Source organism: Miscanthus floridulus, chromosome 2 (genome assembly GCF_019320115.1).
Source record: "Miscanthus floridulus cultivar M001 chromosome 2, ASM1932011v1, whole genome shotgun sequence".
Classification (NCBI taxonomy): Eukaryota; Viridiplantae; Streptophyta; class Magnoliopsida; order Poales; family Poaceae; genus Miscanthus; species Miscanthus floridulus.
The window spans coordinates 131,958,108-132,101,892 of NC_089581.1; the positions used below are offsets into that span (position 1 = coordinate 131,958,108).

Sequence of the window (143,785 nt, forward strand, 5' to 3'; positions counted from 1 at the left end):
CCCGAGCCCCGCGGGTGGGATCACTCGCGTGTCCTATGGCAGAGCCGGGAGGACCCTGAGGCGGAGCCTCTGTTTGCCCTCAAGGACACGGCCGAGGGCGGGCGCTGGGACATGTTCGAGCAGTACCGCTAGCTAGCGGAGCGGTCACTACGGACGGTGCTGTCCGTGGTGGCCGACGATCTGCCTGGAGTCGCCCAGGTTCGTACTTTCTTTTCTCACGCGGTGGTCTTTTTCTGAGTTTTCTTTGTAGTGATTGACCCCTGTTCTGTTTCCCTCAGGAGCTCAAGACCCGGTCCCTTGGGAAGTCGGTCTTTCTCCGACGGGAGAGGGACGTCTAGGACCAGCTTCAGCGGTAGAAGGGCCTTCTTGCCGGCGCCAACGAGCTCCTATCAGCACGGAGCATAGAGGTGGAGGACCTCTGCCTTCGTTGTGCCAATGTGAAGGTCGAGGCAGCCATGGCCTAGGAGCATGTCGCCCCTCTGGCGGCGCGGGTCAAGGAGTTGGAGGAGGAGCTCACCCACGTGGCCGGTGATCAGGATGCCTTTAGGTCTCGAGCCGAAGAAGCCACGGCCTCGGGCAAGGTTCTTGCTGGGAAGCTAGGAGCAGAGCAGAGTGCGCACCAGCTGACGAAAGGCGCTTTGGATGAGGCCCTTATGGTGGTTGAGGCCTCCCGGACCAAGGCTATGGTCTAGAGGGGAAAGGCTGAGGGTGAGTCCTATTCCCCTCGTTTTATTTGCTTTTCTTGTATTCGCCCCTCATTCTCTGGTGTGATGCAAAGCTGGGGAGAGAGGCTTCTAGGGTGGCCGAGGCCACTCGGGTCGAGGCCCAGCGCCTGAGGGAGAAAGCCGAGGCTTCTTGGGCCGAGGCCCTACGCTGGAAGGAGAAAGCCGAGGCCTCTCGGGTTGAGGCCCGACGCTGGGAGCAGAAGGCCAAGGGTGAGTTCCATAGGCTTCTGTCCCTATTTGGCTTATTTTCCTTTGCGCTCAACCCCATTCCATTTCCCGTGGCGCAGAGTCAGAGGCGGAGGTTACCCGAGCAGCCAAGGCTTCCGTCGCGGTGCAGGCGGTGCTCAAGACCGAGATCGGGGAGCATGAGGTGCTGAAGAGTGCCGCCCGTACCGCCTGCAAGGCCTTGGAGGTCGAGGGGGTTCAATCAGGTAGCTCCCTTGGGAGCCATCTGATTGCATTGAGCGGTCAAGTGCGCGAGCGGCTCCGAGGAGCGCTGCATACGGGCGTCAAGCGCGCGCTGGCCGTCATCGCCTCGCACTACATAGGCGTTGACCTCCAAACCATCAGCGATGACTACGTCCTACTCGATGATGACGAGGAGGCCAACGAGGCAGTTGCGAAGCTGATGGAGGCGGCGGAGGGCCTTGGTACGGCGTTGGCCAAGCTATTCGAAGAGGAGGTGGTCGCTCCTCCGCCGTCTGCCGATGCTGGAGGCCCTGAGCCATGACCTAGGCCTAAGAGGCCATGTAAATAGAATAGGAATTAACTTTGTATCGTAACGCTTGTAGCCGTCGAGGCCTTCTTTTAAAGTACTCGTGTTTCTTAATCGTTTGTCTTGTATTTCCGAGCCTCTGCCCTCTTGTTGTTTCTGATCAGATTTCTTCGCAAAAAACTTCCTTGGAGCCTAAGCCATCCCCTGGGCGAAAGGTGGTGAGGGAGCGCCGTAGCCCAGAGGCTTAGGCCATCTCGCGACTCTACCGGCCTTCTGGCCCTAAGACGGGCTTTCAATCCTTGGGTTTTTCGCAACCGATTCGTCAGAGCGTGCTAGAGGGTTTGGCGTAGGAATTTTTTTTCGAAAAACGACTAAAAAATGGTGCGTGGGACTTAGGGGGGAATCCCCCATCTAGCCCCCGAGGGAGGCTCGGTTCTACAGAGACCCACGATGGGCTTGGACTATGGGCTCGGGGGGTTTCTCGAAAAATTAGAACAACTAAAGAACGCTTCTCAATTGTATTCCGAGAAACAATATATACAATGCTTGGAAATTTAAGGGTAAAAGCAATGTAGCTGTTCTATGTTCCAAGCGTTGGTGAAGATTTCGCCCTTCTCGTTGGCTAGCTTGTAGGTCCCAGGCTTCAGCGCTTGGGCGACGATGTATGGCCCTTCCCATGGTGGGGTCAGCTTGTGGCAGCCCTTGTTGGTCTGTGTCAGCCTCAACACCAGGTCGCCTACCTTCAAGTCTCGGCTTCGAATGCGCCGGGCTTGAAAGCGCCATAGGGCTTGCTGGTATTTGGCCGAGTGCAGCAGCGCGACGTCTCGGGCTTCCTCCAGTTGGTTGAGGGTGTCCTCACGGGTGGTGCAGTTGCTTTGCTCGCTGTAGGCCTGTAGCCTTAGGGAACCATATTCCAAGTCAGTGGGGAGGATGGCCTTGGCTCCATACACCAGGAAGAAAGGCGTGAACCCCGTGGCTCGGCTTAGAGTGTTCCTCAGGCTCCAGATGACCGATGGGAGTTCGGCGAGCCATTTCTTGCCAAACTTCTTCAACCGGTTGTAAATTCTTGGCTTGAGGCCTTGTAGGATCATGCCGTTGGCACATTCTACTTGGCCGTTGGTCCTTAGGTGTCCTATGGCCAACCAGGCCACACGGATGTGGTGGTCGTCGCAGAATGTCAAGAATTTTTTGCCGGTGAACTGTGTCCCGTTGTCGGTGATGATGGTGTTAGGGACCCCGAACCTGTGGATAATGTCAGTGAAGAACAGCACTGCTTGCTCGGATTTGATTCGATTGATCGGACGAGCCTCGATCCATTTGGAGAACTTATCAATTGCTACTAGTAGATGGGTCTAGCCCCCGGGGGCCTTTTGCAGAGGCCCGACCATGTCGAGGCCCCATACAGCAAACGGCCATGTAATGGGAATGGTTTGGAGGGCCTAGGCCAGGAGATGTGTCTGCCGCGCATAGTACTAGCATCCCTCGCAGGAGCGTACTAACTTGGTGGCGTTGGCAACTGCCGTCGGCCAGTAGAACCCTTGGCGGAAGGCATTTCCGATGAGCGTCCGAGGCGCCGCATGGTGCCGAGCCCCGTGGTGGTTTTGGCCGGTGGGCCCTCTTCTGCTGCCGAGGCGTAATCAATGGAAGGCTTGTGGAGGTCCCTGGCAAAGACGTTTGGGGAGACCGGAGCCTGTGCCGAGGCCATCTTTGCCAGTTCGTCCGCGGCCTTGTTGTATTTCTGCGCGAGGTGGTTGAGCTCGAGACCGTCGAACTTGTTTTCCAGGCGACGTACCAACTTGCAGTACGCCTCCATTTTGGGGTCGAGGCAGTTTGACTCCTTCATGACTGGATCGATGACGAGCTGCGAGTCGCCCCGGATGTCGAGACGCCGTACTCCAAGTTCGATGGCGATCTGCAAGCCATTGACGAGGGCCTCATACTCGGCTGCGTTGTTGGAGGCAGTGAAATGGAGCTGAACCATGTAGTGCATGTGTACTCTGAGGGGCGAGATGAAGAGCAGACCCGCGCCTGCCCCAGTCTTCATCAGGGACCCATCGAAGTACATGGTCTAGCACTCCGTCTGAATTTGAGCTGGTGGTAGCTGGGTGTCGGTCCACTCTGCTACAAAATCGGCCAAGACCTGAGACTTTATTGCTTTCTGAGGCACAAAGGTCAGGGCTTCCCCCATGAGCTCAACAGCCCACTTGGCTATCCTACCTGAAGCCTCCTGGTTATAGATTATCTCTCCCAAGGGAAAAGATGACACCACGGTCACTTGGTGAGACTCGAAGTAGTGACGCAACTTGTGTCAGGACAAGACTACGGCGTAGATCAACTTCTAGATGTGGGGGCATCGTGTTTTGGTCTCGGAGAGCACTTCGCTGATGAAGTAGATAGGTCATTGGATGGGTAGGGCATGCCCCTCTTCCTGCCTCTCTACTACTATGGCAGCGCTGACCACTTGGGTCGTTGCGGTGACATAGGGTAAGAGGGCCTCATCCCTGGCCGGTGGTACTAGGACGGGAGGATTGGTGAGCAGTGCTTTGAGCTTAGCGAGGGCTTCTTCGGCCTCGGGGGTCCAAGAAAAGCGTTCAGATTTTCTCAAGAGGCGATACCGAGGCAAGCCTTTTTCGCCGAGGCGCGAGATGAAGCGGCTCAGGGCCGCAAGGCATCCCATGACCTTCTGCACTCCCTTGAGGTCTCAGACTGGTCCCATGCTGGTCACGGCCGAGACCTTCTCCGGGTTGGCCTCGATGTCGCGTTTTGAGACTATGAATCCCAAGAGCATGCCTCGGGGGACTCCGAACACACACTTCTTGGGATTGAGCTTGATGCCCTTCCCTCTAAGGCATTTGAAGGCTATCTTTAGGTCGTTGATGAGATCCTCAGCCTTTCTGGACTTGACCACGATGTCGTCCACATAGGCCTCGACTGTTCGCCCAATGTGGTCGCCAAAGATCTAGGTCATGCACCGCTGGTACGTGGCCCCTATGTTTCTGAGGCCGAAAGGCATAGTCACATAGCAGTACATGCCAAATGGGGTGATGAAAGAAGTCGCGAGCTGGTCAAACTCTTTCATCTTGATTTGATGGTAGCCAGAATACGCATCAAGGAAAGATGGGGTCTTGCACCCCGTAGTGGAGTCAACGATCTGATTGATTCGAGGTATTGGGAAGGGGACTTTTGGATAGGCTTTATTCAAACTGGTGTAGTCTACACACATCCTCCATTTCCCATTTTTCTTCTTGACTAACATGGGGCTAGCCAACCACTCTGGGTGGGACACTTTCTTGATGAACCCGGCCGCCAAGAGTTTTTGCACCTCCTCGCCGATGGCCCTATGCTTTTCCTCGTCGAATCAGCGTAGGCATTGCTTCACCGGTCTGGAGCTGGCCCGGATGTCCAAGATGTGCTCGGCAACCTCCCTCGGTATGCCCGGCATGTCCGAGGGACTCCATGCGAACATGTCGGCATTCGCACGGAGGAAGTCGATGAGCACGGCCTCCTATTTGATGTCGAGGGTGGCGCTGATCCTCAGCGCCCCGTCGTCGGGGCAGGCGGGGTCAACCGGGACGAGCTTGATGGCCTCCACGGGCTTGAATGTCCCCGCACGACGCTTGGAGTTAGGTGCCTCGCCACTGAGTCGGTCGAGGTTGGCGATGAGGGTCTCGGCCTCCATGAGAGCCTCGGCGTACTCGATGCACTTGATGTCGCATTCGTATGCATGTTCGTACGTGGACTCAATCGTGATGACGCCGTTGGGACCTGGCATCTTGAGCTTGAGGTAGGTGTAGTTGGGGACTGCCATGAACTTGGCGTAGCACGGCCGCCTCAGGATGGCATGGTAGGTTCCCCTGAATCTAACCACCTCGAAGGTAAGGACCTCCTTGCGGTAGTTGGAGGGGGTGCCGAAGCAAACGGGAAGGTCGATGTGTCCAAGGGGTCGCGTGCATTTCCCTGGCATGATGCCGTGGAAAGGTGCGGTGTCGCCCCGGAGCCTCGACCGGTCGATCTCTAGGAGCTCTAGGGTGCTGGCGTAGAGGATGTTGAGGCTGTTGCCTCTGTCCATCAACACCTTGGTGAGCCGAGTGTTGCCCACAATTGGGTCGATGACGAGTGGGTACTGCCCGAGATTCGGGACATGGTTGGGGTGGTCCTCTCGATCAGAGGTGACCGCATCTCGAGACCAGTCGAGGTATCGGGGAGTGGCCACCTTGACCGAGAAGACCTCTCGGCATTCCCTCTTTTGCTGGAACACCATAAGGCACACCGAGGGTCCGCCAAAGATCATGAAGGCGTTGTGCACCTCGGGGAACCTGTCGTCCTTGTCATCGTCCTTGTCATCGCCTTTCTGCTAGGTGTCATCGTCGGGGAGCCTGAGCCTAGCGTAGTAACACCGCAGCATGGAGCAATCCTCGAGGGCGTGCTTTACCAGGCCCTGGTGGTAAGGGCAGGGTTTCTTAAGCATGTCGTCGAAGGGCCTAGGGCCCCTGGGGCCTCGGGGATTCCTACGTTCTGCGGCCGCGACCAGATCGGCCTTGAGGACGGCCTGCTTCCCCTGGTGACCCTTTTTCTTTCTTTTGGGGAGGTGGGGAACCAAGGCCTCGGGGGCCTCGTCCCTCCGCTTCCCCTTGGTGTCATTCTTGGGGAAGATGGCCCCAACAGCCTCTTCGCTCGAGGCAAAGTTGGTGGTGATGTCGAGGAGCGCGGCAGCTGAGCACGGCACGTTCCGGCCTAACTCTCGGACCAAGTCTCGGCAGGTGGTGCCGAAGAGGAAAGCCTAGATGATTTCTGAGTCGCCGACGCTGGGCAACTCGATGCACTGTTTAGAGAAGCGCTGGATGAAGTCTCGGAGAGACTCATCCGGTTTCTGGCGACAGCTCTTAAGGTCCTAGGAGTTTCTAGGGCGCACGTATGTGCCTTGGAAATTCCTGACGAAGATCCTAACCAAGTCACGCCAGTCGTGGATCTGTGAGGGAAGAAGGTGCTCGAGCCAGGCTCGCGCCGAGTCTGACAAGAGCAAGGGGAGGTTGCAGATGATGAGCAGGTCATCGTCCGTGCCACCTAGCTGACAAGCCAGACGGTAATCAGCAAGCCAGAGTTTGGGATTGGTCTCACCGCTATACTTCGTGAGGTTGGCTGGTTGTCGAAACCGGGCCAGGAAATGAGCAGCGCGGATGGCTCTGCTGAAGACCCAAGGACCAGGCGGTTTAGGAGAAGGACTGTGATCGTCCTCACTGTCATAATGGCCACCTTGGCGTGGATGGTAGCCCTGGGTGGGCCCCTCATTGTCGTGGCGTCATCGCCTGCTGACCACCTCATGGTCTCCCTGCACCTCGCGTTGGTTACCGAGGCGGTCGAGCCACAAGGGGACCCCATGGGCTATTGGCGCCCGAGCGGGCTCGGGACGAACCGAGGCCTCCTTATCCTACCGATGCGATGTCGAGGGGAGGTCCGAGGCGGCTCTACGCCGCCGAGAGGCAGAACTCTCGGCCTGCTGCACCACGGTGGTCTCGAGGAGATCTCGGAGCTCACCGTGAACCCGTCGCCCTTCCATGGTAGAGGGCTCGGGCATCGCGCGCACTAGCATCGCTGTAGCCGCGACATTCTGGCTAGCGTGATTGAAGATTGGGGGACGATCGTCCCCTTTATCGTCGTTGATGCGGTGGTGCACATCGCAGGCCTGTCGCCGGGCTCCTCCTCCATCACCGTGGCCCTGCTGCTCCTGCTCGAGAGTGTTTCGGAGCTGTTGTAGAAGGAGTCGATCTTGCTTGACCTTGGCCTAAAGCTCACGGAGCTGCTCCAGGTCTGGGCATTGAAGTTGTCTGAGGGTAAGGTTCTCGTTCCGTGCTGTCGATGGGACAATGCGTGAGGGCGTGGCATCGCCCGTTCCCTGATGAAGCGGAGTACGGTTGCCTACCCCCTCGTCCTCATCGCCTATGCTTGGCATCCCAAGTCCGACGTGGAAGCACTGACGAGTGGGATCGTAAGTACCTTCATCGTCAGAGTCGAAGTAGCCAAAGCAATAGTCACTCGCGGCTAGGAAATGGCACATGGCTTTAGGGTCGCGAAGCCTGGAGAAATCTGCTCCGGCCCACGCCTCATCCTCCTCTGAGGAGTCGGTGTGGGAGTGAGTCGAAGTCGCGGTACCGAAGTCGAGGGCAAAGCGTTGGTGGTGTCCTAAGGGCTCCGCGTGAATGGAAGCATAGGCATAAGCATAGGAGGCGGCGACATTTCTCAACCCAAAGGGGTACGGAGATGGTGCCATTGCCGGATTCCGCTTTGCCAGAGCTGGCTCCTCGGGAGGTGACGGAGAAGAGCCCAGTGATGGGGCGTTGCCGCACGCCATCGGCATCTCTCCCATGTCTAGGCTTAGGCCAGATAGGTCCCCAACTAGGGACCTTGTGCCAACAGCTAGGCACTGGATACCGACGGAGCGCGACGTGTCGTCCTGTGTTCGCGTGGAGTCAGCGTGGCTCCACTCACGTCATGCCTGGCAAGCGCAATGAGAGCGGCTGCCCGGGCGCCGCCTGCGCCTAGGCTGTGGGTGCATGACGTTGTCGTCGGTAGGTGGGGCTCGGGGTGGGAAGAGTACCATGTCGTACTCGTGCCCTAGAGACATGAACTCTAGGCTCCCAAACCAGACCACCATGCCAAGACGTAGTGGTCGTACAGGGTCAGCCATCCGGAACTTGTTGGGATGACAAAGCTGACACACAGAGGCCCCTACCTAGCATGCCAACTATCGGTGTTTCGGACCGGGGGTCCTCAATCAACTAGTAAATTTATACTGCGTGTTCCCAATCCCAGATGGTGATGCAAAGAGACACAAGGCTTATACTGGTTCAGGCAATAGGTGCCCTACGTCCAGTCTAAGAGATCGATCTTGTATTCCTTGCACCAAAGTGCTTGTAGTAGGGGGTTACAAGCTGGTGAGAGAGGGAGCTAGTCCCAAGTCTCGGCACAGAGCGGTGCAGGCTACTTGAGACGTTGCTCTCAGGCAGCGGGGGAGTGTGCGTGTTACAAAGTGTTGCTTGTGTGCGCGTCAGTTCCTCCTCTAGAAATGGCCCAGGTCCTTTCCTTTTATAGTTGAAGGGGGACAAGGGTAGTATGTGTGCTAACTACACGGTGTTGTGCGAACGGAGGCGACGTGTCCGAGCCCTGTAGCCTGTTCCTGTGGTGGCGTGGCCGTTGGAGTAGTTCGTCCTTGAGGTACTAGGGCGACGCGCTGGTCACCTCTGATCCTGTGCGTCGTGGGAGCTCCAGGGCTACCTCGAAGCGGGCGTGGCAGTCGGCGTGTGGGTCACTATAGGTTGACTACACACGAAGCTGAGGCTCGGTTGGTGCCTAGGCCGAACCATCGTGGGGGGTCTCGGCAGACGTGAATCTTGAGATAGCTGAGGCCCTAACATAGAGTGCCGAGGCTCGGAGGGAGCGGTTGATCTTGTATGCTGATTCTGAGGCGATGATGACCCGGACTAGACTTCCCATGCCGCGTTATCTTCGGGGCGGGGGTTATGGGGCATAGTGTAGTGCAGGCGCTGATCGTGGGCATAGTGCCAGAACACAGTGGTCGGTAATCCCCGCCACACCTTGTCCTAGCCGGTATGGCATTGATGCGACTCCTTGTCCTGTTGGCCACTCCATGGTGTCAAGCCATCGTCCGGCTGAGATTGCGGGAGTGGTTGATGCATTAATGGGACGTGACGCGCTGTTGGGAAGACTGGTCAAGGCGGGAGCGATAGGTTATTGCCAAGCCAGCCTCGAGCGATACGAAGAATCACTGTCTCGTTCAAGGCTGTACGCACGGGGCCTCGAGCGAGACGGAGATTGGGCTCCTTGTTGAGGCCTCGCGCGAGAGGCCTCATGCGAGGTAGAGATTCGTCAGGGCATCGAGACCTCCCGTGCGAGGCCTAAGGCGAGGTGGAGGCCGGTGGGCTCGGACGGGGCCGGTGGTTAACCCACGGCTTACCTTCTGGCTATGTTGTTGATGGGGTTTAAGTGACTCTTTTGGTGTATGCTCAGGGTACCCCGTTTTATGGTACCCGACACTACTCATCGTGGTCGCTGTCTAGGTTGGAGATGTCAACATCGTCACTATCTACATCATTGTCATCATCATCAGCTAGTGCCTCAGGTTCTTTGGGATCCTTGTCCTCATCTAGATCCATCTCTGTGGCTCCAGGCGGAACATAAGGGTGGAGCTGGTTATTCAGCTAATGAACCTCTTCATGTAGGTTGTCGTTGTACTCTTCTGCATTGGCCAGCTGCTGCTCCAGCTCAACCTGTCGAGCTCTTAGAACATCTTCTGTGGACCAGGCTTCATTCCTCTAGTGGAGCACATGGATCAACATGCGCTCAGCGTTCCTGTTGGCGGTGGTCAGACGCTTGACCTGCTCTCTCAGTGCACGCACATCTCCCTCATAGGCTCCAGTCCTCTAGGTCACCTGATCCCTTTGACGAGTCAACTGAGCCATCTCTGCACTGAGCCTCTCAATCTCGGCGTCGTGATCCCTCTGAAGCTGACGTCGGTCATCTCGGGCATGACCAAGAGCACCAGACACACGTCTCAGGCTACCTTCTACTCCATTGAAAGCCTTCATCACTGCGAACATGGCGCTCATGGTAGGGTTATCACTGTTCTGTCCTTCTGCTGCACCAATCTCAAGAGATCTTCCTCTTGCTTGCTGCCATGAGTTAGTGGAGGGGATGCCCCTCAGAAAGACTCCAACTAAAGCGGTTGCCAACTCCTGAGGAAAACGGTCCATGATATCCCTCAGTATCCCAAAGGCTGCCATGTTAGCTGCTTCTTTAGCGGTCCTACCAGTTGACTCATAACACCAACCAGTCCACTCAAAACCATCACCTCGGGGATAAACAATGGCCTCCACAGTAACCAAGAGACCTTCTCCCAACTGCTCATTTGTCCAGAAGTAGCGGGGCTTCATTCCATCAGGATAGCCTACATAGCTGAGCACTCTCCACAAGAGTGTAGGCATCCCAAACTTTCCAAGAAATGTGTGGCGCTGATGGGTACGTGGGGCAAGCTGATGGCGGGGAGCTCTACCTCCAGTGGACTTGCGAGCGGTCTGCTTTGTGCGTGCCATCTGTAGCAAATTTGTTTTACTACTCATGTGAGAACAAGGTTAAGTTGTCATTTTTATCAAAATGAGATAATCAACTTATAAGGGGAGGAACAATGCCATGAATGATATGTAACAACATGATGCATGCACATTCCGTATGTTCTCACAAACTTAGGAAAATAACAATTGCTAGCGGCATAGACGGTGGCATACAATGGTCTCTAATAAACGTAGCTAATACATACTACACGACAACGCTGTTATGTACCTACAAAAGATCCACTTCAGCCCAAACCCTGACAGTATGAAAAATATGCACGAAAGCAGTAAAGTGATCTACTCGTTCTACACGCATCCCCAGATACGCATACCACGGTAGCAACTACCCGAACCATCATCCTATCGACGGCATCGTCACCACAGGACAGAATTCCCCACACATTGGATACCTTCATACAAACACGCGTATGGCATGTAAACAATCTGGCATCATATAAGCACTTCCCTAGATCGGCAGTGTATCCGATCATGCTCTCACAACTCTCACTTACCGAGGCGTAGAGGCAATGGATCCATACATTACCACTCAAGTGAATGGCACTCATACAATAGCACACCGTATGAGCAACGAAATAGAAATATGATGCAAAGACCCCCAAGTCAGTACTTAAATAAGCCACCTAGAGTCCTTAACTGGGCATAAAGGATATGACCACTGGCACACTCTTAAGTTTTTTTTAATTAGAGGTTGAAACACCTATATACTATAGTTTGCAATTAGTTTTGTAACACAAAACCCTTTTGTTTTAAATACACTCATGAACAGTAACCTGCTAAACCTTGCTCTGATACCAACTGTAACAGAACTGACCAATTATACGAGATTAAGTAAGGAAATCTTCCGCCGAAGCAGATAATTTAGCAAACTTAAGCCTGTATAACCCGGTAGTCCGTGAAACCACGAAGGATTTCAAACCAATCGACATATAAACCAAGATCGTACAAGTTTAGCAAGTACCGTCACATGTTACATAAAGTTCGCAATAACAGTAGGATACATCAGAGTTTAGAATACAAAGTTATTACAAACCAGGTTCAATCTGAAATAGCGGAAGCAAATAGTTTTCAAGTCACACACACACTTTTAGTTCCAATATAGTGCCAGTAGGTAGTCATTTCCAACAAAAGCATCAGAGGAGAGATACGGAGTAACCATTGCCCTTGGTCCTAGTTGTCACCCATCGCCAGGTACAGGCAGTTAATGCAATAGCCATAGTACATTTGACCATCTGCAACAACAATGGGAACAACGCCCTGAGTACGAGAAGGTACTCAGCTAGACTTACCCGTCTTAAACCAAAATAAAGCGACACCAAGGATTATGCAAGGCTTTCTTTAGTGGGCTAGCTGACTTGTTTGCGAAAAGCATAAGCTATCATGAAGAAACTATTTTAAGTACTTTGCACCATCTTTATTATGACCTATCCAGCTAGGTAAGCACCTATACTATAGCAATCACTTGATTAATCAATAACATCTAATTACCAATTTAGATTTAGCATATCCCATACCATCTAGATAACCATTATTGTTCCATAATAATTACTACGATGCCATAGCTCGAGTCAAGTGCTCACTATCCAGGAGCGATTACGATTCGAATCGATTCCTAACCAACTGGTGATTTATTCCTCACACAAACCATGCTTCCCCCGTCAGGGTCGCTTAGATCACCAATGACACTTTCCAAGTAGCCATGGGATAACAGCCAGGACCGCACTACCCAGGGACCGCCCGACTGCCAGGACGCACCTTGGGCTCACTCTTCACGTCCTCGTCATACCCCCTTCAGCACCAGTCTGCCAATCCGGGTTTATCCCGGCTCGAATAGTGTCACTAGCTTCACGATCGAAAGGTACTTTATTTGGCCAGCTAAATGTGAGGCATGCGTTCAACATGACAAGAGGGACGAGCAATGATCGGTCCTTAATCGACACAGACAAAAACTAACAGCACCCCAGAACCCTGTCTGGTTGCCTCCAACTTTTTCCGTCCGGTCTCCAATTATCCATCACACATGGTTAATTCCAGGATATCATTCTTTTCATAGCTAAATTCTTCCAATAACCACTTATAATGTAGGTGATCAGATTATCATCGATCGCTACCGGTCTAAGCAAGGCCGATCCTAACCTAACAGGGTAACAAGGTAGTAAGGTAGGCAAGGATAGTAATAAATGCATCAACGGTTTCAATCAACTCCTACCACTTAATGCAATAATATATAAACTCATATATATAGAAAGAATTGCTTTTATAAAGTAGGAGACTTAGAATGCTCCGGGGCTTGCCTCATTCGAACGAACTAGGTTGATGATCCATGCACTCGGGCAAGTCCTCTCCCGGCTCCTCTTCCTCTGGCACCTCCTGTGCCTGGACTTCTTGTGGATCTATCCCGGTCTGCTCTTCCTGAATTACTGGTAGCAACTCCTCATGTGATCCTATATGATGCAGATGTATGAGTGCTAATGCATAGGTGCATCGAAGAGATGACATGCAATGATCATGATACATGAAATGTAGGTGAACATGTTTAACTTTATTGGGCATAGTAGAAGTAAAGCCCTTCTACAAGGTAGCCAACATCATCCAAGAACATGTACTACTATACTACTACTACAACCACGATACTATCATGCCAAGCCACCACAGCAATCTAAGATGCCTCAAAGATACACCAAAGCAAACATTATTAACTAATCATGCATTAAAGAAGATTTGTTTATTTCATTTTAAACTAGGGCTACAACAGCAACATATATTTCTAGTGCTCATAAAAATCTGAGAAAATTACAGTAGCATAGTACTACTCTAAGTAGGCTACCATAAAATTTTCATTGCATTTAGATAAGTATAACAGCCTACACAAAAATGACAAGCTATGGTGGATAATTAAGCATGAAAATACTTTGTACTACAAAAAGTGCCAAACAACAGATTTGGTATTTTTCCCATGATCTTCATAGCATATAATCACTGTACAAAAAGTTTCACCTACATGTATTATTCATATTTTTAGCCCTAGCAATTTTACAAGAAATCAGCAATTAATACACATAATCTACCTAGCCATATTTTTCCACATAACATGCATGACATATATTTTTCACAGAAAGTACATCTCAAGAATAGATCAACCAAATTGGAATCATAATTTTCTGATCCATATAGGATTTACTAAACATTTCACAAGATATCAGCAATATCAATAATTAAATAAAATTCTACATTAAAGTATCTCAAAAATGACATGCAATATTTTTATCATGTAGATCTGGTGACAAGGAACACAACAAATTTTGTTTCATCAATTTTGGAGCAATATAACTCGAGATATACATTTTACAAGCTTTTTAAATCAATTTTTGAAATCATTTTCTTTAAAACTGATCTACTAGGTGCACCCGGTGCGGTTCACCCAGAGGTGCTGCCAGGCGGGACCCGTGGTCAAGTCGGGCCCACGTGTCAGCCAGAGCCGAGCAGGGGTCGTCGTTGACCGGCCGGCTTTCGCCGCCGGTGAGCTCGCTGGCGGTGAGGTCACCACCAGCGACTTCCCGCAACGAGGCGGACCCAATGCGCCAAGAATGGGCACTGGAGGAGCTCAGAAGGGAGCTCGCCGGCGCGCATGGCGACATGGCGACGCGGCATGCCTGCGTGCGGGCACTTCTCGGCCACAGCAAGGCACGGGGAGAAGCGCACGAGGTTCGCAAAGGCAAGGCGGTGCTAACGCGCGCAAAAACGGAAGGAGAAAGGGAGCGAGAAGGGGAGGTCCACGGAGCCGTGCTGCTCCGGTGAGAACAGCCGTGCTCCGACGAGCAATAGCGGCCAGCTCGAGTCTTACCACGTCGAAAGGAGACGAGCACAAGCTACGCGAGGCCGGGGCGAAGGTGTGGCGAAGACGTAGCGAGCTCCGGTGGTCTGGTGTGGCCAGGACGGCTACTCCGGTGAGGTAGCGCGGCGGTGGTGGAGGCAAGCGCTTGCTCTGCTGCTGGCGCGTGAGAGGAAACGGGGAGAATGCGCGAGAAAGGAGAGGGAGGCTCGGACAGCGGTCTTGAAGGCGGGGCGGGCCGGTCGGAACGGCGCAGGCCGATGGTGCCGCGCAGCGTGCGCGCTCTGGCACGGTCGGGCGTCAGCGCGGCGAACGGGTGAGGCACGGCGGAGACAGGCCGGGCGAGGTGCGGGGCAGGCCGGCTTCGCGAACTGGGCCGAAAGCGAGGCGCGAGGCCCACTAAGGTGAAATGAGATTTTTTTCAATTTATTTTCAATTCCTTTTTCATTCAATGCAAATTTTGAGCAATTTCAAAGCAATTTCAAACTTTGGCCCAAAAATAAAAGTTGCTCAAACATTTATTCTCTACAACTTTGCTTTTATGACCAAAGTCAAATTCCAAATAGATTTTGAATTACAAAATTAAAATCAATATTAATTCAAAACCCTCATTTTGAAGAATTGTTTTTAAAAGCAAAATTTGACCAAAAATTAAATATAAACTTTGCTCCAAATTGTATCCTAAATATTTATAAGCTATCTTAGTGATCAACCCAAGAAATCATATCACCCAACATGAGCATGGCATTTCAAATAGTTTAAGCATGACGAATTTCAATTTAATTTTAGCACCACATGAAATGACACTTCCTTTCTTTAGAATGGAATGCATAGATGCTGCTTATGCATAATGAAATGATGATTATGCTCATGAGATGGAATGTTAATGCATGCTTAACACCGAATTGTTATAATCACTATGGGTGATATGAGTTTCCTTCTGGACCGTAGTGGTTGTCGTGAGCTCCCGTAAGGATCCGTACCCGAGGACAAATGACGGCTCCCACAACACTGTAAGGCAAAAGTTAGCACCTACAACATTGTTCGGGCTCTGACGTGCCTAGAAGGTCGCAAAGCGCCATTCTGTCATGTCCTGACGGTACTTCCCTACAGGCGTGCAGGGTACGGTACTCGGTATTGCGGTTGACTTGAGTGCCCTGCCTTATCTGCGCGCGTTGTTATGAAGGAGTCGTGCGCAGACGTTGGGCGAGGCAGAGCCTGCCCTCGGACGTCGGGTGAGGCGGAGCCGGACCTCAGACATCGAGCGAGGCGGAGCCAGCCCTCGGGAGTTAGCCTGAGGCAGAGCCAACCCTCGGGGGTTGGGCGAGGTGGAGCCGGTCCTCGGACGTCAGGCGAGACGGAGCCGTCCCTTGGACGTCGGGCGAGGCAGAGCCAATCCTCGGGGGTCGAACGAGACGGAGCCCGGTAAGCGGGGTAGTCGCGTTCTTGACCGCACGGATAAATCAATGTTGAGGATCATTGTCTCCTCTTTGGGTACCCTAGTATTGATCCCCGATAAAAATACACTCTGATTTATTTACCATTAAAATCAAAGTTTTATGATCAGTACCATCATAGATACATCAAATCCGTTGATGTTCCCGTTGGAGACTTTTGTTTTTGTTGTCTTATACCTATATCTCAAAATATAAAATCTACCTTCAAGACGTTCAAGCCTAGAACAAAGTAGAACACGAGACAAAAAAATAAATAAATCGTCCGCAAGCCCAAACCACCGTTTAAACAAAACCGACCACGAGAAGAAAAAAAGAAAAAACTAGCCAAAGACCACCAGCCTAAACAAGACCGAGCATGAGAAAAAAAAAAGAGAAAAAAAGCTGACCACGTCAAAGAAAAATAAAACGAGAAAAGGTTGTACCTGGAACCCATCTTCCGTGCGGACGCGGTGATCCTCGGACGGCTGTGGGGGTCGGGTACCTGGTACTAACTAGCACAGTGTGTGTGTGTATATATATATATGCGCGCGCGCCCGCACCACACATGACCACTGTGACTCGCCTTCTTTGTGAGCTGGCCGGGGCCGTCGATCTCAAGAGGGGTGGTTCTGGCCGGGCACATCAACAAGCTCACGAACTACGAATCATTAGATCATGATCGCCTTTCGACTTGCGCGTACTTCACCATTTGCAAATGTAAGTATTTTGATGATTTGGAGAGGATGTGTGAGTGTGACATAAGAGACCATCCATGATTTCAGATGGAAGGAAAAAAACAACACCTAGCTTCTAGGTTAGTCTTTCTATTGGATGGAAGTTTTCTTGTCTTTATGTTTAGTTAAAGGGCAAGGACGATTCCTACTTTTTGTTTGGTCAGAGCCTCGGGCATTTTATTGATCACATTGTGAGTGCTGGCACATACGGTTTTTCATGGTGTGTGATTCTCTCTTGTGTAGCAATATGGCTCCACCTCTTCACAATTTAGTACTCCCTCTATTCTAAATTGTATATTATCTTGATTTTTTAAGCACATAATTTAGTGTTGAGTGTGTCTTCTTTTTTCTGAGGGGAGGCAGTGGTATGGTTTGGTGGCATGTTATTATTGTGCATGCCATGTTAATGTCTCAATCTAACCGCCAGGTTTAGTTTTTGTTATTTTTGCTTGTTAGCTCTTAATTGTTTTTGTTGCTGCTGTTCTTTTTAATATAATCGGCAAATTTTCCCGCCTGATTAATTTCACTTGTCCCTGTACACTCAAATAGGTCTAAAAATAAAATCGTTCCTCGTGTCCAACTAAAATAAAAAAGGCTTAAAAAATAGGATCGTCATCCAATGAACCGGACACCAGATTCCTGTCGATGGATCAAGCATAGGTGCACCTCTGTTCATTTTAGCTTTTGCAGCGCTACCAAAATATAACCACCTCCTCTGTGACTATATGTTGGTCGTAAAAGAAGTTGCTTTACCAGTGGCGTTTTAGGTGGTGTTTAGTTTAGGGGTGTCATGTCAGGGTGTCACATAGGACTGTTTGGATAGTAATAATAAAATAAATTACTGAAGTCCTCGGTGCTCCACGAGACGAATTTATTAAGCCTAATTAATCCGCCATCAGCACATGTTTATTGTAGCTAATTAAGCTTAGAATTCGTCCCGCAAATTAGTCGCAATCTATGTAATTAGTTATTTTTTTAGTCTATATTTAATACTCTATGCATATGTCAAACATCCCATGACATAAGGACTAAACTTTAGGGAGGAATCTTAATTTAGCGCGTGTTTAGTTGGTGGAAGTTTGGAATTTGGGTTACTGTAGCACTTTCATTTTTATTTAGCAATTAGTGTTCAATCATGGACTAATTAGGCTCAAAACGTTCGTCTCGTAATTTCCAACCAAACTGTGCAATTAGGTTTTTTTGTCTACATTTAATGCTCTATACAGTATCGCAAGATTCGATGTGATAAATATTGTAGCACTTAGTTTGGTTGGGAACTAAACACAGGCTTAGGTCCTAGAGAGAAAGAAAGTGTGGAGCCTGGCAGCGGGGCAGCCTTGGACTTCGAATTCGACGAGTCGAGGTAGGTATCAATAGCAGCGTCGGCTCCACTCCAAAGTCCAAACATGGTGCTTAGGTCCTAGAGAGAAAGAAAGTGTGGAGCCTGGCAGCGGGGCAGCCTTGGACTTCGAATTCGACGAGTCGAGGTAGGTATCAATAGCAGCGTCGGCTCCACTCCAAAGTCCAAACATGGTGCTAGTGCTCCGTATTGACCAGGGGGCACTGACAAGGGTTTTTTTTTCACGGAGTTCCAAGCAGGGAGGAGGAGAGGGAGAGGGAGGAGGGAGAGGGAGAGGGGAATCCATCGCGAATTTCAATGCAGCCAGGGTGACTGGTGAGGGACGGCGATCCTCTTGGCCGCTGGGTACCCGACACCCGGCTTGGGGGAATCAAAAGCCGCATTTTGTTTTCTGCTCCTTGTTATCACTGCCTGCCTCCCCGACCCGACCCGACCCCGCCGAGGTTGGCTCTGCGCCCGCAGCCCTCCTCCACAACGGTAACCGCCGGCAAACCGCGCCACCGACCGCCGCCAAGCTTTGCTCAGCCTCCGTGCGGACCGTGCCATCGTCGACCGCGCCGGCTGGCCATGAATGCATTAGCAAAGTGTGCATGGGTTCCTAAAACACTCTAACACTCCTCTCACATCGCATGATGTCCCTAAATCGGAAAAAAAAATCACATGATGTCCCTACGTTGTTGCAACTGTACGTATATATATTTATTTTCCTATGGACACGGATCATATTCACATACGGTTACTACCTCCACATGTTTGCCCCAAAAAAAAGTTTTTCACCTTTTGGTATGGCAAGATCAGCTTGCAACAAGATTGATCTGATAACCTTGCTTCTGAAGTTAAAGTACCTTGGATGGCATCATAAAAAAGAATAAAGTACATTTTTCAATCATCAAGTTTGACATCGGTTTGATTTCCAACTCTAAACTATAAAACCAGTAGTTGTCGAAACTAGATAAATTTAGTCCTCTAGCAGGTTTTAAACATTGTTTCTATTTTTCTAAATCTAAAAATAACAAAAGATATGGTTTTGATCTCTACAAAACAGAATAATTAATTTATTCAAAATTAAAAATGAAATCAGTTCTAGCTTTCTTCTAAAAATGTTTTATATTTGTTGGTGCTCTATTTAGAGTTATTTGGATCATATTTGTTTTTGGATAAATAATGAGCACGGCCACAAGCAATAAATCAATATGAAAAAATAAACCAGTTTCAAATAACTATATGTACTCGTAGATCATAAACAAGTACTAGATAACATCTTTGAGAAAAAAAATGACACTAATTTTATATTAGAAAACAGAAAACTACCTATGAAATCGGCCAAATGACCAAATTTGTCTTGTTAACAGTTGGAGGGTGTCTGCTACCCAATCTCGTTGTCCATGTTTAAATATTAGACTGACTTACAACTTGAATGTTGGAAAATGTACTTTACTCTAAAAAATCAAAACTTAATACTAAACTTTGTATAAAACAAAGGGTTCATATAAATGTACTATAATTTGGCGACCATTTTGTTTGGACGGAGAGTAACGTGGCAAAACCGCTCGAAATAACACCTTCGGAGGCGCTCGTCTTCCACCAGACACAAAAGCACCCTGAAAGCAAGCTACATCGGACAGATTCCGTCGAGCACACCCTAAGGGAGAACTCGAATAATCCACGTTTTTCCTCCATGATCCAACAATGAGAACAAGTTTACAATACTTAGTCCATTTCATACCACAAGAGTTCTTATAAATATATTATTACAATACTAAGTTCAGAGTGCGGAATTTAAATAGCGGAATTACAAAAAATATCTAACGGTAGAATACAAGGATCCGTCTGTGCCCACCAGAAGAATCATCCACACAACAGCTACTCTTCAAGCTGCACCTGCAACAGGGGTGAATAAACCCTGAGTACACAATGTACTCGCAAGACTTATCCGACAAGGGAGAATAATTTCCCGACTCCAAAGGATATAATAAGCTTTATGGTTTGCTGGGTTTTCTTTTTGCAAAAAGCAATACTAGTAGTGAATCCTTATGTATGTTTCTTATTAGCAGTCATGATTAGTTCATTATCTAACCATTCTAGGTAAGCACATGTTCTACTTTCAAGCAAGAGTTGAGCAAACAGATCCATTTCACCATCTTTCATCTTCCAGTTCTTACTATAGTGCTAGATCGTAAACAAGTCATACCGGATTACCCGGCGATTCGTGAATCAATGTGCCCAGCTAGGTACCCCGAAACACACGCCCCGCTTTTACCCCAAGCACAAGCAGGACCAACCCACCACTCTCCTGTCGAGGGATCCAGGTCCCCGTCTAAACTTGTACTCCAAGCCCCCACACCGGAGTCCTAGACTCAGTGTGGTGCTTAGACCTCCACCATCCCCGCCTCCAATCAGTCGGTCCGAAAAGAACCGAAACCCACGACAAGAGAGCAACGAGCCTTTCCTGCTCCCATAAATAAGTATGTGCTCAGGATAATAAGTCTGTGACTTGACTAGAACCCAATGCAATGGCCGGTTCTTAACTGACACGGACAGGGAAAACAGTGTAACCAAGCTATGCCCCGTTGGCCGCAGGACACAACCTCTTACACCCACCAATACCCATACCATATCCCTGCCCGGTCTCCATTTCCTTTCATAATTTTATCATGAGAGTGATAGTAATAATCACCTATTATGAGTAATGGCATGTTACTCACGCTACCGATAGCCTAAGCATAGCAGCTACTCGACCTATGCTAGTAGGACTTATAGGTAGGTTATCTATGCATATAGTTTCCATAAAATGCATATAACGTAAATACACATAACATATATATATCCAGTGATTATTCAAAATAAGGGTTATGCACCGGGGCTTGCCATGGGTAGGCGGGTGGTTAGCTATGTCAGTCGTCGGTGGCTCCGAGGCTTCCTCCTGTACAAAGACCTCCTCCTCATACTCCTCAATCACCTCCTCGTATTCCAGCTCTCCAGCGGTCACGAACTTCACCAACGCGTTCTCTACATGCATGCAATGATGATGCAACACTTAGCATTTTAGTAACAGCAGCTCTTAAAATAACAATACATCTACCAAGCTACTAAGCTAACTCTAATGACTAAGATGTTAAGCTACCCATCCTTTCCACTAAATAGGTATGAAACATTCAAGTATTATCTTAGCAACCAAAAATGCATTTCTTACTTTATTTACGATTTCATATATACTAAAACAAGGAGTACTTAGCTATCCTATTTATCAACCTATTCTAAGGCTAAAAAATTACAGTGAGCACATAATAATACAATGAACCCACTGTAAAAAATTCATGGACAAAACTATTACCCATTTGCCACAAAAATTCCTATAAATATTAACCTAAATAATACTAAACACTCGCAATTGATTTAATAGGCCCCAGTATCAACTTAGACATGCATAAACTAACTATGCCATCAGATAGACAACATTTTTAGGAACTAAACAAATTTATTTCACAATTTTTGGACATCTATGTGAATTGATATTAATTTTCAAAGTTCAGCTCAGAAATTAAAATATAAAGCTATTTCAAATTCCTTAAGAAAAGGAAAAATGAATTCCACTCCACAGCCCACCACCGCGCGGCCCACGCGGACATGGCCTACCATGAGACGGCCCATGACCGGGCGATTCGCGCGCGCTGCCAACTTCGCAAAAACGCCCTCGCGCTAAGACCGAATCAACCCGTTGTCCACATGAAATATCAAGATGGCGACTAGAGGGGGGTGAATAGTCTTTTCTAAAACTTAATCGCGTCGGCTAACCGATACAAATGCGGAATTAAAACTATCGGTCTAGCCAAGACTATACCCCACTATATATGTTCACTAGCACCTTGCAAAGATAACAATTATGCAACAAAAGGTGCCGGGCTAGTTAGAGCTCTCCTAAACAATTCTAAGAGCAAGGTTACACAAACCTATGCCACTAGTATTTTAAGCAACAAGAAAGCTCCTACACATGCTAGTAAGCAAAAGCACAAAGCTAACGATGCTCACTAGCAATGCTCAATAACAAGGCAACCAATGCCTAATTAGAGAGCGCAAATACTTAGCTACACAAACTAAGCAATGTGACTAACAAGGTTACTAAAACCAAATTAGCCACGCAAGGGAGCTACTTCTATGCTACACAAGCAAGAAGGTAATTAGCAAGCTACACAAGCTATCTAATTACAAGAGCAACTACACAAGCTTAATATATATAAAAGTAATTGCAAGCTTGTGTAATGGGGATGCAAACCAACGGGAAGAACAAGGTTGACACGATGATTTTTCTCCCGAGGTTCACGTGTTTGCCAACATGCTAGTCCCCGTTGTGTCGACCGCTCACTTGGTGGTTCGGCGGCTAATTAGCATCACCCGCTAAGCCCGCACGTCGGGCGCCGCAAGAACCTACCCCTTGAGTGAGGGTAGCTCAATGACACGCTTTACTAAAGTTGCTCTTCGTGACTCCTACGGGGCGAGCACAAGTGCCCCTCACAAGCACTTCTCCGGAGCGCCGCACAAGCTTCTTGCGCGCTTCGACGGAGACCACCACCAAGCCGTCTAGGAGGTGGCAACCTCCAAGAGTAACAAGCACCACCGGCTTGCAACTCGATCACCTAGTGCCACTCGATGCAACCTCACGATGCAATCGCACTAGAATCGCTCACTCACACAATCGAATGATCACTATCAAGTATGTGTGTGATGAAGGGCTCCCAAGCACTCACAAGCATGGACACTAAGTCCCTTGAGGTGCTCAGCACCAGCCATGGCTGAAGGCCACTTCTATTTATAGCCCCAATGGCTAAACTAGCCGTTACTCCTTCATTGGGCAACGGTCGGGCCGACCAGACGCTCCGGTCGTGTTGACCGGACGCTGGACCTCAGCGTCCGGTCGCCCGCAGACAGCCACGTGTCCCGATTCCAATGGTCACTTGACCTGACCGGACGCTCCAGCTTCAACTGACCGGACGCTGGACCCTCAGTGTCCGGTCATTTCTAGTAAGCTCCCGAGCATGATCGGACGCGTCCGGTCGAACGCGATCGGACGCAGCCAGCGTCCGGTCACACTCCAGCTACTGCGTCATCGTACGTCAGCCTGACCGAACGCAGCCAGCCAGCGTCCGGTGCTTTCAGACCCAGCGTCCGGTCAGTTGACCGACGCCAGCATCTTTGCGACCAACTCATTTTCACTTCTAACTTCTTCACCCTTGCTCCAATGTGCTAACCACAAGAATTTGCATCCGGCGCAATAGAAAATAGACATTTCATTTTCCCGAAAGCGCCGAATCCCGCCGAGCTTGCAAACACCATCTCACCCTTGCAAACACCACCTCCTTTGTAAATGTGCCAACACCACCAAGTGTACACCATCATGTGTATGTGTGTTAGCATTTTCACAATCATTTCCCAAAGGATGTTAGCCACTCAACTTGCCACGCCACTCGATCCTAGCGACAATGCAAAGTTAGATCACTCGAGTGGTACTAGATGACCGATATGCAAACAAGTTTGCCCCTCTTGATAGTACGGCCATCTATCCTAAACCTGGTCATAAACTTCTCTACACACCTATGACCGGTGAAATGAAATGCCCTAGGTTATACCTTTGCCTTGCGCATTCCATTCTATCTCCTCCAATGTCTATGCAACACATGCACCAACACAATCAACAATGATATGATCCACTTCATATCATCACGTGATCATATTGGTTCATCGATATTGACTTTACTTGCTCTTCACCGTTGCCATCGTCCATCGGCGCCAAGTCTTGCTCAAGCTTCACCGCCACGTGGTCCATCACTCCAAAGCCTTCGACTTGCCCTTCACGCTTGCAACTGGTCCATCAAGCCAAGTCTTGTCTTGATCTTCTCCACCTTGATCACATGACTCAATGTCATGTCTCATGTGCATTTAAGCTCCTTCATCATCACATGTGTGAGCTTTGCAACATCTCCAAGCCATTTTCACCTTTATGGCATATGTTGCTCACACACATGTATCTGTGGACTAATCACCTGTGTATCTCACATAAACACAATTAGTCCACCTAGGTTGTCACTCAATTACCAAAACCAAACAAGGACCTTTCACCACAGCACTATTTCTTGAGAGAGAAACTATGCGGATAGGACCCTGCAATCTATCGCCTTTACCACGGCCAGGCCCCTAGCCACCCCTACGTGTGCCAGCGTGGCAGACGTGGCACTGGATGGCCACGCCGGCCAACCAGGACCCGCCCCAGCCCAGATAGCGGGCCGATCTACACCTACATCCCTAGTGCCTACACTAGCCAAAGCTATGGTAGTGGCAGAGTTAGCGGGAGTGATGGCCATGGTGAGCGGTCGCGTGCGACGGTGGCACGACCATACTGGCCACCCTAGACCACCGCGCAGCTACTGGCTATCATGAGAGCATCACTAGCTTACCCCCGTCACGGCTACGGTGATGGTTCGGTCAGAGATACCCCGAGCAGGGCTGGCCATGTGCGGCCGGGGGGAGGCGGCAGTGCTCTGCGATGGCCCAGCCACGTTAGGAGCACCGACGAGGCGGTAGAGGTGCAAGTGAGGCACTCATGGTGCAGTGGAGGTGGAGGCCAAGCTCGTGGCACAGTTGGCTGGGCATGGGATGGTGCAGTGAGTGGTTGCCCTTGGGCACAGCCGAACCCAGCCTTAATGGCACAACGGAGGGAAAACTCCAAATTGGAGCACGTCGTGACGCAATTCAAGGTGGGGTAGGGACAGCTGGCACACGGACACCAAGGCAGAGACACGAGCACACGAGATTTAAGGCAAGCTCCCACATCTAGCTCACCAGGGTTACGACGTGACTGCGGTGGGAAGCAGGGGAGGGCACATCGGTGGAAATAGCGACGAGCAGTGATGTGGCTAGCGCTCTTTGGTGGGACACGGGCGTCGCAACTGGGGTACACACGCCAGGCGCAAGCGACGAGCATAAGCGGCCATGGCTGGCTTTGGCTCGCGTGTCGCAGCACCATTAATGGTGGACTGACGGCGCCACAAGGTGGCATCCCACGTGCGCGGTAGCAAGGCAGCAATGACGCGGTGCAGGAGCACATGGCGGTGCAGTGGCAGTGAGGCACGGTGTAGTGAGCAGGCGTGCAGCGCGGTGATGGGACGATGACGGCAGCGTCACAGTGCGGCGGGCAGCCAGGCATAGGGGGCGGGGCCGGGCAGCTCGCATTGACGGCTAGCTAGTGCACTCGAGCAGGCAACTTGTGGCAGCAGTGGCTGGCCACGTGCACGCGTGCACGCACCGATGCCGTAACGTTGGGGCAGCAGGCCTGGTGACCGTGCATAGACTAGGAAGTCAGCAGAGAACGCGCTGTGCATGGTTTTTAAAGCGTTCGAAACCTCTAACCAGTTGCTCCAATCCTCAAACCCACTTCGCGACACCTTAGGTTGTACATTAGGCTACTAAAACAAGCCATAATACTTCACTATTCCTTAACCCAATCTCTCGTGATAAATTGCTAAATATAGCAGTGTCTAACAGTCGGCAAACTTAAAAATTTCTAAGTGTTTGAGCTGAAATTGACTTCCATTTGCGATTTCTAAGCTAGTGGAAATACTATCTAGTAATATCATTTTTTGACCGTAAGTATTTCATTATCATCTACAAAGTTTGTACTTCAAACTTTATTTAGGTATTACATACATATTTCATAGCATTTTTACTTAACTAGGTAGCGTGCCCGTGCGTTGCTATGGGATAACTAACAATTTATACAAAAAACACATGGATCACACAATAAGATAACAATACTGTAAAAATTAAATACCAATGTTAAAGTGACATTTAGTACAAAAAGTAAAGTTTATGAATTTAACATAGTCACAGAGTGCGCGGCATTGCAGGCTCACAAACTCTACTTTATAGACCTTTCCGTGATGCGGCTAAGATAATGTTTTATATTGGCAGGAAGAAATCTCCGATATCTATTTCTTTCATTGTAATACATTTATCTGAACAATGTTTGAGGTGAGGGCATGGTTATAGTTTTTAGTAGCTTTGCGATATTGTCCAAAGCTATGAGATGATTGATGTCTTGCAATGATCCTTCCAAAGATTGAGTCAAATCCAATCTAGAGCCTCGGAACCCTGCATCTTTTCCTGAACGGGCTTCACTTCGGATGCACCGGTAGCAATATCAACAATCTCCAATCGATAGACCAAGTCATATGGATCCCCATACAATGGCTCAGACATGTAGATTTTGTTCTCCTTGTACTTGGATACACTTATTCCACTGAAGCTTTCATTGAAATGTTTAGACACGAACAGTGTCTGATCACCGATGTCCCTCACCTTGGACCACTCCAGCGTACGGTCGTGGATGTTGCACTTGTAGATCACGTTGCTGTAGGTGAAGCTCTGTGTCTCGTGGAACGTGCTCACCATGGCACCCACAATATGCAGCTCACCGTTTGATTCTAGGTAGCTGCGATGGTAGAGCCCCATAGGTGGCGACAATGATGGCAGCAGCGTCACGGTTGGAGTAGCGCCGACGGCGTTGCTATTGTAGACGAAGATTTCTCCAGTGCAGTCAATCACCAAGAACTTGTCTTGGCAGTGGACGATGGACCCCACAGAGAACTCTAGTTTGGTGTCAAGCAACGTCCAGGTGTTGTCGACTCCAACTCGGTAGAATGCGACCTCCGTGGAGCACCCAAGCATGGCCATGGCCACGCACTCGTGGCCGGCGGCGTCAAGAGACGCCGAGAGCATGATCTCATAGAAGAACACGTCCCCCATGTCTTCTAGCTTGATGGCTCTGTCTACAACATCCGCGTCCCCGTAGCCATTGGTAGGATGGAGGACCCACCAGCCGTGGACCTTAGACATGTGTTCCGATGAGGACGCCGCTGTGACGTGTTCGCCTACTGGTGGGAGCTCAACATGTGGGGCATGGGCACCGGCGAATGAATTCAGCAGCGTCACGGATGCCGCCTCGTCCATGAGCGCCACCCACCCACACAAGGAGCCGCACGCCACCTTGCCGCACACGTCAGGCAGCGTCTTGGACAAGACCTTCTCTGAAACGCAGTAGAAGCCGACGCGGACCGAGTCGAGGTCAAACGGGAGCAGCAGGAGCGGCCCAAAGGTCACAAACGGGATGGCGGCGCACCATAGGGAGCAAGTGGATCGGAATGACACCGCGTCGTGGCCTGACGTGAGACGCTGCCTGATAGACTCGAGGAGATCCTCTGGCAGGCCGGACCTCCAGTTAGGGAGAGATAGGGACCTTCTCTTGGGATTGGGAGGCTGAGCCATGGAAGACAGATGACATCAACTATGGTTCATGTAAGAAATGGTGTCTGGTGTCTACTGTCGCGATGGACCATGGATTGGGGAATAGGGATATGGAGAAAGGATTCAAAATGAATAGACCCAAGGGCAATTTCAGCAAGAAATAGCTAGCGAGGGCGATGGAACACGTGAGCGTGAAACCAAATGAAAGGAGGAAAAAGTTGTCCCTTCTTGCAAATGCAAAGAGGAGAAGTAATTAAATGTAGGCAGATTTGGTAAGGTTCTCAGAAATGTAAAGAGGTTTCTTTTGTCTTAATTCTCTTTCCTTTTGCTCGTTGCCATGTATGCTGGTGCATGCAAACATGCAATGTGTATATGGATAGCACAATAATTTTTTACTTCATATTTTTCCATGATTCCTTTATCACATGGCAGGCAATATTCAATCAAGCAGCATGCGGGAGATGTTGTGGGATCGTAGGCGTGGGCAGACGGACGAACCAAAGTAAATGTCATACAAAAAAATGTCCACACTTTGTTCTTTTTAGTTGTAAGAGATAAAAATTGGTTTTTAACCGTAAGTGATATAACATGACTATTGAATTAACTTTGGTTTCGCATTCGAGTTGATCGTTTCGAGTTACAGAAATTGATCTACACACTTTATTACATGCATTAACACATAAATATGATGCACATGATATGTTTTAGTAAATAATTTATAGTGTAACACTGAGGGTCACTGGTAGAGAATAGAGCTTTACTCCCGGTGGGGAACCCCCTCTAGTCCCGGTTCCCCACCCAGGAGCAAGCATCCGGGACTAAAGGGGGTCCTTTAGTCCCGGGTTAGGAACCAGGACTAAAGGGGGACCTTTAGTCCCGGTGGGTAACACCAACCGGGACTAAAGGTGCCTCCTGACATGCCACGATGGTCGGCACCCTTTAGTCCCGGTTGGTAATACGAACCGGGACTAAAGGTTTTTTTTCTTTTTTCTTTTCTTTTCATTTTTTTGTTTTCTTTTCAAAATAGGTTTTCGAAGTCGTATTGTACGCTGCTAATTATACATTTATACGCGCGTATAGTATGTTTCGGTTCTAGCACAATGAACGTATTAAATCACACAATTCAAGCATAGAAATATATATATATATGTATATATATATATATATGCATGCATGCATCATATATATATTTACATGCATGCATGCATATGTGTATTTTACATTATATTATTTCATGTGCATATATTACAAAAGATTGCATTACAGTTGTTGTGATATAACAAGTTTCCTCTCATCCTCTAGCTTGGCTTCCATGGCAGTGTTGGGTTGAAGTAGAACTCGCCCTTGGAATCGATGACCTGCTCATTAAAAAATCCGGCTATATACTCTTGAATTGCTTTGATTTGGTCTTGCCGTATGACCTTTTCCTCCAACCATCGAGCCTACAGGTTTGAATTAAAGGAAAATAAATTAATATATGTACATACATATATATATATAAAGACATAGTAACACAATCAATAATAATAATTAAATGAATATATAGTGTATTTTTAACGTACTTTGAGTCTCTCTGTAGGAGTTCTTTGGGAGACCACCTTGATAAACTTGCAAACATAGTAACCACAGTAGTTGTTCCCCTGTTCCTGCCTCAGACACCACTTTATGAGAAAAAGATTTGTCATCCAATCTGGTGATCCAGTGAAAGTTATATGTTTAATTAATAAAGATGATGCGATTTAGGGGACTTACTTTCAAAGGGATTACATTCAGTGGCGCTTTGCATTTTCCCATGTGTTGCTTCTCAATAAAGGTTTTCCAAACACTGCCCAATAAAAAATTTGCCACATCATCAGATATAGTTAATCATCATGTTTGTGTGTATATATAGTTGCTAGAGATACCGAAATTACCTCTGGATAATATCTATCATATCTTGGTAGTCTTGTTGTGGTTTTCTCATCGAGTCATAGATTATCAAGTGACTTTTCACCAGATCGATGTCCATCAATATCCAGTGATTGCTGCATGTGTTTATAGGATATAACGCATAACACTCATTAATTAACTAGAATCAACATATGAGCCATTAAGGATGATCGACATTATTAACACTCACTTGAAGTTGTAGGGAAAGAGTATATCCTTCTTGTGGCATTGGTTCACTAAGAAGTTCATGAGGTTACTCTCTGACTCAGACTTCCAATTAGTCTTTGGAGTAACTGGGTCTTTGAATACTATATGGGGATCAACAAAACTAATTTCATTGCAGCCTTCCTTTCTGAGCTCTGTCATTGTAAATCTACATATATATAGTACTTGTTAGGATAATTTATATGCATATACACACATATGATGAGTTTAATAATAGATCAAAAGAATTATTACTTACAGGCAATAGCAGCTAATGATAACTTTGTCCAAAGAGGTCAGGTGGCATAGTTGATGAAATTCTGCAAAGTCAACATACATAACATCATCACCACGGAACCAATGTTCGTCTCTAATTCTGACACCAACACAGAAGTCTCCACCGGTAGACGCCTGCATGTACCACTTGTTTAGAAGGTACATTTGCGTCCCCAGATCAGATAAGGCTTGAGGGTTGTAGACTCTGGCCTAGTACAAATTTTTTCTTCCAAATATCAACCTCCACCGCACTCTCAATGTTTCCATCACCAAACATCTGGTAAAGGTCGAGACCAGTCTCATCAATAAATTCACCAAGGTGATCCAAATCGACATCCGAAGGTATGTTTGCCTGATGCATTAATTCTAAATTCAAACCATATTCATTACCAACAACTAGCGGGGGGACTGATTGGTGCGATTGTTGTCCGAGTTGTGCAACTCCTTTCCCTACCCGCTTCTTTTTCTGTGCCGCCTCAATTGACTTGGTGAGAGTGCGGTCATAGTACTTGGCTTCTTGGTAGGGGGGGCAGGGGAGGCGTTGGAGACCTCCTTGGAGGTGGTGGCAGCGGCGTTGGAGACCTCCTTGGAGGTGGTGGCTGTGGCGTTGGAGACCTCCTTGGAGATGGTGTGGATGCAGCCTCACCTTCCAACACATTGTCATCGTACAGAGCACTATGATGATCTGGCGATTGAACAATTGGATTTAGGTTGGGGGAGGATCTGCTACAAAAAAAGGAATGACATATTATTATGAGCAGATTGTTAATTATTTAAGCCAATATAAATTAATGATGTAGTGTTTTCATCCGCACCTATGGTGAGGTAGTTCAGGAGGAGGTGGAGGCGACATTCTGGGAATGATGATGTAGCGCTTGCGCCATAGAATGAATGTCTTCTCTGCTTCTCCGAGAGTCTTCTCACCATCACCTCTAGGAATGTCAAGAGGCAAATCACTAAAACCTTTTTCAGCTTTATCTACTGAGATGGTAGCATATCCTTCTTGGATTATTTCCCATGAATCCTTGGTGTCTTGGTTCAGTCGATAGGATTAACAAGACCGATAGCCACCTTGATTGTGGAATTCCCCTTTGGAATGTGTAGCTCACACGATGTACAAGGTTCAGTGACGTCATCCACAGGGAAGCACAGTCCTATGTCCCCTTGATTTGGGATCTCTGTGGAAGCGTAGCTGCTTTTCAACTGAATAGATTGGTTAATGTTGATTCCTGGCTCTGATGTCTGCTTGCTTGCACTCACTGCTATTTGCACTTGCCTTCTGATTTCCTCCTGCATTCTCGCTTCAAGGTTTTTTTCCCGCTCATATGCTTCACGCACCGCTTCCTCCAACCTCTAGAGCCGCTGTGCCTCTTCTTCCTTCTTTCTCTGATGGGCTTCTGTAGGAAGGTCTATCTTGAGGGAATCCATGCTCCCACGAGACACTTCCTTTGCCTCTAGTTCGGCCACCGTGTTCAATAGTCCCGATGGCGTATGTCAGTTCATCCTTCTCTCTGTTGGGCCTAAACACACCACTAGCAGTAGCTCTCTGAGCATAAAACAATCTTTCTGCTGCTTCTTGCAGTCTTGCACCATAAACGCACTTCCCTGTCTCCTGGTCCAGTGTTCCCCCATGAGCGAAAAACCAATTCTTTGCACGCTCTCCCCACTTGAGTGATTCTGGTGTGATACCCTTGGCAAGAAGGTCTGCTTCCATTTTGTTCCACTTCTTAATGGCAGTCAGGTAGCCACCTGATCCCAAGTTATGGTGGTATGTCTTCTGTTGGGCATTACGTTGGTTCTTTATCACCCGACTCACACCCTCTTTCGACGTCTTGTACTGTACAAACTCATCCCAATAGGGCCTCTGCTTTGAGACCGGGCCTGGGACAGTAAAATCTGGTGCTATGTTCTTCTTGACATACGTCGTGTATAGGTGTTTCTTCCAAGTCTGAAACTGGGTGGCCATCTTCTTCATTACCCAATCCCTAACTCGCTCCTTCAATTCATCACCATCTATTATATCATCATAACCATCTGTTTGGAGCATGAAATGTTCTAAGACATCATTCCAAATTAATGTCTTGTCATGATCGGAGACAAAACTGATATGAGGAGCATTGGTCTTCTTCTTCCATTCACAGGTACTGATCGGGAGCTGGTCCCATACAAGGTAACCATAGTGGTGCACGAATTTCGTTTTATTTGGCCCCCCCGGTTCGCCTGTATCCATATTGAACTCTGAGATGATGAAGCGGCCCTCCAATGGCTTTTTGGGACCTCAAACATTTTTACTCTTCGTTGTAGTTGTTGATGTCGATCCAGAGGGCTACAAAACATAAACATTATTTTTAATGTCATGAGCACACATAAGACATATGATAATATATATAGCTAATAATAAAAAATATATACTTGGCCAATATGTTGTTGCTCATTTTGTTCAAGAGCTAAGTACTGACTCCCGTTATCTGCATCCTCTTGCACGTTATTTTTAGCACCATCATCGCCGACAACTTGAGTGCCAGTGTTAGATCAAATTCATCATCAACTCCTCCTCATCCATGTTTCTCAGGTCGGCCATCTAGCTTCAAAAAACAAAACCAATATATAGTACGTCAAATCTTTGCTTACATGCGTAAAATCTACGAACAATATGCATTATTAAATCTTGCCCCTTGGTCACGGACGCAATTCGCCACACTAGGGCGAACTGCGTCGGTACTAGGGTGAATTAGGGCTATACATAAACGGTCGAGGGCGAATTGCGTCGGTGACTAGGGCGAACCACGTCGGTGACATCAACAACGCGGTTCACCCTAGTCACCGACGCAATTCGCCCTGGTGTGATTGTTTAGCGTTAACGATAACGATAATACGAATATTGATTGACTAGGCCACGAGAGAGGGCGGTGTGACAAGAGTGGCAGTGCTCCACTCCACCGTATATATGTTTGTACACATGGTTGAACAAGGGCAGCGGTGCTCCGCCGTATACATAGAAACGCATGGGCGAACGAGGGCGGTGGTGCTCCACGACGTATATATACATGCATATGAATACAAATGATGTATATATACGTGTCGGCGCGGTGGCCGGTGTGCTGACGATGACGACGTGAGGCGGGCCGGCGTGCTAACGACGACGACGTGAGGTGGGCCGGGGCGGTGTCGGTGCGTGATGTTGTGATCCTATGTACCATGTGAACCATGTAGTCATTCATCATATATCTTAAACTAAACATAGTCACTTTATTAACTACAATATATCTTATGCCGACACATAATATGAATGTTGATCGACTAGGCCACGAGAGAGGGTGGTGTGACGAGAGTGGCAGTGCTCCACTCCACCGTATATATGTTTGTACACATGGGTGAACGAGGGCGGCGGTGCTCCGCCGTATACATAGAAACGCATAGGCGAACGAGGGCGACGGTGCTCTGTGACGTATATATACATGCATATGAATACAAATGATGTATATATACATGTCGGCACGGTGGCCGGTGTGCTGACGATGACGACGTGAGGCGGGCCGGTGTGCTGACGACGACGAGACTCTCTTGTGCATCCTCTCCACACGTGTTGCGTGCTCGCCGATGACACTCTTGTGCATCCTCTCTATGGCTATGGCAAGATGGAGTTCTGCTTGCTCCTCGAACCCCCGTACCCTGTCCAGGGCAGGGTCTGCGATAGTTGTGGTGAGCCCACGCTCGGTCCACGATGGCCGAGCCTTAGAGCTCCGTCGAAAGGCATCGCGAGATTTGCCAGTGACTTCTAGAGACAACAATTAAGGGCCGCCGGAGTAGGTTTGGGCGTACAGGTACCGTACGGCCACTTGGACGGCAAGGCTGTTGACTTGCACGTGGCGTGCTTCAAGGAAATGATTCACATGCCGTAGCTTCGAGAGGCCACCTACCGTTACCAGGATGTGGGTGACGGCTCCCAGGCGAGCGACCCTTATATCTATGGCATGGTTGAGTACATGCTCCCTAGCTACCAACAGAAGGCTTGAACCTTGAAAGGCTTTAAAGGTACGGTAAGATTGCTCTCGTCATTGCTAGCGTTGTCTTCTCACTGGTTTTTGGAACCCAGCCAGTGGCCATGACAGCCGCGCGCCATTGCCACGAAAGCCGAGAGACGAACTCACCTCGGGCGGGTGTGGTGGAGGGCCACGGGCGCGCGCGGTGGAGGGCTGCATGAGGTCGTCGGTGGTGGAGGGCCGCACGAGGCGAGGCGCGGGCTCCGGTGTCACGGAAGACGAATCGGCAGCGACGCGAGGAAGAAGAGAGAAAGGGCGGCAGTGTTCGATGAGGAAGAAGAGGAGGGGGTCGATCTGCGCCAGGCACAGGCAGTTATATACCAGGGAGATTAACTCTCAGTGCTAGCCACCAGCCGGGAGTAAAGGTCCTTTACTCCCGGTACGTGTTACCAACCGGGAGTAAAGGTATACCTTTACTCCCGGTTGGTAACACGCACCGAGAGTAAAGGGTTTTTTTGGTGGGCCACGAAACTACAGCCCACCTTTACTCCCGGGTGGGCTTCCCACCCGGGAGTAAAGGTGGCCTGCAATTTCGTTTCCCGCCTGTTTTGAGCAAATTTTTTAATAGAAATATGGATTTTCGTGTTAAATACGTAGTAAATTAAATAAAAGGCATAAAATTATTTTGTTAAAAATATGGATTTTCTTTTTCTTTATTGCACATAGGAAAATGTATAACCTAACTTTTTTTATTTTTTGTTATAATTATAAAACATAATGTAACTAATATTTATTATTTCGTTAATGCAAAAATGTAGTGTTTAATTAAAATTATTAAAACTATTGGTTTTGGACAGGAAATTTGTTTTCACATCATTTTAACATTAATATTTTAATTTTTCATCACTCAATATCCTAATTTAACTTTTCGAGAGAGAAATCCCACCAAATCAAACATTGATTTAATTTGAAACACGACATAATAAACATCTGAATTCACAATTATTACATAATATCTCAAACACACACTACATTAAATCACTATATCATCAAGTGGGCACAGCAGTGAACTTCTTCTTTATGTATGTCCCTTGGTTATGATCGCGTCATAACCATGGAGTGTCCTCATCATTTACCAAGATGCTAGGGTCTTTGTTCACTTTGAAGGGCGGAATTCAGTCATACTTTTCATAATCTTCTGACATGTCTGACTTGTCCTCAATTCCCACAATGACTCTTTTCCCTGAAAGAACTATGTGGTGCTTTGGCTCTTTGGTTGAGTCATTATCGTTTTTCCCTCTTTTTGGTTTGGTAGACATATCATTGACATAGAACACCTGATTCACATCCTTGGTAAGGATGAATGGTTCGTCTTTGTACCCAATATTACTAAGGTCTACTGTTGTCATTCCATACTCGTTGTCTACTGTTACCCCGCCTCTGGTCACCTTGACCCATTGGCACTTGAACAATGGGATCTTCAAAGTAGGTGCATATTCTAGTTCCCATATTTCATCTATGCGGCCATAATATGTCTGCTTATTCCCATTTGGGTCTGTGGCATCTATGCGGACACCACTATTTTGGTTGGTACTCCTTTTATCTTGGGCTACTGTGTAGAATATGTTCCCATTTATCTCGTACCCTTTGTATGTTACGATATGCCATGATGGTTGCATAGCCAATAAATACAGTTGCTCATGGATGCTCTCATCACCTTGACATTTTTTTCGCAACCAACCGCCGAAAGTTTCCATGTGCTTACGCGTAATCCAAGCTTCAGTCTTCCCTGGAAACTCGGATCGTAAGAGATCCTTGTGTGTTTCAATATACAGATCTACCAAAGAGGAGTTCTGTAGAACTGTGTAGTGTGCTTTATTAAAATAATCATCCTCCATACCAATATATGTTTTCCTCCCTAGTGTCCCCTTTCCGCTTAGTCTCCCCTCATGTCTCGATTCAGGAACACCAATCGAGTCAAGGTTGGGAATAAAGTCAACACAGAACTTAATGACCTCTTCTGTTCCATAGCCCTTGGCGATGCTTTCTTCTGGGTGAGCACGGTTGTGAACATATTTCTTCAGGACTCCCATGAATCTCTCTAAGGGGAACATGTTGTGTAGGAACACAGGACCGAGAATGAAAATCTCATTAACTAGGTGAACTAGGAGGTGTGTCATGATATCAAAGAAGGAAGGAGGGAACACCAACTCAAAGCTAACGAGATATTGAACCACATCATTCTGTAGTTTAGCTAGATCAGTTGGATCAATTGCCTTCTGAGAAATTGCATTGAGGAATGCACATAGCTTCACGATGGCTAGACGTACATTTGGAGGTAGAATTCCTCTTAATGCAACTGGAAGTAATTGCGTCATGAGAATGTGACAGTCATGGGACTTTAAGTTATAGAATTTCTTCTCTGGCACATTTATAATACCCTTTATATTCGAGGAGAATCCAAATGGTACCTTGATGTTGTTTAAGCATTCAAACATGATTTCCTTCTCCTCTTTGCTTAGAGTGTAGCTGGCAGGACGTAAGTAATGGCATCCATCATCTGTCTTCTCTGGATGTAGGTTGTCTCTTTCTCTCAAACAACGCAGGTCATGTCGTGCTTCAAATGTGTCCTTAGGCTTTCCATACACACCCATGAAGCCTAGCAGGTTCACACAAAGATTCTTCGTCAGGTGCATCATGTCGATCGAGCTGCGGACCTCTAGGACTTGCCAATAGGGTAGGTCCCAAAATATGGACTTCTTCTTCCACATGGGTGCGTGACCGTTAGCGTCGTTCGGAACAGGTTGGCTGCCATGTCCTTTTCCAAAGATGACTTTCACATCATTGACCATATCGAGTACATCCTCACCGGTTCTGTTGCGAGGCTTGGTCAGGTGGTTTGCCTTCCCTTTAAAATGCTTGCCTTTCTTTCTTATGGGGTGATTTGCAGAAAGAAATCGACGATGGCCAAGGTACACGACCTTTCGATATTTTTTCAAGAATACACCTCTAATATCACCGAAGCAGTGTGTGTATGCATTATATCCCTTGTTTGACTATCCTGAAAGATTACTTAGAGCAGGCCAATCATTGATTGTTACGAACAACAATGCTCGCAGATCAAAGTGTTCCTGTTTGTACTCATCCCACACACGTACACCTTCTTTATTCCACAAAATGAGAAGTTCGTCAATAAGTGGTCTCAGGTACACATCGATGTCATTGCCAGGTTGCTTTGGGCCTTGGATGAGCACAGACATCATAATGAACTTTCGCTTCATGCATAACCAAGGAGGAAGGTTGTAGATACTTAGAGTAACAGGCCAAGTGCTATGACTACTGTTCTGCTCTCCAAAAGGATTGATACCATCTATACTTAAAGCAAACCTTAAGTTTCTTGCATCATTTGCAAACTCCGGGAATTCTCTGTCGATTACTCTCCACTGGGACCCATCAGCAGGGTGTCTCAACATATTGTCTACCTTACGGTCTTCTTTGTGCCATCGCAACAATTTTGCATGTTCTTTGTTTCTGAACAGACGTTTCAAGCGTGGTATTATAGGAGCATACCACATAACCTTGGCAGGGATTTTCTTCTGCGGACGTTCGCCCTCAACATCACCAGGGTCATCCCGCCTAATCTTATACCGCGATGCATGGCATACCGGGCATGCATCCAATTTCTCGTACTCTTTTTCACGGTACAGGATGCAGTCATTAGGACATGCATGTATCTTCTTGATTTCTAGCCCCATAGGACAGACAACTTGTTTTGCTTCATAGGTAGTGGCGGGCAATTCATTGTCCTTCGGATGCATCTTCTTTTGGATTTTTAGTAACTCTCCAAATCCCTTGTCAGATACACCATTCTTTGCCTTCTATTGCAGCAATTCTAGTGTGGTTCCCAACTTTTTCTGCCCTGCATCACAAGTTGGGTACAACAATTTGTTGTGATCTTCTAGCATCCGCTCGAACTTGATCTTCTCCTTTTCACTTTCACATTCTCTTTGTGCATCACGAATGACCTGACAAAGATCATCAGCAGGCTCATCTTCTGTGGCTACCTCTTCTTCAGCTTCTCCCATTGCAGTATCATTGAAGCACGCACCATCGGGAATAATATCATTGTCGTCCCATTGTTCTTCTTCACCTTCTTCCATTACAACGCCGGTTTCTCCATGCTTCGTCCAACAAATATAGTTTGGCATGAAACCCGACTTGAACAAGTGTGAATGAAGAGTCCTTGAGCAAGGATATTCCACCGTATTCTTACATATGGCACATGGGCAGCACATGAAACCGTCGCGTTTGTTTGCCTCGGCCGCACGTAACAAAGAATGCACGCCGCCAATGAACTCTTGGGAGCGGCGATCAGCATTGTACATCCAATGCCAACTCATCTGCATTACATGACATAAATACCATATTAAAACCTAGATCATAATTAATTATTTATACAACATGTGTGCCACCACAAAAGGTACAAATTTATGAAAGCATCGCTATAATGTAGACAATCCCAACTACCACTAAAAGAACTAAAGCTAAAATACATTTCAGGAGCATAAGGATTTCATGACCAATCTCAACTAAAACAGACAGATCCCCCGATTGTGCAACATATTTGGGCTTCTTCGGCTGGATCACTGCCTCATTAGCCGCCGTATCTGCCTATTGTGCAAGATATTTTTGCACGAGTTCAACATACTCTTTCTCCCAGTAGAAGCCTGAACATCATCCACTGCCATCCCACTGAAATTAAAACAAAAAAATTAGAACTTTAATCACAACCATCATGAAAATAGGTATAAACTAACTATAATCATTAAATACGATAAAATAACTCACATTGCGATCCGGACACTTGTAGAAGATACGATCCTTATTGGGACCCTCCTTCTTCACTCGGTACTCCATCATAATCTTTGTCTCATCACGACACTTGCCGCATGGAATGAGAGGGAGGCCCGGCCTAAGTCGCTTTGGAAACCCATGAGAGGCCGAGGACCCAGAAGCAGTTGCCATCTACTCTCTATACTCATTTTTTAATACACTATAAATTTCTCATTTTATAAACAAATAAAATTAAGAAACTATAAAATTATCTATATCTCTAAACAATGATATTTTTAATGGTCATTGTGTTCTCGTCTTTTACTGCGGCAGGTAAGTAATTCATATGATATTTCCGCAAATTAACAGAAGAATGGGAGTGTACACACATAACAATCGATTATCGTTTATATTTATATATATACTATGTTTGGGTACGGTGATTGACAGACTACTACGACGATATCGGGACGTGTGAATAAATAACCATCAGTACTAGTTGACCTTGCTTACGTGATCATCTCGGCGAGCATTTCTCCACCGGACGGCACCGTACTTGGCCACGGAAGAGCTCCGATTCTATGAGGAAGGGAACACGGTCTTCCACGACCGTTGCCGCTCTCCCTCGTAGAATCAAAGCTCCTCCTTGACGTCCGTTACCGCTCGGTAGAGAACATGTTCGCCGAAATGAACACGGTCCGCTAGTTCAACTAGCTACTTTAACCTTCCTTCATGTAAATATGCAAGCTTGAAGTGATTTTGAGCTCAAATTGCTTACAAATGAAAAAACCCACAATAAAGAAACATATATATATATAGTGAACAAAATGGGATAAGACAATGATGAAACATGAGAGTATAAAGTTGGTAACCTTTAGAACCAAAGAATCGACGGAGGAATCGAAGAAATCGATGGAGGAATCGAAGAATGGATGGAGAAAGAGCAAGAACACTGCTTAAATTTGAACTTAAGCTCTCGGGCGGGCTCGGGGAGGAAGAAGACGGCCAGCAGGATTTATAGCTCAAAAACATGTTTTAATAAATAACCATCCGTACTAGTTGACCTTGCTTACGTGATCATCTCGGCGAGCATTTCTCCACCGGACGGCACCGTACTTGGTCAAGAAAGAGCTCCGATTCTACGAGGAAGGGAACATGGTCTTCCACGACCATTGCCGCTCTCCCTCGTAGAATCAAAGCTCCTCCTTGATGTCCTTTACCGCTCGGCAGAGAACATGCTCGCCGAGCTGAACACGGTCCGTAAGTTCAACTAGTACGGATTTTCTATAATTTTCTAACTATTTTCTAAGTTTTTCATTTCATAAAAAGTTAAAATAAAATGTTTAGTCGTGGAGTCCATAGAAATGACCATATTTTGACCTAGCAACGCATTGTCAATTGTCATTGCGTTGCATTGCACCCTGGACCGGACTCCGGACAATAAAATACTATGGTTGATTGATGCCGTTCTTTGTCGTACAGTCGCACGGCGACGGTCGATGGACCCATTCAACCACCAAATCTGTCAGGCCCGGCTGTTCAAGCGTATCGTCAAAAAAGAACGGATTTGCTTTCTATTGCATAGCCTTGCATTGCATCTGTCATACCAGTCGGAGGCACTAGTCCCTATACTCATTTTTAATACACTATAAATTTCTCATTTTATAAACAAATAAAATTAAAAAACTCTAAAATTCTCTATATCTCTAAACAATGAAGTGTGCTATGCATGCTACAAATGAACGGTGAATACTAGTTTTTAATAGCTACTTTAACCTTCCTTCATGTAAATATGCAAGCTTGAAGTGATTTTAAGCTCAAATTGCTTACAAATGAAAAAAACCATAATAAAGAACCATATATATATATATATATATAGTGAACAAAATGAGATAAGACAATGGTGAAAAATGAGAGTATGAGATTGGTAACCTTTAGAACTGAAGAATCGACAGAGGAATCGAAGAAATCGACGGAGGAATCGAAGAATGGATGGAGGAACAATGGAGGAAGGAAGAACACTAGTGCAGTGAGCTTCAAAATGTGCTGAGCTCGAGCTCGGGGAGGAAGAAGGAGACGGCCGATATATAAAGGGGGGACCTTTAGTCCCGGTTGGTGGCTCCAACCGGGACTAAAGGTCCCTCCCAACGGCTCCTGCGGTGGCAGAGACCTTTAGTCTCGGTTGGAGCCACCAACCGGGAGTAAAAGTCTACCTTTAGTCCCGGTTGGTGGTTCCAACCGGGACTAAAGGTCCCTGCCATCTCTGTCTGGCGCAGTAGCCGTTGGGAGGGACCTTTAGTCCTGGTTGGAGCCACCAACCGGGACTAAAGGTATCTCTAGTCCCGGGCGCAAAAAATGCCGGGACTAGAGCCCATTTTGGCCGAGGATCAAAGGTTTGTTCTCTACTAGTGGGTGTTACAAGTAATTTCATAATCATGATTAGGGAATGCCCAGAAAAGTGGAATACATATATAGAAACAATGCAATAATTGTTATTTTGATATGGTGTAGTGAATATATAAGAAACCTTGACAATGGTCACGTACGCAAAAATAATGTTGTTGTAATGGAGTACTCCTTCTATCTCTTTTTAAGTGTCGGTACGGTATTTGTGTTGGTCAAACTTTCTAAAGTTTGACTAGGTTTGTAAAAAATATTAGCAATATCTATATCTCATATAAGTTTATCTTGAAAATAGATTCAACGGTCTATCTAAGTTTATCTCATATATGTATCATAAAATTAATATTTTTTGTATATATTTCATCAAAGTTGAGTATATTTGATTTTTCGAGAAGCGAGAACGACGATTAAAAAAGGGTGGAGGGAGTAGATCCTTGCAAAATCTTATACTATGAAATTTTAAGAGTTCAATGTACCAGCAGCCCTCGAACTTATAAGGGTGTGCCATATAGGTTCACGAACTCGAAAAATGCACTTTTGGGTTCTTAAATTTGTCAAGTGGTGCACTGCAGGTCCATATAATACACGTAGACATTTCTAGCTAACATGGCAAGACATCATGGCATATGTTTTTATATTTAACCCCTCTAATTCTCTCTTCTTCTCACGTCTTAGCCCATGACCAGCACGGCGTGCGGTTCAAAGACGTCCCGCAGGCCTAGTGAAGACACCGGGCGCTGCTGTAGCGTGTAAGCGAAGCTTAGCCTCAACAAGTTCTTTGACTTGACTGTGGACGAGTTCACCGACATATACACCGGCACCTTGCTCGAAGCCGACGACCAGCAGGACGTCGCCGGTAGCCTCGCCAGTGGCAGCACGTCTAGGTCCAACAAGCAGCCGCCTGTCCCGCCAGGGGTGTGCTCTCCGCATGTGTGAATGAGTCATTCAAAGACACGTTCGAATACACCATCAACCAGGTGTTAATCGTAGACCAGTGTGGCAAGGCTCCGAACTACCCTGGCTACATTGCTAGGCAGGAGTCATGCAGATTCGCACGCGTGCATCCATGCATCAAGCACTGCGCTGTATGCGTTGTTCTTCGTGATTGTGCATGCACTTGCACTGCCGGTGGTGAAGATCGACGACAAGTACCAGGGCAAGTGGGCAACTAGGCTGACAAGGCCGCGCTAATGATGGAGCACTCTCTGCTCGAGTGCTCCTGCTCCTGGACAGTGCGTGCAGCTGGCACAGCATGGCCTGATCGATGGAGGCATGGAGCCCAGCAGGTTCGTGTTGTCTGACACTGTCCTTGCAGACACCATGGCGAGCGGCAGCACCGGAGGCGTCCACACCATAGAGGCACTAGATCGCTAAGACGACGAAAGTCGTGGCCATGCCGAGCGTATAGGTGAAGCGTCACTCGACGACTAGCACCTGCACAACCAACGAGTGCGCGTGCGGCCACGAGGCCAGCGTCGGCACATAGGACGCCGTCGAGCGTGGTTAGCGCCTTCTCGCTCGTGTCCCAGTCAGCTTCGGCGAGGACCTCCAAGAGGACTGGCATCGCGCGCGGAACTCAGCTCCGCGAATGTTGACAAGCATGTCGCACATGCCCAAGGTCCTAAGATGTGTGTCCATCGACTGATGACGTGAGCTCGCCAAGCATGACAGCGCGCTTTCCTACCGCTGGAAGCTCGCCGTGGGACTGGGACATGACCGAGAGATGCAAGCCGGGTGGGCCGCGGACAGCCCGTACCACGCTGTGCTGGCTGCCAATATTTTTTGTGGGTTGTGCGTTGACGAGGTCGCCCTGATGATGGAGCAGGGGGTGTTTGGGCAGCCGGTGTCCGTCCGCATCAATGCCGGCAGCAGCGCCGTCCAGGGTTCAAGGGCCTGCGGGATGTCTCTGAACCACGCCGTGTTGATCATGGGCTACGATGTGAGAAGAGAGAATTAGATGGGTTAAATGTAAAAACGTATGCCACGCTGTCATGCCACGTCAGCCAGAAGTGTCTACGTGTATTATATGAATCTGTGGTGCAACACTTGATAAATTTAGGGACCTAAAAGTATATTTTCCGAGTTCGTGGACTTAAGTGACACATTCTTATAAGTTCGAGGGCCGCTGATACATTTAACTCAAATTTTAATTTTAAAAACAGTGTATCGTTACCTTAGTAGTCTTCAAATGGTCAGCAATAACCAAATCTACTATGAACTTATTAACTTTTTTCCAAACGAACAATGTACTCTCTTTTCCAGAAGGCTTGGGGTTTAATTAAATGTAAGTTGGTACGAAAATTTGAGCGAAGCGGAAACACATCGGCGTCTGAGTGGGCCCAGTTCAAACGGTCAAAGGCCGATCCGGCCGGGACCCACGACCAAACACCCGATCCGCCACTGCCACTGCCCTTCCGCATCCGAACACCACTGCCCTCTGCTGTGCTCCGACGTCGCCGGCGACCCCGCAATGGTCGACGTCGACCGCCGGCCGTCGCTCACGCACGGCCTCCCGCGGCCGCCTTCCCATGCCGCCGGCCTGCGCCGCCTCTCCACCCGCGCCTCGGCACCCAGCACCCCGCGCACCCCGGCGCCTCCGTCTCCCTCCACCGCCTCCGCGGGCCCCGCGCCCTCCCCATCCGCGCTTCTCGCCCACCTCGCCGCGGCGGGGGTGACCGTCCTCCCGGGCCTCTCCGCCACCGAGCTCGCCGTCGCGGAGGCCGCGCTCGGCGGCGTCCAGCTCCCGCCCGACCTCCGCGACCTCCTTGCGCTGGGCCTGCCGTCGGGGGACGGCTTCCCGGACTACCGCTCCCCCGCGGGGCTGCGCCTCCTCCGCTTCGCCGCGCAGGAGGTCCCCGCGGCGGTCGTCGCCGCGACGCTGCCCCTCGCCCCGGGCCGGCCGCGATCCGGGCGAGGCGCGCCGCCGCCCCCGCCCCTAGTCCCGCTGTGCGGCCGGCATTACGTGCCGGCGACGCCCTGCCTCGTGGGCAACCCGGTGTTCCACGTGTCCGACTCCGGCGTGGCGTTCGCGGGCGCCAACGTGGCCGACTTCCTCCTCCACGCCTTCGCCGCCGAGCCGCCCCCCGGCGCGCCGCTCAGGCGCCAGCTCTCCGCCCCGGTCCCGCCGCCGTCGGCCGCCGCGCCGCCGTCCACGGCGCGCCGGAGCCTGGACTCCGTCACCGGCAGGGCCCCGCGCTGGATCGAGTTCTGGACCGACGCCGCCGCGGCCGGGGACCGGTTCTTGGAGGTCCCCACGGGCTACAGCGCCACGAGCGCCGCCGTGTCCGGCGCGGCGGCGCCGGAGTGGCTGCGGTCCAGCCTTGAGGAGGCGGCCTCCATGCTGAGGCGCGGCGGGTGGAGCGTCCGCGAGGTGGAGGAGATGATGAGGGGAGAGGGTCCCAGCGGCGTCGGCGAGGTCAATGTGGTGGCGTTGGCATTGACGGTCGACCGGTGCTGCGGCGACCTGAAGAGGGGAGGGTGGGGCGCGGAGGAGGTGGTGGAGATGATGGGGGCGCTGCTGGGGCCGAGGAAGCCGCGGCGGGCGGCGCCAGCGCTGCCGCCGGACGTGGCCGCACGGGTGGGGCGGCTCGCCGAGGCCGTGTCGCGGGCTGTCGGGTCCCATGCCAAAGCGAAACCTCCGAGGCCATCTTGAAAATCGGGGAAAGAAGGGTGAAAAAAAAAATATCTGTTTCCAAACTTTTTAGTCTAGGACTAGGAAAAAAAATCTCTGTTTTCCCTGTATCTGAGTACGTGCGTGTGCGTGTACTTGTACGTGAACTAGTCGTGTACAAGCAGCACGTGCCTTGTATGGTCTTGGTAGATCTGTCATGTACATGTTAGAATGGATGAATAAATATAAGGAATTTGGCAAGCTGAAACATTGCCATTGCGCATGGTCAGATCGCAAAAAGGTACTCACTCCATCTTAAAAAAAAAATGCAATTCTCGTTTTTCGAGAAATTAAACAGTTTAAAGTTTGATTAATTTTTTATAAAAAATATTAATATTTATAATATAAAATAAGTATCATTAGATTAGTTACAGAATATATTTTTACAATAAATTTATTTAGAGACATATATACTAATACTATTTTCTATATACTTGGTTAAACTTGTGCCAGTTTGACCGACGCGGATCTCATAATTGCATTCTTTACTACACGGAGGGAGTAACTTACGTTAATCAAGGCTCAACGAAAAATTCTTGTAAGCAGATTTACATATGCAAACCCGGATTATCAGCTTGGGGTCAGTTGGTCACTGTGGTTAAAATACAAGATTTGCCTCTATCCAGATGCAATTTTGGTTTTGGAATGTGTCAAGTTTATAGAAAAATATCATTAATATTTATGAATCTAAATAAATTGTTATGAAAATATATTTTATAATTACCCTTAATTTAATAATATTTATTCAATATTATAATACTAGTTTTTTTTCAAAAAAAATAAATTTAAAATTGGTTGACTTCTTGAAAAACAAGAATGATATCCTCTCTAGGATGAAGGGAGTATTTACTATCATACTTTTTCCTTGAGAAATAACACTAGTAAAAAAAATTTGGGCTAGGGGGGTAGACACCCTGAGCTATTTTAGCTTAAGGTAGAGGACTTCTCATCCGGCCCAAGAAAACTTTCGAACCCCATATCCTGCCCGCACACAAGGGGCCTGTTACCCAGTAAGAGGGATAGTCCATTTTATCTGTGCTTTGGGAACGCGGGATAGGCGAGGGGGGTGTTTCCACATCGTCGACCAAAAGTTCGCCTGACCAAGAATTCGAACTCTGATAACGAGAGACGCCACCTGGAGACTTGATCAACTGGTCGCTAGTATCATGGTACTGGAGGCTTTGTAAATCACTGAGGGCGACTGACATTGCGTTCCTGCTTCGTCTGCTCCGAGTCTCGGCCCAGCAACTCAACAAGCATCCAAATGCTTCCTAGTACTCTTTATCCATTGAGGGCCCATTTGAAAGCTTCGTAGGAATCGGTTCTATTTCATATGAAAATCATAGTACAAAATAGATAAAAATTCACGCCTTCCAAGTTTAAAACAATACAGCTGAGCTAATTCGTTTCTGGACTGATAAGCCCAGCTAGTGCTGATTTGACCGTTGGTTAAGCCCTAACTGGAATATACCAGCATCGTCGAAATAGGCCGCGTTTAGATCCAAAATTTTTTGGGTTTTGACTACTGTAGCACTTTCGTTTGTATTTGACAATTAGTGTCTAATTATGGACTAATTAGGTTTAAAAGTTTCGTCTCGCGATTTCTCACCCAACTGTGCAATTAGTTTTTTTCGTCTACATTTAGTACTCCATGCATATGCCGCAAGATTCGATGTGATAGGTATTGCGCAAAATTTTTTGGAAACTAAACAGAACCCATACCCACAAGACAAGAGGAGGCCTTTGAGCGAAGCTCAAGCATCGGACGGCACGCTGGGCGGGAGAAGTCGCTTCCATCCGGGTTTCAGACTCCCAGTCAGCTACAGCGTTTTCAGCCAGGCGATCTCCCGAGTCCCGACAGGCACAACACTGAACTTTGCAACAGAGATGCCCAGTTCCCAAGCGACTGCCACACCCGGACGGCAACGCCGTGCACCCCAACAGTTCCAATGTACCTGGCCAATGCAAAGCTGAACCAAGCATGCATGCATCTGCTGCCACAGTCCCACCTGCTGCGATCTTCCCAGCCGGCAGCGTACATGGGCTGCCGCGACGTAGCAAAACTGGAGTAGTACGACCAATGGGGGCACCCTCGACCATTCGGTTGTCGTAGTCTTCACCTGGACAAACACATGTATATACTGTATTACACATGGCTGTCCTGCTATCTCGTAATGTGGGGGCAGGTATATCTATCTCCACGAAAAGCCCAACCAGAATGAAGAACGACCATTGGTGAACTTAGCAACTAGCACGGCATTCATGGTTTCGGAGCAACGTATGGCATGTATAATATATATCCAGCAATGGTGAACCAGCGGTTGCTACATTATATTATTATACCTTAATGCGGCCACAAGGAGCTGCTCTGCTTCCATGTGCCCTTACCATACCACGTTGTCACCCAACAGGAGAGGCGCCTGCGTTCAGCCTTGTGAAGTTGCCATCCTTGTGCTGCAGCAAAGGTTCCTTCAGAAAACTGTCACACCAACAGGCGGCGGATAAGGCGGCGTGTGGAACCTGCAGGGAAAAGTTCACCACATGGCATTAGGAGGGTATCCGAGACCACGAGGTGATCGTCACCCAAGGGTCTACTGTTGAAAAATACAATACAAGCTACAAACATCTAACATGGTTCTGATATATCACAATTCCAACACTCATGGCTAAGATCCATAAAAGATGAAAGTGGCAGCTAGCTCAAGCAGCAGTGCCCCATACTGTCATCAGTACCTCAGTGCTACCCAGAAAGAAGCACCTCCATTTGGGTTTGTCTTCTGCCACCGCTAGAGCTCTCTATACCAGGTCACATTACCAACTGTGCATAATAAGGCAGCAAGGTGGGCCCCAGCAACAGTTCACTATTTGGATGTCCTGCAATAATTCATAGGAGTTTATGGCATTAATGCAAAAGCCAGAAGGTACTTTATTTAGTAAATGATTCCTCAACCATTCCATGTTGGACATGTGGCCTTGCATGTGGCAAACCTTCACCCAGTGATACCTCATCCAAGTTTGACAGCTCCATTTACTCCATTTATTTCCCTCTTTTGCAACGGGTGTGATTGGACATGTACAGACGTACAGTACTACACAATCAGACTGTTCGCTGGTTGGTTTCAGTCAGGGCTTATCAGCCATGGTACAGTGTTTTTCTCTCACAACAAACCAGCACCAGCCGGGCTTATCAGCCCAGAAACCAACCAGCGAACAGGCTGAATTTGGTTGGAGAGAACTGGGTGGTCATGCAAAAGGAAAAGGTTTTTCTGTCTGGTGTATTGTAGATTGAGAGGAAGGGCGGGCCTGGTGCAAGCGGTAGAGTCTTACCGCCTGTGGGTCCCGGGTTCGAGTCACGGTCTCCTCGCATTGCACAGGCGAGGATAAGGCTTGCCACTGACACCCTTCCCCGCACAGAGCGGGAGCTCTCTGCACTAAGTACGCCCTTTTTTATGTATTGTAGATTGAGAGCGTCATTATTTTGTCCATTATCAGTCTGGAGCAAAATAATGAGACAGTGACAGTTTGTAAACATGAAACTGTAAAGAAAGAACAGATTTAAGCGCGAAGCTCACAGACTTCAGAGACAATTTGTTTCTTTCCAGAACAGCGACCAGATTTACCAAAGTGTGTTTTCAAGTCTTTTGTCTCTCTTTTTCTAGAGTAGCGGTCTTCCAATTTTGGCAAGTAAATCTCATGATTAAGTTTGTTAAGGTCTGCAGAAACTGTATAAGATACTTTACCAGAAATGTACCGTATGCAGAAGTACATATCGAATTTTACAGATGTTAGATGCTTCTATCCTCTAAAATCACCCAGGATGTTGTATTAAAATATGGGGATATTTGGATTCAAGCCACTGCAATTTTCACGTTTTGGAAATTTGCCATTACAATTCGGCTAATTGGAGAATTGCCATTATAATTGTTGAGGTTGCTGATAATTGCCATTATGAACGTATCCAGCTCTCTTGGACCCACCTACAGGTGTTGTATGCCTGTTGTATTTCCGTATGGACCGAATTGCCCCTGTGGACAAAAGGATAAGGCATCCTGGCCTTACGATCGATTCAGCCCCAAACACTAACCCTAGCAGCTCGATCCATTTCTCGGCGGCGTCTGCTCTCCAGACCGACGCAGGCGGCCGGCCACAGCTCTCCAGGCTGGCGCGGGCGCAGGTACGCGGGCGCAGGCGGGTGGGCGCAGGCAGGCTGTCGCGGCTCTCCAGGCTTGGCGCGGGCGGTGACCGGAGCTCGGGCGCAGGCAGACGGGCGCAGGAGGCGGGCGCAGGCTGTCGTGGCTCTCCAGGCCTGGCGCTGGCGGTGACCGGAGCTGTGGTGGGCATGGTGATGTAGTGACCCCGATGGCTGGGTCACCTGTGCTGCCACTTTCCTCCACTGGAGAGATGGAGGACGGCGACAACAGGTATATTTTGGCCCTGCAGCCTCGTATACATGCATTTGTGCTGGATTTTACTTGATCTGCCTCGATTTGTGCTAGGGATGAGTTGTTTTCGCTAGTGGTAAAGGTCGAAGGCTTCTGGTCAGCAGATTCTCAGGGTAGAAAAGCTTACAGAAAGGGCCGTGTGATTAAGCACATGGTTGAGTTTGGGTCATTAACATTAGACTCGTTGATGAACATTGTTTCCATTGAACTGGAATCTGCTCCTAACCAATCAACCACAATTTCTTTCTTTGACAAAAGGCGGAACGAGGATGTCAACTTAATTGATGAAATTCAAATGATTGACTTGTATAAGGAGGAAATGACTTGCCAGGTAGTAGTAAGGGTGTTTGAGTCGGCATCAGTAGGAGATGATGTTGATTTAGAGGTTGGTGATGTCGATGATGTTGAATTAGAGGCTGACCATCCAGTGGGAGATGATGTAGAGGCTGAAAGAGAGCCTGATATGTTTGATAACGAGGAGTATGTGGGAATTGACGATGAGAACATCTATATTCCAGTGCCACCTAGCAATGCACAACCAAATGATAATGTAGCCCCTGCTGATCATATTATTGATGGTGTTGCTTCAAGGTTGCATGATAATATTTGTGCAGATCAAACTGTCCTACTACTAAGTTGAGAGTAGGCAAAATGGCATCCCAGGGATGGTGTGCAGATAGGTTAGGCGATTAGTTGAAAAAAACCCAAAGAAAGGACCAACAGAAACAATGTGAGGGTTTATTTGTGCTTATTCATTCCATTTTATGTTTTTTTCAATTTGTGTAACTAAAATGCTGTATGTACTATTACTAGGCAAACACAAGGAGATGATGGTGCAGGGACATCCCAAGCTAGACCATCTCAGGGAACCAAGAGGAAGAAGAAGACTCCTAAGAAGAAGAAGACTCCGCTAAAGAAAAAGCAGAAGAAAGAAGCGGCTGCTCCACCTAAGCAAGTTGTTAGAAGCCTAAAGGACTTCATGACTGATGGGCTGTGAAATGAGAGCTGAAAACTCATTTTCTTTTGAACTCTCTGATTATGGCATGTGAATTGCGAGCTGAAGACTCTTTTGAACTCTCTAGTTATGGCCAGTGAAATGCGAGCTAAAAACTCTCTTTTGAACTCTGTATGGTGAAATCAGAGCTGAAAACTTGTACCCATTTGAACTCTATTGTATGGGTGTTTATTGTGAGCTACAGACTCACTCATGTATGATCTGTCATGTGAGCTACAAACTCATTTATAATCAAATTGTGTATGTGTTCATTTGACCTCATGTATGATCTGTCATTTGAACTTTTTCTGTATGTTGTATGTGTTTGTGTGCTGTCCAAATTTTGTGCAATTATTGTCCAAATGAATGCTGCTGAAATGATGTTAAAATTTTCAATTTTGAATACTCATAAATGTGAGGCTACACAAATCATCTGTCTCACAAGACAAAATATCAAAGCCTCTGGTCACCAGCCTGCATGCGCCACCACCGTCAGCTGGCCTCCGCACTGCATGCGCGAGCGCACCTGGCCTCCGCACTGCATGCGCGAGCTGTGACAGCTGCGTCCGCGCAGCCGCATGTGCCGCTGCACCCGCCGTACCCGCATGCGTCAGCTGCAGCCGCCGCAGACGCCTCAGCAGCGCCCGCCACCGCCGCGGCCGCCTCAGCATCGCCCGCCACCGCCGCGCCACCTGTGCCCGCCACTGCCGCGCCACTTGCGCCCGCCGCGCATGGCTCCGCACGAGCGGCAGCATGCACCCGCGCCGGTCTGCAAAGCCACCGCCGTCGCCGAGACCTGTACGCCGCCGGTCCGTATGCAAAGCCACGGCCGCATTTGGCTGAAACGCTGAATCAAGCAGATAGGAATCGGGCCTTATCCTTTTGTCCACAGGGGCAATTCGGTCCATACGGAAATACAACAGGCATACAACACCTGTAGGTGGGTCCAAGAGAGCTGGATACGTTCATAATGGCAATTATCAGCAACCTCAACAATTATAATGGCAATTCTCCAATTAGCCGAATTGTAATGGCAAATTTCCAAAACGTGAAAATTGTAGTGGCTTGAATCCAAATATCCCTAAAATATGACAAAGTGCCAAAAGAACAAGGCAGGCAGCAGGGCAAAAACTGCATACTAGCATCAGACTATACAAAAACTACTCATTTTCTCAGGTTCAACACCAGAAGACCCAAGATAAAAAAAAGGCCTAACTCTGTTAAGAAAAACTGCAACACATTTTCAATCGAAGTTATTCACTACCAGATCAAGGATATATGGCAGCTGTATTGCAAGACAAAGCATTAAACCATTCTATCTTTTGGCATCAGCAAAATACTTCAGTTCAGTCCTAAACCTCATCAACACATCAAGTCACATTTGATGACCAGGCAAACTCAGGGAGAGAAAATGTTGTACGAGGGAAAATAATATATTATGTGTAACTGTTACCAAAAGTCTCCACAAGAGCAGTGCCCATCTTTAAAGTGGTGGAACCGGTTTGCATCCCGGACAATGATCTCTCTTTCAGTTATTTTTGATATATATTTGGTAGCATTGTGACAATCCCCACAGACCCGCAAATTCTTGTATATATGGATCGGCGTTCTTGGAGGAGTATTTATAATGCCAAAGGAAATAGCTAATCTCTCACTATGATTATTCAAGATCTGTTCCTTTTCATCATCCTCTACGTCCTGTAAGACAAAACTGTAGTCAGGAACATAGCCTGCACTTTTCATCTTGGCCAAAAGGTCCTGTAGCGCTCTCTGGATTTCTTCATGCTGAGGGTGGGGTTCTGTCCGTGTGCCACTGTAAAATACACTCACTGACCCTTTCACCTCCGTTGAACTCCATCCAGGGGTCTTCTGCAAATTCTGGCGCCGGACCAAAGACCTAACAGCATCAACTCCATCCCATTTCCCAATCTTTGCATACATATTCGACATCAGAACATAATATCCAACATTCTTGGGATCAAGTTCAAATAGGTTTTGTGAGGCCACTTTACCCATTTCAACATTCCCATGAATCCTACAGGCGCCAAGCAGTGAGCCCCAAACAGCAGAGTCAGGCTTAATTGGCATGCCTTGTATGAACTCAAAAGCTTTGTCCAACTGACCAGCTCTTCCAAGCATATCTACCATGCATGCATAGTGCTTTGCAATGGGCACAATACCATAAACAGTTTGCATCGAATCGAAGAAACTCCGACCTTGATCAACTAAGCCAGCATGGCTACAGGCAGCCAATAATGAAACAAACGTGACATTATCAGGCTTAATTCCTTCTTGTTGCATTTGTGAGAAGAGATTGAGTGCCTTTGCACCATGCCCATGAACCCCAAGACCAGCTATGATGGCATTCCAAGGACCTGTGCTCCTTCTAGGCATATGCTCAAACAGAAGCATTGCTTCTACTAGCTTCCCACATTTAGCATACAAGTCTATCAGACAAGTACTGACATACACATCAAGATTTAATCCAGTCTTAATCGACAGCGCATGCATTCTCATTCCCTGCTGCAATGCACCAAGGTTCGAGTATGCGGGCAAAACGCTGACAAACGTCCCTTGAATCGGCTTCAGAACCTCATGATTCTGCATATCATTATATATCCTGATTGCCTCATTAGAAAGTCCATTCTGCATATACCCTGTAATCAATGTGTTCCAAGACACAACATCTCGATCAGGCAAGTTATCAAATACCATCTGGGCAGCATCAATCTTTGACAGCTTAGCATACATATCAACCATCGCATTTCCGGCAATGATGTCACCCACATCCCAGCCCCGTCTCCTTACATAGCAATGCACCGACTTTGCACCGCGTTCATCTCCACACTGAGCAACGGCAGATGCCAAGCTAACGAGTGTTAGCACATCAGGAGAAACCCCACTTTCCATCATACCATGGAACAGCTCGACCGCAGCAGCAACCTTCCCACCTTGCTCATATGCTGAAATGATCGAATTCCACGTGACCAGATCCCGTAATGCCATTCCACCAAACACCCAACGAGCCTCCGCTAGCATCCCTAGCTTCCCGTACACATCAATCAAGGCATTGCACACAAATAGCTCGCCAGAGAGCCCGTGCTTCACCGCATACACGTGCATGACCAGAGCAAGCGCTCGATCCCCGAGCAGGGCGCACATTGGCAGGAGGCTCGAGAGCGTCACGGCGTCCCCTGCGACCCCCTCGCCGACCATCCTCCCGAACAGCGCAATCGCGTCCGCGGCCCGGGCGTTGCGGCACAGCCCAGACAGCATTGCGTTCCACGCGGGCACGTCCCGATCGGGCATTTCGTCGAACACCCTGTACGCCTCCGCGACGCGGCCGAAACGCAGGTAGGCGTGGACGAGGGAGCCCGAGGCGAAGACGTTGGGGTGGAGGAGCCCCAGCCGGAGCGCGCAGGCGTGGAGCTGCGCGGCAGAGGCCGGACCGGGGGCGGCACGGACGAGCGGCGGGAAGGTGAAGGAGTCGGGGCGGAGCGGGTGCGCGCCTGCGAGGAGGCGGCGGAGGAGCGGGAGCGCGAGGCGCGGGAGGGCCGCGCGGGAGAAGGCGGCGATGAGGGAGTTGGCGAGGAGGAGAGGGGGGACCTGGAGGTGCGGATCGAGGTGGCGGAGGTGGCCTGAGGCGACGAGGACGGCGTGAGCGCCGCGCGGGAGTGCGGACGGTGGCATCGGTGGGCGCGGGAGCGCAAAATTTGATTTGGGTTTTGGTAGTCTTTTTGCTCAGCCGCTGGAAATATCGCTTACAGTCAGTGATTTCCAACTGCAAATTTACAATGATGGTGACTCTACCCTCTAAACACTGTCACCCTCATCTGCACTGTCCATGACTAGCCTCGGCCGATCCTCGCTCAAGGAGCATGTGGCGTCCTGTGAACTAGTTAATCCGACTTGTTCTTATGCAACCTAGATAAGACATCTTAAGGCTCACACAACTACTCACATGCATATGTATATTATCCATCACAATTTCATCTACACATCTCCACTATCCAGCATACTCAATACAACTCGGGGGTATAGCTTAAAACACACCAGAAATACTAGAGAGCGCGCCAAAAATGCAAATCCTCAAGGACAATTGACAACCAGAAACCTTCATCTCATGCATTGTGTGACAACCAATCGCCAGATGGTCAGACGAAGGCTGCCGTGCAAATTACATGGCTTGAGGTCCTACTACATAACCATCACCTGCAAAATGCAGACAATAAATTGTGTTCCAGTTACGAATCCAATTGCTCATCTAGTCCGGTAAGAACGATAAAATGACCTATTCTGAGAGAGAGAGTTTATGGCCAATATGAATCGCTGTTTAAATATTGATTGATAGAAGGGAGAAAAAAAAAAGAGGGGAGGTAAATCAGTCGCCTACCTTGCATCCTTTCCCATCCAGCCTTTTCCATGTGATGTCATCATCAGAATTCAGGTCCATGGCATGCAGATGAAGCTCGTTGAGGGACGGAAGGTGAAGAAGCCCCTCCGGGAGCTTCTTGAGGTTCGGAAACGAACAAGCGTCAGGCATGAGAGCCTTGGCATTGCCTCACCCTCCATTCTCCACTCCTCAATATACAAAAAAGAAAGGTCCAACTCTTGCAGCCGAGGGAACCCTTGGGCAGAACAGAACATGGTGTGGCCTTGATACCCTGATAACATGAGCACCACTAGGCAAGGAAGCTTCTCCAAGATCGGCATCGGGTCTTGTTCAATGGCGTCGCATATTAAACTGATGAGCTGTCGTAGGCCTTGTGGCAAAACCTGGCTCTCAGGCAACTTGTCGAGCGACCTGAACTTGTAAAGGAAAACGTCAACCAAAAGGCATGTTGGCCAGTATATGGATCATCTCTGCGGGCATAGGATCCACTTCCAAGGAAAGACTACTTAATTGGGTCATAAAAAAGGCGGCGTCGAAAAAGCCCCTTGCTGTGGTACTGTAGCCGTTGTAGAGACAGACATCGAACGGCTCATCTGTTGGACTATAGCCACATGCAAAAACAGACACCAGAGTCAGCCCTACTGTGCTATCTAGTCACTGTTACAGCAGTGCAGCTGTACAAGGACTAGATTGAGTAGAGTTGTATATATAGTTTGCCACTGCAACTTAACAAAGAGAGTTCAGATTTGTCATCTCCTATACCGAGCTCCGGCCAACGCTGGTGCTTGTACTGTGTGTATGCTCGGTTCTCGCTCTCTTCTTCTACCACTGACCATAGTGTGTGGTCGGACATCGTCTGTCGTGCTCCACCGTGGTCGGCAAGACTGGTGAGTGGTTGACTCACCTGAGCCCGTGATCTAGTGGGCTAACAAGTGGTATCAGAGCCGTACAAGCGCCGTCGCCGGACTAACCGCTGGCGATGACGAACGGTTCAGAAATGGGCAACAACAGTGGCACTATTGTGGCTGCCCAACCACGACAGGACGTCGTTGTTCGCACGGTGCGGGGGGTCAGCTGCACCAGTTGGCCGACGCTGACTCGCACCAACTATGGAGAGTGGTCGGTGACCATAAAGTTCAAGCTCAGAGCCCGACGGCTCTGGAATGCTGTTGACAAAGGCACCAAAAATGAGGAAGATAACATGTCAGCGTTGGAGGCTATCATCACTGCTGTACCGACGGAGTACAGGGAGCCATTGGGGGCGAAGAGCTCTGCTAAGGAGGTGTGGAGAGCTCTGCTAAGGAGGTGTGGGAGGCTATTGCGGCGATGCGCGTCAGTTCCGACCGCGCAAAGAAAGCGACGGCCTAGCTTCTGAAGTAGGAGTACGTCAACCTCAAGTTTAAGGATGGTGAAACGGTGGGGGATTTCTCCCTCCGCTTGCAGACGCTCATCAGCAAGCTGAAGAGCCACGGCGTCACCATCGACAAAGAGGAGACGGTCTCCAAGTACCTCCACTCTGTGCCAGCAAAGTATATTCAGATCGCTCTCTTCATAGAGATGATACTAGACTTGTCCACCCTCACTATCGAAGATGTGACAGGCTGTCTACGGGCGGTGGACAAGCGTCTGGAGCAGGCGATAGCAACGAATGACAGCAGTAAACTACTGCTGACAGAGGAGGAGTGGGCTGCTCAGAGGAACTCTGGGGTAGCCTCCTCTAGCCACGGTGGCAATGGCAAGCGCCGCGGCAAGGCTTCTTCGGAGAAGAAGAAGCAGGTCGACCCCAACGTCTGCCAGCGCTGCGGGAAGACGAACCATTGGGCACAAGAGTGCCTAAATCGCAAGCAGAGAAGAAGCCTGAGGCTCATTTGGCGCAAGCTGATGATGATGATGAGGCCACTATCTTGATGGCGACGTTCTGTGCACTGCACAACGTCGAGGCCGAGGAGAAGGAAGAGGTGACGACGGTGGAAGGACCTGAGAAGGCCCTGAAGGCTGTCAACCTCGACGAACCACGCGCCTAAGTCCACCTCGGATGTGTGGGCGTCGATCAGGAGCAGCGGTGGTATCTGGACTCTGGTGCTAGCAACCACATGACGGGCTCCAAAGCAGCCTTCTCCGAGCTCGACGACGATGTTACCGGTACGGTGAAGTTTGGTGACGGCTTAAGGGTGGCAATCCAAGGGCACGACACCATCATCTTCAGGTGCCAGAACGGGAAGCACCGCGCACTAACGGATGTATATTACATCACGCGGCTGCGTTCAAGCATCATCAGCATTGGTCAGCTGGATGAGCACGGTAGCAAAGTGCTGATCAAGGACGGAGTCCTTAGGATTAGGGACCAGGAGCAGCGCCTTCTCGCCAAGGTGAAGAGGTCCCTAAATCGGTTGTACCTACTTGACCTGAAGGTAGAGCAGCCAGTGTGCCTAGCGGCAAGGCACACCGAGGAACCGTGGTTGTGGCATACCCGGTTCAGACATCTCAGCTTCGACGCGCTTGGTTGGCTAGAGTAGATGGTCTGAGGGCTACCCCACATTAAGCATGGAGGTGAGCTGTGTGACAACTGCCTGGCCGGGAAGCAGAGGAGGCTACCGTTCCCAAAGGTGGCCAAGTATCGCACAAAAGATGCTCTCCAGCTCATCCACGACGACCTCTACGAGCCAATCACGCCAGCCACAAATGGTGGTCGGTGATACTTCCTCCTGCTCATGGATCATTGCAGTCGCTACATGTGGCTACAACTCCTAACGAGCAAGAATAAAGCGACGGCGGTGATCAAGAAGTTCAAGATGCACGTGGAGGCCGAGAGCGGCAAGAAGCTCCACGTGCTGAGGACTGATCACGGCGGCGAATTCACTTCGGTGGAGTTCGCTGCGTACTGCGTGGATCAGGGTGTGGTGCGACACCACACCGTGCCGTACTTGCCACAACAGAATGGCGTGGTGGAGAGGCAGAACCAAATGGTGGTCGGCATGGCTCGATCAATGATGAAGGCCAAAGGCATGCCGACAAGGTTCTGGGGTGAGGCGATGATCACGGCGATGTTCATCCTCAACTGCACTTCGACCAAGGCCCTAATAGGCAAGACACCGTTCAAAACTTGGTATGGGCGCAAGCCGAGCATGTCCTTCCTCTGAACATTTGGCTGCATTGGCCACGTCCGGAAGACAAAGCCGATCCTCACCAAGCTAGAGGACAGGAGCACACCGATGGTGTTCCTAGGCTACGCGAAGGGTACCAAGGCGTACCGGCTCTACGACCCACGTGGAGACAAGGTTCTTGTCTCGCGCGATGTTGTGTTTGACGAGAAGATGACTTTGGACTAGAACAGTCTAAGCACAGGGGAAGCTAGCGGCTTCACTAGCACCTTCATCGTCGAGCACTTAGTCATCTATGGTGGTGGAGACGCTGGGGAAGAGGTGCTGAGCACTCTAGGAGGGGTGCCGAGCACTCCAGCAACAGAGCCAAGCACTCCTGAGGCAGTGCCAAGCACTTTGGGAGGGATGCCGAGCACTCAGGGAGGAGTGCCGAGCACTCCTGGAGGGATGCCGAGCACGCAAGGAGTGGTGCTGGGAGGTTCTGCAGTGGTGGCAACCACTTTAGGACGGGTGTCGAGCACTCCCATAGTGGAGCCGAGGGGTCTTGCAGTGGTGCCGACCACTGCAAGACATGTGCCGAGCACTCCCGGAGGGGTGCAGAACACTCTAGGAGTGGTGACGAGCTATCCAGGAGTAGTGCCAAGCACTGCAACCGGGATGCTAAGCACTCTAGGTGCTGTGCCGAGCACTCCAGTGGAACAGGGAACTCCATCGATGCCGATCGAGTTCACCTCACCTCCAAGTGACATCACCGGGTTCGTGGATGCCTTCCACAAAGGTGAGGAGGTGTGGTTCCGCAGGCTGGATGACATCATCGATGGCACAGGGCCCTTGGGCCTGGCTTGTCGGCTGCTCAATGACCAAGAGCTGTTGCTCATCAGTGCAAAGGAACCACCCACATTCGCGCTGGCGGAGCACGATGGAAACTGGCGACGAGCGATGCTGGAGGAGATGAAGGCGATCAAGGAAAATGAGACATGGCAGCTCATCAATCCACCTCTAGGATGTCGTCCGATCAGTCTGAAGTGGGTGTACAAGGTCAAGCGGGACGAGCTCGATGCCATTATCAAGCACAAGGCATGCCTCGTTGCCCGAGGCTTTATTCAGCGCGAGGGCATCGACTTCTAGGAAGTCTTTGCATCTGTCGGTGCAGAAAGTGACCAACATATAAATATTTGTAGTTTTGTTGTACGTTGTGATTGGATGTGGCTTAGCACTCAATGACACAGGGTTTATACTAGTTCAAGCAACGTGCCCTATGTCCAGTTTGAGTTGGTCGGTGACTTTATTCCTGAGCCTAGGTGCTTGAAGTTTGTTGTGGGGTTACAAACGGAAGGAAGAAAGATTAGGGGTACAAGAGGTCTGGTCAGACTCTGGTATGAAGGGCTGAGAGTGACGGAAGCTCCGCTATGTGCTCAGTGTTCGAACGTTTATTGTTCGTTCGGATCCTTGGTCGTTCGGATCGTGTGTATTGTTTCGAGTTGTTGTGGACTGAGAGATCTCCTTATTGGGAGAGAGCGCATCCCCTTTTATAGATGAAGGAGATGGCCTTACAAGCGAGAGAGAGAGTACTAATGCTACCAAGTCTTGTTGCTCATGCCGTCGGGTACAAGATGATGGTAGGCGCCCATAACACTGTTGTTGTGAGACGCATGTGGGAGGTTTTACCGTCATTTACCATGTATGGTAAATGACATTGCCCACAACATTGTTGATGCCCAAAAGCATGTGGGGGGAACCTTACCATGTTTGTATGGTATGGGAGTTGATGGCGCCCACAACACTATAGGGCAAATGTCGACGCCCACAACACTGTTTGGGTTCTGGCATGCCTAGAAGGTTGCAGGACACCCTTCTTACATGTCCTATCAGTTACTGCCCTATAGGTGTGCAGGGTATAGTCCTCGGTATTGCGGTTGACTTGAGTGCCCTGCCTTACTTGCTCCATCTATTTCCTGGTCCTTACCAAGCAGGCGTCCCTAGTCGGTTGGTCTCAGTCGGCTCCGACTACGCCAGTCGGAGAAGAGCTAGAAGCAGAGGTTCAATGCATCCTCGGTCGGAGTCGCGGGTCAGAGTCAGAAGCGGTGTTTGGCTAGGTCTTCCGGTTAGAGAGACGGGCCGGAGTTGGAAGCGAGCGTTGTTTCCCCTTGGCCAGGCCTTTCGGTCGAAGAGGTGGGCTAGAGTCGGAAGTGAGCGTTGTTCCTTCTTAGCGAGGCCTTCCGGTCAGAGATTTGGATCACACTTCTGGCCTATCGTTTAGGTATTTGGGCCGGCCTAGGAGTTGTGCATCATTCGTAACATCATCTGCTAGGCCGAGCCTTTGCTAGGAAGCCGGTCCATGAGGGGCCTCGGGTTTATGAACCCGATAGGAGCCCCCGAGCCCCCGGGTGATTCGGGTAGAATCGTATGGGGATTTTTGTCTTGATAGTGGGTGCACGTGAGCGCACCCGTGGGTGTGGCCCTCGAGCCCCCAAGCGATTCGGGTAGAATCATCTAGGGGGGTTTCGTGTTGCCCATAGGGGAAGTTTTGTTTCATCAGCGGGTGCGTGAGAGCGCACCCATGGGTGTAGCCCCTGAGCCCCCGAGTGATTTGGGTAGAATTGCCTAGGGGTTTTTGTCAGCGGGCATGTTTTAGGGACCGGGCGAGACTCAGTCATGGATCCTGGCGTTCGGTGTAGCCGAGGCAGTTTTTAGGGATCGGGCGAGATGGAGTTCGTGGATCCTAGCATCGGGCGCAGCCGAGGCAGTTTAGGGATCGGGCGAGACGGAGTCGTGAATCCTGGCGTCGGGTGCAGCCGAAGCAGTTTTAGGGATCGGGCGAGACGGTGTTCGCAAATCCTAGCATCGGGCGCAGCCAAGGCAGTTTAGGGATTGGGCGAGACAGAGTCACGGATCCTGGCGTTGGGTGTAGCCGAGGCAGTTTTTAGGGATCGGGCGAGATGGAGTTCGCGGATCCTAGCGTCGGGCGCAGCCGAGGCAGTTTAGGGATCGGGCGAGACGGAGTCGTTAATCCTAGTGTCGGGTGCAGCCGAGGTAGTTTTAGGAATCGGGCGAGACGGTGTTCGCAAATCCTAGCATCGGGCGCAGCCAAGGCAATTTAGGTATTGGGCGAGACAGAGTCATGGATCCTAGCGTCGGATGCAGCCGAGGCAATTTATGGATCAGGCGAGATGGAGTCATGGATCTTGGCGTCGAGCGCGGCCGAGGTAGTTTAGGGATCAAGCGAGATGGAGTCGCAGATCCTGGCATCAGGCATAGCCAAGGTAGTTTAGGGATCGGGGGAGACAGAGTCACGGATCCTGGCGTCGGGTGCAGCCGAGGCTATTTAGGGATCGGGAGAGACAGAGTCGCGGATCCTGGCATCGGGCACAGCTGAGGTAGTTTAGGAATCGGGTAAGATAGAGTCGTGGATCCTGGCATCGGGCACAGCCGAGGTAGTTTTTAGGGATCGGGTGAGACAAAGTCGTGGATCCTAGCATCGGGCGCAGCCAAGGCAGTTTAGAGATCGGGCGAGACAAAGTCATGGATCCTGGCGTCGGGCGCAGCCAAGGTAGTTTTTAGGGATCGAGCGAGATGGAGTCGCGGATCCTAGCATTGGGCGCCTGAAGGGTCGAGATGGCGACTAGAGGGGGGGTGAATAGTCTTTTCTAAAACTTAATCGCGTCGGCTAACCGATACAAATGCGGAATTAAAACTATCGGTCTAGCCAAGACTATACCCCACTATATATGTTCACTAGCACCTTGCAAAGATAACAATTATGCAACAAAGATGCCGGGCTAGTTAGAGCTCTCCTAAACAATTCTAGGAGCAAGGTTACACAAACCTATGCCACTAGTACTTTAAGCAACAAGGGAGCTCCTACACATGCTAGTAAGCAAAAGCACAAAGCTAACTAAGCTCACTAGCAATGCTCAATAACAAGGCAACCAATGCCTAATTAGAGAGCGCAAATACTTAGTTACACAAACTAAGCAATGTGACTAACAAGGTTACTAAAACCAAATTAGCCACGCAAGGGAGCTACTTCTATGCTACACAAGCAAGAAGGTAATTAGCAAGCTACACAAGCTATCTAATTACAAGAGCAACTACACAAGCTTAATATGTATAAAAGTAATTGCAAGCTTGTGTAATGGGGATGCAAACCAACAGGAAGAATAAAGTTGACACGATGATTTTTCTCCCGAGGTTCACGTGTTTGCCAACACGCTAGTCCCCATTGTGTCGACCGCTCACTTGGTGGTTCGGCGGCTAATTAGCATCACCCGCTAAGCCCGCACGTCGGGCGCCGCAAGAACCAACCCCTTGAGTGAGGGTAGCTCAATGACACGCTTTTACTAGAGTTGCTCTTTGCGGCTCCCGCAGGGCGAGCACAATGCCCCTCACAAGCACTTCTCCAGAGCGCCGCACAAGCTTCTTGCGCGCTTCGACGGAGACCACCACCAAACCGTCTAGGAGGTGGCAACCTCCAAGAGTAACAAGCACCACCGGCTTGCAACTCGATCACCTAGTGCCACTCGATGCAACCTCACGATGCAATCGCACTAGAATCGCTCACTCACACAATCGAATGATCACTATCAAGTATATGTGTGATGGAGGGCTCCCAAGCACTCACAAGCATGGACACTAAGTCCCTTGAGGTGCTCAGCACCAGCCATGGCCGAAGGCCACTTCTATTTATAGCCCCAAGGGCTAAACTAGTCGTTACCCCTTCACTGGGCAACGGTCGGGCCGACCGGACGCTCCGGTCGCGTTGACCGGACGCTGGACCTCAGCGTCCGGTCGCCCGCAGACGACCACGTGTCCCGGTTCCAATGGTCACTTGACCTGACCGGACGCAGCAGCTTCAACTGACCGGACGCTGAACCCCCAGCGTCCGGTCGTTTCCAGTAAGCTCCCGAGCATGACCGGACGCGTCCGGTCGAACGCGATCGGACGCAGCCAGCGTCCGGTCACACTCCAGCTACTGCGTCACCATACGTCAGCCTGACCGGACGTAGCCTTCCAGCGTCCGGTGCATTTAGATCCAGCGTCCGGTCAGTTGACCGATGCCAGCATCTTCTCCATTCTCTTCACCCTTGCTCAAGTGTGCTAACCACAAGAATTTGCATCCGGCGCAATAGAAAATAGGCATTCCATTTTCCCGAAAGCGCCGAATCCATCTCAACCCTGCAAACACCACCGCCTTTGTAAATGTGCCAACACCACCAAGTGTACACCACCGTGTGTAAGTGAGTTAGCATTTTCACAATCATTTCCCAAAGGATGTTAGCCACTCAACTTGCCACGCCACTCGATCCTAGCGACAATGCAAAGTTAGATCACTCGAGTGGCACTAGATGACCGATATGCAAACAAGTTTGCCCCTCTTGATAGTACGGCCATCTATCCTAAACCCAGTCATAAACTTCTCTACACACCTATGACCGGTGAAATGAGATGCCCTAGGTTATACCTTTGCCTTGCGCATTCCATTCCATCTCCTCCAATGTCGATGCAACACATGCACCAACACGATCAACAATGATATGATCCACTTCATATCATCACATGATCATATTGGTTCATCGATCTTGACTTCACTTGCTCTTCACCGTTGCCATCGTCCATCGGCGCCAAGTCTTGCTCAAGCTTCACCGCCACGCGGTCCATCACTCCAAAGCCTTCGACTTGCCCTTCACGCTTGCAACCGGTCCATCAAGCCAAGTCTTGTCTTGATCTTCTCCACCTTGATCACATGACTCAATGTCATGTCTCATGTGCAATAAGCTCCTTCATCATCACATGTGTGAGCTTTGCAACATCTCCAAGCCATTTTCACCTTCATGGCATATGTTGCTCACACACATGTACCTGTGGACTAATCACCTGTGTATCTCACATAAACACAATTAGTCCACCTAAGTTGTCACTCAATTACCAAAACCAAACAAGGACCTTTCAGCGCCTTGAGCCCCTAAGAGCCATTGGGCTTGGTAGGGGTTAGGTTGAGTTGGAGTTTTCGTACGTTACCCTATCCGCGGTTTTTCACAACCGGAGGGGCTGAGCTAACGTCGCTTGTCTCGATGGATCGAGTGACACGCTCGGTGAGCTCGCTAATGGGCACGTTTGAGTGAAATTCAGGTCCATCATTTGTGATGGGGTCAGCATAGCCCTCATGTGACATTCCATTGCTCCTAACCTGCAACCTGACAGATGCTTGGGTTGTTCCAGAGACTGACCCGGGTGGCCCACTGCCCTCCCCTCGATGGAGATTCTATCAGTTTGGCTCGAGGTTAGGATCGAATGAGAAGGTTGAGATGACCCTATCTGCTTTGGGGTAGACTGGGTGAGGGCTGCTCGAGGCTTATCTGCATTTTCTCCCCTGGCTCTGTTTGATGCGAGGCGGCCTCGAGCCCTTCGTGAGCCGCCTTCGAACCCCGGTCAGTCGTTGCTCATGTTGAATGAGGCAACTGCCGCTTCATGATGCAACACAGAGCGTTGTGATGCATTTAACTGCATATGCAATGCCTCGGATGTATGGAATGAATGAATGCGTGTATAGATGAATGAATGATTATATAAAGAAATAGTGGGTGTTGATAATGTTACCTTGATGACTCAAGTGACGGGGTTTGAGGAGCTCCAATCGGAAATGTCAGACCGGGATCCACGCTCGTCGTTCATGATGGAGTCGACATGGCCCACATGGGGCGTCCCTCTACTCCTTACCTGTCTCTCAGTGTTTGCCTAAGCCATCCAATCGACTCCGGAAGCCCGATGGTCTCTCCTGGGTGGAGATCCCATAGTTGGGCCTTTCCAAGTCCCGCCTGGGAAGGCGGAGGGCTGCCTGCGTGTGGTGGCACTTTGTTTCTTGCGCTCGGCATGTGGTAGTGGTGGGCCATACATAGGCCACATCCTGTTTGACTAGGCACCATTCCATTGGGCAGGGTGCGTCCCATCAGTCAGGGCGCATCCCATCGTTTCCCATCCACATTGAATGGGGGAAGGGAGAGGGTTTCTCGCGCCAATCCTTTCACCTTTCCTCAACTACTCCGGTTCTTCTTTAAATAGGGGAAGGGAGAGGGAAAGGAGAACTCATAGACCTGTTCGTGATTTTGGAGCACAATGTCGAGCTTGAGGTCATCTAGCGTAGATGAGGTGGTGCTGGCCACCTTCGTCGAGAAGGGGCTGTTTCCACCGAAGGAGGTGGCGCACTGGAGGGTACTCCACGTCATCGGCTTCATCACCATCTACGAGGCTTTCATCGGGATGGAGCCGCACGTGGACTCCTTCTGGTGAATCTTCTCTAGGCGATCCTTGTCGAAGGGGAAGCCACCCAGGACTATGCTGGTGGGGGGTTTCACCCTCGTAGCCGCTCAGGTCGTCTAGTTCATCAAGTTTGATGAGACATCCTTCAACCATGGTGGCCATGCTTTGACGAGCAGCATCCCTATCCAGGAGCTGCCTTGGCTGCATGAGAAAGCTCGAAGCTCCATGCTCTTCTGCTGAGCATCTAAGGGTGTGACGCCCTTGAGGTATCCGTTGTGCTCGCCAAAGTCGAGGGAGCGAAACCAGGCGGGGCCCTTGTGGTGGTGGTTATGTCTGGTGGCATGTGCTGTGGCCTCACCTTTGGCATTAGAAGATGCTGCCAAGCAGCCACAGTAGTATTTGGAGTAGAAGTAGTCAGCAAATGTAACCGTTAAGTTTGTGGGGGAGCCCCCATGTGAACAGTTTTTGTATGAATACCTCAGTTCTGCTTTGTGATAGAATCACTATCCGTTCCTTATTTTTTATCCTAGCATAGCATTGTTTTTATCCTTTCTTTTTCGCACCTACCCATTCATTCCATAGGCTGCAACTTTAAGAACCTAGGCATGGCCTGCGAGGCTCGGCTGCTCATAACCGTAGGTCATGGCGGGGTGCGCTCGGTCGAGAGTAAAAACAAAGTCACGTAGGGTAATCAAAGGAATGGAATGCCCTTTTGTTCGAGCAAAAAGTTTTTACCATGTGATAGTAAAAAGAGAGGTAGTATTGTACCCTTATAGTAGTATTGTACCCTCATGGAGCCCCCGAGTGACCCGGGTTGAAAGTGTTTAGGCTGGGGTGCTTTACAGGAGCAAGTGTTGATAAAATCGGTAAGACCGAATTTAGGGGAAAACGATGTAGCTATTAAATGTTCCAAGTGTTGGTGAGAATGTTGTCGTTGTTGTCCTTCAGTCGGTAGGTGCCTGGTCAGATTACCTCGGTCACTGTATAGGGACCTTCCCATGGTGGAGAGAGTTTGTGCTTCTCCTTCGATGATTGGGTCCTCCGAAGTACGAGATCACCAACTTCGAGGATCCTCCCCCTGATCTTCCTTTTGTGGTACCTGCGGAGAGTTTGCTGGTAGAAAGCAGAGCGGATGATGGTCGTCTTGCGGGCCTCCTCGAGTAGGTCGATAGCGTCTTTCTGAGCCTTCGTGGCCCGGTCGTGGTTGAAAGCCTTCACTATTAGGGCACCATGGTCGAGGTCGAAGGGCAGCACTGCTTTAGCTCCGTAGGCCAAGAAGAAGGGTGTGAACCCTGTGGATCGGTTTGGGGTCATTCTTAGGCTCTAGAGGATCGTTGAGACCTCTGCAACCCATTGCCCAGCGTACTTGTTGAGTCGGTCAAAGATGTGTGGCTTAAGTCCTTGGAGGACCTTGCCATTAGCACGCTCGACCCGACCGTTAGTATGTGGATGTCCGACCGAGGCCCAGTCAATCCTGATGTCGTATCCATCACTAAAGTCTAGGAACTTCTTCCTGGTGAAGTTAGTTCTGTGGTCAGTGATGATACAGTTAGGAACGCCGAACCGGTAGATGATGTTGAGGAAGAATTTGACCGCCTCTTCCAAGCGGATGTTGGTGATGGGCTTGGCCTCTATCCACTTGGTGAACTTGTCGACTGCTACGAGCAGGTGAGTGAAGCCGCCCAGGCCCTTTTTGAGGGGACCTACCATGTCGAGGACCCAAACCACAAACGGCCAGGTGATGGGGATGGTTTGAAGCTCTTACGCCGGCAAATGAGTTTGCCAAGCATAGAATTGGCATCCCTCACACCTACGGATGACCTCCTCTACATCTTGTAGTGCGGTGGGCCAGTAAAAACTTTGGTGAAAGGCTTTTCTGACCAGCGACCTTGGGGTCACATGATGTCCGTAGATCCTGGTATGGACCTCGAGGAGGAGCTGTTTCCCCTGGTTGGTAGGGATGCACTTCATGAGCACCCCCGATGGACTTCGTTTGTAGAGTTCGTCGCCGAGCGTGATGAAGGTCTTGGCATGTCGAGTAATCCATCAAGCTTCAGTCCTTTCGGGTGGGAGAACCTCCTAGATGAGGTAGGCGAGTAGTGGCGCAAGCTAGGCGGTTTGATCAAGTGCCAACACTATGACATCAGCGGGCGACGTTGTCATAGAGACACTGTGGTCGGAGCCCCCGAGCACCAGCTCAGCATTGGGGTGTGTCTAAATCGGACCTTCTAGGATGTGGGCGGATGGCTTGTGGAGATCATTGATGAAGATCCCACTCGGAGATGGATCTCGCCTGGCAGCCAATTTTGCGAGAAAATCAGCGGCATCGTTGTCCTTTTGGGGGACGTGATGCAGCTCGATCCCCTAGAATTTGTCCTCGAGCTTGCGCACCTCCTAGCAGTTATGCTGCCATGAGGGGGGTTTTGTAGGAGGACTCCTTCATGACTTGGTCCACGACCAACTCCGAGTCATCACTAACGTAGAGTCGCATAGCGCTGAGCTCGATGGCGATGCGTAGTCCATTGATGAGGGCCTCATATTCTGTGGCATTGTTTGAGGCTGAGATATGGAGGCGGATGGCATAGCAGAGCCTACTCCCATCTGGGGAGATCAAAACCACTCCAACCCTCAAGCCAGACACCATTACGGACCCATCGAAGTACATTGTCTAGTACTCGTGGGTGACATCTAGGGTCGGTAGCTGGACCTCCATCCATTTGGTGATAAAATCCACGAGAGCATGAGATTTAATAGTGGTACAGGGGATATACTTGATGTCGTGGCCCATGAGTTCGAGTGCCCACTTGGAGATCCATCCCATGGCATTACGGTTGCGGGCGATGTCCCTGAGCGGGTATGAAGTGACGACCATGACTTCATGGTCGGTGAAGTAGTGTAGAAGCTTCTGGGTCACCATTAGCACGACGTATAGAAGTTTCTACACCTAGGGGTACTGGACCTTGGGGTCAGTGAGTACCTCCCTGATGAAGTATATGGGTCGCTAGACCTTAAGGTGGTGTCCTGGCTCCTCCCTTTCGATTACTAGGGTGGTGCTCACCACATGGTTGCTCGCTGCGACATGGAGGAGGAGGGGTTCTCCCTGTTCGGTAGAGACAAGGATTGGGGCCGACGTCAGTGATGCTTTGAGGCTCTCTAGAGCCTACTGAGCTTCCTTAGTCTAGATGAAGGCGTCCGTCTTTTTGAGGAGCTTGTAGACTAGCATCCTCTGTTCACCGAGCCAGGAGATGAATCGGCTCAGGGCAGCCAGATAGCCAGTGAGCCTTTGTACGCCCTTGACGTTGCATATAGGGCCCATGTTGGAGATGGCCATGATCTTTTGGGGTTGGCCTTGATACCGTGCTCGAACACAATGTATCCAAGCAGCTTCCCCTTCAGAACTCCAAAAACACATTTCTTAGGATTCAATTTGCTGTTGAACCTTCGGAGGTTTACGATCAGATCACAAGCTTGAGCCGTTTTGACCACTATGTCATCAACATAGATGTCGATTGTTGGTTTCGGCCTCTCGGCTTGATCAGGCTGATCGAGCGGGTCAATTTGGTTGGTGAAGCATTGCTGCATGCACCTTTGGTAGGTGGCGCTAGCATTCTTTAGACTAAAAGGCATGGTTACATAACAGTACGAACCATACAGGGTGATGAACGAGGTTGTGAGTTGATCAGACTCTTTCATCGCAATATGGTGATAGCCTGAGTAGGCATCCAGAATGGAGAGGATCTCGCTGTATGTTGTGATCTGATGTGGCCAACCACTTAATGACACAGGGTTTATACTAGTTTAGGCAATGTGCCTTACGTCTAGTTTGAGTCGGTCGGTGACTTTATTCCTGAGCCTAGGTGCTCAAAGTTTGATGTGGGGTTACAAACAGAAGGGAGAAAGATGGGGGATACAAGAGGTCCGGTCGAACTCTGGTCTAAAGGGCCGAGAGTGATAGGAGCTTCGCTCTGTGCTAAGTGTTCAAACGTTTGTTGTTCATTCAGATCCTTGGTCGTTCGAATCGTGTGTGTTGTTCGAGTTGTTGTGGACTGAGGGATCTCTTTGTTGGGAGAGAGTGCATCCCCTTTTAGAGATGAAGGGGACGGCCTTACAAGTGAGAGAGAGAGTACGTATGCTACCAAGTATTGTTGCTCATGTCATTGGGTACAAGATGATGGTAGACGCCCATAACACTATTGTTGTTAGACGCATGTGGGAGGTTTTACCGTCATTTACAATGTATGGTAAATGATGGCGCCCACAACACTATTGATGCCCAGAAGCATGTGGGGGGAACCTTACCGCATTTGTCTAGTATGGGAGTTGATGGCGCCCACAACACTATAGGGCAAATATCGGCGCCCACAACACTGCTTGGGTTCTAGCATGCCTGGAAGGTTGCACAGCACCCTTCTTACATGTCCTATTGGTTATTGTCCTATAGGTGTGCAGGGTAGAGTCCTCGGTATTGTGGTTGACTTGAGTGCCCTACCTTACTTGCTCCATCCGTTTCCTAGTCCTTACCGAGCGGGGGTCCTCGGTCGGTTAGTCCTAGTCAGCTCCGATAGTGCTAGTTGGAAAAGTGTTGTAAGCAGATGTTCGGTGCATCCCCGGTCGGAGTCATGGGTTAGAGTCAGAAATGGTGTTTGGCCAGGTCTTCCGGTCAGAGAGGCGAGCCGAAGTCAGAAGCAAGCATTGTTCCTCCTTGGCCAGGCCTTCCGGTCAGAGAGGCGGGCTAGAGTTGGAAGCGAGTGTTGTTCCTCCTTACCGAGGCCTTCTGGTCAAAGATTTGGATCGCTCTTCTGGCCTATTGTTTAGGTATTTGAGCCGGCCTAGGAGTTGCGCGTCATTTGCAACATCGTCTGCTGGGCTAAGCCTTTGCTGGGAAGCCAGTCCATGAGGGACCCCGGGTTTATGAACCCGATAGCGCCAGTAGCGTGCATGGAGTCTGTTTGTTTGCTACTAGCCTTGGCAGCAGCAGAGGACTGGCGCGTCCATCACTTGGAGATTAAATCGGCCTTCCTCAATGGCGAGCTAGCAGAGATGGTCTTCATCAGGCAACCTCTAGGTTTCACCATCAAGGGAGAAGAGCACAGGGTGCTTTGACTGCGCAAGGCGCTCAATGGGCTATGGTAGGCCCCACGAGTGTGGAACGCCAAGCTTGACACCATGCTGGGCGAGCTTGGGTTCCAGTGGTGCACAACCGAGCACACGCTCTACATGTGGCGACGGTGGAAGGAGCTCATCATCGACGTGTATGTGGACAACTTAATCATCACCGGCGTGCGTACTGAGGACATCAATAGCTTCAAGAGCGAGTTGGCAGCTCGTTTTCGAATGAGCGATCTCAGCGCACTCTCCTACTACCTTGGCATCAAGGTGAGACAAGGGAAGGAGGAACTCACGCTTGGTTAGAGCATGTATGCCTCGAAGCTATTGGAGCAGAGTGGCATGGCTGAGTGCAAGCCATGCATGACTCTGATGGAGGAGCGGCTAAAGCTGATAAAGGCTAGCACCACGGTGAAGGTGGATGCAACACTCTACCAAAGCATTATCGGTGGTCTGCGCTACCTAGTCCACACAAGGTCGAACATTGCATTCATCGTGGGCTATGTCAGTTGCTTCATGGAGGATCCCAGAGAGGATCACTGGGCTACGGTGAAGCAGCTACTGTCTATGTCAAGGGAACGGTGGATCAGGGAATCATCTTCCCCAAGACTGGCGGGAGTAGGCTACAGCTCACTATGTTCAGTGATGTAGACATGGTAGGGGACATCGACGGACAGCGGAGCACCTCTAGAGTGCTCGTCTTCCTCGGGTTGGCTCTAATTTTATGGCTATTGCTAAAACACAAGGTGGTGGCGCTATCTACATGTGAGGCAGAGGATGTAGCGACGGCCACAGCGGCATGCCAAGTTGTGTGGTTACGTTGGCTGCTAGGTGAGCTGACCGGTGTGGAAGCTCACCCACTAGCATTGATGGTGGACAACCAGCCTGCTATCGCCCTCACGAAGAATCCAATTCTCCATGACCAGAGCAAGCACATCGATGTGAAGTTCTACTTCCTTAGGGACTGTGTCGATGAAGACAAGATCATCATCGAGTTCATCACAACTAGTCGGCAACTCATGGACGTCCTCACCAAGCCACCCAGACATCTTTGACTCACAGAGCTGAAGGAGATGATCGGCATAGAGGGGGTACAAAGGATAGCAGTAGGATTAGGGGAAGAATTATTAGATAATCTACTGCTTCCTTGTGTGAAAACATAGCAAGGGAAGGCGGCGCTGAAAAGGCCCCCTGCTGTGGTACTATAGCCGCTGTAGAGGCAGGCACTGAATGGCTCACTTGCCGGACTATAGCCACATGCAATGGTAGGCACCAGAGTTAGCCCTGCTGTGTTATCTAGTCACTGTTATAGTAGGACAGCTGTACTAGGACTAGATGAGTAGAGTTGTATATATAGTTTGCCACTGCAACTCAACAAAGAGAGTTCAGATTTGCCATCTCCTATATAGAGCTCCGGCCAACACTGTTGCTTATACTATGTGTGTGCTCTATTATCCCTCTCTTCTTCTACCTCTGACCATAGTGCGTGGTCAGACATTGTCGAGGACCGAATACCGAGGTACCCAAAGAAAAGGAGCTAATAACCATGAAACATTGATGCTTCCGAATAGACAAGAACGCAACTACACTTCTTGCCCAAATGACCGAAGGTTGGCTCCGCCTCGCTCGACCCCCGAGGGCTGGACTCCGCCTCACCCAATGTCTGGGGATGGACTCCGCCTAGCCCGACATCCGAGGGCTGGCTCTGCCTCACCCAACCCCCGAGGGCTAGACTCCGCCTCGCCCAACGTCTAGGGGCATACTCCGCCTTGCCTGACGACTAAAGGCTGGCTCCGCCTCATCAGTTCGGGTGATAGGACAAGGCATCTGTTAGAAAAACACATTTACTTACATTATTCTTTATTAAAAGCATTTAAAAGGTTTCATGCTACAAAGGGTTCTTATTTATATTACATGTCTTGTATCCCATAAGACAACCCTGGTTTTCTAGGAAAGCAGTAAAGGAACTACTACTACTCCAAGCTCTCAGTCTTCGGCATCCATGCCCGTATCGGATGAAACCTCATCTTCATCTGAGAAGTACACTAACTCCTCAGGATCCTCCTCCTCTTCTTCATTCTCGACTTCTCCTGGATCTACAATCATTTCTTCATCTGTAACTTCACCATCCCCATGAGGAGGATGAAGTTGAGCATACATCATATGGACATTCTCATGAAGAATGGCATTGTCCATCTCCAGGTCCTCTACGTAGAACTCCAAGTCATTGACGCGTTCATTGGCCGCATCCTCTCGTGTCTAGGCTTCATTCCGCAGCTCCATGGTCATGGTGATGCCCCTTTGCATTTCCGCCAGCTCTTCCTAGTCTTTGGCATGAGCTCGACGAAGAGTGTTGAGCTCCTTGTTAAGGTTCTCAATGTTGGCAGGGTTGCTTGAAGATCCTTCCTCTCCTAGGTTCTTGGAACTTCCTTCACCAAGCTCGTGGTTTCTTGGTGCCAATTGGTGACGAGGGACTCCATGAGGTCCGGTGGACTTGCGTGTGGTTTTCTTGGTCTTTGCCATAGCCTGTAGGATTTAAGGTAGGACTATAAGAATAGCTTGAGGATAATGGAGGTTAGCAAGAATGGGATTGACATTACTTACCCAACCACTATTAAGGGGAATTATTATGCAAGGTGCTCAAGCATGATGCATGAATCGATCTTATGAATCTAAGTACAAAAGATTTATATAATCATAAGTACTAGATTTTTAATACATAGGACAAACCTAATCATATTATCCGCCACAAACTTTTCAAATAAATTAGGATTGAGTCTAGATCAAAGGTAAGAAGAAAGAAATTTAAACTTTAAAATATCAAGTTTACTTTCTTTGATCCAAATCATTTTGAAGGTTTTCCAAAGTAACCTACAATGATCTTAGATGGGAACCGCTCTGATACCAGCTGTGGCAGAATCTCCTAAGGAATCGGGCCCACGTGCACCTATCGTTGTCTTAACAGACCTCGGATAGCGTACACGAGTTCCCAACAACTCAACAGGTCTGTCGGGTGTCCTCGGAAAACCCGAATCATCCACGATTCTCTTTTCAAACAGGATCCCAATCACAGTCATTGCAGATTACAACAGTTTATTCAAATATATACATTAGAGTAAAAGATAGCGGAAGTCTTAAGATAACATAGTTTACAAACCAGTTGTTTTCAAACTTACAATACCATAAGTGTCATACAACCATAGTAGCGGGATAATATTACATTAACTTTATTTATCAAACAAACTAGTGCCTTGTCCAAAGGCCATTCATCACTCCTCATCGTCATTGACTTCAAACACAGACATGCAGTAGGGACCAAAACAAGCCTGCGCATGCGTTTCACCTACAACAAGGGTTAACAAACCCTGAGTACAAAGGTACTCAACAAGACTAACCTGACGTAACGGGATGTAAGACTTTAGAGATGCAGGGATTTGGGGCAAGGTAAGGATGTAGCAAGATTCAAAAGTTCTTTGCCAAAAGCTTACTATTCTTCATTCTATTTTCAAGTTTTACCACTAAGTCCTTTTTGTTCATTATCTCAACTAAATATACATTTCCCATATTCCATTCCTTCTCATTCCATTCTTTTTCTCATATTTTAGTAATTCACCAGTCCTGCATTGCTTCTGTAATGAATCGAGTCTCCATATCCACGGAGCACCGGCAATTCGAATTGATTCAAGTCCCAGCTGGGGATTCCTTATCACACGACATATGTAGAACTTAATCTTGCATATATCAACCTCGCTACCGGATCCTCCTATACTAAGCCATCTCCACGCCACCCGAGAGCACAGCACACCTCAAATCCGGCCACATTCTAGCCACGAGGGTACATGCTACTCCCGCCATCTCTCCACTCCCAGTGCGTGGGCATTCGTCTTAGTATCGGATTAGCCGAAGTAGGCTTACCGGAGTATATGACCAGTACTACAAAGTGTCTCGTTCAGAAGATCCACAATGAGTGGCCTTTAAGCGACATAGTCGGCAACATTACCCAAAATTCAAGATAAGTCACCCGACTAGTCTCTAGTTCATTCTATCTTCTTTCTTTCTTTGGCCAGTATGCCATCTTTGATTGTATCAAAACTTTTACTTTGAAAGCCTACTATAAAGCATACTAAGCATTCTACGCCTTTATAAATGAAAACATCTTCAAGGATGGTAAACAATTATCAAGGTAGGTAATGCATCAAGTAGGTACCATTTGAATTAAACAACTTAATGCAATAAGTAACATAGGTGATAAACTTTTCAAAGTAAACAAGGTAATGGCTTAATGCATAAACCAGGGCTTGCCTTCGTTGACGATCTCAGGTTCCGGATCAGTACCACGATTATCGAATCCCGTGACAACCAGGGATTCTTCCAGAACTTGCTCAACTAGAATCGTTTCACTCTCGGGTTCTACACGAAACGATAACATATGCTTTAACATGATGATAATGTAAACATGATGCTTTCATGGTACAGGAAATGTAAAAACACCCCGCAAAAGATTTTATTTCACGGTACCGTTGCAAGCCAACAAAACCAACTTGCAATCCTACCATCAAGAACCACACATGTGACTTGACCAAATGGATCTTGAAACCCTACTAGTCACAAAACATGACCAAAACAAGATCCAACACTAATCAAACACTTAGGGTTGTCTTTATCTATTTTTGAATTAATTTGGAATTAAGCCCAAAAATGAACTTGTTCCAAATGACCTAAAAATTTTATGTAAGATTCCTCATGACAAATTAGTGTACCAAAACAAATTTCATAAATTTTGGAATTATACAGTGACCTACAAAAATCATGGAAATTGCATTTTTCAATTAATGGACTGAATATTTGAACATTAAAAATTTATTCAAATTTCAAGTTTCAAATTTTTAAATCATACTAGAACATGTACAGAAGCTACATACAAAATTTCAGAATTTTTGGAGCTATCATGAATTTCCTACAAATTCCCAAAATTTTAGCACTATTCACAAATTCAGAAAATAAAAATCTTCACTGTTCTTCTTCCTCACTCGCACTGACAGCCAGGCCCCCCTGTCAGTGACTCAAAGAAGTCACGGCGGCGCTGCCCTCACTGACCGGCCTCAAAATGCGCCGATGGTGACGCTCCGGCGAGACAGACCTCACCAAAATGATCTACACCCTACTACGAACCCATCCCCATCCTTGGAATGGCAGAAGGTACACCGGAGAAGACCCCACGCCGGCCATGGCGGCTCGAGCACATCGGCACATGGCGTAACCCCGGCAAGACTGTGGTAGAGTCAAAAGCGAAGTGAACTTCACGTTTAGTGGCTCACCACGGTCACGTCGGTGGGCTTGGTGAAGGCAGAGATGGTCTGGAATGGCCTAGCCACGTTGAGGCGATGGTGGCGGAGCTCCGGCCGGGCTCGGGGAAGAAGCAGTTGCGCCGGGCGACTCCGGCCAACCCAAGTGGCGTAGGCAAGCCGCAGAGAAGCGCAAGGCCAAGGCGATCGCATAGGCGTAGCTGGGCACGACGAATGCTGCTCGACGAAGGCTATGGCGAGCGGCGGAGCAAGCTGGCGGCAGAGCAGAGCAGAAGGGGAAAAACGGGAATGACGACAGCGGCGGCTGCTATTTATAGCCGGGAAGGTGTTGCCCGGCGTCGACAGCGCACGCCCGCGCTCGCCACGGCACCGGCTGCGTGTCAACGTACGAAGAAGCGGTGAAATCTAATCGGTGGTGACCTCAGCGTGGCACCGGCGGCAAGCAGAGAGGTGGAGGTTGATTTTTGAAATAATTACAAAACTGCCACTGCGTCCATTTTTCTAATTACTCACAAATTTTCTAAAGAAGTTGAAAATCTCCAAAAATGAAAGTTGTTCAATTTTTCAAACTCTACAACTTTGCTTCTAGAAATATTTTCAAATTCTACCTCCATTTTGAAATTTGAATTTGGGGTGCATTTGAGCATTTGAATCATTTCAAAATTACTCCAAATTTTATATGTAAACTTGAAAAACTTTGAATACCAAAGTTGATCTACATAAAATAATCTCCAACTTTTCTTTTTGCCTCAACCCCAAATTCCACATGGATTTTGAATTAGTCAAAAGGGGCAAAAAGGACTTTTATAAATTGAATTTGAATTCAAATTTGATTTGTCTTCCTTTTACTTAAATTTTGATTTTTGACCAGTAACATGGCCCATTAGGGTTATTTGAGTCAAATGACACATGGCCTCACATGATCACATGAAATTTGACCCTTGTGGTCATGATCTTTATTTAGGGTTTTTGAAACACATCACATGAAATAACAACATTATGAAATAATCCTTATTTAGTGAATGCATTCAAAACTTTATACTATATGAATGCTTTGCAATGCACATGATGACATGTCAATTTTTAGTGCTAGGTCAAAACACCAGAGGTGTTACAACCCTTCTCCCTTAGAGAAATCTCGTCCCGAGATTTAAAACTTAGGGCTAAGTAATGGAAAAGGAAATGTGTCAAGCTAACACATCATAACTTTATTCAAAAGGCTAGTGAGGGGGTTTTCCATTCGCTTAACAACAAGACAAGTTACAATATAGACAAGGTATTGCAACTAGATAGAAGCGAAGAAGTCAGGAAAGTTCTCTTCTAAGTAATCCTCGGACTCCCAAGTAGCTTCATCTTCAGTGTGTTGATTCCATTGTACTTTGTAGAACTTGATTGTACGTCTTCGAGTAACTCGATCTTTCTAATCTAAGACTCTAATGGGGTACTCGGCATAAGTCAAATCAAGTTCTAGTTCTACATCACCAAAGTCGATCTCCTGGTCAGGTACTTGAAGACACTTCTTTAACTAAGATACATGAAAGATATCATGCACCGCTGACATGTGATCTGGTAGCTTGACACGATAGGCGACTGGTCCACATCGTTGTTGGATTTGAAAAGGACCTACATAATGGGGTGCCAACTTTCCCCGAATCCCAAAACGATGAACTCCTTTCATCGGTGATACCTTGAGGTAGACATAATCTCCCACTTTGAATTCTAGCGGTCGTCTCCTCTTATCAGCATAGCTTTTCTACCGGGATTGAGCTATCTTCATATTAGCTTGTATGAGTTTAACTTTCTCTTCAGCTTCCTTGACCACATCCGGTCCAAAGAACCAATGTTCTCTAGCTTCTGACCAATTTAAAGGTGTTTGGCACCTACGGCCATACAGTGCTTCGAATGGTGCCATTTTAATGCTCTCTTGATGGCTATTGTTATACGAGAATTCAGCTAAGGGAAGGCATTCATCCCATTTAGCACCAAAGGAAAGGACACATGCTCTTAACATATCTTCAAGAATTTGATTTACCCTTTCAGTCTGTCCGTCTGTTTGCGGATGATAAGCAGAACTACGGATAAGTTTAGTTCCTAAAGACTCATGTAGACTTTTCCAAAACTTGGATATGAACAATGACCCTCTGTCAGAGACAATGGTCTTGGGTGCCCCATGCAGACTGAAGATTCTATCAAGATAAATCTTTGCATACTGCTCCGCTCAATATTTATCTCTGACTGGTAGGAAATGAGCTATCTTGGTTAGACGATCAACAATAACCCATATTGAATTGTAGCCTGCAGATGTCCTAGGCAACCGTACTATGAAGTCCATACATATATCTTCCCACTTCCAAGATGGAACTGGCAATGAATGTAATGGACCTGCAGTCTTCATATGAACCGCTTTGACTCTCTGACAAATATCACACTTGGCTACATATTGAGCTATTTCTATTTTCATTTTGGTCCACCAATATCTCTTTCTCAGATCATGATACATTTTGTTGCGACCCGGATGAATGGAGTATCTTGTAGAATGAGCTTCATCAAGAATCTGCTTTCGTAGCTCTAGATTTTTGGGTACTACCAATCTATCCTTGAACCATACGACATCTGATTCATCAATCTTGAAACATGTTGGTTTTCTAGATCTGACTTTATCCTTAATATGGGCTATGCCCTTACTTTTCTATTGAGCAGCAATGATCTGATCTTTGATAGTGGACTCAACTACAATATTGGACAGGGAACCTTGTTCTATGATTTGTAAATTCAGATGCTCCATCTCTTGACACAATGTTCGCTGCATCGGTTCTACAATCAGGCAATGACAATGATGCTTGCGACTCAGGGCATCGGCAACCACATTAGCCTTGCCTGGATGATAATGCACTTCTAAATCATAATCTTTGATAAGTTCTAACCATCTTCTTTGCCTCATATTCAACTCTGACTGAGTGAAGATGTATTTCAAACTTTTGTGATCCATATATATATGATAGATATTGCCCAATAAATAATGTTGCCAAATCTTGAGTGAATGGACAATAGCAGCTAATTCAAGATCATGGGTGGGATAATGTTCCTCATGCTTCTTGAGTTGTCTAGAAGCGTATGCTATGACTCTGCCTTCTTGCATAAGAACACAGCCAATACCAATTCCAGATGCATCACAATAGATATCAAATGGCCTCTCGATATCCAGTTGTGCTAACACTGGTGCAGTTGTCAGCAACTTCTTCAATGTCTGAAAGGCCTCTTCACATTCTGTTGACCATACAAACTTTGTTTGATTTTTCAGCAATCCAATAATTGGCTTCGCAATTCTGGAGAAGTCAGGGATAAACCGACGGTAATACCCTGCCAACCCTAGGAAACTACAAACTTGATGAACAGTTGTAGGTGCTTTCCAATTAAGGACTTCTTCTACCTTGCTCGGATCAACAGCTATACCTTCAGCAGATAGTACATGACCTAGAAATTGTACTTCCTCCAACCAAAATGCACATTTGCTGAATTTGGCATATAGTTGGTGATCTCTTAATCTTTGTAGAATAATACAGAGATGTTCCGCATGTTCCTCTTTGCTCTTAGAGTAGATAAGAATGTCATCAATAAACACCATGACAAACTTATCCAACTCGGGCATGAAAACCAAGTTCATCAGGTACATGAAATGAGTTGGGGCATTGGTTAGCCCAAAAGACATGATTAGATACTCATATAGTCCATATCGGGTAGTAAACGCTGTCTTTGGCACATCTTCACGTCTGATCTTAATCTGGTGGTAGCCTGATCTTAGGTCTATCTTCGAAAATACCTTAGCTCCCGCAAGTTGATCAAAAAACAAATCAATTCAGGGTAAGGGGTATTTGTTCTTGATGGTGACTTCATTTAATGGCTGATAGTCAACACATAACCTTAAGGTTTGGTCCTTCTTCTTCACGAAGATAGCAGGGCATCCCCAAGGTGATGAACTGGGTTGAATGAAACCCTTGTCTAACAACTCTTGTAGTTGTATTTTTAATTCTGCTAGTTCTTTCGGTGGCATCCTATATGCTCTTCTGGACACTGGTGATGTCCCTGGTTTCAGATCAATTCTGAACTCTACGTCTCGGTCTGGTGGCAGACCAGGCAGATCATCGGGAAAGACATCCGTAAACTCACATACCACTGAAATTTTCTTGGCTCCTTCAACAATAGTTGCACAGACTGTTTCCACTGTACTCTTATGAAAGGGAAGTTGGATGAAAAGTTGGGTTTTGCTATCAGGTGCATTTACCCTTATGGTTCTACGCAGGACATCTATGATAGCCCCGTGTTGAGTTAACCAGTTCATACCAAGGATCACATCTATATCTTGATCCTTTAATATCAGCATATTGGTAGGGAACTCATATCCTCCCAAATCAATAGGTACATGCTGAACTACCTCCCTTGTATAGATTCGTCCCCCAGGCGACTGTATATGATAGGGTTCTTTTATTTCCCCAATAGCTATCCCATGCTTCACAACAAATGTACGATTGATGAATGTATGGGATGCACCAGAATCAAATAAGGTAATTGCAGGATGCTTAGCAATGGGAAACATACCCATCATAACTAGTTCTCCTTCTGGAATAGATTCCACTTGAGTATAGAATACCCTTCTAGTTTTCTTCTCAGCCTGACCCTTCTGATTGTTCTGAGCATTGCCCTTGTACTGATTCTGAGCTTGATTAACAGGGGCTTTGGGTGCATTAGGATTGTTCTTCCTAGGATATGAACATTCTCAGAAAAAATGTCCGGGTTTACCACAATTATAGCATGGAAAATTGTGATTCTGGGGAGTAGCATTGCGGTTTGCATTATTTGTATTGTTCTGCTGCTGCGGTGCTTGATGAGTATAAGGCGTATTAGTTGCAGGGCGAATGAAGATCTGTTGCCTGCTTTGGCCTTGTTGTGGGCAGAATGGCGTACGGCCATGATTCTGAGGATGGTATACTATCTTCTGACGCTTGCCACTTGATGATCCGGAAGCAAATATTTTCTTCTTCTTCGCCTCCTTGTGTTGGCGGTAATTCTCTTTCGAAGCGATAGCAATGTTGATTGTCTCATGGTAAGTTGCATTACCACAAGTTGCCATCATGGTCTGAAGTTTAGTGTTTAGGCCTCTAAGAAAATGATTCTTTTTCTTCCTATCAGTATTCACATACTCAATAGCATACTGCAACAGGTGGTTGAAACGCCCAACATAATGCATCACCGGGTGCTCCCCTTGCTTAAGAGCCAAGAACTCTTCTAACTTCATGGTCATCACACCATTCGGAATATAGTGTGCCCTGAAGGCATCCTTGAACTCCCTCCAGTTGATTTGGTGACCAGCAGGCTGTACTGCTACCAAATTTGCCCACCAGGCACCAACAGCTCCTCGAAGTTGTTGTGTCACAAACCTAGGTTTCTGAACCTCGGTACAGTGAATCAGCTCAAACTTTTGCTCTATTGTCCTAAGCCAATCGTCTGCTTCTAAAGGTTCGTCTACCTTAGAGAACACCGGTGGACATGTGTCAGTAAAATCCACATAGGTTGACTCGTTGTTTCCATTATTACGACGGCCACGATTAGGGTATGGTGCCTGCTGGTTCTGGGCCAACTCCCTTAACAGCCAAGCATTCTCTGCCATTGAGTTGACGAGTGCGGCTATGTCATCTGCCATAGTCGAGGGCATTGGTGGAGGATTTGGGCACTCATCATCGTCATGTGAGCCACTAGCACCAGTTCGGGTGATAGGACGAGGCATCTGTTAGAAAAACACATTTACTTACATTATTCTTTATTAAAAGCATTTAAAAGGTTTCATGCTACAAAGGGTTCTTATTTATATTACATGTCTTGTATCCCACAAGACAACCCTGGTTTTCTAGGAAAGTAGTAAAGGAACTACTACTACTCCAAGCTCTCAGTCTTCAGCATCCATGCCCGTATCGGACGAAACCTCATCTTCATCTGAGAAGTACACTAACTCCTCAGGATCCTCCTCCTCTTCTTCATTCTCGACTTCTCCTGGATCTACAATCATTTCTTCATCTGTAACTTCACCATCCCCATGAGGAGGATGAAGTTGAGCATACAGCATATGGACATTCTCATGAAGAATGGCATTGTCCATCTCCAGGTCCTCTACGTAGAACTCCAACTCATTGACACATTCATTGGCTGCATCCTCTTGTGTCTAGGCTTCATTCCGTAGCTCCATGGTCATGGTGATGCCCCTTTGCATTTCCACTAGCTCTTCTTGGTCTTTGGCATGAGCTCGACAAAGAGTGTTGAGCTCCTTGTTAAGGTTCTCGACGTTGGCGGGGTTGCTTGAAGATCCTTCCTCTCCTAGGTTCTTGGAACTTCCTTCACCAAGCTCGTGGTTTCTTGGTGCCAATTGGTGACGAGGGACTCCATGAGGTCCGGTGGACTTGCGTGCGGTTTTCTTGGTCTTTGCCATAGCCTGTAGGATTTAAGGTAGGACTATAAGAATAGCTTGAGGATAATGGAGGTTAGCAAGAATGGGATTGACATTACTTACCCAACCACTATTAAGGGGAATTATTATGCAAGGTGCTCAAGCATGATGCATGAATCGATCTTACGAATCTAAGTACAAAAGATTTATATAATCATAAGTACTAGATTTTTAATACATAGGACAAACCTAATCATATTATCCGCCACAAACTTTTCAAATAAATTAGGATTAAGTCTAGATCAAAGGTAAGAAGAAAGAAATTTAAACTTTAAAATATCAAGTTTACTTTCTTTGATCCAAATCATTTTAAAGGTTTTCCAAAGTAACCTACAATGATCTTAGATGGGAACCGCTCTGATACCAGCTGTGGCAGAACCTCCTAAGGAATCGGGCCCACATGCACCTATTGTTGTCTTAACAGACCTCGGATAACGTACACGAGTTCCCAACAACTCAACAGGTCTGTCGGGTGTCCTCGGAAAACCCGAATCATCCACGATTCTCTTTTCAAACAGGATCCCAATCATAGTCATTGCAGATTACAACAGTTTATTCAAATATATACATTAGAGTAAAAGATAGCGGAAGTCTTAAGATAACATAGTTTACAAACCAGTTGTTTTCAAACTTACAATACCATAAGTGTCATACAACCATAGTAGCAGGATAATATTACATTAACTTTATTTATCAAACAAACTAGTGCCTTGTCCAAAGGCCATTCATCACTCCTCATCATCATTGACTTCAAACACAGACATGCAGTAGGGACCAAAACAAGCCTGCGCATGCGTTTCACCTGCAACAAGGGTTAACAAACCCTGAGTACAAAGGTACTCAACAAGACTAACTCGACGTAACGGGGTGTAAGACTTTAGAGATGCAGGGGTTTGGGGCAAGGTAAGGATGTAGCAAGATTCAAAAGTTCTTTGCCAAAAGCTTACTATTCTTCATTCTATTTTCAAGTTTTACCACTAAGTCCTTTTTGTTCATTATCTCAACTAAATATACATTTCCTATATTCCATTCCTTCTCATGCCATTCTTTTTCTCATATTTTAGTAATTCACCAGTCCTGTATTGCTTCTGTAATGAATCGAGTCTCCATATCCGCGGAGCACCGGTAATTCGAATTGATTCAAGTCCTAACTGGGGATTCCTTATCACACGACATATGTACAACTTAATCTTGCATATATCAACCTCGCTACCAGATCCTCCTATACTAAGCCGTCTCCACGCCACCCGAGAGCACAGCACACCTCAAATTCGGCCACATTCTAGCCACGAGGGTACACGCTACTCTCGCCATCTCTCCACTCCCAGTGCGTGGGCATTCGTCTTAGTATCGGATTAGCCGAAGTAGGCTTACCAGAGTATGTGACCAGTACTACAAAGTGTCTCGTTCAGAAGATCCACAATGAGTGGCCTTTAAGCGACATAGTCGGCAACATTACTCAAAATTCAAGATAAGTCACCTGACTAGTCTCTAGTTCATTCTATCTTCTTTCTTTCTTTGGCCAGTATGCCATCTTTGATTGTATCAAAACTTTTACTTTGAAAGCCTACTATAAAGCATACTAAGCATTCTACGCCTTTATAAATGAAAACATCTTCAAGGATGGTAAACAATTATCAAGGTAGGTAATGCATCAAGTAGGTACCATTTGAATTAAACAACTTAATGCAATAAGTAACATAGGTGATAAACTTTTCAAAGTAAACAAGGTAATGGCTTAATGCATAAATCGGGGCTTGCCTTCGTTGACGGTCTTAGGTTCCGGATCAGTACCATGATTATCGAATCCCGTGACAACCGGGGATTCTTCCAGAACTTGCTCAACTAGAATCGTTTCACTCTCGGGTTCTACATGAAATGATAACATATGCTTTAACATGATGATAATGTAAACATGATGCTTTCATGGTACAGGAAATGTAAAAACACCCCGCAAAAGATTTTATTTCACGGTACCGTTGCAAGCCAACAAAACCAACTTGCAATCCTACCATCAAGAACCACATATGTGATTTGACCAAATGGATCTTGAAACCCTACTAGTCACAAAACATGACCAAAACAAGATCCAACACTAATCAAACACTTAGGGTTGTCTTTATCTATTTTTGAATTAATTTGGAATTAAGCCCAAAAATGAACTTGTTCCAAATGACCTGAAAATTTTATGTAAGATTCCTCATGACAAATTAGTGTACCAAAACAAATTTCATAAATTTTGGAATTATACAGTGACCTACAAAAATCATGGAAATTGCATTTTTCAATTAATGGACTGAATATTTGAACATTAAAAATTTATTCAAATTTCAAGTTTCAAATTTTTAAATCATACTAGAACATGTACAGAAGCTACATACAAAATTTCAGAATTTTTGGAGCTATCATGAATTTCCTACAAATTCCCAAAGTTTCAGCACTATTCACAAATTCAGAAAATAAAAATCTTCACTGTTCTTCCTCACTCGCACTGACAGCCAGGCCCCACTGTCAGTGACTCAAAGAAGTCATGGCGGCGCTGCCCTCACTGACCGGCCTCAAAATGCGCCGACGGTGACGCTCCGGCGAGACAGACCTCACCAAAATGATCTACACCCTACTACGAACCCATCCCCATCCTTGGAATGGCAGAAGGTACACCGGAGAAGACCCCATGTCGGCCATGGCGGCTCGAGCACATCGGCACACGGCGTAACCCCGGCAAGACTGCGGTAGAGTCAAAAGCGAAGTGAACTTCACGTTCAGTGGCTCACCACGGTCACGTCGGTGGGCTTGGTGAAGGCAGAGATGGTCTGGAATGGCCTAGCCACGTCGAGGCGATGGTGGCGGAGCTCCGGCCGGGCTCGGGGAAGAAGCAGTTGCGCCGAGCGACTCCGGCCAACCCAAGTGGCATAGGCAAGCCGCAGAGAAGCGCAAGGCCAAGGTGATCGCGTAGGCATAGCTGGGCACGACGGATGCTGCTCGACGGAGGCTACGGCGAGCGGCGGAGCAAGCTGGCGGTGGAGCAGAGCAGAAGGGGAAAAACGGGAATGACGACGGCGGCGGCTGCTATTTATAGCCGGGAAGGTGTTGCCCGGCGTCGACAGCGCACGCCCGCGCTCGCCACGGCACCGGCTGCATGTCAACATGCGAAGAAGCGGAGAAATCCGATCGGTGGTGACCTCCGCGTGGCGCCGGCGGCAAGCAGAGAGGTGGAGGTTGATTTTTGAAATAATTACAAAACTGCCACTGCGTCCATTTTTCAAATTACTCACAAATTTTCTAAAGAAGTTGAAAATCTCCAAAACTGAAAGTTGTTCAATTTTTCAAACTCTACAACTTTGCTTCTAGAAATATTTTCAAATTCTACCTCCATTTTGAAATTTGAATTTGGGGTGCATTTGAGCATTTGAATCATTTCAAAATTACTCCAAATTTTATATGTAAACTTGAAAAACTTTGAATACCAAAGTTGATCTACATAAAATAATCTCCAACTTTTCTTTTTGCCTCAACCCCAAATTCCACATGGATTTTGAATTAGTCAAAAGGGGTAAAAAGGACTTTTATAAATTGAATTTGAATTCAAAATTGATTTGTCTTCCTTTTACTTAAATTTTGATTTTTGACCAGTAACATGGCCCATTAGGGTTATTTGAGTCAAATGACACATGGCCTCACATGATCACATGAAATTTGACCCTTGTGGTCATGATCTTTATTTAGGGTTTTTGAAACACATCACATGAAATAACAACATTATGAAATAAACCTTATTTAGTGAATGCATTCAAAACTTTATACTATATGAATGCTTTGCAATGCACATGATGACATGTCAATTTTTAGTGCCAGGTCAAAACACCAGAGGTGTTACAGTCATCTCAACCTTCTTGTTTGATCTAGCCTCTAGCCGAGCCCATAGAATCCCCATTAAGGGGGAATCTGTTGGAAGGCGTGTTAAGGAGCAACAGAAATGCCACCCGAGGGCTTTGCCGACCCTGTCACGAGCGATGGGACTAGATTTTGTTTGAACATCCCCATTAGTGAGCTCATTAAGTGCATCACTTGAGCCATTGAGGCAAGTGACGTCGCCTCAACCCCTCCGGTTGTGAAAAACATTGACAGGGCAACAATCACAAAAATGAGCCAACCCTTGACCGAATCCTCGCCATGCGTGGGGGCTCTAGGGAGGTTGGACTTGCAAGGAGACTGAATGCATGGTCATAGAACAATAGCTAAAATCCTAAGGAAGGGATACGTGCGAATACAAGAGTAGTTTCGCTATCCTCTCTTCGGTCTCTAGTGACATTCGACCCCAGCAACCGCAAGGGGTCGGATCAAACTCAGGGGCTGATAAAGGTATAAATACCCCCTTTTTTGAAATAATCGCTGCATCGGACCTCTTCCTCACATTAAGGTTAGTTGCAAGGTTTGTGGGAATGAATAACCGAGCATGCCTGGTCAGACTGCAAAAAACCCATGCCCCGACGGCTATGGTAACTTTGCTCACAAGCATAATCAAAGTTTCCCTCTTACACACCTTGGGCCCTACGGTCTTAATGAATGGAAGGATTAGATTGCATGAGCCCCTTTTTTGAATGCAAAAAGGGAAGAAAGCAAGTTCAACCAAACGAAACGAAATTATGAATTTGTTTAAACGAAATGAAATTATGAAGCTATTTTCAAAATACAAAAGAGCCGACACTTGTCCATAGATTACAGATAATATCCATCAGACCTATTCGACTAACTACCCCCTCCGAGGGAGAACCATGTCTTCAACTTTGCTCGCCAGGGTTTTCGCAAGAGGAGTCACCGCTGCTTCTATTTCATCTAGCTCAGAGGCTTCATAGCCAGGCGTGAAACCGAGGCTCATTGCCTCCAAGTCGATGCTTTCTTCATAATGCGAGCATGCGATGGCGAAGGCTTAGGTGATCCCTGAGCAAAGTGCTTCCTTCTCTAGCTGGTGCACCCACGCCATGATATCTATGGCATGGGCCATGAGCGAGCTGGTCCCCTCTGCCTGCACCACCTATAGGTCATCACAGACTATGCTAAGGGCAACCTTCAGGACATCGAGCTCGTCGCTCTCCTCCTAAAGAAGACTCCTCGCCTTGGTGAGATCCATGGCTAGTCTGGTAGCAGCACCCTCAGCCTCAAGCTTCTGGGCTTTCGTGGTCCCAAGCTCGGCCTAGAGGGAGCCGATCCTCTGTTGCGCCTTGTTGCACTCTCGGACGGCCTGGTCGCACTCCCCGCGGGCCGCACTGTGCTCCGAGCGGAGCCTCTCCGTAGTCTAGCATAGCTCGTCTCGCTCCTTGCGAAGCCGGGCAACCGCCTTGGCGTCTAGTTTCACCCTCTACTCTAGGGCCACGGACCTCTCCTTAGCTTCTAGCCTGAGATCCCGCTCCTTCTCGGCCTCAACCAGGAAGTCGATGTTCCACTAGCGGGTCTTGGCATCCCGCTGGAGTAGCTCGTCCTGCTCCTTCCACACTTTGGCGGCCTCCTCCTCATCCCGACATGCCCTCTCCAATAGTTCGTCAAAAGACTTCTCGGTGTCCTCTGCGTCCCGGCGGGCCTCGGCCTCCCACCGTCGAAGATTGTCAGCCTTCGCAGCAAGGGGAGTCAACTCGGCCACCCTCTGTCTGAGCTAGGTGGTCACATCCCAGTGCAGCTATACCTCATTAATGAGGCGGTCCTAGTCCTCCTTGTGTTTGTGAAGGAACAGGGATTTCTCCCGGCTACGAGCAATAAGAGACTAAAAAAGACGGTGGCCAGAACACAAAAATAGATGAAGAAAGAGGAGGGCGAGAGGCAAGACTAAATGAATACCTAGGTAGTGGGAACGATGATGTCTCGCAGGGCACCCTTGGCCTAGTTCAGAGCTTCCAGCATGGCCATGATCCCCTCGTTGAGACTCCCGCTCCATGCCCTCGGTGGCATCATCGAGGGTGAAGAGTTCCGATGACGGGTCCTACAAACTCCCCCATCGGAGTAGGGGCTCATCCCGCATGGGTGGGTGGCTGCCCCCCATGTTAGGACTAGGGACAACTCCCTGCTAGTCTCCTCGGCAACCACCATGGTGTCCGGGGGTCCCTCGGCCATGACCCCCTCCATCCTACCCACGACGAGCGTCGTCACTTGGGCCGCTGGTAGCACGGGGCATGCCGCTGCTTTGAGCACCACCACTATAGCTTTTGGCTATGACCCATCCTTCATAGCCACCATCACCTCTGCCTCTGCCTCCGTCCGCAGGACCTGCCTGAGCGGCCGATGAGGCTGTGACACTGGCTCCGCTCTCGCCCAAAACTGGAGCGACATCAGGCGATGGCCCCCGCCTTGCCTGAATGGTGATGCTCTTCTTGGGCGCTAGTGCTAAAGAAGTGCCTTGTCTAACCCATCTCTCGACGCTGTAGAAGAAACAAAAGGCGTGAGTCACAATTAAAATAGAGAAAACAGAAAAGCTGGTGACTTACGTTGGCGCTGTTGGGTGGTGGAGACATTTAGGGGATGAACCCCTGGGCCCCTGCTCTGCCTCATCGGGGCAGGACTGTTTTGAGCCCGCCCCTTGCTCCTGGCTAGAGGGACCCACCTCCCTCATGTCTGGGGGTGCAGCAGCAGAGCCACCCCCCTCCACCGACACCGCGGGTGCGGCGACAGATCCGCCCACGCCTGATAGCTCTTGAGGCGCGGCAACGAGGCCACCCCCATACGCTGGCACCTCAGGCATGGTGGTAGACCCGCCTGCTCCTGCTATGTCTTAGGGCAGGCCGATGGTTTGGTCCATCTCTGTTGGCCCCGCAGACGCGCTTCCCCCCCTGCGTGGAACGGGAAAGGGCCCTGCGCAGACGAGTGGATACCTGTCAGCATATCCTTGCTCATCAGGTCATCCCACTCAATGTCAGCAACTACCTCATCATCCTCATCATCATCGCATCATCATCATCATCATCACTGTCTGTCTCCCCTCCTCGCTCCCGTGCCTGCAACTTCCATTGCTTCTTCCTCCTCTCGTCCTCCTTGGCCTTCTTCTACCACTTGGCCGTGGTGCGATTCGCCGCCGCCACGAGCAGGTCCTTCGGTAGTGGGGCCTAGCGATCCATAAAGACAAGTCTCCTCAGCTGGTCCCCCTATCTCAATATCAGCATCAAGGGGTCGGGAGTTCAGTTAAAAAGAAGGCACGGGGAAAGAGAACTTATGAAGTCAATGTACCCTGGTTCCGACCGCATTGGAGGATGCCCCCGCACTAAATACACAAAATCAAGAATGGCACCGGCATCATCCTGCAAAGGCTCCATCGCCTCCCTGATGTGCTGCGCCACTTCGGAGGGGGAGAGCACTCCCTCGGTGAGCGCCGTCCCATTGAGTGACGCTTCGGGCACCATCATGTGCAGGAGAAGTGTGTGCCTCATCAGCGGCGCCACTCTCCACGCTTGGTAGGCACCGATGATCCCCAACCCCTTCATGCCCCTCTCCTTCATAATTTAGATGGCAGTGAGATGGTCCTGGATTTTCTTCTTGTCTTTCTCTGGAACCCCCCACTTCCTCCACGATTCCGGGACCTCTTCGATGAGGCACCCGGTGAACTCCGGCAAGGGGGCGACCGCATCGTTCCTAACATAGAACCAATTCGAATGCCACCCCTTGTTAGAGGTTAATAGACGCATCGACGGGTACTCATTGACCCAATTGTTGTGGAGCTGGATGCCGGCGCATCCCATCGACACGTTCTGCTCTTGCCTCTTCTCTCGCTTCTTCAAGAGGGTGACGGCGAAGAAATGCCGCCACAGGTCGAAGTGGGGACTAATCCCCAAGAACCCCTCACATAGGGCGATGAACGCGTAATGTGTTGGATCCCATTAGGAGTAAGGTGTTGTAGCTCCACAATGTAGTAATGCAGCAACCCCTGAAGGAACTTGTGGGTGGGGTGGCGAATCCCTGCTCGTGGAAGTGAGCAAAGGACACAACGTAGCCTTCGGGCGGCGGTGACGCGTCCTCATTGCCGGGCAGCTGCCACTCCTTGGCGGCGGTCCGTGCGCAAAGAAGGCCATGGCAAATGAGGCCCTCTAGGCGCTGGAGGGTGACATCGGATCTACACCACGGCTCCATTTAACGATTGGGGTGGATGGATGCGAACTTGACGGCGGCTGAGATTCGGATGCGGGAGGCTTAGATGATTGGCGGCAAAGGTTGTAGATGCAAAGCAAGGAGGCAATGTACGAAACCCTAGGTGCGAACCCTTTGGTTTTATAAGGGCGACGGATGTGAGGAAGGCAACCGTTCGCCTAGATCTCCGCGCCTACCACGATTTGCCACCACGTCACCACGCGGGATATGCGTCCCCAATCCCTATCCTTTCCCACCAAAGTTGCGTCGGACGTTTCGCCTTTCTGGGAAGACCAGGACTCTTTACCAGTAAAAGGATACGAGTCAAAAAAGTGTTCCTCCGGCCCACCTGGGCCTAGGAGTTCGAGGGCTGGCCCATCAATGGTTTTGATGACCATCCCAAGGCAGTCTTACGACGAAGGATGGGCCTATGAGCGGCCAAAACCCAGGCACACGAGTGTCACAAGCATATCGACCCACGATGGCGCTGCCCTGCTGTGGTACTATAGCCGCTATAGAGGCAGGCACCGAATGGCTCACCTATCGGACTGTAGCCACATACAGGGGCAGGCGCCAGAGTCAGCCCTGCTATGTTATCTAGTCACTGTTACAGCACGATAGTTGTACTAGGACTAAATGAGTAGAGTTGTATATATAGTTTACCACTTCAACTCAACAAAGAGAGTTTAGATTTGCCATCTCCTATATAGAGCTCCGACCAACGCTAGTGCTTGTACTGTGTGTGTGCTCTGTTCTCCCTCTCTTCTTCTACCTCTGACCATAGTGTGTGGTCGGACATTGTCGGGGACCAAATACCGGGGTACCCAAAGAGGAGGAGCTAATAACCATCAAATGTTGATGCTTCCGAATAGACAAGAACGCAACTACACTTCTTGCCCAAACGACCGAAGGTTGGCTCCGCCTCGCCCGACCCCCGAGGGCTGGACTCCGCCTCACCCGACGTCTGGGGGCGGACTTCGCCTCGCCCAACGTCCGAGGGCTAGCTCCGCCTCGCTCAACCCCTGAGGGCTAGACTCCGCCTCGCCCGACATCTAGGGGTAGACTCCGCCTCGCTCGACGTCTAGGGGTAGACTTCGCCTCACCCGACGATTGAGGGCTAGCTCTGCCTCACCTGATGTCTGAGGACAGGCTCCGCCTTGCCCAATGTCTGAGGGCTGGCTCCGCCTCGCCCGATGTTTGAGGACAGACTCTGCCTCGCCTGACGTCTGGAGACTGACTCCGCCTCGCCTGACGACTAAGGGCTAGCTCTGCCCCGCCCAACGTCTGAGGACAGGCTCCGCCTCACCCGATGTCCGAGGGCTAGCTCCGCCTCGCCTGACGTCTAGGGGCAGTCTCCACCTTGCCCGATGTCCGAGGGCTAGCTCCACCTCACCCGATGTCCAGGGGCTGGGCTCCGCTTCACCCGACATCTAGGGGCAAACTCTGCCTTGCCCGATGTCCAGGGGCAGACTCTGCCTCGCCCGATGACTAAGGGCTGGCTTCACCTCGCCCGACGTCTGAGGGCAAGCACCGCCTCGCCCGACGTCTGAGGGCTGGCTTCGCCTCGCCCGACATTTGAGGGCAGACTCCGCCTCGCCCGATGTCTATGCGCTACTCCTTCATAACTATGTGTACGGATAAGGCAGGACACTCAAGTCAACCACAATACCGAGGACTATACTCTGCACGCCTGTAGGAAAGTACCGTCAGGATACGACCAAACGTGCGCTTTAAGCCCTTCTAGGCATGTCAGAACCCAAACAGTGTTGTGGGCGCCGATATTTGTCCTACAGTGTTATGGGCGTCGGCATTTGCCCTCGGACATGAATCCTGACAAAAACATATGACAACCACTACGGTCCAGGAGGAAACTCATGTCATCTACAGTAGCGACCGTGAGGCCTCTACTCCATCTGCTCCCCGTAGGGTCGCAGCTCCACGCTCTAGCGCGCTGTGCCACCCGCCGGGGTGGGATGGGATGTGACCGCTTGCTGAACGAAGCCAGAGCATGGCCCTATCAGGATCACCGAACGTGCTATCCCTAGCACCGTCTGCCGTGTCAGCAGGGCAGGCTCAAAGGAAAAGGAAGACCCGGCACCTTCGAAGGACTTTCTTTGCCTCTGATTTTTCTTCTTTCTCCCATTTGTAGTCCCTGCTCCCCCTTGATCTATAAAAGGGAGGGCAGGACATCCCACTAAGGGGACGGATCAATTCAATACACCACACGTCACATAACACACAGCTGAGCAGCAACCAAGCTCTCAGCGTCCTTTCAACCTTTCCATCAGAGACTTAGGACATGTCCCTCTCTCGACTGTTTGTACCCCTACTATGAACCTTTCAGTGCTAATAACACGAGCAGCAGTAGCAAACTAGACGTAGGGACATTCTGCCTAAACCGGTATAAAGCTTGTGTCTTTTAGCACACCATCCGAGCCCAACGTGCAACAAATATAAATTTACTAGTTGGTGTTTACTTAAAACACAGACAGACATCGTCTGTCGTGCTCGACCGTGGTCGGCAAAACTGGTAAGTGGTTGACTCACCTGAGCCGGTGATCTAGTGAGCTAATAATTTGGCCCAAAAACAACACCATGTAATCACTCTAGAAAGTTTTGTTGTCCTCGTGAGGGATACGTAGATGTAAGGACTGAAGCTCTTTCTATGGACGGTTCCTCGGTGCAGAAAATCCCCTCTCGAGGTAAACATGCCTTAGGGTAGGGATGTCCCATATAGAGTTATGGCACTACTGATTCCAAGTCTGTGCCCCATATATCTATGAGAAAATTTCTTATTTGACATTAGGAAAATGAGTCGTTCCTTTTTTTATCCTGAAATTTTTTTCGTTCTCTATTTGACACTCACTTCAATTTTCATCCCTAATTTGACACTACCGTCAAATCCATTAGCTACCGGTGTTAACTGGCTGTTAAAAAGACGTTTTTGCCCCTAGATGTATGCAGACGCTGGCTGGTCTTTTTTTTTGCAGCTGGGCGCATGCATCAGAAGCGGGCGTAGGTTTTTTTTCCTCTCAAATTTGCTTCGCCGCTTTTTTATTTTCTTTTTTTGGTGGTGGCTAGTTTGCAGAAGCTGGCAAGCCGTTTTTTCTTCTTTTTTTCAACATTATACAACATCATTTTAACACATTTATACAACATTTATTTCAACATTTATACAACATGATAATGACACATGATATAGCAAGTTCACAGACCGGCACCACATTAACTTCAAAAACATAACGGTTCACATATACATGCAAGTTCATAGGAGTTCAAATTCACATGCAAGTTCATAGGAGTTCAAATTCACATGCAAGTTCACAGGAGTTCAAATTCACATGCAAGTTCACAGATACATGAGGATCACAGGCTGAGCCTTCTTTTGCTTCTTGTGCTCATTGCAGGGCTAGCAGGATCCACCATTTTGCTTCTTGTGCCCATTGCAGGGCTATCAAGTGGCAGCATAGGAATGGTGGTTTTCTTTTTATTAGGTTCCATTTTCCTTTTTCTCTTCCTCACTCTCATCCTTTTCTGTCTTGATCCTTATGCACAATAATATCCATATTTGTATCTTCACAAGGTGTCTTCTCTAAGTACATGACCTCCTCATCAACACCTACATGCTCATTCTTTGGTACTGGGTTGCAAAGGTACCTATCCTCATCTTCTGCAATATTCTTAGCTGCATTCTATATTTGCACATCACTATGCCACCTTTGATGGGCTCAAATGGTTCAGAGGGATTACAGTAAGAAATGAACATGTCGACAACCTTTGTCTTTGAATTTTTCTCAAAATAGACAACAAATCTTGGTCAGAATAAACTTCAGGGAATTCTTTCATATCATGATCATAGTACTGAAGATGAGCAACTTTCAAATAACCAGGCGGGTACTTCTCTACAATCTTTTCAAGTAAATCCTTATAGTTTGTCAAATCAAATCTGAATCAATAGTCATATCAAAACAGAAACATCTAAAATTCTTTCTAACTCTCTTTTTGTTGCCAAACAGTCTAATTTCTAACAAATATGTTGAATTTGGATTCATCCTGCAAATGAAAAGAACAATCTAAGGAATCAACACTGCTACTTGCACATAACTTTTGCACTGCTTAGATGAATCGAAGGCATTAAGCACTCACCCTTCAAGGAGCCAGTCTGGTTTTGTGCCAGCATTATCAGACCCTCCATGGCCCCCCGAAGCCCGCCCGAGCGTGCTCCCTGCATTTTGAATTAAACAAACATGGCTTCAATTCAATATAGCATTCATCTCTGAGTTATTACGAACTTAGGATAGATATTCATCTGTGCCTTGCATGACCCATCAATAAGAACACGATACGTATAGAGATCAGGTTTATAGCTCTTGCTTATCATTTCATCGAAAATATTTTCAGCCATTTCCATATTCAGGTTACTAGATATCCATACACTATCACTACATTCTCCCTGGAAGATCCGCAAAACAACACCACCAATCCTTTACTTGGACAACACCTAATTCATCACTTGTTCCACTAAAAGTTGCACAAGGTATACTGAACCTAACACTAGCAGTTCGTGCAAGCTACTGAACTTTTTCTGCATTGCTCGTGCAAGCTACCTGCACCCTCGGCGCCCTGGCTCACAGCAACCTCCACGCTCCGCCTAGGGCGGCTCTGTGCAGCCTCCGTGCCCCGCCAGGGGGGGGGGGCTCCTTGCAGCCGCCGCGCCCCGCCGGGGCAGGGGGGGCTCGCCGCAGCCATCTCGCCTCGCTCGAGGGAGCCGACGGCCGGCCGCCGCCTCAATCTGCCACGCCGGTTTTGTCTAGGGTTGGAGCAGAGACGCACTGGAGAGAAAATGAGAAGGAACGGGAGACCTGTGAGAGAAGAGAAACGGGAGAGGAAGGAGGGTAGTTTGGACCCAAAAGATATTATCTGACAGCGTGGCCCATGGTTACTAACGGGAGAAGCTAACAGAACGGACGGTAGTGTCAAATTAAGGATGAAAGTTGAAGTGAGTGTCAAATAGGGAACGAAGAAAATTTCAGGGCCAATAAAGGAACGACTCATTTTTCCAGTGTCAAATAAGGAATTTTCTCCATATCTATAGTCCAATGGTAGAAGGGAGAGTGACCTCTGTACACTCTTTCAACCTGAGATGCCTTTGGTGGATACACCCAATGACTGCCCTATGGAAATTCATTAGGTTCGATTTTTCTACATGGAGAACTCTTAAGAACTTCAACTTAGGCAAGGAGAATGATGAAAATTCAAAGCCAACCAGAGCTCGGAGATTAGGTGTTGCTGGGAACACGTTACCATTACCATCATAGTAGTTTTGAAAAGATGAACGATAGGATACCACAGTATTGGATGATGATTCACCAACATGAACTTCAATTTTCGGAGTACGCAACAGGTCAGTAAGGAGGCAGAAGTTATCAAGTACTTTCAAATGAAAGAACTATATACAAAAAGAATGGAGCGGAAGCCTAACCTGTAGTGCTGTCGATAACCTGTAGTGCTGTCGATGACATCAATGAAACCAACATATCTTGCTTCTTCTACACACCAATCACGCAAAGTATCATGAATCCACAGACCTTGCTTTGACTAACAACTTGAACCAAGCTTCTTTGAGCTAGCTCAGTTACGTACCTGCGTGCTGTTTCTTCCATTTTGTGCTTTGGTGTACTTTCAATGAAGCCTTCTGCTATCCACAAGTCGATAAGATCTGAAACGGATATGGAGTAATCCTCAGGGAAGATCGCAAGATAGAGGAAGCAAGATTTTATATAGTGATTTGGCAAGTCATTGTAACTTCGAGCAAGTACGTCTCTCATTATGTGTCCATCTATAGCAAATGTCCAATCTGATAGTATATCCGACCATACTCCTGCAGTCAAATTCTTTGATAGATAGCCCCACCCCACCCCCCCAAACAGGAAGTGCAAGTGGTAGTCCATTACATTCCTTTGCAAGCTTTCTCCCTAGTTCTTCGAACTCGTCCATGTTATGTATCAAGGACTTTTTGTATGGTGGTAAAGCTTTGCTGCTAAAAAGTTCCCAGCTTCTTTCATCATCCAAGAGGTTCAGTTTGCGAACATAGGTTGGCATTTCAATATGATGTGCAACATCAATCTTCCTGGTGGTTAGCATCACTCTATTTATTTGGTTCCATGTATCTGTTGTCCACACATCATCAAGCACAACTAAATATCGTTTCTCTGTAAGAAAGCCTCGTATCTTCTTTCCCAGTTCATACTCTTGCATCTCACCAATTTCTCTGCCCATGTATGTACCCTCCATGATTTGTTTCATAACATCCTTCAACAAATTGACACCCTTAAACTTCTGAGATACAGTCACCCAAGCAATTCTATCGAAGTGTTGTTTGATTTTATCTGAAGTGCAGACTTTTCTGGCAAGTGTAGTTTTTCCTGCTCCACCCATTCCAACTATGGAGACGGCACTAAGCTTGTTATCCATTTCAATTAAATTTTCAACTACTTGGTTCTGCTCATCCTCGAAGCCGACAACAGTAACGTCATGTGCATTTTGAGGTATAAAATCGTAATCTTGTGGAGACACATCACCCACCACGTAAGATTGGCCCCAACAACCGCGATCCAAAATTAAGACTCATTTGTCCTTTAGGTAACGCTACAGACAAAGTGTTCAATACCTATTTTTATCTTCTCCAACAACAAAATACAAAAGACAACATTTCTACAAATGAGTCTTTAGGAGAGAGGATACTTAAATTGGCACCTAAAATGGATCTTCCATATAAGTACTCCGTGGGAGGCTTACATTTAGGTTGCGCACTAACCCTTCCAATTGTATCCTACCTCGGCGTTACCCAAATCAAGAATTCTCAAACGGTTCGCACTTTCAGATTGTGGAGGGTAATCAGGTCACTTGGTAAGCCAGCGTACCTTGAAACGGCACCGGCGAAGCCCTTCCGGATCCTGTTCCTCTTCTCCATGTAGTCCAAGACTTGGATGACGTTCTCGGCTTCGTACGCGGCGTCTCTGATCTGGCTAACCCAGACAGCGGCACTCTGATTCCCGGATCTCTGCTTGGTGTCGGCGTCTTTGAGGAAGCACTGCAGCCGCTGCAGCTCATCTTTCAAGAACCGGCTTCGAGGGTGACTCCGCAGAGAAGCGTAGTTTCCTGAGCAGCAAGGTTGCTGATGCTCCTGGCCACCGCGGAAACGGCAGGCTCAACCATCGCGCCTTCTCCCTCCCTCCCTCCCTCCCTCTGCTCTCAGAGCCCGAATGCTCTGGTTGAATTAATTAGCGTAATGCTTTTGTTTTGGAATGCTTGGAAAGACGGGCATCCCCGTCACCATCACTGGCATTGCAATCACGAAGACTTTTGTTTTGGAATGAGCATCCGCGCAACTGCTCCGATAGTTGTTTAGGCAGGCGATGTCGTCGCCTAGTGGGTGAAGGAAAAAGATTCCTATTCACCCGTCGCGGCATCTGTGCCTCGGCGTGGGGGTCCGCCGGAACGAGCGGCGGTGCCCAACTGCCAACTCCGGCCTGGCCTGCTTCGAATTCCCCGTCGGCGGTGCTCATTTGCGGTGTGGCAGTGGTACGCCGTGGCAAGTGGCATATCCAGATATCCTGGCGGCGGAACTGACCGAGAGCATGATGGAGAGCGATGGGACTCATGGGAGCGATGGGGCCATTGGGTTGGCCTAGCCCAGAAGAAACTCCGATAGGCCTTCATCAGTTAGCCTGGCCCAGGGTTAGCTTTTTCTCTCTCTTTTTTTTTTTGAGCAACTGCCCAGGGTTAGCTAGGAATGCCGCCCGGTCCACGGGGTCACTCCGGCCTGGAAGCGATCCCAGGCTGCCAGCCCATGAATGCTGGTGGGTTCTAATCCGGCCTACCCAGCCTCTCCTCCACACCCTACGGGCTAGTTTGGCAGCAGGGGCAAATGCAGCGGGAAGACAGCCACGGGTTTGCTCGGGTGTGACTCCCCTGTTTGCTCGGGCGCCGCCGCCGTTTGAGCCGTTTCCCGCACGCGATGCCGGCGACGACGGAGGACTCCCCGGCGATACGGAAGCTGGGGCAGCTCTTCCGGCTTACCGAAGTATACCTCTGGTAAGTCTCCTGTCTCCCCTACCCGCTTCTCAGCGTAGGGTTTGCCGTTTGCGAGGAGTGTCCCGTCTCCTCAAACTGCTCTCTCCCTGCAGGGACGATTCGTATGGCGCTGGACCTCACCATGGCCAGAAGAACTGGCGCTCGGCGGAGGGTGCTCTCGTGGTACGGTCTCTGATCCGCTTTGGTGTAGCTCACTCTTTAAGCTTTCTGATGAGTTGGGGGGGGGGGGGGGGGGGGGGGGGGGGGGGGGCGCTTGTGCTTCCAATAGTATCTGGCTAACCTCGTCGGGCTACTGCTAACTTCTTGCCATCTGTATTATTGAGCAAGAAGGCCAAACACATAATTTCAGGCTTGCCCAAGAGTCTAGTTAACACAGGGAATTCGTTTTGTGTTGTGGTTTGTGCATTGCGCCCAAACAGTAGCCTGTACAGAATGTTAATGGTCGCATGCACTTTAAACAAAGTTCTTATATGATATGACAAAATACCCTGGGCACATCTCTGACAGACTACCGATAAGTGCATAACTATTTCTCCTAGTTCTACCAGGAAATAATCCTGGACCTTGAAATGATTCTGCCTGGTCAGGTTAGAGAACCATACTAAACATTTCCAGTGACCGCTCTTCGAGTATCATTTTTCTTGAAAGCACATTGTTGACATGGAAGCTTGCTACATAACACTTCCTTGTAGTGCTTTATTTAATTATTTACCGATGATCTTTTTGGAAAATTAAGTTGTCTTAAACAATTGTGGCTTCAGTGATGATTGCTGAACTAAGCATTAATCCGCTGCACTTCTCTTCTTGATTCTGATATGTCAGTTATTTGTTGATCAAACTGATGAATGGTTTGCTTTACACTTCGATCTCCTTTGAGAGGAAAACCTGTGAAGGTGTGGACTAGATCATGTATAGACCAACAGCATTATCTTATTAAAACATTTTAAATTAATTTAGTGATTTCAGAATCATTTTTACTCTTCTGAGGAATTCATTTTGTTGTGAAAGAGTCAATAAACTTAGCTGCTTAGCAGACTATGTCAAGTTTGCTACTTCTATGCTGTGTCCAACAAATTCCTATGAGGTCTATAAGGTACATAGCAATTTGACGACCTTCAACTTTTCAGGACTCTCATACAGATAAAACATGCAATGAAGCATCCAATGGCACTGACAAAGGTCAGATGCATTTTCCTTGTATTGTAGTATCTTCTTTGGTCAATTTTCTATACAGAGGATGTTACAATGTATGTTACTTTTTTGTTGGAAACAACCCATTAGGGAAAGAAATCATTTCATTTGAAAAATCTTAAGAATCTGAATCTCGGCATGCTTCCACACCACCAGTTTTCAGGCCACTGTCTCTTCGTTGGATTAAATGATGCTTCTTCTTCTTCTTCTTTTTCTTTTTCTTTTTTTTTTTGGGGGGGGGGGGGGGGGGGGGGTCCTGTTTATAATTGAATCAAGAGATTTTATTGGTCACCTGATTTCTGTTGCCTGACGTGGGACCTGGATAGACTTCAGGTCTGCCTTAGTTGATAAGTTCACTGGCGCTAGTGAAAGAAAAGTAGATGTATTCTTATGAACAGGCAACCACTCAGCATCCAATAGAGAAGGGTCAAATCTTTAACTAAAGTCACAATATACCTTTAGTACTATTACAGGGGCTGACCCCTTCCTGTCTAGTGCTTGTGAGATCATAGGAGATGGGGCGTGGTGGCTAAGATTGTGGATCACATTCGCCAAGCTCCCAGGGTCAATGTGATCTAGGGACATGGTATGCTACTTGTGAAAGTGTCCGAAAAGGCCGGGATGACATTGTTCCTGCATTCCTGGAATGGGGATGACACCCCCAGGGCAAGGAACGTGGCACAGTTCCACATTCCTGGTGACATGTTGTGGATCAAATGGGAGGCCAAATCACCACGGGATTACTGTAGGAAGGGAAAGCTGGCGTTGACAATTTGAGTCATTGTTGCAACATCTGTTCATGGCTCCATGCTCATTTTATGTCATATTGCCCACACATAACATTGTAATAGTAAAATCAGTAGCAGTTATTTTTCCTTTTCCCTTATGTGTCAACCGATTTCTTACTGTGTATATGATCTGTCTATCAGTAGGCCATTCGTTTGTTGAAGATTTGGAATTGGCCAACCTCATGGGTTCTTTGGGGCTTCCTGTTTCATTCAGCACAAGTAAAGTGGTCAGTGCTCACATAATGCGACGCCATGTTACTGTTCCCCTACCGGTTCCATTGCTTAACTCCTTTATGCATTGCAGAACAAGAACACAGGCAACAAGGGAAAGAAAAAAGGAAGACAAGCACCGCTCAAAGCAGCAAACACTCAAATCAATGATGCTGGGAGGATATGTGCCAATACTGAAGATAGAGAAAGTACTGATGAGTCATTGGATGTTATGGAGCACATGCACTCATGCAATTTATCTGGGACTCCGCTGGGTCACAATGAACCCTGCATTGATGACACTGACAAGATGCTTAGGGAAGACAGTCCTTGTGTTGAAGAACAAGAAGAGTCTGGCTGTAGCACCATCTACTCTGCTGACAAAGCCCCTGGCTGTGATGCTAAAAATCAGTTCACTGAACTTGGGACTTTTGAGCTGTCTGATAACTTGGGCAACCCAGCAAAAGAAAAATATTCAATTCAAGAAAATCAAGCTTCTGACAGCGTGTTGCTAGATTCTGAAGAGATGTCAAGGCATGACTGTGTTGGTGGTGAATCTACACATTCCTGTGTCGGCATTTATCAGGAAGAAATAGTGTCCACAAGGGAAGATCAAACATCTGAAGAAACTCTGTCAGTACCCCATGATAATAATGGTGTTGGCCAAGAAGCTAGTCTAAGTTTGGCAGAGCCATCTTCTATTGATGAGCATGCACAAAATTCTGCCAACAACTTTTACTATGACTATGGTGAATGGAGGGTTGTCTGGGATCCATTCTATAGTCGGTATTATTTTTACAACATCCAGACACAAGAGTCCACATGGTATCCTCCTGAAGGATTGGAGGATTTTGCATCATATTGTAGCCCAGATACCACTAAAGAGCTAGTTGAACTGGGATCTCAGTGTACAAGCATAGCACTGCAAGAGAACAGTAAGAACCCTAGAATTTTTGGATTATCACTTTGAGTCTTGTCCTTTGCAGTTAACATTACGAATAGTTATATGCACTATGATAAAACTTTCTACAATATGTAACACTTGAGCATGTAGCAATGGATTGTGAACATTTAATAATAAGGTAGTGAAATCCATTACACACGGTATTGAGTTTTGCACTACAAATGCTGAAGGAGAAAGACATATCTTATTGCATACCTGCAGTATTGGGCCGTTTGGTTGTGCCCCACACAGCTTTGCCTAGCGCCGTCCTCGCTCCCATGCATCCAATTTGGGGTGCCTGGCACCCACGCTGCCTGCAAGGCCGCGATCCAAACATGCCCATATATATTTTGGGAATTTGGTATTCTCAAAATCACAGTAACCTTAATTGTCAATGCCTTTATTGTGACATTAATTATTGCCATTGATTTCCTGTCTGTAGGTGCAAACAAATATATACCTGAACATGAATGTACTTCTTGGGACCATTTTGTAGGGGTTTTGTCATTTACCTCTGTCTCCAATTTACTCATATGCTAGCTTCTTGTTTGGGACTAAAGGCTTTGTTGTTGTTGTTTTAGTATGTCACGCATTTCTTTAATCTCATCATCACAGATATGGCTAGTGATGACAATCATTTAGAAGCACAGGAACAAGATCACTGCATTCATGATTTATCTGACATTCCTGTTGAAAAGCCAATATATCAAAGGTAGGGAAGATCAAACTATACAATGTTTACCAAGTTATTGTTTTTTTTTTGTTAATTCTGTTCATCTATGCAGTATGATAACTACCTCTGACAAAGCACAGCACACTGAAAATAAGTACAGCGATTCAACGCCTATTGTGTTAGAGATGAACCAGGAAGTTGCTAGCACCAAAAAGAAAGAGAGAGTAAGGAGATCTCAATCGTGTAAGGCAATAATATATGGCATCTGCTTTCTAGGAGTTTGTTCCTGTTACAATTTTAGGTTGCACTTATACATAATAGTTTATTGGTTTCTTTGAGCAAATGCATCTTTGCATGACTGCTATGTATTGCCTACTTATGTCTAGGTAACTTTTTTTCTGCCAAGTTATGTCTAGGTAACTAGGTCTTCTAGAACACTACCTTGTTAGCTATGTCTTAGTGAGATTTGCCTAATATTTATTTTCTTGTGTTCCGTTCTTGTGCTCTTTCTACATATTTGCCAACAGCCATTTTAATTGTTCTACAGATCATTCATGCCAAGACATGGCAGGGGACATCTCCAGTGACATCATCAAATACTGGACTCAGCGGTACTCACTTTTCTCACTTTTTGATAGCGGTATAAAGATGGATGAAGAAGGGTGGTTTTCAGTTACGCCAGAGCCAATTGCAAAGCATCATGCATCTCGTGTTGGCGCGGGAGTAATGATTGATTGTTTCACAGGAGTTGGTGGAAATGCCATCCAGTTTGCCACAAAGTACGTCACTGTTATCTTGTAATCGAATCATATGATGGTCAACTGTATCATTTGCTTGAACACTTCCTATTGCATAGCAACTGTTATTTTGCTTATGTTACGAGAATGCAGTGGCTATATGCCTATATCACCTTAAGTAGTATGCTATGTCTACTGCCCAGTTTAACTAAGGCATCTGCTTCCAGTAATATGGCAAGGCTCTTCCTAGTTTTGCTGTTATTTAATATATGGAGGTGTCCTTTTAGAAGAAGGAATAGACTATTACTTAATATGGAGGTGTTATTGTGGACATTTGGAGCATGCTCATCATGTCACTTGAGTTAGTAGAGCTAGCCTTAGTTTTTTGCAGTGTAGCTAAAGGTGGATTTATTTTATGTTATCAATGTTTCTTTTACAGTACTAAAACTTTATTGTTCCACATTAACTATGTCAATTCCTTTTCCAGGTGCAAGCATGTAATTGCAGTTGATATTGATCCACAAAAGATTGATTGCGCACATAATAATGCATCCATTTATGGAGTAAATGATTGCATAGATTTCATTGTAGGTGATTTTGTACATATAGCTCCTCATCTGAAGGTAATGCCTTTTTCTTGGAATTATTTCTTTTAAGTTTGTCAACATGTCGGCATGTCGCTTCCATCAGCTACATGTCTTTGTAGCTGTTTGCGAGAGTGAATTTATTGTTGACCTTGGTTGCATTTGCCCACCCATTTTAGGATAGGGGCTTGCACTACAAATATCTTGATACTTCAAGTCCTACAAAAATCATATTTTTTCCATTTGAACATCGAGATTTTATGGTCCCATGGAGTTGTGCCTATTTTTCTATGATGCCCATCTTTTGGCAGTACCTTCTTTGTGTACATAATAAATGGGAGGAAGGTTGAGGAAGATCTCCTGGTGTCATTTATTTGTGGGGCTAATTGGTTATGCTTAAGCAAACTATTTTCTGTAGGGAGAAACTGCTTTCATGTCGCCTCCTTGGGGTGGACCTGACTATGCCAAAGTTGATGTTTATGATATGAAAAGCATGCTTATGCCTTGTGATGGGTTAGTTCCTTGTTTCTAGTTTTAAGAGAGTATTTTCTTTCAGTTTGTGCTCATTGATGTTTACTTATTTTTTCGTTGATCGACTATACTCATTGTTGAACTCTTTAGGTACTCTCTTTTTAAACTTGGTACTATGATAGCTTCAAGAGTAGTGATGTTTCTTCCTCGCAACATTGACCTAACCCAATTGGCTGACATGTCCTTGTCTGTGGATCCCCCATGGGCGGTTGAGGTAAGTCCATTTTTGCTGATTTTGTGCCAAGCCGACTTTTCCTATAGATGTCACAATGGTCTCTCTCTGCAGGTCGAGAAGAACTTCCTCAATGGAAAGCTGAAAGCCATAACAGCATACTTTGAAGAACAGGACGGTTGAGTCATGCATCGGCACTGGTGATACAAATTATCTTGTTAACTTAGGACTTACTAGCAATTTTGGAGGGACCTTGAGTATAGGAATTAGGACATGTCCCTCTCCAATGGATACAATGAAGGGGTCTTAGGTCTTTTCACCAAAGGACATGTCCCTTTGCCTTCGGTGAAGACAGTATTTGCTAATGGATCACTAACTGTTGTCTAATTCTAACAATTTGCTCGGAGCGCATGATGAAATAGAACCTTGTGTTCGGAGACCCAAAAAAAAGAGAGTGGTTTATCATCTTCACCGAGGATAGATAATTTGTTGTCAGAGATGAGTCAATAGAATGGCTAACCTTCATTGGTATCATAAGCTTATCTCAATTCTCAGCAAGTGAAACTGAGAAAGGAAAATTACAAGGCTGACAGTCGAAAGCGTGGGAGTTAGATAGTTTAATTTTGCCCTATGATAAGCAAGCATGCTTCCTGGTTTATTTCATACATCTACTTGTGGTTTCAGCTGCAATAGTTGTGTGTTCGTGTGCGTGTAGTTTGTGACATCTGGTCCTGCGGGTATGTGAGTGATGCAAATGTATGCATGTGTCGTCCATGTAAATGTAATTTTTCGGGGGGGAAAACGAGACGGCATCAAGGTTCCAACATGAAAAGTTGCTGTATGGATTTCCCTCTAAGAACATACGTATCCCTGTAATGATCATACACTAACATATTTGAAGACAGCGTAGTACCTTATTGGACTGCTCTAGATGGATGCAAAAAAAATTCCTAACTTCAAAATAGCCAAACCGTGAAAATAGGGGAAAACGTACTATGTTTCTATCTATCGCTAACGTTGATTTGCATAAAGAAGGGTGTTTCGATTCACATACAAATGCCTGTATGTTGTACATAATCTCTTACCAAGGGTGCATTTGATAGGGATCTAAATTCTTATAGAAATGTTTTGAATCTAGATTCTCTCAAGAAACATTTTCGATGAAAATGTTTTGATGATAAATCAGTCGTTAAACCATTTGACTAGGAGGCTAGATTCTAATTCAATAAAAATATCTTTGCATAAAGAAATTCATATAAATGAAAATACGTTTCAAAAAATTATCAGAACTTTTTGTGTGTATAGAGCAACTTAAATATAATCCACTTTAACTTGTTGCACTCTTAAAAGGGTTAACTAAAAGATATTACTGTTAAGTACAGAGGAAAGGCAACAAAGAGAATCACGTGAAATTGGGTTTTGTGCGTTTCACCTGCGCAGGCAAAACTAGTAAATTAGTTCCAGCCGATTTCGGGCAACAAACAAAAGTGCAACCACTGTTTGGCGCAAATTTTAGTGTTTCATGTGAGAAACCGAAATGATTCGTACATCCGAACACACCCTAAATACTGATATTTAGGACAAGCATATTATTCAGAAATATATATACTAGCATAGTGTATACTCTATCTGTCGCTGAATAATAGATTCCTAGAGTTGTTTTAAGTCAATCTTTTTAAACTTTGATTGAATTTCTAAAAAAATTTGAAATATATGAAATCAAATTAGTATCATTAGATTTACCATAAAATATATTTTCGTAAGGTGCTCATTTTATGTTATATATTTTGTTTCTCTTTTCTATAAAGTTAGTCAAACCTAAGTTTGACTGGCACGGATTGTAGAAATCGATTCTTTGAGGGATAAAATGTAGAATTTCATCTTAATTAAGATATGCCAATAATCATCGTTATCTCCAAATAAAGTAGAGTTGTCTCTAAGTATGCATAAGCATATAAATGAATGAAAAATGGTGAAGTGTTAGAGCCTGGCCCTTGTCGGCTTTTGGATAAAATGTAGAATTTCATCTTAATTAAGATATGCCAATAATCATCGTTATCTCCAAATAAAGTAGAGCTGTCTCTAAGTATGCATAAGCATATAAATGAATGAAAAATGGTGAAGTGTTAGAGCCTGGCCCTTGTCGGCTTTTGGCAAAGTTATCCGATTTCGTCTTGCGGATTGTACAATAAAGTCAATGGGTTCAGCTCCATCAGTTGCAAACAAAACAATTTTTGGCACCTAAAATTCAAGGCATTCATATATCTAGGTACCATATTGAATGTTATCTGTTCATTCTTCGGGATCGTGTGGTAGTGCATTCTCAATGCCTATCCTACACATTGTGTGCCTCCCTAACTTGTTCCGCTCTTTTGCTTACAGCTATTTAGACCTAATCAAACCACATGTCGGGTTCATAAACCCGGGGTCTAGTGGATCGGCTTCACCAGCAAAGGCTTGGCCCAGCAGACAACGTTGCAAACGACGCACGACTTCTGGACCGGCCCAAATACCTAAACGACAGGCCAGAAGGGCGATCCAATCCGACCGGAAGGCCTCGCTAAAGCGGAACAAACGCTCGCTTTCGACTCCGGCCCACCTCTCCGACCGGAAGATCTGGCCAAAGAGGAACAACGCTCGCTTCCGGCTCTAGCCGCCTCTCCAACCAGAAGGTCTGCCCAAACAGCACTTTCGACTCCGACCCGCGTCTCCGACCGGGGATACACCAAACCTCTGCTTACAGCTCCTCTCCAACTAGCACAGTCGGAGCCGACTAGGACCAACCGATCGGGGACGTCCGCTTGGTAAGGACCAGGAAATAGACGGAGCAAGTAAAACAGGACGCTCAAAATCAACAGCAATACCGAGGACCGTACCCTGTAAACCTGCAGGATAGTACCCTGCAACCTTCCTGGCATATCAGAACTCAAACATGTTGTGGGCGCCGACATTTCTCTACAGTGTTGTGGGCGCCATCAACTCCCATACCAGACAAACACGGTAAGGCTCCCCCCACATGCCTCTGGGCATCAGCAGTGTTGCGGGCGCCGACATTTACCATACCAGACGAAACATGGTAAAACTCCCTATGTACCTCTGGGCATCAACAGTATGACAGGCACCGACGTCTGCCATACCAGAAGAAGACGACGCAACCTCCCACATGCATCTGACGTTAACAGTGTTATGGACGTCTACAATCATCTTATACCCTACGGTGTGGGCAGCAAGACTTAACATACGTATACACACTCTCTCTCTTGTAAGACCATCCCCTTCATCTATAAAAGGGGATACGCTCTCTCCCAACAGATAGATCCATCAGTTCACTTATATCGATTCGTCATTTGTAGCTTTAGACACTCTAAAGCTACACAGAGCGCACGCTCGAACACTTAGCACATAGCGGAGCTCCCGTCACTCTCGGTCCTTCAGACCAGAGTCCGACCGAACCTCTTGTACCCCCATCTTTCTCCTTTCCGTTTGTAACCCCACAGCAAACTTCGAGCACCTGGGCTCAGGAATAAAGTCACCGACTGACTCAAACTGGACGTAGGACACGTTGCCTGAACCAGTATAAACCCTGTGTCATTGAGTGCTAGGCCACCTCCGATTACAACGTACAGCAAAACTACAAATATTTACGTGTTGGTCACTTTCTGCACCGACACCACATGTTTCATCGAGTTTGGGCCAGGCCAAAAAAAAAGAATCAGGTAAAAAATCTTTGGCCGAGCCTAACCCAAAGCATTAGCGGGTCGGGTTGGGTCAGATTATTTCTCAAGTTTTCTTACTTTGGGTTGTTTTTTTTAGGTTGGATTCGGTCAGTTTTATTCAAAGAAGTGACGTTGGGTTGGTCGTGTTGGGTGGCCCATGATCAATCTACCGTTGTTGGCTCTAAGGCCTCACACCTGCATGCATGGAGTGATGGAAAATATTTTGGCCATGTTTTCTAAGAGCTTTCTTGAGAAGCTACACAAATGGAAGAAAAAGCACGGTTAGGACAAGTTGGTCGGGTCTAGTTTCTATGTTTAGTACTACCACCGTCTCAAAAAGAATACAACTATGGATTGCATCACACGTAAAATGGTTCATGTTTGACAAAATTTCTAGCGAATATTATTCATATTTATGGTTTCAAATTAAATTAATTTATTATAAAAATACATTTCGTAATTAATCTAATGGTATTTATTGGGTACCATAAATATTGATAATTTTTTATCTATAATTGGTCAAACTTAAGGTACTAAAACGTAATATTGTGCTAGAATTACATTGTTTATGGGATGGAAGGAGTATAAATAAGGTCTTGTGGGTGAAGCGTGATAAAAATGTCATCGAACAGCACATTGTTTGGCTTCTAATTTTAGTTTACTTTAGCCATAAGCAGCTTAAAAGTTATAACAAAAAACCCCTTATTTACTCTCCTTCATACATCTGCTCAATCTCCGGCAACAAGAAGATAATGAGCAGAGAATGAAATGGAAGTAACAGGCGTGTCGGCACGTGGATATGTCCTTACTTAGCAAGGAAGAGCTACCAGTAAGACCCAAGAAGGATGCTATACAAAATTTTGGCAACATAGATGTTAACCTCCACTTAAAATGTCTCCTCTGCTAGTTTAAATATGGATCTAATTTTGCTGGGGATGGAGACCCATCCCGCTTCCTCTCGTCGCTAGCGAGATAGCCGAAGAAGGAGGTGCTAGAAGCTAGGCTTCTAGTTTCAATGATATTCTAGAGATTCCATGGTGAAGTTTTGAGTTAGTTATGGAAATCCGTTATGTCTTAAAATGGCACGTGTATATGGGTGGATAGATTGGCGAGATTCTGACTACTTTTATTTTAAAAAAAAGTCGTTTTGATTTTTCTACATATCTTTTGTTATATATCTAACAGTTATATATCGAGAAAAACAAAATAACTTATAACTTGAAATAGAATGAGTATTTTTATGTCAATTTCAATTTTCCCACGCAAAGAAAAAGTTCCATGTTCTGATGTTTTCAGTGAAGTTTCATTTGGCACTAGACAACCACACAGTCACGCTCGACTCGAACGCCCTGGATCTGATTGATTACATTACACGTTGACGGTGGTAGCCTCAACTCGATCCGGCTCCGGCGCTGACCGTCGACCCGACCCTGGCTCGCCTCCTCCGCGCCGCGCGCGATCAGTCGAGTCGGGCGGATTGGAATGGATCAGTAGATCCCACTCCGCCAAAACCTTTGCTTGCACTGCATTCAACTCCCCCGGCGACACGCCACTCCAACCGCCGGGATCCAGCCGCTGCACGCGGCCACCCGCCGTGCCGGCCGGCCGGAGGGGCTGAGTGCGGGGCGAGGAGGAGATGCAGAGCGCCACGCGGCTGACGCTGCTGCTGTGCGCGGCGTGGGCGGCCGCGCTGCTGTACGGCGAGATGGGCGCCTACTGGGCCTCCTACCTCGCATGCTCGTGGCCCTCGTCGTCGTCCTCCTCCTCGCCGCCGGTGAGTACGTGGCTACGCTGATTTTTGCGGCGGTGCGGCCGTGCGGGGGTTTTCGGCACGGCGGCCACGCTGATTCTAAATCCTTGTTCTGGATCCAAAAATCAGCACTGCGTCGATTAAGCTAGGGTTGCGTAGCAGTTGCTCATCCTTTGCCTAGGCACGCATTTCGATCTCACCGAGGTAAAAAGGTTGTCTGGTACATCGTCAAGAATGGATTCTCACGTATTAAAGCTGCGCAGTGCAGCAATACGGTTTTGCGGGCGCCTTAAATTTGATATAAGGCATTGCTTACCCGTGTTTTGTTGGCTTGGTCACAAATCATGCTGCACTCTTTATAGCTAGTCCTATGCAATTCATTGGGCACACAGCAGGCCAGTATTAAGAGAGGTTGGGGATGATAGTTTTCAGTGGACTAGTAACTCACGAATTTTGCATGAAAACTTTGTTACACGAGCATATTATTTCCTTAAAATTGAATTTCAGTCGACTATCAAGTAACGATTTTGCACGATGTCATTGTTCTTACAATCATATTTCTCCCTTCAACTTTTCTTGGACAGAATAACCATGTAAAGGTTGCTGTTGTTGCTGACCCACAGGTGACTCCCCCTTCTAGCATTATTTTGGGCAATTCTTCTGTTAAACCAGAACCAGTAACAGTATGCAGAAATTGTTTTGAATACGTTGCTCCTTCCTGAAAAATATTTTCCTTTGCATGCAGCTTATGGACAGCACCTCTCTTGGTCTTCCATCAAGCTCAGTTGCTCTCCAAGCTGCTGAGTTTTACACGGATTTGAACATGAGAAGGTCCTTCCAGTCTACCATACTGCCATTCAAACCTGATGTGGTCTTATTTCTTGGTGATCACTTTGATGGAGGCCCTTACATGTCCGATGAAGAGTAAGGCACGGATACTGATTTCTAATTCATCTTTTAATTGGTACACGAATTGCACTTATCAACATTCCAACTTGTCCTGTGATGAATGGGCACTATTGTGTGTGCTTGAAAGGAAGATGGTACAATTTGAACTGGAATGTGTAGTACTTAATCAATTAGAATGCAAAAGATATACACACAACCTTTTTGGCGGATGCAATTTATCCTTACAACAGTTCCATATTACCTTTATTGTGTAACCACCTATCTATTTTATCCTATATGTTTCCTATCAGCAAATATAGATGTGTTCCTAACCTCCTACACACAGTTCACTGGCATAACTAGTATTTATGTAACAACCCTCTTTCTGTTTTGTTGCGCCCCCCCTCCCCCGCCCTTTTGTTCATTAGTTTTTGCAGTGATATACATTACTCAGAACCTATTCCATGACATAATGATCAAATTGTTCGGCATTTAGCTTTGTATTCTTTCCCTAATCTGTGTTCCAAACCTTTCAGGTGGCAGGAATCATTGTTTCGATTTAAACATATATTCAGCCTGAATGAACAAAGAACAAAGCCACAGATCCCTGTTTACTACCTTTCAGGAAACCATGATATTGGTTACTCAGCATTTCATTCAGTTCATCCTGAGGTGATTAACTACAGTTGCCCCCCTCCTCTGCGAGCTTTCCATTTACCACTTTCTGTAATCTCATGCGATTATTTATTTCCAAAGGTATTTTATTTTAGCAGCCATACACTTCTAGACAAAGCTAGGCTTCCTTTCCATTAAGATTCTAAGTAGTTTCTTCTCATCTAGTGACTACCCAGACTTGGTCCCTGTTGCTGAAACTCTGGGTGACACCCCTTCCATGATTTGTACTTTTTCACCAAGTGCAGCCAGAACTGAAGTTTGCAACGCATTTTGAACCTAGATCATTGCTTTGCTAATTGCTGCAAGTGGCCCCTCTTGGTGTGTTTTTAACCTTTGCAAAGAGATGTTTGTAGCACCCTGCTGAACCCTATCACTGTTTTTTCTCTCAGCTGGTTGGTCCTTCATGGCTTTGCCATATTACAAAGAGGCTATTTCGACATATAACAAACTTCTCATTGTAATCTGAAGTTTATCAATTTACCGAATTTAAGTTTACAGACCATAAAGTGTACACCTTAGCCAAATCAATGCATATATCTAAATTCTAGTTATGATTTGTGCATTTCTATAACTATGTAGTGTTCAGAAGACAAATATTTACATATTACATTGTATAATATTTATTTATTTTTCATGTAGGTGCTCAGTCGGTATGAAAAAGAATTTGGATCAAGAAATTATCAATTTTCTGCTGGGAAGGTGGACTTTGTTGTTGTTGATGCCCAAACACTTGATGGTATGTTTCTTCACCTCCACCTGTGCATTACAGCATTAAAGAAATCAACAATCCTAGTACAAACATTGGATTCATACTTTAGATTTAGAATCTAAGATTTGGTTGTTTTCTTGATGACTAATGATCTCAAGTTGTCCACGATTTTCCTGCGATGCATCTGCTTTCTGCAGCTTAAAACTCTTACCAACCTACCATCTTTCTAGCAGGAGCTAAAAAAAGCAAAGAAAGGTCCTCCTCTTGGGAGTTCATTAAAACTCTATCTCCAGGTATGGCCTTATACAGATGATCACACATTATCTACAGATGCTATCACTTACTCTCAGTCTTAACTATTTTTTTCTTCTCTTTAAGGTAATGCATCGAACCCAAAGGTTCTACTAACGCATATTCCACTATACCGACCTGATAACTCTCCTTGTGGCCCACATCGTTCTTCACCTATTATAAATCAGGTATTCTTTTCTTGTTACCAAAAGGTATTCTTTTCTTGTTACCAAAAAACGTGTTTATTCTATGCTATGAAAAGTAATTCGTCAAACTTGCATATGCGCATTTCGGCCATAAGGGCAGACACTGTACCATGGATTTTTTTTGGCCAGAATTATTCTTTTTTTCATATGTAGCATCATTCCTCCACTTTATTTGTTTTTAATATTCTACAAGTTCTGACATAAACAATTCAGTCAATCACATGAATAGTATGCTGATTGTTTTTATTCTGTTCCAGAGGGTATCTTATGCTGCCTTAGACCAAGGAATCACGTATGTTCTTCCTCACACTCTACTGCTTTGCTACTTTCATGTTTCAACTAATTTTGTATTTACACATAATTATCATTTGACTTGGAAAACAATGATTGTTGCTTTGACTTGTGATTTTATTTTGCACTCAACTTGTCTATCCTGTTCTGTTTTGAAGAATTGCCTATGTGATTAGTGGTATCTCAAATTTTTACAGTCTGGTTTCCTCCGATGTATTTTCTGTAAAGTCACTTCTGATCAATGGTCATACCAGTTCAAAAACCATTGTTGGCAAAGCCATATGGACTGACATAAGGCAACCGTTTTGTTGCAGCTACCAAAATTATCTAACTAAAGAGACTTCTGACCTTTTGCTAATCTTGTTGAAGCCGGTAAGCTTCTGTTTGAAGAAATTTAGATTAACTTGTTATGCGTGTCTTTTAATCCAGCTAATCCCTCTGTAGGTCCTTGTGCTCTCAGGCCATGATCATGACCAATGCACAGTCGTCCACTCCACTCCTTTTGGGCCAGTTACAGAGGTAAAGAATTGCAGCTTTCGGTTGCCACATGTTCCAAGTTGTGCATCTAATGGAACTTTTAATGCCACAGCACACGCTGGGGACAATAAGTTGGCAGCAAGGAAATCTCTATCCATCTTTTATGCTGCTATCTGCTGGACCCAAGGTGTCACAAAATTCAACTGATCTGGAACATGAGGTTGTGACAAACCTTTGTTTTCTGCCTAAACAAACCCATATTTATGTCTGGTAATGGTTACAACACATTCTGCCTGTTCTATTTATTTAGTGATAAGATTTACAGTTGAACTATCCATCATTGTTGCTTGAACTGTTTGTACAGGTATATCTGCCAGTTTGTAGTGACCATCCTTCTCCTAGTATTTTGGCCAACAAATGGTCTCAGTTCTCTTCCATACATGAACACATTCGTGAGCTTCATGAGGTCGGTGGGTGCCGAACTTCTTTCAAGAACCAAGGAAAAAGATGATGAGGAAGATGGTGAATATGATATGATTTTTGATGCGGAAGGGTCCATGCACCTCGTTAAAAAGGTTGTGGCAAAGACCCCAAGTGCTAGCTCAGACTCCAGACCTACAGGGCGGTATGTGCTTTTTCTTGGATGATGGTTATAATAGATACTTCACACAACTGAATGAATGATCTCGTTCCTTTTAATTGTAATAATTGTATGATGATATGATTTTGCAATGTCATTGCAGTGGAAGTGTTGTTGCAAGGGCAACAGCAGGAAAACACCAATTGGAGCCTGATTCCTCATCTATTCATGTCGACATGGGTTCTGAGATGACATCAGAAGATGGAGGGAAGTTGGCCCGTGGTAGCAAATCGAGAGTAAGGAAGGTACTCCAACGGCTGTTCCGTGTCATTCAGTCGATTGTTGTCATTGCTGCTCTGAATGTCCCCCTGTACATGATGCTTCTGTTCAAGGATTGGATTGATCGTTGAAGTATGTGAGAATCTATTGCTTCTGAGTAATTCAGTAGATTGATATATCTATATGAACAACTGGCAACCGCACATGCAGAAAATAAAGTTGGTTTTTAATTTGCTGAGGCATCAAATAGTATAGTGCAGTATCTCTATCTAGGGGGCGTTTGCATCCACTGACTAAAGTTTAGTTGGTGTCATGTGTTCAGATACTAATAAAAAAATTAAATTACAGAATCCGTCAGTAATCCACGAGACGAATTTATTAAGCCTAATTAATCTGTCATTAGCATAGGTTTACTGTAGCACCACATTATTAAATCATGGACTGATTAGGCTTAATAGATTCGTCTCGTAAATTAGTTTCAATCTATGTATTTAGTTTCATAAATAATCTATATTTAATACTCCATGCATGTGTCAAACATTCGATAGGACAACGATTAAAATTTAAGAGACGTAACCAAACACCACCTTAACCTGGACAATCGTTGCAAACGTACAACACTACCTCTGAGTTGATGTCAAAAAAAAAAACCTTTGAGGGGTGATGATGGAAGGATTTCTGGATTTGCTTCACATGAATCATTCCCTGCCTGGATACCAAAGACGGTTCATTAGGAATTTCTTTTCTTGTCATACTTGTGGGGAACTTGGCGTGCCAAAAGGATGAATCGAATGTATGCAACTGTGTTGGGAACATGCCATAAGTTTTAAGGACCCTGATTAACCAGAACTCCCAGCGAACAAAATAAGCCATAAAGAATCCTCCAATTCACTGAGCGCGGAGCGCCCCTATACCAAAGAGCAGTAGTATGTCTGTAGCTAATCCGAATCCAATCCAAACTTCCGAATCCAATCCAAACTTCCAATATCGCATCGTACCTGCGCACCGGCACTGTCATGTTTTTTTTTTATCTCGGCACTGTCATGTACTCATGTGCTCCTAAATCCTTCGTGGCCAGCAAAGCCAGGCACCTGTTTCTGAGTGTGTCCAACAAAGTCCATTGGACATTCACCCTGTTGGCTTATACTGGAATTTGACTTATACTGATGTTTATGTTGAAATATTGTGAGAGAAAAACACTGTTCCATAGCTGAAAAATAGTTTCGAATAAGCGAATAGGGCTTTAGATCTTGCGGTGGTGGATAACCAAATCCTAACAAGATTGTGGCTAGTGCAGCTAGGTGTGCTCACTGCCGGCGCGGGTTCGATTCCCTGAATCGAACTCCTGTCTCTCAATTTGAGAATCTGCAGCCTCTCTCATGTGGAGCCATAGAGGATTGCGTGCCTACGAAATCATGGATGGTCCCGGATGATCTCTAGCAAGACGCGGTCTTCTTCTGTGTGTAGTTGTATGTCTAGCTTGTACACTTGTAGTGTGTGTGTGGGGTGTGCGTGTGTAGGGTGGCGTGTGCAAGTGTATGAACGGATAGTATCCCTATACCCAGACGGGAGGCTTAGGCTTGGTTTATTTCCTAAAAATTTTCACCCTAAACTATCACATCGAATCTTGCGGCACATGCATGGAGTATTAAATATAGACAAAAAAAAACTAATTACACAGTTTAGTTGGAAATCGCGAGACGAATGTTTCAAGACTAATTAGTCCATGATTAGCCATAAGTGCTACAGTAACTAACATGAGCTAATGATGAATTAATTAGGCTTAATAAATTCGTCTTGCAGTTTTCAGGCGAGCTATGTAATTAGTTTTTTTATTAATATCCGAAAGCCTCTTCCGACATCCTCGAAACATCCGATGTGACATCCAAAAATTTTCATTTTGCGAACTAAACACACCCTTAAAAAAAATTACAAGATCCATTTCCAGGTCTAGACACAGCCAGCCCCACATTCCTCCTGGGCTCCTGGCCCAACTCTCGCGTCTTCGCCGTGGCCCAAGCACCCCCACCACTCCCACTCACACACACTTCGGACCCTATCTATCCCTATCCTGACGGAGGCGCGAAGATCGGAGCGTGGCGGCGGCGCATCTCGGTGCGGGCATGCGGCTGGCCGCCAGTGCGCGGCGCGGCGCTATCTCCTCTGCGGCTCTGCGCAGTCGTGGCGGTGCGGCGGCGTGTGTCCCTGCTGTGCTGTGACCTACCCAATAACAGTGCCCTCGGACGTGATTCCTCGTCAGAGAAGCCGGTTCCAAGTTTGTTTCAGCGTTTCCGAATCAGCAGTAGCACTACAACGCCAGCCGTCGTCCGTCGAGCACTTGTAATCCTGTAACCATCGCCATGGCGCACGCGGCAGCCGCCGCCGCCGTGCCGCTACGTCGTCCGCTCCTCTTCCTCAAGGAGGCCCGCCTCCTGTCCTCACTCGCGGCCCCCTTACCTGGCCTCCGCCACCCGCGCGCCTTCCGTCCCGCAGGCCGCCCCTTGCCCTCCGATGCCGAGGACACCGACGATCCAGACGCCGGCGCCGGCGCCGGCGCCGCCGTGTCCTTCAAGAAGAGCCGCAACGAGCTGAAGCGGGAGGCCCGCCGCGCCGTGAAGTGGGGAATGGACCTCGCCAACTTCTCCCCGCCTCAGATCAAGCGCATCCTCAGTGCCGCGTCGTTGGAGCGCGAGGTGTTCGATGCGCTCATGCTCGTGAAGGTTCGTACATCCGTTCGTTCGTTTCCTCGACGACATTGTGGTGTGGTGCATCACCGGATTGGGGACATTCATGTGTAATTCTTGCTTCTCAGAAATTTGGGCCGGATGTGCGGGAAGGAAAGAGGAGACAGTTCAACTACATCGGTCCGTCTGTTTCTCTGATCGATCATGTACTACCAGCATTTTCTTATGCCGAATTATTGTGTTCTTCAAGGGGGTTGCTTGGTTCAGTAATGGAATTTGTTGATCCATGACATTTAGAGATTGATTTATAAGTGTTTTTAAGCTCTTCAATGGAAATATGGTTGGGGTATTTACAATTATATATAACATAATTTACCTAATATGTGTTGATACATGGATGCAAAAGTACTAAAGAAGTAAGGTTTTCAGAAATAGATAGAGAGACAGTAAAGAATTGTTGAGCTATATTCGTCGTATATTACCTTTTCATTTTATGTTATATCCATCCATTTTGACCAGGAAGACTTCTGCGCAATGCACAACCAGAATTGATGGATACTCTAATACAGGCTTCCAAGGATGGAGATGAGAGCAAGTTACATACCTTACTTAGTGAAGGTACATTGTTGGTGGAAGAGGAGGAAGTGGAGGACCTACCTGATGAAGAAGAGGTAGCCTTTTTGGTTAACATAACTAGAATGATAAAGACATAGCAAACACTGAACTAACCGTTCAGCATTTCTACAGGACAATCAAGAGTATATGAAAATTGCAGATAGATGGTTTGATGGCCTCCTTTGCAAAGACATTTCGGTTACTAATGAAGTTTACTCTGTCCATAGTGTTGAATTCGATCGTCAGGTATTGTCTGCACTTACATTTGATATTTGATTTGAAAATTTGATCAGAATGTTCATCCATGCATTGAATCGGCAGAGAAGAGATTAATAATGGGCGAATTGATACATTAATAATAATGGCTGACTTGTTTTTCATAGCACCGGTTTTTTCTGGGCTGCAGCTTAATTGATCTTGTGGCATCCTTTCTTAATTTTGTCTTCTAAGGTCTTGAAAAGCTTTACTGGAAGTAATTATTTGAGCCCCAGGTCAGGACAGCTATAACCTAACTAATAGGCAGGCACACTCAAATTAAAGTTATAAAACATTTTCCAAACATGTTTCTCTAATTGTTCCTAGCACCACTTTTCTATGCCTCTTATTGACCCATTCTTTGCTGGTAGTCTAGTATGGTTTGTCCAAAATACATGACTGAAATTAGTTTAAGAAGCCAGAATCCAACCTTTTCTTGTGCAAAAGCAGTTTAAGAAACAGACCATTGATCATTTTCTCTTGAATGAAATGGTAAAATTACTGTGGTCTTGTTGAAGTAGAGAGATAAAGTATAGTATTACAGGCAGATTCTGGTTAAAAAATGAGAAAATATTGAGTACACTCTGGAAATCAGGAATTACGTAGTTTCTTCCTGCTCAAAGAGCAGGAGTCTAAGGAGTCCTTACCTGTTTTTCATTACTTGCATGAATTTTGTTCAGGTCTTCAGGTCCTCAGTTATATTGGTCTGTTCATCCTTTCACGCAAAACGTACGGAAAATTGATAACTGAAATGAAATTGACCTTTATCCAAACAGAAAGCTATTGCTGAAACAAAGAAAATAGGTGATTCAAATGCTGGTTCACATTGGGGTAACTTTGGTGCAAAAGGTAGCCAGTTCGTATGGATGGAAAGATCTTCAGTAATGTTTCTAGAGAGCGGTAGACTTATACTGGGATGGGAGACTTAATTATTTCTTGATTGCTTTATTGAAGTATAATGCATGTTACTTTAAAGGGAAGGTTCATCTTAACTGACACAAAGATCTCAACTAAGGATCTAAACAATAAAGTACTCAATCTCTAAAGGACTCAGACTTATAATATATTTTCTGATCATGAAAGCTAATCTGGAACCATGAAGCCTCATTTGGTACTGTTTTTCCCAATAAGGGTCCACGAGAATAATCCATGTTAAGCGTGTTTAATTGCCTGATTGATTGTTTTGTCCTTATTGGCTATTGCCAAATAGCCTAAAAAGTAAATGCATGCTAGATTTCTTACCTGTGCCACAAATTTCAAACCTTGATGAGCAATCTAAATTTCGAGCCTTGTTGTATGTCTATCTAAAAGTCTTTTGTTGTTATTTAACCAAAGTTTGCATCTCTATTATGTTGGTGTATGTCACTGACATTATTGGCATGTGTGTTATCATTTGTAATAGAGTCATGCATGATTCAATGTAGCAAGTGTAACTATAAATTGTGACTAACAACCTCAGTCACTGAGCAAAACTGATGTTAGGTCTATATAAACAGTTAAGGAACAAGTGTATATCCTAGTTCAGGTTTAAGTATAATAATTGTAAGAAAGTAAATTACTGAAACATGAATGTTGTTATTTCATACTATATTGTAGATGATTGCTATGTTTTCAGGATGTTTAAGAACACGATTCTTATTCTGATGTAACATCTCAGTTTTCAGAACTTAAAGCAACAATAAACCTTTTGCTCACCCCCTTGATCCCTTTGAATTATGCAACATGGTTACTATGATCCCATATGGCCATATGGGAAGCATGGTTAGTAGCATTGTGATCTTTAACATTGTTCTGCATGAATCCAGTAATAATAGTGTTTGTGTTGCAATGTAGTATTAATTAAACTACGTGTAATGCTGGTTGTATATTTCTTGGTGCTGTGGTAAGTGAGACCATAGACTTGTGTTCTTTTCTTCTTGAGCCTTCTTATTGGTTGTGCTTTGAGTATGTCAAAGATGAACACTTCTAGTGCTGAAGCTTAATGCATCCAACATGTAAGACTGGTGTTTGCATCGAACTCTAAAACTAAACTTTCTCATGAATACCTATTGAGGCATTTGGGATGCTCTTGCACACCTAAACTTACTAAAACAACTGAGTCAACTGCATTTGTTCTGGCTCAATGTTTGAGGTTCTTCAGTTGCTCTAACATTTTGTCAATAGGAACTGCGAAAGCTTGTGAAGAGAGCTCACATGGTCCAAGAAAGCACACACAATAAAGATGGGGAAGATTCTAATGTGAAGCTTTCTGGAGCAAAGAAACCACTTATGATGTTCCTTCGTTCCCTAGCAAAGGAGGCTTATGCTGCATAGGTGAGCTACAAGTTATCCTTGATAACTTCTTGTATCCTTATGTGTGAAATTGTAAAAATTACCTCTATATTGTTGCACAAATACTACTTTGGAGAAGTACTACCCAAATAGCTGCCAATAGCAAAATGGCCTAGCAATTTTTCTGCAACTAACCTGTCCTGACATAGCGGAGGCCCTAGGTTGATTCTCTACTCCTAAAAAGAGTAAACTGGACCCGTTCACAGACTGTGGTGAAGCTGCTGTGCGATAGGCTCCCTCCGATTTCCTGTTTGCGCCGACATGTTGGCCAGCCTCACGTCGCCTGGCACTTCCCTACGGCCCTCTGCAACCACCACCTCCTCTCCATCCGTCGCCGCCCACCTAGCGCCCGCTGTGCCGTTCCCAGATGGCATGCCCCGGCGTCCCACCGCGCCGCTCCTAGCCGTGGTTAGGAAACCTGTTTGCTCCTCCGGCCTCCCTCTATGGATCCCTTTTCACCCTCTGCCCATGTGTCGAATGTCGACGTCGTTCCCCTCACGTGACCATCTCGCGCCGCCGCAGATCGGCCCCAGGGTTGGGAGGGGAGAGGGGGAGAGTCCTCTTCCCAAGCCCGTCCTGCGCACCACCGTCCTCCCGTGCCAATGTCACACCACTGTAGATCGGACCGGTGTGGGGGTGAGAGACCTCATCCTGTGCCCGCCCCACACCACCGTAGATCTGGCCGAGGGTGGGGCGAGAGGTGCTTGTTCAACGATGTGGACGCTGTGTGGTTCTCCGCGACCTGGCGGACACACTCGGCTGCAACAATCGGCGGCTCAGGCATTGCTTGGGCGCGGGAACAGTGCGTAGGGTTCGTCTGCCTTCCTTTCCGTTCGTGTTGCCCAGCCTCCTCCTAGCCCTCAGGCGTGGCTGTCGGCGTAATGGCAGTAGGCCAACTTTCATTGTATGCCACCCTCGTGCCTTAGCGGCAACAACAAGATTGTGAGATTGGTGTGGACATGGCACAGGCAAGTCAATTATTCAGCTGATCCAGTTGATTTCTGTCCCGTCCCAGACTCCCAGTGCCTCATTCACCAGGTATGCAGGCCTTGTGCTTGATGATTTGCCTCTCTGAACTCATGTGGCGATCACCGTGTGCTTGATGATTTGCCCATGTGAACTCGTGGTGTTCCAATGCATATTTTAATTACTGGCCAAGTAACCACACCTAGGTTCAAATAAGGACAAATTTTGGATCCAAATCTGGAAGAAGGGAATGTGTAGGTGTCTGGTAACCAGGTCAATCAAACATAGGAGTATGAACAAAGAGCTGGAGTGCTGCAGCGATGGACAAGAAGAGCGAGAATAAAGAGCTGGAGTGCTGCAGTGATGGACAAGGAGAGCGAGAGATACGTCTGTCCTGTGTGCTTGCAAGTCTACTGAAATGAGGTTATATATACAATTAAATAGGATTAGCTATCTAAAGTTCTGTACTTACCTGTCAGATATATTACCACTGAGAGGTTCCTTCTTCTGAAAAGTAATAAAGAATTCTTCATTGCATTAAGTTTCGAATAGTGTAGAATGGCATTAGAATTAATTCTAATTAGGACTTTTCCCCCAGTTGTGCATTCACATTTAATTTGTTCATCTGATTTTTCTATATGCTGTAGATTACATATGTTATAAGCAACAGTTACAACTCTGCAACATTTGATATACTACTAGATGGTGGTGGTTGGAACATTCCTTTTTTTTTCTGAGAACTGAAACAAAGGGCACACATTTCTGCCAATGATATATGGTTCATAATGTATGGCCTTTCTTGGCATTTCTCCTTGCTTAATCTTACAATGTATCAACTAAAACTGATTTAATAAAATCAGTAATTCAACAAGAATTGAAACAAGGGACACATCTTTTTGTCAGCATTTCATAGTTAATAATTTATGGTATTGCTTAGCAATTAGCATTCCACTTAGATGACCTTACAATTCATGAAATAAAACTAATCAAATATTTTCCTGTGCCAATCTATGTCATAGCTGAAAGTGGGCATCATCGTGTGTGCACAGTAACTGTCAGTAATAAGCTGACATGTATTGGTTTTCTATTTTCAGGTTCAAAATAGTTGTGCCGCAGCAAATGAATGCACACTTGAAACTGACAATTGGGCTGAATTAGTTGCAAGCTCTGATGATAAAGCTACCAAAGCATTATGGACTTATGGTTTGAATGTTATTTTCCTATGGTTACAACGCTCCTGGTTTCTAATAGCTCATTTGTTCTGTCACCGATAAACTTTGCTGAAAATTCAATAAGCAGAGTTTGAACCCTCCAAAAGTTTCCCTATATGCCTCTAGCCTAGCGTTCCACAAGAAGCAGCAAGCTTGGTTTCATGAACTTGAATGCTTTTTAAGTCATAGCTAATCTTAAGTTAATGCAATGATGTAATCACTTTGCAATGGAATATTGAGGAAGACATGCCATGAGGTGGAAGAGGGTGAGTGTGCATGGCGCTGGATGCCTTGAGGTTGTTTCCTACTTATTCCTATGTCTCTTTTCTTATACGATTCTGAATGTAACTAATCACATTAGGGAAAGTAACAAGCTTGTAATGCATAGCTAACTTTCATTTTCCACAGCTCCACTTGTGGATTCAAATGCATCACTCTTAAATGGATTATTATTTTTCTTACTTCCCTTATGCTAAAAGTTACGCAGCTCCAGTTAATTATACATGGGAACTGGTTTCTAGTTTTCTTTTTGAAAATGATTTGTAGATTTTTACTATGGTTAGGATCCATTTTTTAGTTTCCCTCATTTTTAACTTGTATCTTTAAGTGAACTTTTACTACTCAACTGGCTGTGGAAGAAAAATGAAATACACACATTTGCACAGGTGCGATGATTTAATAAATTGTTGAGTTGATTCTTTAATATTATTCCCTCCATTCTAAATTATAAGACATTTGATATATAGTTTTAGTTAGGTATTTCAATATACAGTATGTCTAGATACATAGTAAAGTATATAAAAAAGCCAAAATATTTAGATAGAGGAAGTACTATTTAGATAAATCGCTACTCCATTTGAAATTAAAAGGTGTGAGATAATGGATAATGGCAAAAAGAGAAATCTAGCCTAGGATGGGACATTGTCAAGCCAGCTTCTCAATGAAAGTTTGGTACATGCCAAATCGGGTTTGTCAACTACAACTACAAGGCACGTTGCTGCCAAAGAGAACTCCTAGAATGCAAGTTCATTGTTGGAATTGGAATTTATTTATTATAGATGTTGCTTCATCCACGCAATTAGAAAGCTTTGGCAAGGCAGATGCTGGTACGAGTTTCGGTGAATAAGATTAGGAAGAATGGTTGTTTTTATTGATCTCTGAAATATATTTATACTAGTGAAGAGGTGTCACGAAGGGACACGACTGTTTCTAAAAGACATGCCCTTTGAAACTAAAACTAACCGTCTAATCATATCTACTAATCCTATCCACTAATTCTGTGATGGATGAGATCACTCGTGAAGAGATGCATGTTCGTCCGTTCGCGTATAGGTGTCGTTTTATAACACTTCCTCTTGATCGAAAAACCCTATAAGGAAAATCTGAGAAATATATGGATATGCCATAAAAATTTCTTTAAATCTTATTGGAAAATAAAGAGAAAATAGCATATTTGTTTGTGTGGTTTAAATAAACCACTATGTCATTGGTATCCCATTAAAAACTCAAGTGGGAAAAAATATTGGAGATACGACATAAAGATAACTCCTCCAAAAACCTTTTAGGAAAAAATACGAGGAGCAATATAAAGTGATATGCCGCTAAAACTCCTATAAAATTTATTAGGAAAATTAGGAGAAAATATGATGACATATTATTGGTATTGCCTCTTGGGTAACTCACATGAAAAACCTTTTCAGAGAAAAACCATGGATGAGTTGTGAGGGCAACGTGTCTCTGATATTTCCCACAAAAACCCCGCTGGGGAAAATAGAAAATATGACACATACTTATGTTAATATTATCTCATTAAAAACTTTAACAAGAAATCTTGTGAGTAAAACTTGTGAAAGAAAAGAGTATAATATGATACTGGTACATGTTAGCATCTAAGAGATGTCTCCCCTTGATCCTTGCAAATTTCAAAGTCTTCACATACCAATCTTGTGTATAAATTTTGAAACATAGATGTTGGTAAGGACTTAGTAAATAGGTCAATGAGATTATCGCATGACTTGATTTGCAAGATGTTTATCTCCCCTGCTTTCTCGTAATTTATGGGGATAAACCAGCTTAGGGGCAATATGCTTAGTGACATTAATCTTATGTAACATGTTTGTATCTATGTAACATAAGCGAAATTATCTTTATAGATAATTATAGGTTATTCAATCAAACCATTACCACATGACTATTATATATGGTTAATCATTCTGTGAAGTCATACACATTCATGTGATGCCTCATATAGAGCAATAATTTTAGAATGATTAGTAGAGGTCGCCGTCAGAGTCTGTTTAGAAGACTTCATGAAATAGTGTACCTCCATGTAAGAATACAAATCCTGTTTGAGATTCATAATTATGGGGACCAGATAAGGAACTAGCATCCGTGTATCCAGTCATATTTGGATCATGATTTCTCTTAAAGAATAAACCAAGATCCTTTGTGTCACTAAGATATCTGAGGATATGCTTCGCACCCGTCTAATGACGGTGAGTTGGATTTGTACTATGTCTAACTAGTATGTTCACTGCAAATGCGATATCAGGCCTGGTGCAATATGCAAGATACATAAGTGCTCCAATGACACTAAGATATGAAACCTCGGTCCCAATATATTTTCTCTAATATCACGTGGTCTAAATGAATCTTTCTCTATTTCTAAAGAAGGAACAACCATCAGAGTTTTGTTATGATATGATTTATCTATATTGAATTTCTCTAATATTTTCTAGATATAGGCTAATTGATGCACTAAAATCCCTGAAGGACGGTGCTCAAGCTGTAAGCCTAGGCAATATTTATTTCTGTATATAGGCTGATTGATGCACTAAAATCCCTAAAAGACGGTACCCAAATCCTCCATCTCAAATCCACGTGATGAAAATTATATCTCAAATGATTGCATAATTATTTCTATATCATGATGATATCAAAATAATCAGTATACACAATCATGCTTAATTATACACAATATATGTTGCGATTTGTACTTGGATTCAGAATGTGAAATCCATTGGGACTTATACGTCCGAATCAATCAAATTTATTTGATCTGCCAATTATTGAATTTGAAAACTTAATTTTCACACATACCATGGAGTATGTTATGCTAGGTCTCTGTGTGAAACCATATGCTACAAGCTCTCATTGTTCACCACCTTGCTTCTGAAAAGAAATAATGTGAGAGAAGACATTACTATGGTAATACTTCTCATCATTGAACAAGAGCAATTCTCCTTAATTGCCACCTTTTAGTTTGACCAAATTAGAGTGTGAAGATACTCTGCCTAGGACTTTTGGTCTAGATCTAGTAAGATGAAGAGCAATCTTTGAGGAGTTTATGTCACGACAATTTGTAGTCTTTAAATGATTGATTCATTGCTTGGAATCAATATAGCATGTGAAAATATTAACCCTTTTGGACTTCATGTCATTTCTCATACGGAGTTAGGATGTTTCGATGTCCCAGGATCAGAATTTGGGTGCACCATTAATCTGGGTGGATTTTGATCTAGGTTTTAGATGCTCATCCATTTGGGTGTCTACTAACTTGAGGTTGGCTTGGACTTACTAATACATAGGATCTTGTCCTCAGTATCCTCGGACGTTTACTTGGAGCATTATTCTTAGGAGCGGACGTACTTCTTCTCCTCTTCTTAGGAAGTGGGAGTTGAATGGTTTTAATTGGTACCTCCATTCTTTCGGGCGTATTATGAGCAGGATAAGAGGATTTTGTGATACCTTATTATTAGTAAATGCTTCTGACATGTTCTTTGCAATATGATGCAAATATGAGATGTTCTGAATGATTAGGTTTAGATTCTTTGGTACGTGAATGTGAGGATTGCTCTTTTGATTCCTAGTATTCTTTGTGTGGTATAAATCTCCCCCAAATGCCTGGAACTATCCTCAAATTGTGATCAGCATACGGGCAATGTATAAATCCCCTGTAGAGTTACCCTATTGAGATCCCTAATGTCCATTGGTATGCTTGGGTGGTGATATAGGTATGTGCAAACATACTCGATGCGCATATGTAAAATGTTTGGTTGTGGCCAAAGTTCCACATACGTACTGCAATGGAGGGGGTTGTATAAGTGTAGTTTGATGAATTTGAATTAACGATGCGGTATGTAAGGCCGCATGAAAACAACTTAGTGCTGGTAAATTACAATTCTATTTTAATATGTCATGCAGTTTGATTCTCAATAAGAGACTTAATCAAACCATTATTGATATGGACATAAGGTACTTGATATATAGTACCCAAAAACCAAATAGTTCCATATAAAATGGATTTGATCCCGCGTATAGGATAATTTGCTCTAAATTGAAGATTTCGAGCAATGAGTTTGGTATAGTGATGGTTCTCATGACTAAGAGACACACCTGGGACTATATTATGGATGCATAAATGTGCAATATATAGTACCTTTATGGTCCATAAAATGGTAAATAGAGTCACATGTATGTTTTTAAATTTCTTTAAGAAATTTAGTGGCTCATATTGATGCTACCATCAATAGAATTGACAATAGTTCTCACGCTATCTTTTTAGTTAAATAACCAAGGCAAATGTGTCAAGTCTTGTTGACATCAAGAGAGAGAATTATTTGTACGCAACATTGGATACATGTTATGTATGTGTAGTCAAATCCAACTGAGGATGTTTTGTTTAAGTATTGTCATATCCGTTGTTAAGAGAAAATACTCCTCTTAGTTGTCATCTTGGGGTTTCCATATGAAAACCACATTGACGGATATCTCTATAATTTTAATTAGGTACATTATGGAATCATAATACAAGAATGGATCCATGATTATTATTTGAGTACCAATAGGGAGTATGATAGTAGCATGACCAAAGCCCACTATCATGACATCGCGTCAAGCGATTAACAAAATATTTCCTTGTCTCTATGTAAGAGTTTATGAATATTTTGCTTCTCTATGTATAGAGTTTATGGTGCAACTATCCACTAGGCAAAATTCCTCTTTGCATTTGGATTGACTCCCGTATAAGTTTATATATAGCATGCAGAATATAATGACATTCTTTGCAGATATATAGATGTAAGTGCAATCAAGCCCTATTGTGGGTTTTGGTATTGATGACCACCAAATTAGAGGACTAATAAGATTTATCAAGATGACAAGCAGGGAATCAAAGAATGAGGATGATGTACAGGTTGCAGGTGTCCTAATTACAAAAGGTGGCCAGACCTAGCTCAAAAGAGGTTTAAATTCTTTTGTGTTTTGAATTTGAGTTTAGAGAAAACCGTACTATTAAGAGGGATTTTAGGACAGTTGGTCAACTGTTGAATCAGATGCTCAAATTCATAGATCTACATCCTCCCACCTAGTTAAAACAACCAACTAAATTTGATATCATATTATCTGTTTTGGCTAGGGCAGCAGTGCCACCCTATTAAGAGCGGCAGTGTCGCCCTTAACTGATCGTTGGGCTCGGGGGGTATTTATACCCTTCAGACCCGGGCCACAACGGTCATCTTCTCCACTGAGTCATTCTGCTTGAAAACAGATAGAACCAAAGCTCACCTCTCTCCTCCATTATTGCTCCTCCATCCCTCAAGCTAATCCTTGATTCCAACCATCAAAACTTGAGAGAAAAGGCAGCAAAACTCGATTGGAGAGAAGATCCACTGATTCCCAAAGTCTAAGAGCATTTGGTTCGCGTTTGGCCAGCGGTTCTAGGATTTATTACTCTTGGAGCTTGCTCCTAGCCGGCTAGGCGTCGCCCTTGTGCTTGCCAACTTGTGTGGCAGCCTTGGGAGGTTTGTAACCTCATTCAAAAGCTAAGAAATCACCCCTCACTTCAAGAGTTCACTCTCTTGATTTGAGAACGAGGGTAAGGCAAGCCTTGGTGGCAAGCTCAAGCCTTTTGTGGCTTCCTCAACAATGTGGACTTAGACAAACCTTAGTGGTGAGCTGAACCACGTGATAAATCTTATGTTTCGCATGCTTCATCTTTACTATACTTGCAGTTCATCTTAGTGCTAGCGGTTCTAGGGTTTAGTTGCTCGATTCATTGTTGTGTGAAGTTTCTGTGGTATCCAGTCTTTGAACTGGATCTTGGCTTTATATTGTAGGATTAAGCAACTAGTGGGGTCAGGTTTATATCTATTAAATCTCAACTGTGTTAGATCATTTTCATAGAGCGGCAGTACCACCCTGTAAGGCCGGCAGTACCGCCCTCTGTTCTAATAGAGTTTTGAGTTGAATTTTTATAGGCCTATTCACCCCCCTCTAGGCCTTCTTTATCTTCGTGTAGATCCTAAGTGATATCAGAGCGAGGTTGCTTCGTATATGCTTCACCGCATGAAGTATGAAAGAAGGAGAAGGTTTGAAGAACATTCGCGTTGCGGACGCAAGTGGTGTGCACGTTGAGGATGTCGGCAGCAGCAGCGAGTTGTCCATGTCCACAGCAAGTGATGCCACCATCAAAGAACCCAAGACCACCGATGCCAAAAGAAGAAAGGCAAGAAAAGAAAGAAAAGCCGCAAATATTGCAACAAGAGAAGCTAGAGAAAAGAAGAAAGAAGAGCAGCGGCTCAAAGACAAGAAAAAGAGAAAAGAAGCTAGAAGAATCACAAGAGAGGCAAGAGCTAAGAGAAGAGCAGCAAGAGCTCAAGAGCAAGAGAAGAATGAGTATGATGCATCATCTAGTGAGCTCTCTAGTAGCTCGGATGATGGAGATGATGATGTGTCATACCATGCTTCAAAAGATGGCAAGGAGGTGAAGAGCAAGGACAAAAAGAAGGATAGCAAGGACAAGGGCAGCAACAACAACAAGAACAAATATGCCGCCGTATCCTTTAATTATTCTTATTTGTCTAACCATAACAAAAGGTCCTTTATCAATGTACCCGCGGGAAAGTTGCCTCATTTTGATGGGACAAACTTTGCCAAGTGGAAGCACTTGATGAGTACCTATCTTGTAGGTCTTCACCTCGGTCTTTGGGAGATTGTGGTGAATGGATTGCAGCCACCGGAAGATCCCGAAGCGCCAACAAATGAAGAGCTAGCTGCTGTCCATCTCAATGGCCAAGCCATAAGTATTCTTCTTAGTGCCTTGGATGGAAATGAGTACAACCGAGTGATGAATGTCAATGTTGCAAAACAGATTTGGGAGACTTTGCATCTAGCACATGAAGGTGTAGATAAAGTGAGGAAAGCAAAGATTGATTTGTTGATGGCCAAGCTAAATAGGTTCATGATTGTTGATGGAGAGGGGCCACAAGAGATGTTTGATAGATTGATGACCTTGGTGGGCAAGATTAGAGGCTATAGATGTGATGAGCTTGATGATCACAAAGTGGTGAAGGTTATGTTGGAAGCCTACTCACCAAGAAATGAGACCGTAGTTACCGTGATTAGAGATAAGAAGAAGTTTGAGCACTTCACACCTAATGATGTGCTTGGAAGATTGTTGACATTTGACATGCAAAGAGAAGAGGCAAATGAGAGGAGAAGACTTGGTGAGTTGCAAGCCAAGCTAGAAGGCATGAAAATCAAGGAAGTAGCTCTCAAGGCAAATAAATCAAGCAATCAAGGCACCTCCAACAAGGCAAAGGGCAGCAAGCAAGCATCAACAAGTCAACCCAAGGAAATCAAGTCAACTCCCCAAAATGATGATCCAAGTTCATCCTCAAGTGAAGATGAAGATGATGGGGCTGATTACATAAAGATCGATGACATGGCTTTGTTCATAAAGAGCTATCACAAGGGGTTGAAAAAGAATGTGTATAAAATAGTGCAAAGAAGGTTCCCAAATAAAAAGAAGAGGACTTGCTACAATTGTGGTAGCACGAAGCACTTTATTGCTAAGTGTCCCTATGACAAGAAAGAAAACAAATACAAGAGGGACAACAATGAAGGCAAGCATGAACACAAAAAGAGATACAAGCAAATGGGAGAGGCACACATTGGGCATGAGTGGGACTCAACTAAAGAGTCAAGTGAAGAGGATGTGAAGATTGCAACCGTGGCCATTCAAAAGCCATCCTCTACATCAAGGCTCTTCAACAATATGTCCGATGATGATGACCACCGCTCCACTCATGTTTGTCTTATGGCAAAGGGTGAGAAGGTAAAACGAAGAGCTAAATCTCCTCCACCTCCTAGTGACATCTCTAGTAGTGAACTTAGTAATTCTAGTGATGATGATACTAGTGATGTTGAGAAATATGCTAAATTGACTAAAAAGTTAGATTCTAAAACCAAGCTCTTCATCATGAATCTAATGGAGGAACTAGAAAGTGTCAAAGCAGAGCTAGCCGATAGAGATGATTATCTTGAGGAAACCAAAAAGATGTATATTGGCTGCAAGGAAGCTCTTGAGTTAGAGAGAAGTGAGGTGGACTCTTTGAACAAGGCCTTGGCCGAAGAACAAAGAGAACATGCTCTCACAAAGAAGGCAAATATTGCACTCAATAACAAGTATTGTGTCTTAGTTGAAAAGCACAACAAACTTGAGAAACAATATAACCTTCTATGCGAGAGCACTCCACTTCCCTCCAACACAAATGACACTTCTATTCCCTCCACTAGCCAAGGATGTGGAAAATGCTATAATCTTGACTTAAATGTTTATTCCACTAACCTTGCAAACTTGGAGGTCATGAAAAATAAGATTGCTAGGCTCAATGCTATGTTAGGAAAAAGGGGCATGGAAGGTAAGAAACCTGCTGGTGGCAAAGGTGAAAAACCAAAGAGGCCACAATACAAAGATGGAAGAAATCCACGCATCAAAGATGGGCTTGGGCACACTCATGGAGGTAAAACCAATGGGAGAAAAGTAATAAATGGATATGAGTGTGTTCAGTTCGTGAGCAAAGGGTAGGAAGGTACAGATAGGTCTGCACAGAAGGTGGCACAAAGCCAGCCCAGAGCAGCACCGCGGCCTATGGGCGGTAGTGCCGCCCCCCACAGAAAAGGGAAGACCATCTCCTACTCCTCTGCTCATATCAAGCCCAAGAAGAAGGTGTTACTTCCAGAGCAGGTTGTTCAGAAACCAAAGAAATCTATCTGGGTCACTCCAAATAGATATGCTTATCAACCAAAGGCAAAAACACCTCCTCAACGTTTGGATTCTAACTTTGTTTTGCAGCACAACAGCAAGGGGGAGGTGTTTGCCAAGTTTGTTGGAAATGGTCAAAATGTCTATCATAACACTTTTATTTGGGTTCCTAAAGTTCTTATGACTAACTTGCAAGGCCCCAAGAATATTTGGGGACCTAAGACTAGGAACTAAACTTGTGTTACAGTCATACTCCTCTGGTGGGTCAAGTTGGGTGCTTGACAGCGGCTGTACAAATCATATGACCGGAGAAAGGAGTATGTTCTCATCATATTCCCCAACTACAAATTCAGATGAGAATATTATATTTGGTGACAATTCAAAAGGGGGTGTGATTGGACTTGGTAAAGTAGCTATTATACTTGATCATTCAATTACAAATGTCTTACATGTTGATTCCTTAAAGTACAATCTGCTGTCCGTTTCTCAATTATGTGAGATGGGCTATAATTGTCTCTTCACAGATAAGGGTGTGGAAGTCTCTAAGAGGGAGGATTCCTCTATTGTCTTTATGGGTCACCTCAAGAACAAGCTTTACTTAGTTGATTTCAGCAAAAGTAAAGCTAAGCTTAAGACCTGTTTAGTGGCAAAATCTAGCATGAGTTGGCTATGGCATTGCCGACTAGCTCATGTTGGGATGAGGAACTTGGCCAAACTCCTAAAAGACAACCACATACTTGGATTAACCAATATTCAATTTGAGAAAGATAGGATTTGTAGTGCTTGCCAAGCCAGAAAGCAAGTAGGTGTACCTCACCCACCAAAGAGCATCATGACCACCACACAACCGTTGGAGTTGATTCACATGGATCTCTTTAGACCGGTCGCCTACATAAGCATCGAGGGTAACAAATATGGTCTAGTTATTGTTGATGATTATTCCTGTTTCACTTGGGTGTTCTTTGTTTATGATAAGTCCCAGGTACAAGAGAAAGTCAAGATATTTGTGAGAAGGGCACAAAGAGAGTTCGGTCTTCCTATCAAAAAGATAAGAAGTGACAATGGGACCGAATTCAAGAACACTCTAGTTGAAGAGTTTCTTGATGATGAGGGCATCAAACATGAGTTTTCAACTCCTTACACCCCTCAACAAAACGGTGTAGTAGAGAGGAAAAACCATACACTTCTTGATATGGCAAGGACAATGCTAGATGAATACAAGACGTCGGACCTCTTTTGGAGTGATGCCGTCAACACTGCTTGCCATGCCATCAACCGTCTCTACTTACATAAGAAACTCAAGAAGACTTCATATGAGCTTCTAACCGGTAATAAACCAAAGGTGTCATACTTTAGAGTGTTTGGGTGCAAGTGTTTTATACTTAATAAAAGACCCAGAACCTCTAAATTCGCACCTAAAGTTGATGAAGGCATTCTTCTTGGTTATGGATCAAATGAGCATGCCTATCGTGTCTTCAACAAAATCATGGGTAGAGTTGAAGTCACGGTAGATATGACATTTGATGAATCTAATGGCTCTCAAGTGAAGCAAGTTGATTCAAGTATTGTAGGGAAGGAGGATCCACCATGTGAGGCAATCAAGCAAATGGCTATAGGCGACATTAGGCCACAAGAAGATCAAGCCACTAATGATGAGGATCCCCAGGATGTTGCTGCACAAATTTCCGCTGACGTACTCCATCGACAAGGGCAGCACTCACCTGCTGAATATCAGCAGGGCGGTAGTGCCGCTCATGAGGGCGGCAGTGCCGCCCCATCCACCTCAGCAGCAGCTCCTTCAACTCCTACTCCACCACCTCAAGGACTCAACCTGGAGCCTATCTTTGAACAAGAAGAGGCTGAAGGTCCAGAAGAAGAACAAGGAGGTGTTGAGCATCCAAGGCTACATCAAACTATACAACGGGATCACCCCGTTGACAACATCCTTGGGAGCATTCGAAAGGGGGTAACAACTCGTTCACATTTAATAAATTTTTGTCAATATTACTTGTTTGCTTCCTCTTTGGAACCTCTCAAGGTAGAACAAGCACTTGGAGATCCGGATTGGGTCATGGCTATGCAAGAAGAGCTCAACAACTTTGAAAGAAATCAAGTATGGAAATTGGTTGAAAGGCCCAATACCAATGTCATTGGTACTAAATGGGTCTTCCGCAACAAGCAAGATGAAAATGGCGTGGTGACAAGGAACAAGGCAAGATTGGTGGCCCAAGGCTTCACTCAAGTAGAGGGCTTGAACTTTGAAGAAACATATGCACCGGTGGCAAGACTTGAAGCAATCCGAATGCTTCTAGCCTTTACCGCCCATCATGACTTCAAGCTGTACCAAATGGATGTCAAGAGTGCATTCCTCAATGGCCCAATACAAGAGTTGGTGTATGTGGAGCAGCCATCGGGGTTTGAAGATCCCAAGTTCCCCAACCATGTTTATAAACTCCAAAAGGCGCTATATGGGTTTAAGCAAGCACCAAGAGCATGGTATGAATGCCTTAAGGAATTCTTGTTCAAACAAGGCTTTGAAATAGGCAAAGCCGACCCTACACTCTTTACTCACAAAGTTGGAAATGATATATTTGTGTGCCAAATATATGTCGATGACATAATATTTGGTAGTACTAATCATGTGTATTGTGATGAGTTTAGTAGGATTATGACTAAGAGATTTGAGATGTCCATGATGGATGAGCTGAAGTTCTTCCTTGGATTTCAAATCAAGCAAATGAAGGAAGGGACGTTCATTAGCCAAACCAAGTACACCCATGATATGCTTAACAAGTTCGACATGGTGAATGCCAAGCCTATCAAAACTCCCATGCTAACTAATGGACATCTTGATCTAAATGAAGAAGGGAAAGCCATAGACATCAAGGTATATCATTCCATGATCGGCTCTTTACTTTACTTATGTGCATCTAGGCCGGACATAATGCTTAGTGTGTGCATGTGTGCTAGATTTCAAGCTAACCCGAAAGAGTGCCATTTAGTGGCTGTTAAAAGAATCTTGATATATTTAGTACACACTCCTAATCTCAGCTTGTGGTATCCCAAGGGCTCCAAGTTCAATCTACTTAGCTATTCGGATTCCGATTGTGCCGGTTGCAAGGTAGATAGAAAAAGCACTTCGGGGATATGTCAATTTCTTGGATGGTCCCTAGTGTCTTGGAGTTCTAAGAAGCAAAATTGTGTAGCTCTTTCCACCACCGAGGCCGAGTATGTTGCAGCCGGTGCATGTTGTGCTCAATTACTTTGGATGAGGCAAACCCTTCATGATTTCGGATGTCAATTCACTAAAATCCCACTCTTGTGTGACAATGAAAGTGCCATAAAGCTAGCAAACAATCCCATAAGCCACTCAAGAACCAAACATAGACATCCGACATCATTTCTTGAGAGACCATGAAACCAAAGGAGATATCGAAATTCGTCATGTGAGCACCGAAAAACAACTAGCCGATATCTTCACTAAGCCTCTCGATGAGTCAAGGTTTTATGCTTTGCGTAGTGAGCTAAATATACTTGATTCTCGTAACATGGTTTGAAATACAGCACACCTCTGTTTGACTACTTAGCGACATAGGAAAATGATTCAAAAGGGTATTATATTGTATTTCAAAACCATTTCAAAAGGCCAACTAAGTGTCATGACCATTGTCTGTATTGTTGATTGCTTGTTGGTCATGATATTTAGAGAATATATATCCATATCTGAGGTGAAGAAGGTCATAAAGTTTCAGCGTAAACCCTACAAAATTGGCAGGGCGGCAGTGCCACCCATCTTGGCCGGCAGTGCCGTTCTCTAAAAAAACTAGGCCGTTTTCAGTCAATTTTGGCTGGGTCACAGGGCCCATTTTCTTCTACTTATTCCTTCTCCGGCCCCCGACCCAACTCTCTCCTTCTTCCCTAGCCGACACTGATGCCCGTGCTTCTCTCTTCCTCTCTCTCAAGCACACGCCGCCACTGTTCTTTACGAACTACCACCCCGGCAGTGCCGCCCCTGTAGCTGGCCGAGACTCTTCTTCGCTGGTCACTGCAGGAGGCTCCTGGCCGAGCCATTTCTTCTCTTCTCCCTCCACTCCAACTGTTTGGAAGCAAGGTGAAACCCTAACCCCTTTCGATCTATGCAATGTGAAGCTTTTAGTCATGGATTTCAGTTTCTAGGGGGAGTATGAAGGGTTTAGAAAGGTTTTTGATGGTTGAATCGAGTTGATTTTGGATTTCACCGGTTGGACGATTTTGGGGAGAGCGGCAATGCCGCCCTTGGGACCATTAATGGCACCCCTAGCAGATTCAAACTGGTATTCTCAAGTTCATAAATCCGATGAAGTTTAGAATGGATTGGATTCATTTATCAAAAATTGTTTCTAAAGTTTTTCATACTCAATCTTTTAAATTCATGGCTAGGGTTTCATGTATTCTTTGCTTAGACTGTGATTCTGAAATTATGATGATGAATAGACACTGTTGGAAATAGGATTTAAACAGAACGAGAAAGTTGAAGATGAAATAGTGAAGCAACTGAGGGCGGCAGTGCTGGCCTCAGGGGGCGACAGTGCTGTCCTACCATGCTGATTCCAAATCCAGCACTACTTCCTGTGTCATCTTCAAAATTCTTTTTCTTGTTAAAACCTGCTTACAGATGTGTCTAACTCATTATCTTATATAGTTTTTTATCAAGTCTCATTTATATTGCATAGATGGACCGAGGTAAAAGGAAGGTGTTGACAACCAAGCAAAAGGTCAAGAGAGGCAGGGGACAGGCGAGCTATAACCCCAAAGACAGAAATCTTGATGAAGACCTTGCTGAAGAGGAAAATATTTAGAGGATGGGAAGAACCATTCGGGTGTGGCCTGATTCTCCTCTACACATTTCAGAGTTTGATAGCAGCTACATGAGAGATAACACTGATAGGTTCGACCTCATTCCTCCCCAAAACAGCGTTGATCATAGAGTTGTTGATTATTCCATGAGTTGGAAGAAGACTGGTGAAGCCAGAGAGATTGATCCTTACTCCTCTGACAGATCAAATGGCATTGATTATAGATTTTGGAATGCTTTCCAATCTGATTTTTATGCTACAGCCATCCTATCCAAGTCAAAGGGCAAGATTAGCAAGATGCAGTACATTGACTTTGGTGACTTGGAGAGCAGGGATGATCATCAGTTTGCTACAGCAATCAAGACCTGTGATCGCTTTGAGATGACAGACATCATGAGTTTCAGGTATGATTGGAACAGGGAGATTCTTGCTCAGTTCCATGCTACTTACTATTGGAATAGGGAAGTGGATGAGCTTCATTGGATGACTGATGGGCGACATTATCGCATTGATTTTGTCACATTCTATCGTATTCTTGGTTTTGGACACATCCACAGGGGATATAAGAGGATTCATAATGAGCATCGTCTTGAGCCAATGGAAGTAAGCTTCATGTGGGAGGATTAAAATCTTGCAATTCCTGATTGGTCAAGGACAAAGCTCAAGAGCTTTTATTACATCATGAACAATCTCTTTAGGATCACTCTCAACCCTAAAGACAATGCAACAGATTTGAATGGCTATATCACTAATGTGTTGTCTAGGTTTCCCAGCAGTGAAAAGTTTAATGTTCCAAGATTCATTTGGGTTGAGCTAGCATATGCCATGGATGATGGGAGGAGATCTTTGCCCTATGCTCCTTGCCTCATGTTTATGATTGAGAGAGTGACTGGCATGTGGTTCCCTAAGGACTGTGAGCACACTGTTTATAAGATCAAAAAGACACATGGTGGCTTAGGGGGACTTGGCTCAGCTACTTAGCATACTGGTTCTGGAGGACTTGGAGATAGTGGGGCAGCAGGCTTTCACTCTTCTAGAGCTGAACACAGAGATATTCCTGAGCCATCCAGGGCTAGGGAACAAAAGAAGAAGTCTAAGTGGGGAAAGATGAGTACATGGATGAAGGCTGTCTTTACTCATTGTGCATATGCTTCACAGACTGCTTATGAGGATAGAATGGAGAATAGAGAAGCAGTGAGGCATGCTAGGGAGATAGCAAGGCTGCCACCACTTCCACCAGTGCAGCCACCACCTCAGTTTCCTAACTTGCCTCGCCTTTCTTCTTCTGATGAGGAGCAGGATCAGGCAGATGAGCACCATGATGAACAGCAAGATGACTAGCAGCATGGGCACTCATATGAGCCATTCAGTCAATACTATGGGTACCCACAGGGGATGCATTTTGAGGAGCCCCCAATGCAGCAGGACCTTGGTGCAGAGATTCACCCTACAGAGGCCGATCCACAGGTTCAGGCAGCTTTGTTTCGTATATATTCTAGGAGACCACGTCCTTCGACAGATCAGCCAGGGCCTTCTACTTCAGCTGGGGCAGCACCTCTATGACGTTCAGCACGCTTCACTTCACATACCCATGTCGCCGGACGTGCCCGCGTCGACTCCGACAGTGATGAGTGATCTCTCTTCTTTTTCTTCTTTTTTTGGTACTTGATGCCAAAGGGGGAGAAAATTAGAGGGGTCAACAGTTTTTCGATGCCATATGTTCTTCGCTGCTGCGCTTGATGTTCAGATGCGATGAGAGTAGTTGTTAGGTTGTGAGTTTGAGAGTCGCTCAAAACTCTATTTTATGAAATTATGCTACTTTGTGACTTTATTTGCTTCGGATATGGACATGTATTCATGGTTATAGTTTTAGCTTGTCATATTCTGTGTTTAAATTGTTTTATATCCATATAATCTGCTGTAGAAATCTGATTGCTACCTGACTGACATAGTCAGGACGACAGTGCCGCCCTATGGGGCCGGTAGTGCCGCCCTCTGCTGTATCAGCCGAAATCTTGTGTGCTTGAACTGATAAAACATATCATATGCATCAAGTTTATTCCTGTGACACTTAGTTCAGCACCCCACAGCAGGCATGAATGTAGGGGGAGGTTCCCATCACACCTAAAATGTGAAGCATGGTCTTTCATGCCAATTTGAGAATTCAAATCTTTATTCACATATTTAGGGGGAGGCTCCTACACCCATGGTTCAAAAATCTCAGTTTAGATTTCATATCATTTGTAAGCTCTAATTGGGTTGTCATCAATTACCAAAAAGGGGGAGATTGTAAGTGCAATCAAGCCCTATTGTGAGTTTTGGTATTGATGACTAACAAATTAGAGGACTAATAAGATTTATCAAGATGACAAGCAGGGAATCAAAGAATGAGGATGATGTACAGGTTGTAGGTGTCCTAATTACAAAAGGTGGCCAGACCTAGCTCAAAGGAGGTTTAAATTCTTTTGTGTTTTGAATTTAAGTTTAGGGAAAGCCATACTATTAAGAGGGATTTTAGGACAGTTGGTCAACTGTTGAATCAGATGCTCAAATTCATAGATCTACATTCTCCCACCTAGTCAAAATAGCCAGCCAAATTTGATATCATATTACCTATTTTGGCTAGGGCGGCAGTGCCGCCCTTAACTGACCGTTGGGCTCGAGGGGTATTTATACCCTTCAGGCCCAGCCCACAACGGTCATCTTCTCCACTGAGTCATTCTGCTCGAAAACAGACAGAACCAAAGCTCACCTCTCTCCTCCATTGTTGCTCCTCCATCCCTTAAGCTAATCCTTGATTCCAACCATCAAAACTTGAGAGAAAATGCAGCAAAACTCGATTGGAGAGAAGATCCACTGATTCCCAAAGTCTAAGAGCATTTGGTTCACGTTTGGCCGGCAGTTCTAGGGTTTGTTACTCTTGGAGCTTGCTCCTAGCTGACTAGGCATCGCCCTTGTGCTTGCCAACTTGTGTGGCAGCCTTGGAAGGTTTGTAACCTCATTCAAAAGCTAAGAAATCACCCCTCACTTCAAGAGTTCACTCTCTTGATTTGAGAACGAGGGTAAGGCAAGCCTTGGTGGTAAGCTCAAGCCTTTTGTGGCTTCCTCAACAACGTGGACTTAGGCAAATCTTAGTGGTGAGCTAAACCATGAGATAAATCTTGTGTCTCGCGTGCTTCATCTTTACTATACTTGTAGTTCATCTTAGTGCTAGCGGTTGCTAGGGTTTAGTTGCTCGATTCATTGTTGTGTGAAGTTTCTGTGGTATCCAGTCTTCGAACTGGATCTTGGCTTTATATTGTCAGATTAAGCAACTAGTGGGGTCAGGTTTATATCTATTAAATCTCAACTATGTTAGATTATTTTTCGTAGAGCGACAGTGCCGCCCTGTAAGGCCGGCAGTGCCGCCCTTTGTTCTAACAGAGTTTTGAGTTGAATTTTTATAGGCCTATTCACCTCTCCTCTAGGCCTTATTTATCTTCCTGTAGATCCTACAATAGATTACATACAAGTTAATTAATGGAATATCAAATGTGATGGCACATTATTGTGATATTCAATTGAAATTAATGACAATATTTTATATTAGAACATTAAAATGGGACGTAGATACTAGGTATCTTTGTAAATGGGAGACTTTTTTGTCTTCCAAATGGATCAAGTGAGGTAAATTTGATGATTGTCTTATCCATGCTCATAAGATCCACGTATTGATTAAGTGTTTGGTTGCTAGTTGGTTTCTTCATGAAACTTATTGTGAACAATTGGCCTTCCTGGTGGTGTTAGGTTGAAGATTGAAGCGTGCTTCATATCTTTATTATTGAGTCAGATATATATGTCCAATGGATTTCTAATATCGATCAACTAAATGTCTCAAGGCATGACATTTTCAAGTTGTGTGGCTTTAATATCCACAATTGGGACAAAGTATGCCTTTGTTATGTTGGGGAAATGCTTTGACCCTAAGAAATGTATGGGGCTGTGACTTCTTGTTGCATTAAATCTTACCATTAAAGTTCTTTTGATGACATTATTACATGGCATCGAACTTGTTATGATTCTAAAAATTCAATGTACTTGAGGTAATAGAGCATCGCTATGATGCTAATGATGATTACTCAATTAGAGTATATCATACACTTGGACCTAAAGTATTGTAGAAATTAATCCAGAATTCGTATGGTAAGTTGGGAACAATCACAAAAACGCAATATTGAGGATATTTGGGGAACAACATAATTCTATTCTCAAGTCGACATAAAGTCCAAGAGATAAATTTATGACCAATCATAGTTGGCATTTGGGCAAAATTATTGCCATATGTTATTCATATCACTGTGTGGGAGCTAGCCATATAGTGCATCGATTTATATCCATTGAGATACACATTTTGTGATCTAGATGTGTATGGTGCTTTATTTAAATAAAACTCCATATTTAAATTGATCATAAGCGGTGATGCTCTCTTATGAGGAGCATCAAATATTGCTATGAATCCATAGAACATCAAGTTTAACACTACGTCCATTGATCATGTTGGATAATGGTGACCATCAAGAGCAAGAGATCAAACTCTTTCCTGGCTATTATTCCAACAAGGTTTAAACCATAGATTTTCTGAATTTACGCTAAGGGTAAATTTAAAATTGATATGATATAGTGTTGTATTAATTAATGCAAAATAAATTTTGAAAGAAGATGAGTCTTGTATTGCCAATGGTGTGAACCTCATATTTATGCTAACACTTTAGAGGTAGTCATCATAAAGATGTAGACCTCTAATAACATGGACATCATTGTATGTAAGTGGATGCCAAATAGTGTATCCAATGTTGTGTAAACACATTTTAAGGTAATCATAAAAAAAGTTGATGTAGACCTTAGTTAATCCGTAAACTAATTGGGTACGCACGTTGAGGATAGTCACTAAGTTGTGGATTTAGTGTAGATCCCACAGTAGTAACTTGGTACTACCTTGTGTATGGCCAATATAAATGTGAATTAATGGTAGTCATCTTTGTGAAAGATGTAGACCATATGTTTCAATTTGTGATGTTGGGTACGCATGTTTAAGATAGTCACTAAGAACTTAGTGTAGATCCTACAGCAGCAACTATGGTGCTACCTTGTGTATGGCCAACATACAATATGAAACATTTGTGTTATATACAAATAATGAGGTAATACACTTAATGGATTTTGCATTAAAAATATAAGCACTATGAGCTTTAAATAATAAAGCATAAAAGGGCTTAACATGAAATGAAAATTACAAATAACAAAGTAATTACAATAATAAGGTCATGATAATAATACTACATGTTTATTGGGTTTGCCATTTTGGACAAACACTTTGAACAATGTAATGATTATACTACATGTTTATTAGGTTTGCCAATTTGGACAAACACTTTGAACATACAATGCTAATAGCACATGTTTATTGGGTTTGCTAATTTGGACAAACGCTTTGAACAGTACTAAAAATTCTAGAAAACATAGGATCTGGAAAGCGAATTTAGAGTGGTAAATTCATCTGCAGCAGTACATGTCATGATGCAATTCTTGATGACACATGGGTCTCAAAAATACTTATTTACAAGAGGTAAATATTATGCATCATAATACATTTTAAATCTAAGGTGTAAAATAAGCATTTACGTGGAGTAAATATAGTACACCGCAGTATGTTAAAACCTGAGGGCTTAAACATAAATCTAGAATACATCAATAATCTATTAGGATTATCATGTAATTCATAGGAGAAAGAAGGATTTTTATGTAAAAATGCACATCCTTATCCTTTCCCAGGGAGACAACCATCGAGCGGACGTTTCCCCGTCCATCCTGTCCCTTGACTGCCCATACGAGATGCCGCTGACCTGGATCAGACGCCAGGAGCGAGGGGCCTTCGTCAGGCCCAGGGGCCGCGTGCGCGTCCAGGCGGAGGCGCTGGCTGCGGGCGTTTCTGGCAACACGCGGGGTCGCTAGCCTGATGCGTGGACGCCGCCATAGGCAGTCAGGTGCGCTGGCCTTGCGGGCGGCCCCGCCGCTTGGCGCACAGACACCGCGGCCAGCTTGTCGTGCGGCAACCGCCATCCAAGAAAGTGCCGCCATCAATGGTGCGAAGCACCAGCAAGCACGCGGCTGGTATATGCCAGGTGGCAGAGGAGAATGGTTCTCGGATCTGAGAGATACAAAATTCGAAGATTTGTTTGGATTTGTTAAAGCATTGGTAGTCTGTCCACCAGACATTCATAAGCCTTTTCGGATCATTCTAGATATTTAAAGAATCACAGATCGAGATCGTTTTCGCTTAACCAAAGAAAAGAAGGACGCTTCTTTTTTACTAATAATACAAGAAAACAAATAATACAACAAAAATCTATCTCTATCATAAAGGGATGGGTCTCATTTTCTATACAGTGTTTTACCTCATTAAATTTTTTTTCAATCAATTCGCTTGCGGCTGCAGACGGGTGTGCGTCAGGCCGGTGAGCCACTGTCGGCCGGGTGCCTGAGCACCGCCGCTGGCCTCAGGCAGTCAGCCTGGGCACGTAGGCGCTGCTCCTAGCCGATCGGGCGAAGTCTTCGGCGCCTTGTCCCTGTGCATCTATGGCGAGCACCGGACGCCACCGTCGCTCAAGTCATGAAGCAACAGACGGCCAGGCACGCCGGCACAACCAATTGAGAAGATCGCAGGAACACAACCGGGAGTACAATTGCCCAGAGGAAGGTAAACATCAACGAACTCATTCTACATGGTTCTTACCGTGATTGTTGTTCCTCTGAAGATGTTCTTGCCTGTGTTTGATTTCCTACATGCCGTACATGATGAAGGAATCGAAGGGCAGTACATGCTGGACTGTGTTGATCGATCTTCTGTCCTTCCGAGATTTGTTCTCATGCAAAACATTGGTGTCGGAGAAGATAACGCCGGCATCACTTGCAACAAAGGACGTCGACTTCATCTCTGGTATCGAGTTCGGTGATGGTACATGCCTCTGTCGTTCTCCTCCTTGTTCACGTAGAGCAAGGTGCTGATAACGTGTCAGAAGTGAAGGTAAATAAACAAGATTTGAAAGACCGTTCCTTTGATCGATCTTAAAATATATTTATACAAGTGAAAGGGTGTGGATGAGATTACTCATGAAGAGACGCTTGTTCGTCCATAAACGTCCGTTTACGTATAGGCGTCGTTTGCACAACATTTTTCGAGGAAAAGAAACAGTATATACCTAGTTTCGTCTAGGTAAAATCTCTCTTCTCTCCATCTTTATAACTTAAAAAAGTGCCCGTATGATCATTTTTGCTTATATCACACTTCATTTGATAAAATTAAACCGTATTTTGAAAGAAATAACCTTTAATTTTTAGAGCTATCTTATTTTCAAACAAGACCTGAAGGTGTGTGTATCATCAACTATCATAGATCCACGATTTTTTCCATATAATTTTAGAAAAAAGGTATTTTTGCGAATTACACATTGGAGACATTCACCTATGAACACACGTGTACATATATGGTACCTTCAAAATCTTGAGCCGACAAATCTTGAGATATAGACACCTTGCTATCTGTGGGCACGTCAGGTACCGCTGAAAGCGTCATTAAATTCCGAAATTATTTCAGGAAAAATGGAGCATTCACGCCATCAAGTTTAGAAAGCAAGAAAATGGAAATTGATTGTTTTGTAATCACATACAAACTTAGATTAACGCCACGTGATTGTTACTCCTTTTGGAATGGTTAAATAATATATTAAAATTAGAAAAATTTGGCTTAGGATAAAATTAAATTAAACTATAATCTAGGAACAAGGGACTATATAATATATAATATATAATATTGAGGCTTTTTTTCTTGAGGCGAGCATATACTCGGTTAACGACGTTATTAATGTTAAGTGCTTGTTTAGTTCCCAAAAACTTTCTCAAAAAGTGTTACAGTAGTCATCACATCGAATCTTGCGATGAATGTATGGAGCATTAAATGTAGACGAAAAAAAAACTAATTGCACAGTTTGGTTGGAAATTGCGAGACGAACGTTTTGAGCCTAATTAGTCCATGATTGAACACTAATTGTCAAATAAAAATGAAAGTGCTACAGTAGTCAAATTCCCAAAAATTCGCGAACTAAACCCAGCCTGAGAAAACCTAGGTTTAAAAAAAAACAGGGTGCGGAAGAGTGCAAGACCAATTGCTTTTGCGGAAGGAAGAGAAGGGAATCACTCTATATCCACGTGTGGATGAGACTACAGTACACCACAGAAGAACGAGACTGCGAGAGAGAGAGAGAGAAGGGGGGGGGGGGG

The 143,785-nt window shown here is 46.0% G+C and overlaps 7 protein-coding genes, 1 long non-coding RNA gene and 1 pseudogene across 16 annotated transcripts in view; 6 read left to right on the forward strand and 3 right to left on the reverse strand.

The window, feature by feature from the left end:
* The window catches only part of LOC136537080 (uncharacterized), a 789-nt gene extending 657 nt beyond the window's left edge, over nt 1–132 (forward strand). The window contains exon 1 of the mRNA XM_066529169.1: nt 1–132. This exon is cut by the window's left edge and continues 657 nt beyond it. Within this exon, the coding sequence (XP_066385266.1) occupies nt 1–132 (132 nt within the window).
* Nucleotides 133–26,060: 25,928 nt separating this feature from the next.
* On the reverse strand, nt 26,061–27,260 carry LOC136537081 (uncharacterized). Its single transcript, XM_066529170.1, has one exon. The coding sequence runs from the start codon at nt 27,258–27,260 to the stop codon at nt 26,061–26,063; it is 1,200 nt and encodes a 399-aa protein (XP_066385267.1).
* Nucleotides 27,261–43,296: 16,036 nt separating this feature from the next.
* On the forward strand, nt 43,297–44,597 carry LOC136539706 (actin cytoskeleton-regulatory complex protein PAN1-like). The gene has a single exon (XM_066531670.1). It carries the CDS (start codon nt 43,338–43,340, stop codon nt 44,517–44,519), a length of 1,182 nt encoding a protein of 393 aa, XP_066387767.1. The 5' UTR covers nt 43,297–43,337; the 3' UTR covers nt 44,520–44,597.
* Nucleotides 44,598–48,378: 3,781 nt separating this feature from the next.
* On the forward strand, nt 48,379–50,255 carry LOC136539707 (uncharacterized). The gene is made up of 2 exons (XR_010779739.1): nt 48,379–48,958; nt 49,793–50,255. It is a non-coding gene; the product is annotated as an uncharacterized lncRNA (long non-coding RNA).
* An 877-nt stretch (nt 50,256–51,132) lies between these two features.
* On the reverse strand, nt 51,133–53,663 carry LOC136539708 (pentatricopeptide repeat-containing protein At4g33990-like). Its single transcript, XM_066531671.1, has one exon. It carries the CDS (start codon nt 53,661–53,663, stop codon nt 51,423–51,425), a length of 2,241 nt encoding a protein of 746 aa, XP_066387768.1. The 3' UTR covers nt 51,133–51,422.
* A 507-nt stretch (nt 53,664–54,170) lies between these two features.
* LOC136537082 (putative disease resistance protein At1g50180) lies at nt 54,171–97,526 on the reverse strand (annotated as a pseudogene).
* Nucleotides 97,527–97,659: 133 nt separating this feature from the next.
* LOC136539709 (uncharacterized) lies at nt 97,660–104,449 on the forward strand. 4 transcript variants are annotated; one of them, XM_066531672.1, is made up of 12 exons: nt 97,660–97,835; nt 97,928–97,997; nt 98,963–99,014; nt 99,956–100,041; nt 100,119–100,959; nt 101,583–101,679; nt 101,753–101,883; nt 102,188–102,419; nt 102,865–103,000; nt 103,380–103,474; nt 103,583–103,706; nt 103,779–104,449. In XM_066531672.1, the coding sequence occupies exons 1-12, from the start codon at nt 97,759–97,761 to the stop codon at nt 103,845–103,847; spliced, it is 2,010 nt and encodes a 669-aa protein (XP_066387769.1). In that variant the 5' UTR covers nt 97,660–97,758; the 3' UTR covers nt 103,848–104,449. The 4 variants fall into 4 exon arrangements, with proteins under 4 accessions (XP_066387769.1, XP_066387770.1, XP_066387773.1 ...); XM_066531673.1 differs by having other exon boundaries at nt 99,959–100,041; XM_066531676.1 differs by lacking the exon at nt 98,963–99,014 and having other exon boundaries at nt 97,779–97,835.
* Nucleotides 104,450–108,743: 4,294 nt separating this feature from the next.
* On the forward strand, nt 108,744–113,780 carry LOC136539710 (uncharacterized protein C630.12-like). Of its 4 annotated transcripts, none has more exons than XM_066531678.1 (13): nt 108,744–109,154; nt 109,715–109,753; nt 109,876–110,054; nt 110,555–110,690; nt 111,333–111,429; nt 111,633–111,695; nt 111,781–111,881; nt 112,157–112,191; nt 112,388–112,562; nt 112,635–112,709; nt 112,780–112,937; nt 113,032–113,292; nt 113,411–113,780. In XM_066531678.1, the coding sequence occupies exons 1-13, from the start codon at nt 109,017–109,019 to the stop codon at nt 113,655–113,657; spliced, it is 1,704 nt and encodes a 567-aa protein (XP_066387775.1). In that variant the 5' UTR covers nt 108,744–109,016; the 3' UTR covers nt 113,658–113,780. The 4 variants fall into 4 exon arrangements, with proteins under 4 accessions (XP_066387775.1, XP_066387777.1, XP_066387776.1 ...); XM_066531680.1 differs by having other exon boundaries at nt 112,505–112,562; XM_066531679.1 differs by having other exon boundaries at nt 111,636–111,695.
* Nucleotides 113,781–115,547: 1,767 nt separating this feature from the next.
* Nucleotides 115,548–121,899, forward strand: LOC136539711 (uncharacterized). 3 transcript variants are annotated; one of them, XR_010779740.1, is made up of 7 exons: nt 115,549–116,246; nt 116,339–116,390; nt 116,730–116,881; nt 116,958–117,071; nt 119,244–119,393; nt 120,666–120,800; nt 121,472–121,899. XR_010779740.1 is itself a non-coding variant. In XM_066531683.1 (6 exons), the coding sequence occupies exons 1-5, from the start codon at nt 115,887–115,889 to the stop codon at nt 119,391–119,393; spliced, it is 804 nt and encodes a 267-aa protein (XP_066387780.1). In that variant the 5' UTR covers nt 115,548–115,886; the 3' UTR covers nt 121,472–121,899. The 3 variants fall into 3 exon arrangements, 2 of the variants coding, with proteins under 2 accessions (XP_066387780.1, XP_066387779.1); XM_066531683.1 differs by lacking the exon at nt 120,666–120,800 and having other exon boundaries at nt 115,548–116,246; nt 116,339–116,416; nt 116,780–116,881; XM_066531682.1 differs by lacking the exon at nt 120,666–120,800 and having other exon boundaries at nt 115,551–116,246.
* The last annotated feature ends 21,886 nt before the right edge of the window (nt 121,900–143,785 follow it).

Excerpts from the sequence above, each read along its gene's own strand:
- LOC136537081 (XM_066529170.1), bottom strand. The coding sequence starts at position 27,260 with ATGGCTCAGCCTCCCAATCCCAAGAGAAGGTCCCTATCTCTCCCTAAC.
- LOC136539706 (XM_066531670.1), top strand. The coding sequence starts at position 43,338 with ATGGTCGACGTCGACCGCCGGCCGTCGCTCACGCACGGCCTCCCGCGG.
- LOC136539708 (XM_066531671.1), bottom strand. The coding sequence starts at position 53,663 with ATGCCACCGTCCGCACTCCCGCGCGGCGCTCACGCCGTCCTCGTCGCC.
- LOC136539709 (XM_066531672.1), top strand. The coding sequence starts at position 97,759 with ATGCCGGCGACGACGGAGGACTCCCCGGCGATACGGAAGCTGGGGCAG. Across the intron at positions 100,042-100,118 it reads CATTCAGCACAAGTAAAGTG|AACAAGAACACAGGCAACAA; the intron begins GTCAGTGCTCAC and ends TATGCATTGCAG. Across the intron at positions 101,680-101,752 it reads GAAAAGCCAATATATCAAAG|TATGATAACTACCTCTGACA; the intron begins GTAGGGAAGATC and ends TCATCTATGCAG.
- LOC136539710 (XM_066531678.1), top strand. The coding sequence starts at position 109,017 with ATGCAGAGCGCCACGCGGCTGACGCTGCTGCTGTGCGCGGCGTGGGCG. Across the intron at positions 112,710-112,779 it reads CTTTTGGGCCAGTTACAGAG|CACACGCTGGGGACAATAAG; the intron begins GTAAAGAATTGC and ends TTAATGCCACAG. Across the intron at positions 113,293-113,410 it reads GACTCCAGACCTACAGGGCG|TGGAAGTGTTGTTGCAAGGG; the intron begins GTATGTGCTTTT and ends ATGTCATTGCAG.
- LOC136539711 (XM_066531682.1), top strand. The coding sequence starts at position 115,887 with ATGGCGCACGCGGCAGCCGCCGCCGCCGTGCCGCTACGTCGTCCGCTC. Across the intron at positions 116,391-116,729 it reads GAGACAGTTCAACTACATCG|GAAGACTTCTGCGCAATGCA; the intron begins GTCCGTCTGTTT and ends CATTTTGACCAG. Across the intron at positions 116,882-116,957 it reads ACCTACCTGATGAAGAAGAG|GACAATCAAGAGTATATGAA; the intron begins GTAGCCTTTTTG and ends GCATTTCTACAG.